General features: G+C 37.6%; 4 protein-coding genes across 4 annotated transcripts in view; 2 read left to right on the plus strand and 2 right to left on the minus strand.

Annotated features, from left to right (window-relative positions):
- Positions 1–4,993: 4,993 nt before the first annotated feature.
- Positions 4,994–19,019, minus strand: mRpS34 (mitochondrial ribosomal protein S34). The gene is made up of 3 exons (XM_083141375.1): positions 18,774–19,019; positions 12,989–13,198; positions 4,994–5,373 (listed from the first exon to the last, which is right to left on the minus strand). The coding sequence occupies exons 1-3, from the start codon at positions 18,963–18,965 to the stop codon at positions 5,179–5,181; spliced, it is 597 nt and encodes a 198-aa protein (XP_082997501.1). The 5' UTR covers positions 18,966–19,019; the 3' UTR covers positions 4,994–5,178.
- A 339-nt stretch (positions 19,020–19,358) lies between these two features.
- Positions 19,359–69,313, plus strand: LOC146002912 (katanin p60 ATPase-containing subunit A-like 2). Its single transcript, XM_083141013.1, has 9 exons — positions 19,359–19,502; positions 28,493–28,563; positions 38,845–39,403; positions 40,300–40,468; positions 41,489–41,601; positions 42,009–42,205; positions 44,577–44,745; positions 65,179–65,281; positions 69,153–69,313. The coding sequence occupies exons 1-9, from the start codon at positions 19,449–19,451 to the stop codon at positions 69,287–69,289; spliced, it is 1,572 nt and encodes a 523-aa protein (XP_082997139.1). The 5' UTR covers positions 19,359–19,448; the 3' UTR covers positions 69,290–69,313.
- A 189-nt stretch (positions 69,314–69,502) lies between these two features.
- Smn (survival motor neuron) lies at positions 69,503–103,782 on the minus strand. The gene is made up of 7 exons (XM_083141014.1): positions 103,684–103,782; positions 94,714–94,917; positions 82,256–82,367; positions 80,335–80,453; positions 77,916–78,134; positions 71,711–71,837; positions 69,503–69,720 (listed from the first exon to the last, which is right to left on the minus strand). Exons 1-7 carry the CDS (start codon positions 103,723–103,725, stop codon positions 69,617–69,619), a joined length of 927 nt encoding a protein of 308 aa, XP_082997140.1. The 5' UTR covers positions 103,726–103,782; the 3' UTR covers positions 69,503–69,616.
- Positions 103,783–142,092: 38,310 nt separating this feature from the next.
- The window catches only part of LOC146003048 (uncharacterized), a 3,505-nt gene continuing 1,418 nt past the window's right edge, over positions 142,093–144,179 (plus strand). Inside the window, exons 1-2 of the mRNA XM_083141212.1 lie at positions 142,093–142,473; positions 143,864–144,179. The exon at positions 143,864–144,179 is cut by the window's right edge and continues 1,418 nt beyond it. Coding sequence (XP_082997338.1) covers positions 142,093–142,473; positions 143,864–144,179 — 697 coding nt within the window. The remainder of the gene's footprint in view (positions 142,474–143,863) is intronic.

Consider the following 144,179-nt stretch of genomic DNA (forward strand, 5'->3'; position numbering starts at 1 on the left):
GCAATTATGTGATTGTGGTGCATTTATAGTAAAACTTATTAACTATTTGTATGAGGTGAGGGAAGCATTTGGTCATGTAGCCAGTAATTCTGGGAATACCCTCTACATTAACTCTTTCATCCAACTTGATATGGAGTGTTGATGATCATTTTGAATCTGAAGCTGCTTGGCATATAGTATAACAACTATGTGGGGAGAGCTGGGTTCAATTCCAAGCATGGGTGTTTTCCGAAGGGTATTTTTCAAACCTTCTCCTTGCATAATGTGGACTGGGTGCCTCTTAATAAACGGGTATGGGTAGGAAGGGGGTTAAAGTCAGGCAGAGCATGGTGCAGATTACATCATCTCCAAAAGTAGCAGAGGTGTGAGGTCCTACTTCCAGATTCCTGTATGTGTTATCGTGGCATTGGAAAATGAGCATGGGGTAAGAAAGAAATAAGATATATCCAAGTCCACTAGGTTTAATTGAAATTCAATATTTTTCTACAGGGTGATTGATATTACACACACATATTTCATTGTCAATGTATGTGAACAAGTATAAAGCTAGAAATAAGTTACTACATCTGAAATGTAATGTAGATATAATATGCAAGTTTAGTAACCTTTACATTACATGCTGAAAATGCCCCTTCCTCCTGAAAGCACAGTCGGAAGCATGTTCCATGTTTCTGGCCATTCATTGGAGTATGCTGTTGTCAATACCGGTGATTTCGTTATTAATGTTCTCCTTAAATTCGTCCAGTATCCCTCAGGATACTGCCACAGAATTAAGTTTATGGGTGTCAAATCAGGTGCAGGGACAGCGCTACAAACCAGGCCTCAACCTCCCCAGTAGCCCCCCTAGATTTTTGTAGTACTTAAAAAGTAAAATATCCATTTTCCATTATGGAACTTCCATTGGGGCAAGTACAATGTTCAAGTACATTTTCTAGTTCGGTTAGATCGCAATTACTTTATTACGGTGTGTTCTCAAATCAATGGGCCACTGGTCGTTTGATAGTAAGTAATTTGCCAATCAGGAGTCGCCAAACTTGCTACGAAATCATCTGCCTGCCTGAAAAACTAACTAACTCTCTAGCCTTCCTAAACCCGAAGGTTCATGGCTGAAGCAACACAGGCCTTCCATCTGTCCCTATCTTGAGCAAGATCTATATACTCTTTTCCATCCCTACCGATTTCCTTTAGGTCCATCTCAACGTTGTCCCTCCATCTTCGTCTTGGCCTTCCTACAGGTCTCTTACCATCAGGTTTCCCCACAAGAATCCTGTAAACTCCTCTTTCCTCTCCCATTCGTGCCACATGGCCTGCCCACCTAAGTCTTCTTGATTTAATTATTCTAATAATATCTGGACATGAATACAAATTATGTAGTTCTAAATTATGTAACCTTCTCCACTCACTCACCTGTCTCCTCATCCCATTTAGGTCCAAATATTCTTCTAAGGATCTTATTTTCAAATACTCTCAATTTATGTTCCTCTTTCAATGTAAGGACCAAGTTTCACACCCATATAATACTACAGGCAAAATTACGGTGTTGTTTATTTTAAGTTTTAGTTTCTTAGATATTAAACGAGAAGACAAAAATTTATGAAGAGAGAAGTAACATGCATTTCCTGAATTAAGCTTACTTTTTATTTCCTCTTTAATATAATTTTCATTTGTTAGTATTACTCCTAAGTATTTAAATTTGGAAACTGGTTCAAACGAGTTGTTATCAATAATTAGATTTTGATTATTACCTAACACTTGGTTTCGGCCTGTTGTTGACTTCCAAACCTATCTCTTTAGCAGTTTTCAAAAATATTTTAGCATTATTCTTAATTGTATTTATATCATCCCCTAATAAGTCTACATCATCTGCATATGCTAACAACAATTTTAGTCCTCCTTTAGTTTATTTTACCTTCCTAACAGAACATTCTAAGGCAAAATTAAAGAGCAATGGAGATAATGCATCTCCTTGTTTTATCCCATCATGAATTGTAAATTTGTCAGACATATTAATACCCACACGAATTTAATTTCTATTTCACTGGTGCATATTTTTATCATACTAACAAGCTTCTTAGGTATTCCAAACTCTACTAATATATTATATAATTTATCTCTTTTGACCGAATCATATGCTTTTTTGAAATCAATGAATAGCTGATGGACATTTTGATTATATTCCCACTTTTTTTCAAGTGTCAGTCTGATGTGAAAAATTTGATCTGTAGTTGATCTGTTACGTTTAAATCTACATTGATAATCACCTATAATTTCATTAGCATATGGGGTTAGTCTTGTTAAAATAATGTTAGATACTATTTTATATGTTGTTGAGAGTAGAGAAATTCCACGGTAATTATTGCAGTTCATTTTATCACCTTTTTAAACACAGGAACAATTATGGATTCTTTCCACTGTTGAGGGATTTCTTCTTTATTCCATATTAAACAAATTAATTTATGAATTTGACATATTAACGAATTTCCACCATATTTAATTAACTCAGCTGGTATTAAATCAATGCCAGGTGCTTTTTATTATTCTTTAGCCTTTTAATAGCATCTTTACTTCAGTCAAGTTAGGTTCTGCTGTGTGGACTTCATTTACTTCTGATTTATCTCCTACATGAACATTTAAAAGGTCATTAAAGTAGTTCTTCCATCTATTTAGAATATCACTTGCGTCAGCTAGAAAATCACTGTCTTTTATCTTTTATCAGGCTTACTTTAGGTTGCCACCCCTTTCTAAATTAATTTACACCTTAATATAAATCTCTTGATATTTTTGTTTTTGCTGTTTGTTTCAATTTCGTTAATTTTGCTTATCAAGTAATCTCTTTTTTTACTTCTAAACGTGCAGTTAACTTCTCGCTTTATTCTATTATAATTGCTTAGATTTGTATCATCAGTTATTTAACCACTTAAGTCTAGCCTGATTTCTTATTTCTATTAGATTATGACATTCATTATCAAACCATGGCTTACTTTTTCTTGGTTTATGGTATCCTATACTTTCTTTAGCTGCTGATTCTATTGCATTACGTATGTGCTCCCAATAATTTCTTATTTACGTCTGTTTCATTTATATTTTCATTATCATTTAAATCCTGCAAAACATCAAATCTATTTGACAGTTTAATTTGATAATCTTTCTTAATTCTTTCATCAGCAAATTTTTCTGTATCAAATTTTATAACTTTTAGATTTTGTTGCTTATGATTTATCACTGTGAGTCTTTCTCTTAATTTAGCAATTACTAAATAATGGTCACTGGCACAGTTAGCACCTCTATGTGTACGAACGTATCAAAACCCTCCCTCTGTGTTCCTGCTCATTTATGGAGTCACTGATACCAACAGGTTTCAGTTAGTAAACCATTTACATAATTTATTTGAAAGAAAATGCAAAAATTATGAACTCAGAATTAGTACATAAATACGAGGCATGTCCAGAAAGTAGTTCCCATTTGGTAATCCCTGAAACATACTTTGAGCTATTTTCCTGCATATGCACCCGTTGCATTGAAACACTTATTGTATCAGGAGATAAATGTTCTATACCCTCCTCATACACTTCTGTCGCAAGTTCATTGGGAGATGCAGTTACCCTTTACTGGAACTCTTCGTTGTCACCCAAGAGCTTTCCTCCCTGTCACCCACCTTTTGATAGTTACGATCACTGGTAATGATGTCGTACATTATAAATTGTATGACTGAAAAATCTGCATTGAGCTCATAATTAGTGAAATGCTGATAGTGCTGCATGCCTTTATCCACATTACGCAGCAATTTATCTGTAATGGCAGTCGCACAGCCACGATGTTGTTCATCATGGAGGATTGCTTGTCTTCCCTTCAACTTCCAATATCATTGTTTCACTGGACTGGTGGTAGAAAGGTTTGTACTTTCAGAGTAAAAAGGTTTTGTTCAACTAACTTCTTTCATTCTTTGAAGAAAGGGTAATACTTTCTGGACATGACCCATATTATAAATTTGAAGTCATTTATTTACACTCTATTATCATCTTTTATCAGTGACATGTTTCAATGATTTTGAACCTGTGTGTGCCCGACAAGTTGACACATTTGTTAGAAATTTTCATAAGATAAGTAGGGGAACACGGTCAATATGTACAGTTGTCAAGCAGTGACACAAGTCTAGAACAAGTGGCTGAATTTAAGAAAACAACCACATTTGCAGTCCTGAAAGTTTATGAACAGTCAACATTACTGTGTGGGAAGATATTTGGACCAACTTAATTGTGGTTGTAGCATTTGCTGTCATTACAGGAAGAAATTTATACATGGACAGTTAAGAGTACTTTTTAACAATACCCAAAGACTTAAATACAGGGAAACTAGTACTCACTTTTATCCGCAAAGCTGTTTTTTCTTTTTTGATTAATTTCAGTGGCCACTGCCACCATCCTCGGAACTTGCTGTACTGTCGCCAAGCCAAAATTGCAATAATGGCTCCTTTATTTTTTTAATTCCAAATTCTTAAAGTGCCTACATTCTTATGTTGTCAGAAGGGCAGATCAGAGTAATATGTAATCCTTTGCTGAAATTGAAAATGAGTTACGAGCCATTTGAACCACAACGTAACAAAAAACACACATAACTATTATGGTACATCTGCCAGACCACTCACCTAAACTATAATTCAATAAAATTTGAAAAAACAAAGGCCAGACCTCATGACCTTGATAACACCTCATCTGAAATGTATGAATAAGGGTTCACTTGTAGTTGGAGGGGTGCAAGAAATAAAAGATGAATTCAGCAAGGTCTGTGAGACTGTACATAGTACTTAAGGGTTAAAAAACATTAAAATTCTCCTGTTAGATAAAAATTCTACCAGGAAATTGATAGAAAAAATAAAACTGAGCAGCAGTGCATCACAAATACAACTGCTGATTCTTATGGTGTGGATAACTGGTTCTAATTAAAAAGTAAGTGACTTTAGTTAGGAAAAAATGTTGTTGAAAATATAATCTGCAAAACTGTTATGTCATCACTGACAACAATGAAGTAAATGTTAAGTGAAACATACACAAATTTATTTTTCACTGTGTTTACCCTAAGTACAGTGTTTCACAAATTACCAGGTTTAATATAAACCTTTTAGAAATAAATGTCACTATTATGTTCTTCCTAATGTATACACTATGTACTGTTCACGCATCACTGAAGCACATTTTCATAAAGTCTTGGGCTAACAGGAGTGCCAAGTCTGGAAGGTATTTCAACATTAGGCGTTTCTTCATCCTTTGCCTTTCTCGATTTTTTATGTTTTTTATCCCTATAGAAGACAGGAAGACGAACTTCTTTCTCATCCACTGGAGTTCCTCTGGCAGCTTGTTCTCTCATTATCATTTCCTGAAGAAATTAAATATATTTATATTTGCATGACTCTTGTACATCCAAAGGCAAAAGTAATAGTAGACAAATTGTGTAGAAACTTTCGCTGCAAGTTTCTACATAGTAAATCTCGTGTGTGTGCCTAATCTACAATAGGCAAATTGTGCATCACCCTTTTCATTCAGTCAGTTTTCCACAATGTAATTATGGAAAATTTGCCTCCTATTATCTTTTCTGTGAACTGTACCTCTCTAGGATTATCATGATAATGAAGATGAATGATGAGTTGAAAAATATTTAAGGACAACATCAATGAATACGAACCTGGGTTCACAGCTACAATACTATGTTAACATATTCTGCTAACACGGACTCCAAATTAAAAGAAAAAAGGGGCAAAAATCGCATGTTTCTGCTATCATTTCTTTACAAAAATGTAAAGTGAAACCTCAATATATCATCCCTGAATCTGCTTAAATTTGAATTGGCAATGGGTATATTGAATGTCAATCCTAGACTGATGATCTTTCCCATCACAAATTTAAACACTCCCAAGCATAGTAATACAAGCTGTCAACCACAACATATGCCATGATTGACAGCAAAAAGTTAAAAACAAAGTTGACAAGTGGTTCTTTATTTTATTAAATATTTTTCTCATATTTCTAAAACCACTTTAAATAAATGTATATTATTTGCATTCATAAAAAGTGGTTATGCGAACCTTTAAGAACAACTTGGTTGACAAGATATTGTAAACATGTTAAAACCTACATACTGCAACAAAGTTAGAAATAAATGTACGACCTAGTAAATTCACATACAATTCAAATATACTGTATAAGCCACATATAGGCAAACAACAAAATATGATGTATGTAAATGGCCTAGAAGAATCTTTGCTTATTTTTTTTTACATTAATAGCGATTGCATCAATCAAAATAAACCATATACAGTAAAACCTGTCTATCCCGGTACATGATGGTTCCGAGCAAAATTTTCCATCTTAACACTTTTCCTTCTTATACAGGGTTGACTTTAAATACAGCATAGAGCGCTGCAGGAAATAATGGAAAGACAGATTTACATTTCGCATTACTTATAATGTAGAGTACTAATGCATGTACGTACATGAATAATAATGCGAAACATTAATCAATTTCATCATATCATCACTCATCCCCAAATTAGCCAAAAGTGGCACAAAAAGCGAAGTAAAATGGACACTCACGAACATCCATGCCCATGCCAGGATTCGAACCCGAGATCCCTTGCATCATAGTGCGATGTGCATAGAGGAAAAAATAAAGATTGAAAGGTGGAATAAGAGAGGTGAAAAAAGATTGAGATAAAAGTGAAGAAAAAAAGAAACAGAGATAACAAGAAAAATAGAAAGATGACGAAAGAACACAGGAGAAATAGACAAAGAAAGGTGAAGAAAGAGGGTAAGAGATGAAAGAAAGAAATGGAATCATAACAGCTATGATTCTTTCATATCGACAATGTTACCGATAAGTGAGTGGCAACAGAGGCGTGTTCCACTCAGAGCATTGCATTGTTTTCTTGCAAACGAAAAAAATAATGGAAGAAATTTCGGTCTTACAGAGATTAAAAACATCTATTTGGTCTTTAAATGGTGTTCCGTTTCTGCGTTAAGGACGTTTCCACTTTAAGCAGGTCATTTTTAGGTATAAGATTGGTCCGTTCAGGGGACTTTTTTCCGTATTTACAGGGTTTCTTCTTATAGAGGTTCCGGGATATGCAGTTTTTACTGTATTTAATTCTGAGCCATAGTTAAATTGCTTAAACTACATCAGTGAATACCCAATACATAGTAAAATCTGAGAAGTTAAATCTAAACATTTTCTTTGTAGTAAAGTCCATAGTAATTCCTATTTGTTGCATTGAAATACCTGCACACAGGGTGGAGAAAAATTATGATTTTTATTAAAAACACACATTAAAAATTTGCTTGTATGTTCTTTTGCACCATATACAGTATTGGCCAAATTATTGGACTCATCGTAAAAATTATAACTTCTTATGGGATTAAACTGTTTGTCCGCATCGATGTAATCTTGTTTCCCACAATACTTTCTTTTACTGTGTCCCAAGAACAGGTGGCAAAACTATTCTTTGCACATTCGCAAAAATACCTGGAACAATACGTACATTGTTTACTATGTTATTTATGCTATTTGTTTGGTTATAACAGAGTAAATAATTTTAATTCTGATTCTTGTAAGGGTGTTTGTTCTTTATTTGTATCTCTGGAGAAACATGCAATTTCATAAACGACGTGGTTAGAAATAAGAGTGATAAAGGAATTGTACAGAAGCAGTGATAAAAATGGGCTCAAAAAGAGCCAAAGGTGGTCATACGAAGTACTGACAGTACTTGGGAGTGTGTATGATAATACATAAAAAAATTAAATCTGTCAAATTTCTCTACATAAAGTGAGTTTTATCTGTGTTTCATTTTTTCAACTAATGAGTCCAATAATTTGGCCTAAACTGTATGCAAATCCGGTATATATGTTTCTATAGAAAGGCTTTTTCTGGTAAACCACCTGGTAAAATATTTGAACAGTTTGATTAAAGCAAATAAAAAAATGTGTAAATATACATTTTGCTGTTTCACATACTGTATATATGAACATACTATGGAAATGTTTGTTGTGTGTGTTAATGAAACTATAATAATTTCTGTAAATTTTCTTGTACTGAAAATAAAACATGTACTATATAATTGCAACTTAAAAATATTTATTATAGTCTTTGTAGCTGAATTTTGGCAATTATTTTAATGATAATTTGCAAAATATCAGCTGTCATGTTCATTTACAGTTTAATAATAATAATGACATTATTTACGGTTTAATTATTTAAGTATTTTCTATATTATTCTACACGAATGTTTGCTATTTTTGCCTATAAAAATGATTGAATCTTATATATAAAAAATTAAGGGCATTTACAGTTTATACAGGGTGAGAAATAACCTTTTGCTAGGGGTCTGCAGGAAAAAGTAACAACAATTAAGAAATTATGGTAATACCAAATGTTTACTACGACAAATGTGGTTACAAAAACAAAATTAAAAGTTAGTTCACGACAAAGCACCTTGCTGCAAGACAAATGCTAAAACCAAGTCCTTCTTCGGCAAAGTGGCATTGACTTCTTCAGCAGTTCTGAATGGCCGGGTGCATCACCGGACCTGAATGCTTCAGAGCACTTTGGGGCTATTCTGAAGGATGCAGTTGAGTCCTTGATGATAGTGGAACGCGGACCGGACCGCTATTCCCGACCAACACTCCTTGCACATCTGGAACAAGTCCTCCGTGACATGGAATGAAATACGGACTGTTTGCGAATCTTCTGAGCTCCTACCCTGATCGTCTTCGTGCTGTGAGAGAAGCAAACGGCGGACATACTAACTTTTAATTTTGTTTTTGTAACCACAATTATTGCAGTAAACATTTGGTATTACCATAATTTCTTAATTGTTGTTACTTTTTACTGTGGACCCCTAGCAAAAGGTTATTTCCCACCCTGCATATTACATTTGCATGAGCTTCACCACATCCAATCCAATATATATATAGCCCCAATCCCACCGACTCACTGACATAAATGTTCTCCATGAAGGAGGCGAAAAATGCCCGATTACAACCCCCCATGAAATCATCCCAAAAGGCCGAGAAAATTCAAAAATCGCTCAATCGGCCCTTCGTTAAGGGTGAAAATGCCCTTTTTTCACGTCCTTAGCAACCGTTGCCACGGGCATTTCTTTTGCACACATTGTTTCCTTCAATTCTTAATTGTCGAGATACATTATATTTCTCAACATTATATTTCTCAGATCAATATCACACAGATGAATGAACTCATGACTTTGAAAAGGTGCCTGAAACAAGGGTGACATCTACATAATAAGGAGTTTCAGCCCAGATACAATTCCGTATATATTGTTATACTCAATGCGTAAATATCTACATCGTGCTTGTTTTAACTAAATGTTTAGGGGGTATAATGACATGCAATTCCTTAGAGCTTGCCGTGCCTGTTGTTGTCCATGGAAACGGACGTTGCTAGGGAACTTAAAGAATGTTTATTTTCACCCCGAAAACTACTGTAAGGGAATTATGCTAGACTCTTCGAATTTCAAAATGCGAGCATCAGAATTTATTACAGAGGCAAGGTAGGTAAAAGAGGGGAATGACGGAAAACAGTTATTATCCAATTACGTTCAAAAATGTGAAAATGACAAAAGAAGTAAATATAACATTTTTCAATTTAGTGTCGGAATTTAATTCGTAAATGCAAAACATCCAACTAATTATCTTGAAACGGTTATTACTTACTTAGTTCATTATTAAGAAAATAGACAATAATAGTTTGAATATTTGTACCTTATTAGAGCCAATACACACATAAAGTTACTTTCTAAACTTTTCAAACTTATACATATGTTCCCCATCATCCAATACAACATGCAGACATTTTCAAAGTCATTAAGATCTACGAAGAACCCCATCTATAACATGATTGCGACCACAACGTGGCCGAAGGTCACACATGCGAGCGTACAAGACGTGGCCTTACGCGAGTCAGTACATACATTTTGTTTCCTTTCTTTTCTTCTCTTAGAGCATAATAAACACCATTAAACGATTACAAGATTAATGTACTTTCACCAAAAGTGATTCTCATATATACAAAATTCTTCTGTACATTATTCTATAAATTATTTGTTTAAAGTGATTTAAATCAGTATTTTTTTTAAAAGATCACCTGATTTAAATCTTGATTTAGATTAACCTGATTTAAATCAACCCATCTTGCCTGACCAACAATGTCAAAATTTGGTTAATTTTACTTCACTTTTGGCTATCACGAAGATGAGGATGAGTGATTATTAGAGGCATGCATATTTAGTTTTTGACGAAAACACGAAATGTGACATAACACATTGTAGTGTTAATTTTTAATGTTTCTGAAAGGTGTGGGGTGCATTTTCCCACCCTGTTTTGTCACGAAATAATGCGAAATGAACTGCAAAATCCGAAATAGACTCTTAAACACGGAATTTAGAGTTTATTCACCGACTAGACACTTTCCGAAGTCAGAATTATCCTGTGAATTATGCAATTCACGGAAATTGATTAATTCTGCTGTAAATATTTGAGAAGAAAAAATGGACCACTTTATACAGGAATACACTTAACACTCTGGTTACCACATAAATATGCTATTACTAGGGATATGTTTATTTTGTGTGGTAAGTGCAGTTTTTAAATCAAATTTGGGATTATATTCATATTTTTAAAACCATTTTCTATACTGCTTTTTCACCGCTTTAACAGCAAAATTGAATTTTATTTATAGCTTTTGAAACCGAAATTTTGCTTTTTCATCTACCATAAACATGTTCCTCTAGTGATTATATAAAACTGATGAAGTTACACTCGCAAAGAACACCCATGCCCAGGCTGGTATTTGAACCCAGGATGCTTGGCATCGTAGCATGCTGTGCACTGCACCACAGATCACCATTTGGGAGTGGGCAGTTCTAAGAAAAGACTGACCAGTGATCAGACCGATACATTTTAAAAGTACCTTCGCTACAGCTACTCTTCCAAGAATGTAGCTTCGCTACAGCTACGTTTACTAAAAAGTAGCTCGCTACGCTACTCCCGTCTGCTACTCGCTACTTTTGCTTGAAACAATAAACAGCCATATGGATATTCAAAAGAAGTCCTTAGTAATTGTACTTACTAGATAATAGAGTACATTATTTGTTATCATGATACCAGTCATTCAATATACGTATATTCATAGCAGTGTTACCTCTGTGACTTATTTTTACTGTAGTGTTTGTAACATGCCTATATAAGTGACATATCAATTCGATTTTCATATCTGAGTATTACAATTAGGATGCTACCAAGTTAATGATTCCGACAATAAACAAATGTAATTTGTTCGAATAATTTATGTGTATTAAACATATCTTCATTGATAATAATTATTTTATTTTTAAAAGACTAATATGAAGGCAGTATTTTAAATGAAAAACATGTGAATGGTGATTTCTTTTACTCTTTCAAGGATGATAATTGTCATGAACATGATGGATATCCAGACTTTCTGAATATCCAGATATCCGCAATTAAGATAAAATAATTATTTGATAGGCTAATGGATATTTCCACTAAAAATACAAAATTTACCTCAAAACGCTGAGAAGAAATGTAGCTAGCTACTTCTCATTACTGAGAGTGACTATAGGTCTTTTCCACTCTTACGATGGCCGGTCCTTGTTCTGGCAAGAGAAGGCCTCCCCGATGGCGCAGTGGTATCGTCGATACCCGGTGGAGGCACAAGTGGTTCGGATCCCACTTTAAACTGTAGGTCCAGTCCCGATTAGCCATCCTGTGCATAAAGTGGACTTAAAACAACAAATCAATCAATTCTGGCAAGAGAAGTGGGGATTACACCGCAGACCAGCCAGAACACAGCGGTGGCGGTAAGAAGTACTACATCTAGCTCGTTCTACTGGCTGCTGCGTTTCTCATCGCACTGGATTGGTCGCTTCCCCGCTCCCCACTTTCCTTGCCAGCATTAGGATCGGCTGCCATAACAGTAGAAAATACCTTTAGTTATGTAAAGTTGTGTGTGTTAGCTTGACTTCAAAAAGCTCTGGGAAGCCAGGGTTAAACATTGCAGAAACATTTTTAGAAACACTTAAAATAACCATACTATATTATTTTGCAGTGGTCAGGGCAAAACATAGTAATTAAATGTAGTGTAATCATGGGAAAAAAGATAAACAATATGGCAATAGCTATCAGACCTGGCCAAAATAGCACTAATATTACCTTTACTTATGAACTGAAAATTCCTAATCACCAACTTATGTCTCTAGCCATGACCTGGAGTGAAGTACCATATTTATTGTTTTATTCTCTTCTCTCTTAGTGAAGTATCGGTAACATTGAATACATATACAGGCACGAGCAGCTATAAGAAGTCAATAAGCAGGTCACAAACGTTTATTAAAAAAAATACTAAGTGAGATACTGACTTGAAAACCATTTTCATTTCAACATAATCTCCACCAACATTGATACACTTAACCCAATGCTTTACCAGTCCCAAAACCGGCTGCATAAAAGTTTTAGGTCTCCTGTCCCAGCCACAGTCGCACCTCACATTCAACATCTTCATCATCCGTGAAATGTTTGCCACCACCGTGCACACTTTTCGGAAATTCAAACGATCGTGCACTATGCTGTAGGCTAAACCATGAGAACACCCTATTGCAGTTGCTATGCTGTCTATCGTCAGTCAGCTGTCAGCTCGAATCATCTTCTCCACCCATACCATCTCCACGCCAGTCCTCGAGCACAGGCGCCATTTTTAAACTGAGCTGCCTATGCGTGTGTCTGCTATCTAGCGACTGCAGAATGAATATCATCAAGCTGAAGTGCTGCCACCTAATGACACCTTCAGAAACTACTCGCTATTATTTTCCCACATCAGTTTGTGACCTATTTACTGACTTCCCTCATAGAGTAGATCACAACAGAATGTATCATACATGTAAAAGAAACAATTTTTTTTCACAAACCTTAAGTAATGGAGGAAATTCAATTGTTGGAGGAAGAATCCTTTCCTTTTCCATTGGTTTAACCTCATGAAGCCTACAAATAGCTGCTTCCTCCTCTTTAGGTATAAGCTTATAATCTGGTTTATATGATACTCTGAAAATTTGAGTTAAACTTGGTTGCTTTCTTCCTCGAAACACTCTTTCAACCCATACATGAACTTTCCGAAACCTCTGAAATAAAGAATTGACAAGTTAAGATTAGGGTAAGGTTGGTTAAGTCAGATGCCAAAATAACACAAGGCCCCCCTTGAGATGAAAGCATTTTCCTTAACATTTATGCCCCCCATGTAAAGTGAAAAATCTTATGGCATTTCTGAAGGATAGAATCGTTGCTATTTTCATAGCATAATCAATCAGAAGTGAGCTCTAGGATACGAGTGCAGATGCAATGGCAGCCGAGTGAGATGTAAACATGTATGACTTCACAAAGCCGATAACTTACATTGCACCCAGTATAGCTAATAAAGGGCAAGTTGACGTTTTATATACAGACTTTTCAAAGGCATTCGACACAGTTCACCACAATATATTAATACAAAAATTAGCCAACAATAGCCTTTCTCCTCCACTTATAACTTTTCTTTCTTCCTACCTGCAGAACCACCGACAATATGTCGTGTATCAAGGCTGCAGATCAACCGAATACGTGGCCAGTTCAGGAGTCCCACAGGGGTTGAACCTAGGTCCCTTGCTATATTTAATTTTTATAAACGATTTGCCTGAACTACTCAAAAAATCTTGAGACATTAATCTTTGCTGATGATGTTAAAATATATAAAAATATCGAAAATGCTGATGACTGTACAATATTACATGAAGAGCTGAATAACTTGCTTCAGTGGTGTGAAATTAATAAAGTCAGCCTAAACCTAAAGAAATGTAAACTTGTATCATTCACCCACAACAGACACCCTATTCAACATTCATACACTATTTCTAATGTGTTAGTACAAAGTGAGAATATCGTTACCGACCTAGGGGTTACTTTTGACCAAAAGTTAACATTCCAATCACATATTGCCCGCATTTTAAGCGAAGCTCACAGAAATTTGGGATTTGTAATGAGAATGGGTAATCAATTTAGAAAAAAGGAAACATTTCTCTTGCTGTATTATACGCTCGTCAGATCTAAACTCGAATATGCTTCTCTTGTTTGGAATCCGCAACTCAAGAAAGATATCGAAAAATTAGAAAAGCTTCAAAATAAATTTCTCAGATATCTATTTAAACTTGATGGTACATATCCAAAACTCACTCCTGGCAACATATTACGCGAAATCTTTAATATTCCGTCACTCGACGAAAGGAGGCAAACAAGTCAAATAACTTTTCTCTCCAAGCTTATCAATGGTAAAATAGATTATTTTAATCTGTTGTCGAATTTAAATGTGCCAAACTGTATGTTAAGGCCCAGAACTGATCTCTTTCAAATCCCCCTTGGAAGACCCAAAATGACCGAAGCTGAACCCATGAGGAGAATGTGCAAGTTATTTAATTTAGTTTCTAAGAATAATCCAAGCGTAGACCTATTTAAATGTAATTGTAACATTAGATCTTTTTGCTGAATTTCTGTATGTTTTGTTTTGTTCATTGAATTTTGGTTTTCATTCAGCTTGTAAGGTTATATCCAATAGTTTAGCGTCATTTATTGTTGTTTTGTCTCTGTGTTCCCTTTGCTTCTATAATCTAATAGTTAATTTCTCACAATTATTCTTAAAAGTAAAATGTATATTGCATCATTCATATTTCTTGTTAATTTTCTTAGTTATGTTCTTGTTTATGTAATGGTGTTATCCCATATTGAAGACTGTAATAGGGCATGCGCCTGTTGTGTTTTAATAAATTAAAATAAAATAAATAAAATAACATTTCCTACTGAAAGTTATAAGGTGCAAAACACCGGACCCTGACTCACCTGGTATGCCTCTCGAGCTGTATGAATTATCTAACATTCTCTGCAAGTTTCACATCGCAATTGTAAATGCTAACCGGAATGTTACAGGATTCCGTTAGAATGTTCCTAGTACAGTATTGTCTGCTACAATATTTTTGAAAGCATTTATACTAGAAAAAAGGCTACGGTAAATGTTTCAGTCTAAAGCAGGCGTAATTCAATTTAGAGTGTGAAATACATCTGACAGAACAAACCAGCCGACTTTCTTATTCACTACATTATCCCAACTTTAATTTTACTGGCCATGGTACAATTCTTAAACAATTATAAAATTAGTATATGACAAATATAGCTTTTCAAAGATGAGGTGGCCCTCTATATTTTCTCAAGAGGGAAAGAGAGATGGGAAGAACAAGTTCTGGTTATTTAATTCTGAACTAATCATTGTACACGTACTCTTTTAACATGGTTCTATTGCGTTTACACATACTTCTTCAGCTTAGTGATTTTCATTTTGTACGTCATCATCTGCTACATGGGAAGCGAGAAGGAAGGACCGGTCGGAGGGGGGGGGAGTCACAACTCTTATACATAATTGTCCAAAGTACAAGGAGAGCTCAAAAAATAATGCCCCACATTTATTTTCTCAGCTAATATTTAATTGACGTTAATGATATTGCTACAGAATATTGTATGTATCCTCTATACATGTTATTTTTCAACATAATCTCCCTTCACTGCTACGGCCTTACGCCACGCAAGGTGATCTTTGCAAAGATGGGGATGATTGATGATACGATGAAATTGATGAATGGACACTCACAAACATCCATGCCTGGGCCAGAATTCGAAGCCGGGACTCCTGGCATCATAGCACATAGTTTACTATACTTCGGACAGATTTCTACAGAAGAAACTACTTACCGTAATAAGTTCCTGTAGTATTGTCTAACATCGGGAAGGTGTTTTGTGTGAAATTCAGGTAAGTTTTCCGTATCCTGGAAACGGATTTCTCCAAATTTAAAAGTTTGGGGCTCATTTGGGGGCAGGTGACTCCGGCCAATTTCTAAGATGCCTTTAACAGGGAGTCTATAGAGAAAGCCGGGGAGCCGGAGGGAGCAGGGGTGGGGCCACGTTAGCGGTTGGGGGGCAGTAGGTCAATTACCCCAGGGGTGGAGCCCAGAATCGGTGGGAAATTTGGACTCAAAAATTTCTAACGAAAATAATCTTTTAGTTTAAATTTCCCACAGATTCCAGGACGGATAGCTCCAAAAACCATTCATGGAATGTTCCGCGAAGCAGATAGGTAAGTATGAATGTCAAAAATTGACGAAACTAAGAAGTTATAGGTGTCCGAAGGATAGTAAACTGTTACCTAATGTGCTAACCACTTCGATATAGGGGTCCGCGTGGGTCAGGTTTATTGTTCTAATAGTTGGCCTCAAGCGTGAAATCCCCTTTGGGCCTCGCACAAAAATCTGATAGAAAAGAATTTCTGAGATCACTGTAAATCAAGAACGGGTGTTCTCTGCAAAACTAGGATGCTCATGCAAATCATTTTACTATAAATAATACTTTGGTCGAAACTTTTTAACTGTGTATAGAATTCGATTTGTGTAAAAAACGACTACTATATCAAAATTGGGGCCAAAAATAAAAGTCTTTGTGCAAGTTTACATTTACAGTAGACTACATTAACACAGGGTTGGCAAAATTTGTGTTTTTTTTAAAGGGGAAACAAAACAAATAGTTCTTTTGTTTTAAACATGCATTAACTGTTTTCAACAAGAACAAAAAAAATGTTTTAAACAAATAAAAAGTTTAAAACATAATACCAAGAAGACTTACTTTCTAAGAATAATGATTAGGAAGGAATCTGTTAATCATCCAAGGATGGACTGTGTTCCTGTTATAAAGTAAATGCTTGACTAACTTCTTAAAATACTTATTTATATTAGTCTTATATCTTGCATGTAGGCTGTTCGAGATGCTTCAACCAATCCACAGTTGCCAGGTCCAACTAAGTAGCTACTCTGTTTTTTTCCTTAAATATGACATTTTAAGATTTTATCAAGAATGCAACTAAATATTGACATTAACAACAATGTGCACATTTTGCTGTGTGTTTTAAGTGAGGAACAAAATGGCTTCATCCATAAAGTATTCAATTTTAGAAATATTTTAAACACCTGTAAAAAAAAAAAAAAACATCCAGGCATTTTAAACGTGACCTACAGGAATTGATCACTACATGTTTCTTTGTTAATAAGTTGGAAACACTGTATATCAGCTGACAATAGGCAACGTGAGTCAAGATTTGCCTGCCATATTGTGTGTAATGAAAGCGAATTAGGAACAGTAAAATTTTCGTATACGCAAAACATATTTCTTCAATTATTTTCCTGTAGTTTACGGTTATTACAAGCATAAGAAAACAGTTCTTTCTTATGAAAATAAATGTCTGATGAAAGGAGCGGGTGTTCTCCTGAAACGTCACAAAGAAAGAACTGTTTTCTTATGCTTGTAATAACCGTAAACTACAGGAAAATAATTCTATCATGCAAGCAATGCGTACATACAAGAAAAAATATTTCTTCAATTTTACAGGAGAAATTACTTACTGAATGCAGTTTATTTATAATTGTGGAAGTTCGGGGAAGTGTTTTCTCGAATGGTTCATTGAATTTTGCCGGTAAATCATCTATTTTTCGATATAAATGTGTGACCGATGCACGAAAGTTCTTGCATCCATATACTTCCAGGTGGATGTAGCCTGTGTGTGATGACGTAATCCCGGTCAGTGTTTCCAAACACGTGTTCTTGTAACTGAAGAAGGTACGTTTCCACAAATGGTTTGTGGGGCTACGTGTCAATGGTTCATGGGGCTATGCGAGAATGGTGTGTGCGGCTACGCATATTTTTTTCGAAACCAATTTTTAACTATTGTAACCTATACGTGATCCTTCCTAACCTAACCTTACCGGAAATGGTTCGTGGGGCTATTTATGAATGGTTTGTGGGGCTATCCGTGAATGGTTTGTGGAGCTATCCGTGCATGGTTCGTGGGGCTATTTATGAATGGTTCATGGGGTTCATGGTAATGGTTCGTGGGGCTTTCTGTGCATGGTTCGTGGGGTTTTCGAACCTGGAAAAAAAATACAAAATCAGTAACACGAAACTAGGTATTTTTCGATGAAGGAGGTTGCAGCACTGCATAATCACTGAACATTGACAACGTTAGTCAAGATTTCTCTGCCATATTGCGTGTAACGCAAGCGAAAGCGAACATAAAAAAATACTCGATATGTCTAAAATTGAGATTATTTGAGCGGAAAAAACGAAATGCCAACTTCAAGAATCCTTAGGAATGCAGAATACGTTAAGTATCAATGTGAAAAATAAGAAAATAAGGGAATTAGAGACGTCTGGTGGTTACTGAAATTTTACCATTTTTCGATATAAATGTGTGACCGATGCACGAAAGCTCTTGCATCCATTTACTTCCAGGTGGATGTAGCCTGTGATGACGTAATCCTGGTCAGTGTTTCCAAACACGTGTTTTTGTAACTGAAGAAGGTACGTTTCTGCAAATGGTTTGTGGGGCTACGTAGGTATTTTTGGGTGCAGTGGGGGTGGAAACACTGCATGCCGAGTACGGTAGTGAACTGTGACTGCTATTTTGCATGTTACTGAAGGCAAAAAGAAACGAAGAAAACTTACTTGATATGTCGCAAATAAAGCTTATTTCCGTGAAATAAACGAAATGCCACCTTCAGCAATGTTTCTCAATGCATTCAAATTACATGAAGTAGCAAATTTCAGGCGTTTGTCCGATACGAGAAATTTACTTACGTCCATCGAGACCACTTCTGGTTCCATGTCCGGTTCAACTTTTACTATCTTCATGAAAGTTGGTTCAGGATATCGTTGTTGAGTATGTCTAACAATTATTCGTCCAACGCCAAAATGTTTTAAATTGCCAACAATCTCCCATAAAGTTTTTCCTTCAAAATTAGTTGTTCTTCCTATGTATTTTATCGGCATTTTTAAATAGTCGCACCAATATTCCTCGTTCAGGTGTACGGAGTTCTGTCTCACCACAGACTCAGAACTGGAAGGAAACAATCATGACGTCGTCCATCGGAAATTTGAGCTAGTAATGACGTTACAAGGAGCAATTACACATGTTCACCTTGAAATGCAACACGATGGAAAGTATCTCACCCAGATTAGTTAGTGCACTTTGTGCATAAACATACAATATTTAGCTTGTTCGAGCTACCGTGTCGTTGAGCTTTAAGTCATTTATTCATAGGTTCAGAAAAACCTATGGAAAAACCCGTTGATTATCTGATCAAGACACAGACAAGAAGCTGGCCTGGAATACGCTGGTAAAGTAAACGTCACTTCCGCCGTTGTTGCCATGGCAACGGTAGACCTGGATTAATACAATGCGTTATTCGTACTTTCTCCACGCAGTTACGCGAGGAATACATTTTGTTGACCACATTGAATATTACTCCCAAAATGAATGAAATGAGCTACAGCAGTATTCATGGATCATGTCAAGCTCGTGAACTGGTGAGTTTGCGGAGGTAAAAAGGCATTCGCCGCTATAAAAACAAAACATATTGAAATATTTCAGTGGGCTGAAAATAAGATTACTTTTCTTCTTTGTAGCTAGTCAGTGGTGATTTATTCATTCTAGTTTTTGGACTTTTAACCACTATTATTTTTAAAAGTATTTACCTACGTTTCGGAGGATGAATCTTCCTCCGTCTTCAGGCATAAATGGTTGCCTAGGAGGATTATTCTTGGTGGCCTAGGCTCCACCGCGTCTGTCGGTCACAAGGACATCTATATACAAAAAATTGCCAGGTAAGATTATAAGTGGCCCAGGCTCCACTTTGTCAGATGACCACGTCGAGGTCACGGTCAAGACTTTGTGTGGCACCGTTAGGTTTCCACCTTGATCTCCGGGGACTGGACCGCCCCGGACTGCATGCACACAAAGCCTTGACGTGGTCATCTGACAAAGTGGAGCCTGGGCCACTTATAATCTTATGTGGAAATTTTTTGTATATAGAGGTCCTTGTGACCGACAGACGCGGTGGAGCCTAGGCCACCAAGAATAATCCTCCTAGGCAACCATTTATGTGATCCATCAGACTACACGCTACCCTGAAGACGGAGGCAGATTCAGCCTCCGAAACATAGGTAAATACTTTTAAAAAATAACAGTGGTTAAAAGTAAAAGACCTAGAAAGATTACTTTTGCACCTTAGTAGTTAATATGTAAATGCGGAGCTTAGTACACACTCAGTGCTATCAATGGCATATTTGTATACAACTGCCTGTGTTTTTGTGATCTGGCATTGCTGCAGCCCTCAGATTTCCTTCATTATTGCTCTATTGTTTGTTCTTTCAAATTTCCTGCTGAAAATTCTGTCTACTGTTTCAGTTCATGAACTGTACTGCTAATGTTTTCTCCTGTTTTTGGTAGCCCAATTGCGTCAGTGTTTCCAGTAGCTGAATTGCAGTGCTCATGCTGCCTCCCTGATGGTGCAGTGGTAGCCTCGTCGCCTTGTAATCAAGGGATCCCGGGTTCGATACCCGGTGGAAGCACATAGTGGTTTTGGATCCCACTTTTTTAAGCTGTAGGTCCTGTCCCGATTAGCCTTACTGTGCATAAAGTGGACTTAAAACACCAAATCAATCAATCATGCTTTCTACTGATTTTAGTAGTCTGACCGTGTCTACCATTTTCTATGGTTAAATCAAGTTCTGATTTCATCATGGTATGCAGGCATTTTTTTTTCTTCATGGTTTGATTTCTATTTATCTCTGTTAACACATACCTTGGAGCAGGGACGGCGCCAGAAATTTTTGACTGGGTGGGCAGAAGTGCCATATTGTTAGATTAGGGTGGGCAGTATAAGACGTAATGTATCCCCCTCTCTCTTACACTCCCGATTCTCCTCTTACTTCTTTTCCCTTTCCTTATCCTGTTTTCCTCTTTATTCTTTTCTAATCTTGTTCCATTTTCTTTCACTTTGTCTCTGATGGACACAATTATTTCAAGGAAGGGTGTAGCATGTGCAGCCATACATTCTAACCACATTATTTCATGGATGTTAATACAGTGAAATAAATGCGAATTAGGTTTAAGCTTGTGTTGCAAATACAAGGCACATACTTGATTTTATGTATTCGGCTACAGTGATAGATTGATTTGATTGGTTGATTGATTTGCTTTATTTTACTTCGCTTTTTGTTCCACTTTTGGCTAATTTGCGAAGATGGGGATGAGTGATGGTAAAGGTAAAGTGTTCCCCTGTGCTTAGCACCACGCCATGAAGGCGTATAGGGGGTGTGGGGGATGAGTGATGACATGATGAAATTGATGAATGGACACTCACTCACAAACATCCAGCCCAGGCCGCGATTCGAACCCAGGACCCCTGGCATCGTAGTGCGATGTGCTAACAACTCCGCCACGGGAGCCGGAGCGACAGTGATATAAAGTGCGATGGTAGAGAATCGTGAAGTTTCTCATAATTGAAGACATGTTCCTGAGCATATTATTTTCATTGTATGAGTTTTTGACTGGAAGAGTTTTCTTACTCCTTTGGGGATCACTTTTCTTAGCGTACAAGGTTTGCACAACTGACAAATCTATCTGAATGTTTGTAGTAGCGGCGATTGGGTGCCAACATTTGAGGGGCAGGGACAATATACTTTTTCTTGGTAGAAAAGGCTTACCATAAAGAGTCCATACTGCGGGTGCAAAAAGTGGCAAAATGTGACGGGGGAACTGCATCCCCCACTTCCCGCTCCTCCTAATCGCCGCCACTGCATGTTTGGATTAAAATGAACGTCTTATTAGGAATGTTTTAAAACACACACGGAAAACCAATTCTTTGTTCATTTTCCATGAAGTATTCCTAGGCTAATGAAAGGCTATTTTGACAAAATATCACTCACAAGTAATAAACAAGTAAGATTGAAAAATCTGTTCAGAATTGAAGAGATTATTAGCTAAGTTGCTATTCGTTTTCTGAACTCTCATGTTACTAATGCGGGAGAAGCAACACACGTATGGTTACATGAACATATTTTTTGAGGTAACAAAATGATTTAGGACACAAGGAATTCATCCAAGTTGATCACCGTAACAGCAATAATTCATCTATTTTTGTAGATGACTTGGGTTGTATGGCGTGACCATTTCGAATACACTAGAATGTCAACTTGTGCAGCATTCCCTGGAAACTTTATTCTTTCAGGGCAACTAGTCTCTGGAGCCTGGAACTACTGTCAAAGTGATAATTTATGAGGGTTTATATTTTGAGGGTCAGAATGTATTTGTTTTCGCCCCTTCGTTACTTTCATCTGATCACAATTGAAATGACTTAAAATAAAACAAATCAACCACGACTTACTCTTCCAAAAATGGAGTTTCATTAGCTCGTGCCTCTTAGAAAGTTGAGGTGGTAGTTTCAATTTCACAGCGTTTCATTAGTGGATCAAGGCAGCTAATTCCGTGAACAATGACGTTATTTTCCGAAAGTCTCAATTTGTCTCAGGCAATCACCCTCTTAAAATGGACTCATCTTCTGTGATGATAAAATGACACGTTTGGTGCGAGTTCTTTCTGTATATTTTTTCCCCAATGGATAGACGCCATGTGTTGGACTCCCCCCTCTTCTGCTGGAAGCACAATGCACACTGGTTCGGACTACACGTTAAACTGTAGGTTTAGTCCCGATTAGCCCATCTGAGCATAAAAGTGGGCTTAAAATCAAACTAAAAAAATCGTCTTCTGGATACTTCGTGACATAACTTTTTTTCTTTACTTCAGCTGCATCTACAGATTCTGTCGACATTTTCGGCTGATTCGTGTTGCAAAATTTGTGTGTCGAAAGAGGATTTCTAAATATGATAAGCCAGTCATTAGCAATTGAATAATTCTGTAGCTTTTTCCATACATAACTGGTTCATTAAAATGTATTCACTTCGGTATTGTAGTGATTATTGTGATTCGTTCTTATTAGTAGAATGAATATAAACTTGATATTTCGCATACCATATTGATATTTGAATATGACAGGTATATACAAATTGTAATGAAATATAAAAAAGGACACTTCTGGAATTTCAATGCAGAGCTAATTTAAACTATACTATATTCTCTAGCATACTTAAACCCGAAGGTTTATGGCTGCAGAAACACTAGCCTTCCATCTGTTTCTATCCGGGGCAAGATCAATCCAATCTTTCCTATCCTTACCGATTTCTTTTAGAGCCATCTCAAGGTTATCCCTCCATCTTCGTCTTGGCCTTCCTACTGGTCTCTTACCATCAGGTTTCCCAGCAGAATCCTGTAAACTATTCTTTCCTCTGCCATTCGTGTCACATGGCCTGTCCATCTAAGTCTTCTTGATTACATTATTTTAATAATAATAATAATAATTAAAAAGTCTAAATAATTTATTGTGTTGCTGGAGGAAGTAACGATAAGATGATGTTTTTATTTGTTTATTTGGAGATTATTTTAACCATACCCAGGCTGGGATTTATATACGTATGTGGAGGCCCGGAGTTTACAGCACCAAGACCTCCCTCCAATCCCCTCTACACAGTTTCAGTTACAACTTCTTGCCAAGTTACATGGTGTGGTTTGTTATTATATTTTTACCGCATCCGAAGTATCTATTTTTTTCATTATGTGGTACTTTTCAAAGCAGTCTTTCCCAGTGAAGGCCCGGAGCTGCAGTCCTCAAGTTCACCCTCAATTCTGATTTAATCTTGATCATACCCTGCAAAATTTTGAGCCTCCTAAGCCTACTAGCTGCTTTTAATCATGGAAGTATTCATTTGATCACAGTTTTTGTTTCAATAGCTCTAGTAATTACTTTCACTTTCTAATGAGAAAATTGGCTTTATATGGGATGATAATATGTGAACATTTCTAGCATAGATAATATTCACAAGTAAAATGTACATTATTTTCCTGTAGTTTACGGTTATTACAAGCATAAGAAAACAGTTTTTTCTTTGTGACGTTTCAGGAGAACACACGCTCCTTTCATCAGACATTTATTTTCATTTTGACTAAAGATACAGTTATAACAATGGTTAGTAATTTTTAAACGAAAAGAATCCGTTATATAATGGATGTTGTCAATGTTACATTGTTGTAATATAGCAACTTAACTGTGAAAAAAGCAGTCTATTTTATTTTTATTTTAGAATTTTTTAAATTATGAATCCCAAATATCATCAGGTAATTCAAATTCATCATTGTTTTCACAAAGTCTCTTGATGTTTTCTGTTACATTAAATTTTAAAGATGGTGGCTTACTCCATTTGTGAAAAAGAAAACTCCACACTGGATCTATGTTACCATTTTCATTATTTAATTTATTCCAGTGTTCTTCTGCAATGAACGAGGCTTCCCAGACATTCAACTCTGTGTTTCCCGTTAATCTTTTTAAAACCCTTCTCTTTTTAATCAAATGCTTCTCTTCGATGATATGAGTTGACAAACCTGTTCTTGGGTTTAGATTTATAATGTCCAAATCATGTTCGTGCCATCTTATTGCCATTTTCCTTGCTGTTTGTCCCACATAATCTTTTGAACATGAACAACTTATATTATATATTCCTGTGGTTTCCACATCTGGTAGCGAGTTTCTCATTTTGAATTCATTAAATGTACATTCCAAACTTCTTGGTGCTTTAAAAACAATTTTGAAATTAAAACTTTTAAAAATTTTTGCAATTTTATGTGAGAATCCCTTGTGGAATGGAATGCACACAAATTTCTTTTCAACAGATTTTTCATCTTTGTCTGTATTTCTCTTTTCCTTTAGTTTTCTTGCAACTTGTTTTTTGATTTGGTTTATTCTGTTAGTGTGAAAGCCATTTTCTTTTGCTATATTAAAGAGCCTTTCTTCTTCATTTTTGATATCCTCATTATTAGAACATAGTCTTTGTGCTCTCAGGAAAAAATTTAAAAATATGTTATCCATTGTTATACGCGAATGTTCTGATTTGGCATGGATGTATTTTTCCCCCGCTAATTTTTTTCTATGGACTGATGTTTGAATTGTTGAGTCAGTTGTCTTAATTTGCAGATCAAGGAAAGAAATTACATTGTTATTCATGGGTTCGCATGTGAATTTTATGCGACGATGTGATTCATTTAACGATTTAAATACGTCCATGATGGTGTTCTCATTTTTAGCAATAATTAGCACATCATCTACATATCTGATGTAGAGTTTGATATCCGCACCTATCGCATTAACAATTGGAGATTCTATGTAATGAAGGAAAATGCTGGAGATGATTCCGGATACTGTTAATTGTTAATGCGATAGGTGCGGATATCAAACTCTACATCAGATATGTAGATGATGTGCTAATTATTGCTAAAAATGAGAACACCATCATGGACGTATTTAAATCGTTAAATGAATCACATCGTCGCATAAAATTCACTTGCGAACCCATGAATAACAATGTAATTTCTTTCCTTGATCTGCAAATTAAGACAACTGACTCAACAATTCAAACATCAGTCCATAGAAAAAAATTAGCGGGGGAAAAATACATCCATGCCAAATCAGAACATTCGCCTATAACAATGGATAACATATTTTTAAATTTTTTCCTGAGAGCACAAAGACTATGTTCTAATAATGAGGATATCAAAAATGAAGAAGAAAGGCCTCTTTAATATAGCAAAAGAAAATGGCTTTCACACTAACAGAATAAACCAAATCAAAAAACAAGTTGCAAGAAAACTAAAGGAAAAGAGAAATACAGACAAAGATGAAAAATCTGTTGAAAAGAAATTTGTGTGCATTCCATTCCACAAGGGATTCTCACATAAAATTGCAAAAATTTTTAAAAGTTTTAATTTCAAAATTGTTTTTAAAGCACCAAGAAGTTTGGAATGTACATTTAATGAATTCAAAATGAGAAACTCGCTACCAGATGTGGAAACCACAGGAATATATAATATAAGTTGTTCATGTTCAAAAGATTATGTGGGACAAACAGCAAGGAAAATGGCAATAAGATGGCACGAACATGATTTGGACATTATAAATCTAAACCCAAGAACAGGTTTGTCAACTCATATCATCGAAGAGAAGCATTTGATTAAAAAGAGAAGGGTTTTAAAAAGATTAACGGGAAACACAGAGTTGAATGTCTGGGAAGCCTCGTTCATTGCAGAAGAACACTGGAATAAATTAAATAATGAAAATGGTAACATAGATCCAGTGTGGAGTTTTCTTTTTCACAAATGGAGTAAGCCACCATCTTTAAAATTTAATGTAACAGAAAACATCAAGAGACTTTGTGAAAACAATGATGAATTTGAATTACCTGATGATATTTGGGATTCATAATTTAAAAAATTCTAAAATAAAAATAAAATAGACTGCTTTTTTCACAGTTAAGTTGCTATATTACAACAATGTAACATTGACAACATCCATTATATAACGGATTCTTTTTGTTTAAAAATTACTAACCATTGTTATAACTGTATCTTTAGTCAAAATGAAAATAAATGTCTGATGAAAGGAGCGTGTGTTCTCCTGAAACGTCACAAAGAAAAAACTGTTTTCTTATGCTTGTAATAACCGTAAACTACAGGAAAATAATTCTATCATGCAAGCAATGCGTACATACAAGAAAAACTAAAATGTACATGTTACGAACACCAGAATACACTTATTTATTGAATCATTCCTATATCCCCAAGTATATGTACTTATTGAATTCGATTGGGTGGGCGACCCACCCCTGTCGCCATCCCTGCCTTGGAGTTTTAGTGATTACCTACTGCATATTTGCTTGAGAATGGTTTTCCAGTTCCGTAGTATATACTCCTATATGATTCTTCTCTTGCACCAGCCATTTGATTACTGTCTTAAGTTATGGACTGCTGCTGCCATCTAAGTCATATGTGTAGTGCGAAGGGGTTTCATAGTTAGCTTAGGCGAGTCAGATTTAGTGCAGTTAGTGTACAAATATCATCTCTAAATTCTTTCATGATTAAGTTAGGTGGGCCAGGTTTAGGGCTCTTAGCATCACAAACATTTCTCTAAGTGCTTTCAATATCTCACCATGTTAATGCTGGTATCAAGCAAAACACTCCTGCAAGCCTCATGTTGGCAGTACTCTGTGGAATGCCTTGTCGATGAGAAGTGGGGATATTTATGTAAGACACTTCACGGATAGGAGTTTATGGGACTGCAAACAATGCCAATTACTTGCAGAAAGCTTCAAATGTGACAATCAGACAGCTGGGGTAACACTGCGAACATTTTCTAGCTGGAGGATACCATTCCCCTCATCTCCCCTTCACTTTGAGAACTGCTCCAAACAAGACAGTGGATTCATTTAGAAATTACTTTGGGAATTGTGAAGTTAATGGCAATTTTGCATTCTTTAATTTCCTTTCCTCTACAGAAAATAAAACATTTTTAATGGCAAAATTGGAGCACTATGTTATGCTGAAAAATTGTAGAAAACCATATCATACATTTTTTTAGTTGGTATTCTAATAAAAAAAAAAAAGGTAAAGCTCTCTCCTGTGCATAGCACCATGCCATGAAGGCGTATAGGGGGTGTGGGGGTAATGCCCCACACTTTCTTGATCCGGTCGTGAGTAGGGGTGATGTGATCAGCATCATGCCCCTGACCGACTTTACCCCCCAGGGTTTCCCCCAGGTACCCACGTTATTCGACACTGGGTGGGTGCCGGGTCCGCTTCCAACGTTAGAAAAGTTCCCGGATTTGAACCGGCCGGGGATCGAACCCGGGACCTTTAGCATGGTAGTCAGACGCGTTACCGACTGAGCCACCGTGGCCAACCTAATTGTTTGCGGAAATAAAGAATTATTCATGTTAAGGGGAATAAACAACGCGGTTGATAATATAAGACTACGCGAGTTACTAAAGATATATCTGTGAAACTTACTTGTAAGTGATGAAAAAGATCTCTTGTACTAAAGATTCTGCAACTCACCTGGTCGATAGCCCGAGGGAACCTTTTCATCATTCGTCGCCAGGAAAGCTTCAAGACATACTTTACTTGTAAATGTTCTATTAATTTCGGTAGCCTCTGCCACTATCCACTTGGGAACTCGATGCTGAACAGTAAAACATCGAGTTCCCAAGTGGATGCTGTCAGAGGCCAGCGAAATTACATTTATAAGTAAGTTTCACGGATCGTATCTTTAGTAACTCGCTTATGTCTTATATAAAGAATTATGTTATAAATCATTTGCTATTCATGTACAGTGGTGGAAAAAATACTTCCTTTATTGAGTTAGTTGTATTTAAGCTCTATGGGAGAAGTATTTTTTACACAACACATCCATGAAATTTGATAATATGGATTTCACTGCATAAATTATGTAGATCTGGTTTTGTTGGTCCATAAACTTGAATTCACATCGTACAAAATATTATTTTTCAAGTAATAATAATGCTCAGCTACTGTTTACATTTATTTTATATTTTTTACCTGTTTACTTCAATTTTAGACTGAGAAAAAGAGTCAAGAAAGAAAGAGACAAATTTTGCATCTCATAAGGCAGTACTTGTCAGGAGAAGGGTAAGTAAACTTTCTATTTACATTTACATCGGAAAATAACAATGTTATATGTGACTCACAGTCCAACTGATGATTCATTGAGGTGACTTTTTTGTTGAACATTTTAGTTGAATATGCAAAGCTCTGAAAGGGTAAATATCTAGCTGTGTTAAGGTTCAGTTACTTCTTATTAAGAAAGAGTTCTATTCACTTATTAAGATATACCTGGCTTCAGTAGTATTCATAGGGATTCTAAAGCAATTAAGTTCATGTGCTGTGTTTGAGATGCACTTCTAAACCACTGGAAATGTAGTGTCAAGAATTAAACTATCTATGATTGGAATCATCTAAAAAATTATATTGGCTAATGGAACCAATAGGGAAAAATTTCCATCTAGGGCATACTGTTCCAAACATTGTTTTTCCAGTACAGTAGCCCTACAATTGAAGTACAATAGCTGTACAGTAGACCTACAAATGGGTTTCAGTACATTTCAGTTAACAGTAGAAGATAGTCGGAAACAGTAACATTTGTACACTGTAAACAGTAATGAAATTTCTATTTTATTTTACAATTGAAAACAAAGGGTTGCAATAACAAACTTACAATGCATACAATTCACCAATTGGAAATTGTTCTGCATTTCCATCATCATCATCCTTCGCAGTTTCCTGCCTCTGGCTGGGTCGGCATAGAAGTCAAGCCTCTCCATTTTTTCCTGGTCTTCCACCACTCCTCTCTTTCCACGGTGTTTGAATCTTCTCCTCTTCTCCTAACTCTCTCCGCTATATGTTCTTTCCACCAACATCTTGGTCTCCCCCTTGACCTTATTCCCACTCCTTGAGCATTGTAAGCTCTTACTGGTAGTCTTTCTGCTTCATGTGTCCAAATCATCTCATCTGTGCCTGATCTATTCTATCCTGAAGCTAGACTACACCCACTGTCTGTCAGATCTTCTCATTCCTTATTCTATCCCTTCTAGTCTTCCCCAATATACTCTTTAAAAATTTCATCTCCACTGCCTTCTTTTGACTCTCTCTGTCACTGTCAAAGTCTCTGCTCCATATGTAATTATTGGCATATAGTAATAGTATGTGTTATATATTACCTTGTTGCATTTCATAGGTACATCTCTGTTCCATATTAATCTTCAAATGCTTTGATATAGTCCACAACCCATTTGTCCTCTTCTGTTTACCTCCTCATCTATTTTTCCACTTCTTTCAATTATGCTTCCCAGTTATTTGAAGCTCTCCACTACCCTCAGCTCTTCCATGTCCATCTTTATTCTTGGTTCATTTCTGGCTCTGCATTTCCAGTTGGTCTCATTTGAGATTTGGATTGAGCGCAATTCATTCCAATACCTTTAGTGGCCATCCAGTTGAAACCAATTCAAACCAATTGAAATTTCAATTGGAACCAATAATTTCCAGCAGTGTGATACATATCACTGTCATTCTTGTGTATGCAAACGAGTAAATGGTAAACTATTGGTGATAGATTAGTGTAAGCCTATCTGCTACGCGAAACTAATATTTGGGCTTAAGAAGTGTACATATTTGTTCAGTTTTTATGCATTGCAATGCTTGGAAAAAACTAATCAAAACAGATTGAATTGATATCAGGAAACTTTTAATTACAAACTGTAAGTTTGCAGGGGATGCATGATATATTTTGAGATTATTTAAATCTTGCCCCCCTCTTTTGAAATATCCTTTGATTGCAATGGATTTGTCATTACTGCATAGAGTAATTATCCTATTTTCGTCATATTTGTCTATATGCCTAAGCATGTTAACTTACCGCTATTATGGCAAATTCCAAAAACACACCAGATAGTACATCACAACTGAAAGTTACAAAACAACTTGAAGCCTACTTTTACTGATAGTGTGTAATTTCTTTCTTTTGGTTCATTTCATCACTTTTCTATCAATTGCAACAATGGTACTGAATTTTGAGCCAATGGAATAGATGACGGAACAAACATGATGTCATCTATGCCTTATCCTGGGTTTCAAACCTTGGACCTCTAGTTTCATAGCTCGTTAAAGTGGCAACTGCATCATGGAGGTCAATTTCGAGGAGAAAGGTTATGTTGCAATGAATTTGAATCAAAACAAATTGGCACAGATTTTAGAGCTGACTTTGGCTGTTGTGTTCAGTCTTCTGCGTAGAAAGTACCGTCACAGTAGCCAATATTCTACACACTACCATCTGGAGTTTTGTAAGAAGATGATACATCACTGTGTGAATTGAGCTTTTTTTAGGGGGAAGGGGGGGTGCACTCTGGACTGCATATTTGTTATTTCATTTTGGGAGGTAGGTTCTTTTGAGTATGCAAATTTGTACATGTTGCCAGTCAATAAAATAAACTATAACCTTGAGGTACTAAGTACCGTAGAATATTGATTCTACAGAATGTAGGGTGACCAGACACATACATTCAAACAAGAGGACAGAGCATGGTAAAAAAGGAGAACAAAGTCATAAAAAAGAGGACACCGCAAAAAATGGGAACACATTTTGCCATTACTCATAATTTAATCAATATAAAAATAAACACTTTACTCACAGATAATTCTGATGATTTTTTCAATAAATTCCTCCTACTTTTAAGCAACAAAAGCAATATCCTAATCTATTGTTTAACATGACATAAGAATATCTATAGTTTGAAGCACAGAATTGTACTCTTTTTTCCAATTCTTGGATATTAGAATGCAATATCCCCATATGTGAATGCAAATGTTACAAGTAAGCTTCACTTATTTCCAAAAACCAAATTTAAATTTTAGATAGTTTAGATTGTGTCAGGAAATATGATTGTAATGCCACGAACATTTTTGCACTCTTTTAACAGTCACCTTACACTTTACCTCATATTTGTTTCTTCCATCCTTTAAAAGTGGAATATTTTCTTGCAAGATCATTGATGAATTTACACTTTCGCTTCGTTATTTCAAAAGTAAATATGACTTAATAATCAAAATTCTCACTAAGTGTTTCTGTATCACGTATATTTGACTCTAAAATTAACTGGCCGACCTCTGTGGCGGAGTAGTTAGCACACCGTGCCACAAAGCCAGAGGTTCCGGGTTCGAATCCCAGCCTGAGTGTTTTTTGAGAGTGTCCCTTCATCAAAATCATCATATCATCGCTCATCCCCATCTTTGCGATTAGCCAAAAGAGGCAGAAAAGCGAATTAAAATAAACCATATCAATCAATTGAAAATGAACTGCTCAGATTACATGTGTTTCAGAAGTCTCAGATTGCGAAGCAACGAGTTACAATAATACGTACTAATGTAATGACTAGGAGTGTGCAGGACGGGAGAGAATCGCGATTTCCGGACCAAGCCGGGAAATTTTCGGGACTGGAAATGTTTAAAAATTTCCTGACGCTGTGAAATCACAAATTTTGCGTCACTGTCGTTTATTTTATTATTATTTTTTTTACAATTTTCGCAGGGACGTAGCTAGGTTGATCAGTTCGGGGGGCCAAATCTGAAATTTGTTCCTATGTAAATATTTCCAGACAGTAAAGGTAAATAACTCTGTGTGTGTAATGTACACACACACACACACACACACACACACACAAACTACTAAGAAGTGTATATAATATACGTATATGTGAATACTGGAGGTCAAATAAAAATTAGAGTTCAACAATTTTCAGGAAGCAAATCAATTTATGTAATTACTATTAAACTATTACTTTACAGTTTTCCTTAATGTATTTTACTTTCTGCTTGTCTCAATGACAACCTCTTCTTTTTTATCGAAACTATATCCCCTGTGGAAGTGCTAAACTGATATATTATTATGTGTAGGATCTTTCCTATTCATTCTGGAGGATACCGGGATTTTTTTTTCACCTGTTCGAGCGGCTCCGGTGCCCACCCAGCGTCGTACGTATAAAGTGGGTACATGGAGGAAACTCTGGCAGGTAAACGAGGCCAGGGACGTGGTGCTGATTGATCACATCACCTCCACCTTCGGCCGTGATCAAGAAAGTGTGGAGCCCTAACTACACACCCCTATACGCTTTCATGGCATAGCGAAAAGCACAGGGGAGCACATTACTTTACTTTTTTCATTATTTAGTATCCAGTACGTCATCATTAACAAATCATATTACATACACGCACACATATACACAGTTTTTTGGGGTAACAATTATAACTTGTTACTTATGAGAAACGCTTATATTGAAAGCGAAGCGAACAAGAAAAATATTACTAATTTCATACCTTTCATTCTTTCAAACAGGCAATAACAAATACTTTCACGAGTCATCGTGTAAGTAAACTGCTACATTTTCTTCGTCCTCTTGCATCTGCCCTCCTCCCTCCCCAAGCCCTCCTACCTCCTCACTAAAGTTATTGCTTGCTCGAAGGCAGCGAGATCATTGGACTGTTCTGGTACTTGGCACCCTGGATAGAAGCAAAATCTAGCAGAATGAATCGAAAACAAAGGTTTACTGGGGAAGGGAAAATTTAACCGTATTTGCGTATTGCCTTACAGAAACGGTGCACTGAAACAGCAGGGGTACAATAAGTCAACCCAGGGATAAGTATTCCCTGCCATTTGAATGCCATTTCCTTCCCTTAATCCTTTAAAGCAAGAGAGACCGCTCCCTGCAATTTGTCAGGTTCGACACAAAGGGGTCTAGTCATACAGTGACGACCACAGATTAGAAATAGGTCTCGCAGGAACATTTTATGACGGGCAGTTCAGAGAGTATTTGGGACGCAGTGCCGCCTTTGGTTGTCCGCAACCATCTCCCTAACATTTGTTGAACAAGCTTGTTGTATTGTCTCCATTCAAGCTTTGTGCTGGTCTTAGGGCCGCCTGTCAAGATGTTGCTTTCCTGAAGAAAAAAGATCGCGTTTTATTCTAATTTCTGGACCTTCCCGATGGCGCAGTGGTACCGTCGTTCCCTTGTAATTAAGGGGTCCCGGGTTCGATACCCGGTGGAGGCACATAGTGGTTCGGATCCCACTTGTAACTGTAGGTCCAGTCCCGATTAACCTTACTGTGCACAAAGTGGTCTTAAAACAACTCAATCAATCAATCTTATTTCTGGCTGTGAATTTAGGCAGGGACGTAATTATAACAATAATAGGACGTTATAAAAACATTAATAATAATAATAATAATAATAATAATGACGCTTTTAACATTGAAATTATTGTCAAATTTAAATTCTAGCACATTTAGTAGTATTCCAGCGCAAACAGCACTTTAAATTATGCGAGTGATTTGTAACTCTCCTCTAGACACTAACGTGTGCAGGTTTTTTTTCAGAGGGGAGGGGGAGAGACAGTATAACATATTTCATAATTAACAACTTTTAAGCTTCCTTTTGAAAGTGGTTCAAAGACAGAAATTTCGGGAGAGTTATAGCCGCATCAGTTCCCCCATGTGTACACCAGTGCCTCGAGATGTAGTAGGAAAAATAGATGCGTGCCACTTTTTTTGTGGCAATTTCGAAAATTGTGCACCTCTTAACTTGCACCCTGCATTCTCGCAAAACGACGTTGATGGTTTGTGCAAGTATCATGCACAAAGACACTGAAGTAGGTGTTTTCACACTTTGTTTATTTCTGTCTTGAGTTCGTGTTATCAGTAGGGAGCGGGTTTATAATAGCCACAAAGCATGCTAAATAGACAGGTAAATTGGCGCCAAAAATGACAAAATTTGACAACTTCAAAAAGCACAAAAAATAGGTAGTAAATATCAACTTGTTATTACCTTTCTTTTTCAGTTTCACACCTATTTTTTTTATTCTACGTATATTATATTTTTTTAAATATTGTGCCGATTTTTTGTTAATTTTAGTTAATCGCAATGTTGACGATCATGAATGGCAATTACCCGGTGGAGGCACAAGTGGTTCGGATCCCACTTTAAACAGTAGGTCCAGTCCCAATTAGCCTTACTGTGCATAAAGTGGACTTAAAACAACAAATCAAATCAAATCAAATGAATGGCAATTAATGAAGGAAAACTCACAAATCGCCATCACAATTATGATATGTAATATGCAGAATATTATTGGCGACTCAAATGTTCTGTTTCTTGTTGTTGTTGTTGTTTTTTAACATTCTCAAGAATAAATTCATGTTTTTGCTTTATATTGCATATTTATTATAACGTCACGTTTACCACGGCGGACCTCCTCGGTGTGGTTTACCACGTTGCCTTGTAACCAAAGAGTGCCAGGTTCAAGTCCCGATGGAGACACATTGCACAATGGGTCGGAGTCAAATTTAAATTATAAATCCAGTTCCAATTAATCTATTTGAGCATAAAATGGACTTTAAACTATTTTTGATTACGACGACAATGGGATCAGTTATTGTAATAGTGAAAGAAAATAATATCTCCTTCAGGATTCAAACCTCGGACTCAGTTTTACTGAAATTGTAATCTCTAGACCAGTGGTTCCCAAAGTGTGCGTCGCGGCACCCTGGGACGCCCTGGTAGGCGTACAGGGCCGCCGCGAGATGTTCCAATATTTTCACTAAAATTCAGTCATTGATATGATTATTCCAAATACATGTTCTTATTTAGAACATTTTACATAAAAAATGTTTCTGAATTTGAAATATATGTTTATTTTTTAACTTAAGGAAAGCAACCTATACACACTAACAGAACGTTACAAGTGTTAGATAGGGCCTCCCCGGTGGCGTAGTGTTAGAGTTGCCACCTTGTAATAAAGGGGTCACGGGTTCGTTACCCGGTGCAGGCACATAGTGGTTCGGATCCCACTTTAAACTGTAGGTCCAGTTCTGATTAGCCTTATTGTGCATGAAATGGACTTAAAACATCAATTCAATCAATCAATCAATCAAAGCAAGTGTTAGATATGCCTACATTCTGATTTGGATGCCGTGGAAAAATCTTGAAACACTAATGGCGCAGCGAAACGAAAAAGTTTGGAAATTCCTGCTCTGGACCATAGAGATTAGCTTTGTTCCTTCGTTCGTCAGTGCTATATATATTTTTTAAAACAATGCAAATATAGGTAAAGATTATTTCTTCGTTGTGTGAGGTATCGGTAGACTGTTAACATCTGCTGGCAATGCCAACAATGCATTAGTGTACATTGTTATTAGATAGGCTTCCACTCTCCCCGACATCCATTCTAAACAATGGCATTACTTATTTCATTTATTCCAGTGTTCGTGGCGGAGTGGTAAGCGTAAAGGGCTACGGAATCAGAGATCCCATGTTCAAACCTCCACCAGCCATTGGTGACTCATTCTGTTTGTCTATGCTCCCATCACCTTTCCATCCGTCCATCATTCATCCATCCACATCGACTTCTAAAAATTAACCTACCTACGAGGTAGGAAAAAAGGTAAAATAGCCAAAATGAAAACCTATTGAATTCTAGCCGCCTCAGTGGCTGAGCACGTTAGCTACCGAATTACGATTTTGTCCCAAATTGATCTAAGTTCGAGTCCGTGAGTTTTTGTATTAAGTCCTCTTCATGCACAGATAGGCCAATCGGGACTGGACGTACAGTTTAAAGTTGGATTCAAACCACTATGTGCGTCCACTAGATATCGAACCCAGGCCAGGACCTCTTAATTATATGGTGACGACATTACCGCTACGCGATGTCCTCGCCTGGAGAGGCAGGCGCTCTTTTTGTTACTGTCCATGCATTAATTTCTTGTATCACCGTTGCATATCTTTGACATTAGCCAGAAGTGTCAGTAAAGTAATGTAAAATCAGGAAACGAAAATCAAAGTACATCCAGTGTTCAAATTGAAATTTTTAATTTAACTCCTGACCAGATAAAGAATTTTCCTCTTAAATATTCTCGATCATATTTTGCTATTGCTAAGAATTTGACGTAATCATTTCTTTCAACTTCAAGTAAATATTACATTAATATCATCATATAAATTGTCAGTTTCTGTACTGAATTTTACATTAAAATTAATACTGTTGTTGGTTTGCAAATTACAATATGTATTTGATGAGAAAATATTTCCTGATTAATTTGCCTTCCTCTAAGAAAAATAATTCTGATATGAATTAAAAGTCCACTGAGACGAGATCAGTGATTACTGAACTCTTGTACATTAATTGGAAAATTTGTGTTATTTACTTTGAACCATCAGTCCGTATGTTTTAGGTACAAATCTCAAAATTTGAGAAGGGAAGCTGATATGACTTTTCTCCTCAGCATTTTTTCAATTTGAACACTCGATATACAGACATATACATATTTCATTATTTAAGTTAAACTACAAACACACACACACATATAATTGTTTTACAAAACTGATTGGTACTCACCTTGTAATTCGCCCACAGTTTCAGGCATTTTAGATGATAGGACGTTCCTCCGTTTTCCTTAATTTTTTCACATGGTTTCTTCCAGTTGCGAATCCCTATTTTCCTGAAACTTGATTCTGCATATTCTGAATCTGTGCCAAATTTACGGCATGGAAAACAAAAGCATGTGTCAAGTTCCACACTATATTCTAGCCACGGCGCAGATGCAAACCAGTGTTTTTGAAATGACCGCTTTCGCTTTCCGAACGTAGTATTTGGATAGTTTTGCAAAAGTGGTTGCCTAGGATTATCTACCTCAAGATCAGTAATTGTTTTCACATTAGTACATTCACTTGCTTTGTCTAACTTTGGAACGTCAGAACTTGGATCAACACCCTCTTCATTGTCGTCATGTTCCACATGTTTTGAGATAGTTTTAAAATATCCAGTTTTGATAAATTTATCCATTCAAAATGGAAATGCACAACAACGCTAGAACTCTTCCCACACACAAATAAAAACACAGTGACGGTAGCAACCCGATAGCAGACCTTGCTCGCAAGCAAGAACACAAAGCTAATCTGTGGCTCTGAAGCTGAAGCAAGGAGCAATTTTAAATCTCAGAACAATGTCAGTACTGGAGAACTCTCTCCATATGTTGCTCGACCCCCTACTGTTGACCGCTCGGCCTCGGCGGAGTCTTTGATTCCATCTGTAACGGAAGGGTCATTTGCAACAAAAGGCAAAAGGTTTTCACAAACTTAGGGTAGGGCAAGGGTAATAACCTCAAAGCATTTTATGCCTTTGGTTATAAACTGGTAAGCAACGAAAGGGTGGAATTTTGCTGTCCTACATTTGCTTCCGAAGATTTTCTTCGGAACAGTGTTTCCAACTCTGCTACAAATTTACCAGAAAATAATATGTAGTATTAATTTAGGATAATTTTTAATCGATCAAAATTTTGTTTGCGGGGGCCAGAGTTACAACTGCCGGGGCCAAAGCCCCCCCAGGCCCCCCCCTAATGACGTCCCTGAATTTTCGAGAAGTGTCAAGACACTTACAATGCAGAAAACATCAAGAATTAACCACTTATAAAAATGACCATTTGAAGGTTCCTGACTGCTCAGGATCCTGAAAAGTCTGGAAATTATTCCCGAAGTCGGGATCGGAACGAGAAATTATTTTTATCTATCTCGGTACCGGCTTTCTGGATGCCGCACACCCCCACTAATGACTCAGTCGGGAAAGTAATAGTGTTCAGCTCCCAGAGGTGAGCATTGCTCGAATACTTAACATGCCCCAAGTGATATGACGATCGTTATGTGTGGAAGCATTCTTGATGCAGCACATGTGCTATGGTCGATGCTATACTCTTTCCAAAACATTTACAGATTTCTAAAAAATCCAGCCGGACGCCGGACAGACACCTAAAAAGGAGGACATGTCCGGATAAAAGAGGACGTCTGGTCACCCTAACAGAATGTCTTATAACATCTACACTTAATTTAGAATCACTCAGTGCATTTACATTCCAAGAAAACCCATTCACAAAAACAGCTATCGAACTAGTAACACTGAAAACGTGACCAGATTTCTATTGGCAATCGATCTAATCTACCTACAAGTTTCTTGTGAACACTTTAGTGCATATAAAATATCAGCACTAGGTCATGAAAACTTAAGTGGGAAACAGCCTGCTGCTGTCTCGGTAAGGTTGGTTAGTTTCACAATGATGTACTTTAATACACAAGGCTACAAACTTTTTGGTACGGAAATCTTTGATGACTGGACCATTAATAAACACAAATTATTTTTCAATTGTGTTCGTTACATAGTTATGAAATTGTATACTACGTGATTCCAATCCCATTTTGTTTGAGGGGGGGGGGATAAAAACATCCCTGTCAGGGATAAAAATAATTTTCTTTTGCTGGGGATATTTTTTTTTGTGGCGGGAAATCCCCGTTACATTACATTATATTACTATCATTTCAGGTATATTGATACTGCACACTGCCTGTGTAATGAGGCCCAGCTGTCCAACCAATTCAGTGTTTGTGATAATGTTGACCTTGATACCATCCTACAGGATTACGAAACATACTATTTTTTGAGGTTCCAGAAACAACCAAAAATATGTAAGAAACAAGCTGTTCCTGATGGCGTCAACTGGACTTCACATGTGGAAAACAAAAAGGAAAGAAATAGAAAGCATGTTGGTAAAAGCACGGTGCAAAATTTCACTCTGGAGACAGGAAATCGAAGTGCAACGGTTACGAATTCAGTACCAAGCAAAGAATCAACATCAAATTTTCTAAAATCTTCAAGTACTTCCAGATTAAATGGTAAAGTTGCTGAGGAGAATCGAAAAGACAGGCAAACGCCTTTCTTGGATTTGACGATTCTTCCGTTGTCCAATGCTCAAAAAGATGCAGAGGGGAACTCTCAGGATTCCGAAATGCGGTGTTCTAGTGAGGAAAGAATTATAAAGCCTTTAGGTGGGTTTATTAATGTATCGAACGAATGGAGAGATTTGGCAGAAGTAATTTCAAAGGTAAGTTAATGAAGACAGCTACTGTGCCTTTTTGCCATGGGTGGTGCTTGATTTTCACAGTCACAGGGAGAAAAGGGTAAAGAAGAAATGTATATTTTTCTATTAATTATTTTTCATAATAAGATAATTACTGTGGCAGCATGGACAATTACAAATAATTTTAAAATGTATGTACTTGTACTGATGCTTAAGGCTTGGTTTGTGCCACATGTCTACATATTAATATAATAAAAAGTGCTCACTGTGGCAATTGTAAGGTTTGAACAGGCCACAACTTCCCAGGAACAACATGTTTTAACCTTCACCTTTTACAAGCAGTTACAGTGGAATGACTAAGTATTGCCAAGCAAATTGTCCGTCACCATGCTTACTACCTTTGTTTCATGCAATGAGAGCTTCAAGGATTGAAACAAAACGCCAGCGAGAAAATTTAATGAAAATAGTCATTGACAATTTGCTGAGCAATATTCGTGCATTACACTGTACCAATGGCGTATTTTCCCATGTTATCTGGGGGCTTTGGAGTGTAAATACAGGCTAAGAAAGCCATGAAATGAATCCTACCAAGATAAACTATGGAATTTGATCTTAAAACATTTAATTTATTAATTAATACAAGATTGGATTAAAAGTAAGTAATTTTTGTGCTGGAGTGACCTTCCTAAAGAAGGCTCAACTGGTAACAGCATGAATATCTATGCAATACATTCTAATATATGGCCGGCAGACTCTACCATATATAATATCTTTTTTAAAATTTGACTAGCAACAGTGCAAAAACTTATAATGGTATGTGTATTATTCTGATTTAATGATACACTTAAATAACTGTAGTTGGATGCTTTCTTTATGAATGCACTTATTTGGCACTTACTAATGAAGTTATTTTATTTCAGGATATTTACTATGCTAATCCAAATGTGCATTGGAGCGATGTGATCGGGTTAAGTGAGGCCAAACGTCTTCTTAAGGAAGCCGTGGTATATCCACTCAAATATCCTCAATTGTTTTCTGGTATATTAGCTCCATGGAAAGGTTTGCTTCTGTACGGGCCACCAGGAACAGGTATATTTTCGGAATAAGGAATTATACTGCTCGCATTTCCAGCTGACGGCTGTCCTTCATGGCTCTTTCTGTCCCCCAATCGTCTTCAGGGGTGTGGCTCAACAAACTCAGTTGCGAAGTAAAAGCTGTAGGAGTAACATCACTCTCCCGAAGCAATATTGCTAAGCATACTTCCGTTCTTGCCAGTTCCATACTGATCTGTGGGTGGTCATTCCGGAAACTTCACTTTGGAGGACCACGTGTGCAGTTGTACAGTGGGATAAATGAGTATTACCATGCAAATTGTCCCTCACCATGTTCATGCACTTTATTTGACCCAATAAGAGCTTCAAGAATTAAAAGAAAAAACTCAAAACAAGCTGTTGGTAACTTCTGTTCCAGTATACATAAAAATCCATAGTTTAAAAACGCATAGGATGTAAGAGAAAAATTAATGAAAATAGTCATGGACAATTTGCATGGTAATACTCATGGATCCCACTGTACCATTAACCCCCATTGATTGCTGGTGCTGACAATATCGTTGTGGGGGAACTCTCTCACTTCAGTATGTTTGGGAACATGTGGGGTATCAGACGCTCATTTGTTTAGTTTCACTAACAGCGTTCGGTGCCTTGCGACTTGAGAATGCCTAATATCAGCCGAAGAAAATTCAACTGATCGCGGATTCTCTGTTTCCCAGCTGCCAGCTGGAAATGCAACCAGTGTAGATAGCCAGTTTGATGTTTGAAAATATTCTAGTGACCTCTGTGAGGCTATATCACCATTAAATGAATCCAATTGCATCTCATATTAGAAATTCATCCAACTTTGAATTTGTTTACATAAAATATAGAAAACAAATTGGATATAAATGTGTTCAATGAATCATAAAGAATACAAAAATAAATACATTTATTGTACAATTTCAAGTGACTATAAGCCAGACAAATATTTTAAACCAGAATGAGGAATTCAAACATTTATTTGATTGCTCTGTTGATCTTATTATATTATTGACTCTGTTTTTATTTTTTAAAGGGAAGACCCTTTTGGCCAAAGCCGTAGCAACGGAATGCAAAACAACTTTCTTCAATATATCAGCCAGTACCGTAGTAAGCAAGTGGAGGGGTGATTCAGAAAAACTTATCCGGGTAAGATCACACCTACACTCACTCACTCACTCACTCACTCTCTCACTCTCTCTCTCTCTCTCTCTCTCTCTCTCTCTCTCTATATATATATATATATATATATATATATATATATATATATATATTGTAATATGGTTAATGTTTGTTCTTGATTGGACATTATCTGTTATACACTGTTACTAGGGCCTCCCCAATAATATAGTGGTAATGTCACCTTGTAATCAAGGAGTCCTGGGTTCAATACCTGAGAGGCACATAGTGGTTCGGATCCAACTTTAAACTGTAGGTCCAGTCGTAATTAGCCTATTGGTGCATAACTTGACTTAAAACAAAAACTTCCAATTGAACTTGGCCTGAGTGATTATACAGAAATTCTGTATGAATATCAATATTATTTTTATCAACAGGTGATGTTTGACTTAGCTCGCTATCATGCACCGTCTACCATCTTTTTAGATGAACTAGATGCGCTGGCATCTCACAGAGATATATCTACTGAGCATGAGGGATCTCGAAGAATGAAGGCAGAATTGCTTATGCAGTTGGATGGACTGTCACGGAGCAACGACACAGTTTTCTTCCTTGCTACATCCAATCTTCCATGGTATGTGTAATTGAACATGTGTGTATTTGAGACATGCAAATAAGTACAAATTTTGGAGAATGAAAGAATTAGGATACCCTTGACCTTCTGTACCTCCTAGAGAAAGTGAAATGTCTTGCATGGTTTATGAAGATTTTTTTGTTTATGAACGTTTTCAGTTTATTTTAGCTCTCAGAAATATGTTATTGTGAAGTGAAGTACGTCCATTAACTTAGCATGTTACTTTACTGTGAAAGCAGAACAGCCCGAAGGCTTCGCACAAGTGAATATAGCACCCAAAACGAGCTTCCACAACAGCAACTATAATTTTACATAGTTAGGTTAGGATTGTTAGGTTTGGTACTTACAGTTATTTTCGACGTTTTCTTTCACTATTTTAGTGTGCATACAAACAGTTTTTAGTAACAAAAAGTGGAGAGAATAGTTCGAAATTGCAGGTTTTAACTTACGTGGGCTATTTTTTGGGATTAAATATCTCTGTTATTTGTGCTTTTCTAATGCTGGAACCACTTTTACATTACATAAAACATTGAAATCTGTCAGTTGAAAAAAAAAATCGGCATCATTCTCAAGGGGGTACAGTGGGTAAACGGCCCAATTAGGGTGAAAGGGTTAAAGTCTACAAATTGTAGGATTGCTAGAAACATATCAACAGTGCACTTTATGTGATATATGCCTCCTTAACCAAAGTATCGTAAAAAAGGCTTATCCCTGTTTCTTTGTATCCATGTTACAGAAACCTTGTAGCTACAACATTTTGTCAAATACCTCTTAAAAACGTTGTAATGACACTATTCCTAACTACCTTCACAGTCTGTGATAGTATGGATTATTTTAAGTAATACACATATAACATTTACTGGTATTAAATAGTACTTATTATAATTGTTTGTCATGCTATTTTTTGATTATCCTCATCCTCACCCAAAGTAAGTAAGCTTTAACTAAACAAGTCAACCTCCGTGGCAGAGTGGTTAGCACAGCTGAGCATGGCTGGTCTTTATGAGTGTGTCTTCATCAGTTTCATCATATAATCACCCATCTTCATCTTTGTGATTAGCCAAAAGTGGTAGAAAAAAATAGTAAAATAAACAAATTTAACTAAACCAGCATGAACATGGCACGTTAAAAAAAAAAGTAATTTTTAAATAGTTTCCAGTTCCTTTTTTAAATAACCCAAACATGTTATTGGCATTTTCAATGAATGTTTCTAAGTGATGAATGATGAGATATCTTGGAACATAAACAAGATGGGATATGGAAAACTTCTCAAGCTTTCAATAGCTAATGTTAGCTCTCAAAATGTAAAATTTTCCAAAACACACCTCATCAATATTCCAAGAAAAATCTTTTCATTTTACATATTTAGCATGAAGTTAAGAAAATTTGTATAATTATTCAGACACTGGAAAAGTGATAGTTGCATTGTAGCATTAAAAGCAACAACAACAGAGATTTAAAAAATTGACTTATATGGTCATAAAGCTTTTTTACTCTTACTAGTCTGGAAAAGTCATGGAAATTAACTGTAGTTCTGGAAAAATCTACATTTTTGTAGTAGTACACTAGAAGTAGGTTTTTGAACAAAGAAGAAAATGACAAGCAACAAATTTTAAATGTGTTGTGGACAAGCTATACTTCAGTTTGGTATGGTGAATATTACCAGTAGTTACAATAGAAATTGCATAGTAAATACTGCAAGAAAAAGGCATGTTTTGAACAATTTTCATGCATAAATCTACTACAGTAAGTGGCTATTGGAATTCCCACTTTCTTGGTACAATTTTTGATTTGTGCTTGGTAGATATTAGAATTAACACAGATTTTATTACTAAATATTACTATAATTATGTATTATTTATACTATAATTGTTATATTTTTTTTATAAAAAAAGAATTATTTGTTAAAAGTCAATCCTGCCATAATCACTTTTACGTGTGAAGTTTGATTCTAATTTTATAATAATTAAAAGATATACAAAATATTGATTATAATTTGTATGTTCCACTCTAATTATATGCATTAAAATATTTGAGAATTACATCAGATTATTAAATTATGTTATTACAAAAATTCAGTTTTTTTTAAACAAAACTGGTGCAAAATAAATAGAAACTTCAAAATTTGCATAATTTCCAGCATAATTAGACTCAGCGAAAGTGTCGCACAGCATTTTTTTCAGTCTGTAAAAGACCAAAATGCCGGAAAAGTATGTGATAAATAAATTACAACTGATACTTTCTGATACCGATACATCGGCTCAGCCAGAGTAAATACACGAATTGCCCTAATGGCTTTAGTGTGGAAAATTTTTATTATTGGTCTGGTGAACCTGGGAAAGTCAGAGAATTTTGTTTTTACTTCTTTCAGGGAACTAGACCCTGCCATGCTTCGAAGATTAGAGAAGAGAATCCTGGTGGATCTTCCGAATAGAGAGTCCAGACAGGCTCTTTTCGAACATTTCCTACCAGCAAAGATGGACAAAGACTGGCATGGACCCACACTGAACTGTGACTTGGATTACGCTAAATTGGCTGACGTACGTATCATGCTTGCAACATTATTGCAAGTGTAGGGTTACCAGACGTCCGGATTTTCCCGGACACGTCCTACATTTTAGCCTTATGTCCAGCATCCGGGAGGAATTTGAAAAATATCATAAATGTCCTACATTTTGAGCGTCACATAAGTAGATGTATTTGGACAGTTCTGCAACCTCTTTTGGGGCTCAGGGGGCTCGCAGTGTTGCCAGCTGCTTATTCGAAAAAATCACCAAGGTTTTTTGGTGTAACCTAACCTAAAACAGCAAGGAGCTGGCAATTTTGCTTGAGAGTTCACAAACCGGAAGTGGGGCTCAGGGGGCTCGCAGTGTTGCCAACTTTTTACTCGAAAAAATCACCAAGGTTTTTTTTTGGTCTAACCTAACCTAAAGCAAGGAGCTGGCAATCTTGCTTGAGAGTTCTGCAACCGAAAATGGGACTCGCAGTGTTGTTAACTCCTCACTTGAAAAAAAAATCACCAAGGTTTTTGTCTTGGTCTAACCTAACCTAAAGCAAGAAGCTGGCAATCTTGCTTGAGGCTTGTTTTACAGTGCATAAAGCAAAATTGCCAACCTACTGGTATTTTTGCCATGGCTTTTTACAAAAAAGAGAGAGGAGAGAAAGAGGTGAGAGAGAGAGGAGAGAGAGAGAGGGAAGAGTTAAACAACCGACAGCTGCCAACACCCAACCTAACCTAACCTACTCTAACCTAACCTAACCCACTCTAACCTAACCTAACCTAACCTAACCTAACCTAACCTAACCTAACCAGGTCTAACCTAGCCTAAAGCAAGGAGCTGGCAAGTTTACTTAAGACTTGCCTTACAGTGCATAAAGCAAGGTTGCCAACCTACTGGTACTTTTGCCATAGCTTTTTACAAAAAAGAGAGAGAGGAGAGAGAGAGGGAAGAGTTAAACAACCGACAGCCTACCTACAGCTTTTTTTGTCTAACCTAGCCTAAAGCAAGAAGCTGGCAATTTTGCTTGAGGTTTGCTTTACAGTGCATAAAGCAATTTTTGCCAACCTGCATATACTAAACAAGGAAAGCGGGCACTGCCGTAAAAGAGAGAGATGGATGGATGGGAACACTGCACGCGTTCAACGTCATCAAATAAAAATCATGCCTTACAAGAAAACCATTAAGGCATGATCTCTATTTTCTCGCAGTGCTGCCAACTCCTACCTACATTTTTTTTTAGTTGGCAAGGGCTAGAGAGAGAGAAAAACTTATAGCTGGGAACGGTAATGAACGAATGCGCCATATCGTAATTTTCCAACTCACGGGGGCCAATGTTTGTATATCGCGACCTTTGTAAACCTCTCTCTCTCGGGGGAACGACGTGCCGCACACACACACGCACGCACGCGCGCGCGCGCACGCACGCACGCACGCGCGCATGTGTATTGTAACACAAACAAACAAACAAAATAATAATTGTTGTTTTTAGGATGCCTGGCCCCTATAACCTCGCCAGGGTGCGTGGTGCCCAACCAAAAATGTAAAGGTTTTCTAATGGCTGCGGTTATAGATTACCGCACCTCTGTAGAGTTTCACGTGTTTTTCCCCCCCCCCCCCCAAACTTCCATGAAACCCTACAGAGGACCTCCGTAATGCATGCAACGTGTACTAACGACTCTAGTGTTATTTGATGTTGTGATACTTTTGGATATAGAGTTTTATTGTGAGATATAGATAAAAATAATTATGTTTATTATTAATATTTTCTTGATGAAGATGGAGAATGTATGTGTATGTGTTACAAATAAAGTTGCATGCTTATTTCTAGTGTGTGTGTGTATGTGTTTCAGATGTTTCGACAGCATCTGAAACGACAAAAAAAGATATTTTATTGTTAATTTTCACGTGTAAAAACAACAACAAATTTTTTTTGTGCAAATTTTCTGATTGTCTCTTGTGCTATAGTGCAAAAAAGATATTGTAACTGATAACTAATGAAATTGACATTTGTAACTGATCTGAACTAGTGAAATTTGTATTGTGCCATTGTAACTGATTGTGCTAGTGCAGAAAATTTCTTATTGTGCGAGAAAAGATGTTAAAAAACTTGTTAAAACTGCTCTGTGACCCTCTCGTTCTTCACGTCGTAGACGAAGGACTTCTCTGCAATCAGGATGACACTGCATAGGGTATCCTCGGGCAAGGCATCGTGGAACTCGCAGACGACCTTGATGTTGGTTCGATCGTTGACCACAACCTTTTTTCTTTTAGATGTGTTGATGACGAACATCGGCCTGTGGATTTTGAATTCGCTGGGGGTGTAGTACATGTCCACACTTCCCTCGGTCACGCGTTTGTAAGCTGTGTAAGCTTCGTAAAGTTTGAGGTAATCGTTTTTGGCCACGTCGAGGTTGTAATTCTCGCGCGGGAACACTTCGTTGCGTCCATTCTTCAGATAAACGTTCTTGATCTTGCAGTCGTCGAACTTGCTGGAATTTTTTTCCTGATCGTTATCGCGTCCGGTCTGAAAGAGCACTACGACGAAATCTGGCATGTCGAACTGTATGTTGTTGAACTGCGTCGTCACGTCGAATTCCATGTGACTTCCCGACGCCATCTTCTGCACGCACTGGTAACCGTGAAAGTGAATCGGCACCTGCGGACTTTTCAAGATCTCCGCTTTGTACTTGAGGGCGTAGTTCGTTTCGTATTCCACCACAGGCATTCTCAATTCCATGCTCCGGATGACGCATTTTGCTGCTTCGGGTAAAGTGTTGGCTATCGGCGTGGTGCCGTCCGGACCCAAAGTAGCGTATCGCATCAGTGCGTCGTTGTCGTTGGCCGCTCTTCGAAACGTAACGCGCAGTCCTCCCTTCCACATGATCTCCTTGTAGTCCGAGAAGAAACCAGGCAGCAGACGCATGGGGAAGAGCACCGTGTGACTTCTCGTCGATATTTTGGTCCCGGCTTCGAATCCCCCGGCCTGGTAGTACGCTGCGTCCGTTTTGGATAATTTCAACGTTCCCACCGCCGTCGACGTGATGCCTGGATAATCTATTCTGTCGATGACGGTGTTGTGTTTCCTCACCTCCACCTGCGAGAACAGGTGAGGCACGAAGTTGTCCACGAGTATCAAGTTTGCTGCTGCGGGAAACGCGTCTCCGCCTTCTTTCTTCACCACGTCGAATTGAAGGTAGAGGTCCGCTCTGTGAGGATGAACGAACCCGTCGCCTACGTCCACGTCGTATTCGATCTCCCTGTTCGCTTCGTTCAGATTGGCGAACGTGCGACGGTTGGGAGGGAAAGATTGCAATTCGTAACTTTCGATTTGCTCCATTTTACATGTATGGTTATTTATTATACGTTGATCTCCACGATGGCCGTAGTAGTGGCACCTGCGAAATCCACCACGTCTACTTTCTCGTTCGTCACCACCAACTCTATGTCGTCTATGCGGTTGCGACATACTGGAAAATAGATCGGCGAAGAGGGCGTGTAGATGATCGGTTCCATGAACTCGGAACTTGGTTTGAAAGTGGCTATGATTCCCGTCTGCTTGTGACTTCCTAACAATCCGTCCGAAGATTTCGTGATCATGCCTTCCGCCACGTTACAGTGTACGTTCAGAGTCTCTATGGCCAAGAATTTAGGAATGTTGGTTGCCACGTGCTTGATGCCAGCTTCGAGTTTGGTGTCGTTCTCGAAACCTAAAAGTTCTCCCATGGTGCCCAGGTCCACGGTCTCTGTCGCGGATAGGATTTCCACTCTGTGCGTGACCGAATTTTGAGAAAGGTATGTGCCTTTGGGTAATTGAGCTTGCAAAGTGGAAAGATTGTATTGTCCTGGCGTGACGACGATGTGTTCGCTTCCGACGCTAATTTTGTTGTTGTGCTGCGTAACATTGGGTATGAGGTACATGCTGTAGAATGCACGCAGAGCCACGGATTTAGGATAGACGATGTCGTCGTGCAGCGTGAGTTTCAAGATTGAAGATTCACTCGTGAGATGGAACACGCCCATCCTAGTGATGCTGTTTGAGGTTCCACAATGCTTTCTGGAAATCTTCGACCGTAGGGTTATTTATTTTAGAGAGAAACGCGAGCACGGAGAGGCAGAGATGACCGCAGTTTACGTCTCCGAAATCTTGAATGCGTTCGTCGTTGTAGTATATGGAGGTTTTGTTCGTTTTCAGATAATGAACTAAATTTGTAGGTGGAACACCTCCGAAAGAATCGAAAACGAATGCTTTATCATTGTCGTTTTTGTGGTAACATATCCAATGCGTGCCTGGATTTTCTTGACCGTCCAAGTTGACTACTCCGCATTCTTTTCTTTTAACGCTTGAAGGTAGCGAGTCGGACATGAAAACTCCTCTGAAGTGTTTGATTTGTAACGGTCCGATCAGAGATTCAATGTCTCGGTTGGTGAGTGCTTCTGTTTCTTTTTTTTAAACTTTTTCATTACGCCCTTCCCCTTCTTCTCCATGGCCAGGTTGTGACGTTTCTGTTCTTCCAATTCCGCCTTGTTCTTCTTCGAGTCGATGACGGTTTTCGCGATGGCGGCACTTCCGCCGGCCAAACTTCCAACGGCCCCCAATGCTGCCAGGATGGCCGGGATGCTGAATATGAAACCTCCGATCTTTTGCTGTTTCCGCGAACGCTGCAATCTTTTCAATTGAGGTGTGCTGAGCAGCAATTTCATTCCATGTCCTTTCGACAAGCAAGAACGTTTCTTCTCGCGTTGTTTCTTGGTAACCCATCGAGGGTACCTAGATTTTTTAGATTCGAATATGGTATCTGGTACACGACACCCTTGGGCTTCATGTTGATGCTCTATGTGTTATTTTCACGGTATGTTATTTATATATATATTCTGAGATTTTTTCTTGTGTAGTTTTTTTACGGTATGTTATTTATATATTTTCAAGGCCTCGCAGTCGTTACACAAATTCTATTACGTGCTTTGTTTTCTTGCCAAGAAGTTCCTTTGTCCCCTTGTACACAATTCGAGTTTTGTTCTCGATTAAAATAGATAGCTTCTCGTCAGATAACATGTTAGCGTATCGATCTGGTAAAAATAGACTGTATTGTGCGTTGAGCAACAGGCGTACCTTGGGACCATACTGGGTAGAAACGATTGAACCAGAAGTTATCGTGTAAGGTTTGTCGACTTCCAATTCCTGAATTTTTACATACTCGACTGACAAATTTAGCATTTGTTTTAATGCTTGGAGATCACTTATTTTTTCAGTCGTCATATCAAAAAAAATTTCAAAGTGTTAGAGAGAAATTTAATTGTTTTTTCACGATGTGTGTTATTTATATATACCGAAGATTATTTATTTATATATCAAGTTTTTTTTTGACACGTATATATATTATTTTTTTAACAGAGGAAGAAAGTCCGTGCTTCGGAAAACGCGATGATGTGCGTAATGATATCTTCCCTCTCCTGCATAGACTTGTACCAATCTACTGTGTACCGTCTTCTTCCCTGCATTGCCTCGTGCAATTCATCGAACCTATCGCTTAATTTCTACCCTGCGGCCGAAAGCAGAATGTTGAGATCACCGCACCTCAGGCCGCTGATCTCCCGAAGACGGTCCTTGAGAACTATTTCACACGGAATTCGAAATTCCGGCGTCGTTCTTGCTATGATTACAAGTTTATTAACATCTCCGTTAACTACTTTTTTGAATATTTTAGATAGTAGTTCGTGCGGCAAATCAGTTATGCGAGACATGTTGTTATTATTATTATTTTTTTACGGTATGTTATTTATATACCCCACCCCAATTTTTGTTTCGTGTTCATGGCGATGGTGGTGCCTAGTGCGGCGACCCGTTCACCCAACGATGCGTCTCTGCTCACGAACCTTTCGAAAGCTGCGTGCTCTAACTTTCTGTCTGCTTCGTGACGTGCATCCAGATCCGTCTGCGTGGTGTTGTAAGCGATGTCGTGATCTTTGCATGCCGCGTCCAACGGATTCACACCCTTGTCTCCTCTCTCCAATCTTTTCTCGAGTTTGGTACCCGGTCCGCAGTACTGATAGCCAGGTAGATGCATCTCGAAATCTTTCGGCTGCTTTTTGGCGACGAGTTCCCACAGTCCCACCGTGCCCGGATACCTGTTCCAACTATCCTTGTCGCCTAAATTGACTTTAATGTCGTTGCCTTCGAAGGTCACCTTCGATTTCCCAATCTTCCACACCACACCGCCGCCTTCGCTGGTTTCCATGCTGGGATACAATCCGAACACTTCATCCTTGTCGAATTTCCCCGTGCTCAGGTAGTCTCGTGCCAAAGGTCCCAACTCGATCTTATCCGAAGACGACGACGTGCTGCCTATGGCTCGACGTCGTGCCGGTGCGTCCTTCAGTTCGAACGGCGTCGAAGGAATGCTCGAAATGGGCGTGGGTACGGCGTAACTTTTAGCTGCGAGCGGTACGAGCTCATTAATCAAATTTTTATTTTGTTCCGTGACACTTTTAATTTCTTTACCTAGACTGCTGATGGCATCGATCACAGGTTGATCCTGACGTTTCTTCTCTTCGTAGAATCCGCGATTCTCGGATTTCCAACCTTTGAAGCGTTTCGCGAGGTAATCGCGAAGCTTGAGATTTTCGTCTTCGATTTTTCGTTTCGTCATGACGTTATTTATATACGTCGTTTCTCACAACGTTGCAACGTTTAGAAAGTCGTTGATTTTGTTTCTGTATTTTCCATCGTTGGGTTTTCTCGTCATGTCGATCGTAGCGAATCCGAAATCGTCACCGTTCCAGCAAGTAGAGCAGCAGCGTTCCGAAAATTGATTGTAGTTCATGTCTCCGCCTACGTAGTCATCGTACGCGTGCTTGAGGTTGGTGTGATCTTGACGAAACAAACATATGAAATTAGCGTTGTCGCGCACTAACTGTTTTGGAATTTTGGAAAACGTTTGAGCTAGGTAAAAACAATCCATTCCTTTGTGACGACCTTGCGTGAAAAAGTTGCGAATTTCATTTTGATTTTCCAGGATGGCGTCGTCGAACACGACGACTGAATTTTCACGACAATCGTCGAGAGGTTTTATTTCCGAGGCGAACGTTGCAATGTCCAGACCATCGTACAGTTTCATCAGTTGCTGGTATTTGGATTGCTCCAAACTTTTCGAGAACACGTACAGGTGCCTGTTCTTCCAATCTAACCAATTCGGTGCGAGGAGAAAATTGTCCACGAGCAGTGTCGTTTTCCCACACCCCGAAGGACCTACGATCAGACAGCGGATGCTGTCGGGAAGCAACTCACCGTTCTTTTTCTTCGTTTGACTTTCCGGATCCGGTAGACGCTTCACCACGTTCCACGTACTCACAAGATCACTTCGTCCGCGTCGATCCAACTCTTTTCCGGAAGTCCCAGCCATTTGACAAACAGTTTGTCACCTTTCCTACGCAATACTTTCTCGATGAGGTACGTGTCGGGGTGTTTCGTTTTAGAGAGTTCCTCTTCGTAAAATCTTCCTTTCAAAATCTCACCGCTACTATCTTTTATTATATACGTGTGTCGGTTTCCGGGTAGAACTCGAACCATCGTAAAGAGTTCCGTGCTCCAATTTTTTGTGAACCCCTTCTCGAAGGTGCGTTTGAATTTGCTGATCCTCACCCGGTCTCCAATTTTGAATTTAGCTTTCTTTGTCATGGGTGTGTACTTTGGACAGTAAACGGTAGAAATTAAACGCTGCTCGTCGGACTTGGTAACGTCGGCTGGCTTCATGCCTATCGTTCTGTGCACCGTGTGATTATAGGTGTCGACGAGTTCCGGCAGGATGTCGACCCATTTGTAATTTCCCCGAAGCGTGAATCGTTTCCACATGTGTGTTTTCAAGGTTCGATTGAATCTTTCCACGATGCTGGCTTTGATGTGACTGAAGGTCGAATAATGTCGAATCTTGTGTTTTTGAATAAACTTTTGGAATACGGCGTTGTAAAATTCTTTACCGTTGTCCGTTTGCAGAAACCGTGGTCGTCTGCCACCGCTTTCGCGAAAAATTAATTTGAATGCTTCCGTGACGCACGTCCCCGTTTTCGCCTTCAAAGGTAGAGCCCATGCGAATTTCGAAAACGTGTCTATGACGGTGAGAAGGTACTTGTTGCCCTTGTTCAATTTATGCACGTTTTTCAAATTGCCGCTACTCATCTCCACGAGGTCGCTTTGCCAGAGGTCGTCGATGCCCTTGGTTACCACAGCCAAACGTTCGTAGTTGCGGCGTGCAGGTTTATGCAATTCTTCGACGATGGCTTGCCTAGACATTTTTTTAGAGATTACGTTTCAAGAGAAGCACAAGCGTGATGGGATTCAAAGAGGGTGGCACTTCGCTCGTGTTTTGAACGATCAGCTTATCGCCGGCACTCACGTCGAAAACGGTGAGATCTTCGTCTTCGTGTATTTCATATATGTTGCGCGTTTCGTTCCAACGTGCCAGAGGAATGTTTCCTGCTTTTTGGACACCACGATTCGATATCAAAGTCATGGTGGGAACGCTAGCTTTTCTACCGTGAGACCAGTACGAAAATTCGTTTATCTGAATCGTGCCATCGAGGAGAAACTTGTAGTACGGATGATAAGGATGCAACATGTACAGTTTGTTACCTTCGACGAACGTGGAGATTCTCTGTTGATTAGGAACGCTGTTGATTTCGATGGCTTGCAGAGAATGCAGTTTAGCGAATTTAGTGTCGACGCCGAGCAGATTACTGTGAACTTGTCCGAGTTTATTTTCGATGGGCAGCAAATGCTCGATTATGGTATCCGTTACGGCAGAAAACGACGGTTTGATTTTCACTTCCACGTTCAACTGCTTGTAGTTTTCGTTGAGTTCTTGCAACTTGGCACCGAAAGAGGCCAGCGTCGATTCCTGCGTTGATTCCAGCACTCCGACTTGATCTCTGATGTTGACGACTATATTCTGAAGGTTCTCGACTTGATTCAATTTCGAGCTCTTCTCGGTAAGATCGTTCACAATGCTTCGCATCTCTGTAAACTGCGTGTGAAGGTCGGCGACGCTCTGCGAAGTGGGCAGCGTCGACACCAGCGAACTGATTTCGTCTCGAATCTGTTCCACGTTTGCCGTTTCCGTTTCTAGTCGTTTCAGCATTCGAGATATGTTTCTTTTCAAAGCGTGCAATTCTTTGGAGGTGGGGAGATTGGCCACTTTACTCTCGAGATCGCTCAACGAACTTTTGATGTCGCTCGATTCGGATAGTGCCGTCACCGCCGTTTTCAATTTTTCCAAATCTTCGCTCGAAGGCACGCTCGTCCGTAACGATTCCAAGTCACCCTGTATGTTGTCCAGTACGTGATGAAAATGAGCGAGATTCGTTTCGACGTTCAAATTTTCTAAATATTCAATCTTCTGCTGAACCGTGCTCAACGTGTCTTGAATGCTCGTCAGCGCGCTCGCTTCAGCGTGAATATTTTTAATTTCTTCGTTGATCAATTCCAAGGACGCCTGAAGCGTAGCGATGGTGGTTTGAATGTGTTCGAAATCTTGATAGGCCTCCAATTGAATTTTTATGTTCGCGACGCTTTTACCGATGACCTGCAGTTCGTCCGACGATGGTAGGTTCGTCATAGTATCTTCCAAAGTCTGCAACTTGGATTTAATTTCTTCCAACGTGCTGGTGAATTCTTCTTGTAATTTGGAAACGACGACATGCAAGCGTTCTGCGTCTATATCGTTCACGACGGTTTGAAGTTCAGAGAAATTCTTTTCTATTGCGGAAGTTCGTTCTTCGATTTCGAGTTTCAGTTTTTCCAAATCTTCATTTTTCGATTGAAATTGCTGTAATTTGGCCAAATCATTTTGAAGCGAATCCACGCTCAACTGTATATTTTGAACGCTGTCGTAAGAAGGTACGTCGACATAATTTTTTATGAGCGTTTTCAGTTCGGAATCGATTTTCAGAATGGGGTCGAGACATTGCGTTTGGAGCGTAGCGATTTCCGACTCTAAACTTTTGTTTAAGGTCTCCTGCAAAGCGATCAAATCGGTCCTCAACTTCTTAACTCGAATGTCCAACATGAGAATCTCTTCTGCGTGGTCTACACGCTTGGTGTTGCCGAAAATGTCGTTAGGCATTTTTGGTTAACGGTTATTTATAATAGGATAGACGATTCGTAATTCTACGAAGAGAGGAATAAGTTTGTCGTAATCTCCGAGGAGTTCCACGTAAAAATAATCTCCTGCAGAAACATCGTACGTAATGTTAGAAAGCATCTTGTCGTGCTTGATTCGAAAAATATTCTTGCCGGTAGAAATTTTGATTTCGCCTGCGTTTTCCGGATTCACGGTGATTTGAAGTTTCCCGTCGATCGGAATTTCGTAGAAATGTAAATTGTTATTAAAAACATAAAACATCTTGCCCACATCGTCATTCAGTTTCGTCCAAATGCTGTTGAGGTGAATGATCAACAGACCGTTGAGTTTAGGTAACACGGAAGGTAAGACTTCATGATCTGGTATGGTTTCCATAATGATCTGTTTTTTGAAACCGAACAAATTCATAGGCATGCTGGTTATTTAAGAATACAGTCAAAGTTTCTTGTAATGACAGTCAAAGTGTTTTTTTTTTTTGTTTTTTTTTGTTTTGTTTTTATGAATCTTCTGTTGAAGATGGACATATGTTGCAGGTTTTGCTTTCTGCTAAGCGATAGTGCCCCCACGGCAATGTGTGAATACCACACTCGAGAACGCACCTCTTATCGTCGTTGGGATCCAGGGCAATTTTTCTAACTTTGTTTGTGGTCAACACATGGTCAACGCTCTGGATGCGCTGTTCTTCTCTTAGAACCGACGACCTGGTCTTGAGGCAATCAACAAAGTCCTCGAATGCGAGATGCTCCCGAAACACCTGTCTGCCGACACCCTTGGCCTTCTTGGTAACGCTGCCCTCGGCTTTGATGGCATAGGCCTTGGCGCGAAGACCTGCAAACTCGAGAATTACATCACCGTCCTTCTCGTCTTTGAGTTTGCCAGGCACTTTTTTGTTTCGGGGCAGGATGCCGTACTGGTTCGGCTGGGGATAGCCCGAGGTGTCGAAGAGGTTGACCAAAGCTGGTACCGTGACTATATCCCCGTATGCATCGGCTGAGTGGACGTGGTACACCAAGCTGTCCGTATCCGTGTAGAGAAGCGAGATGTTGTGGCTATAATGTGGACGTAATATGTCGTAGTACGTCTCGAACATGTGCAGCTTGCTCAGGTCTAATACTGAGGCACCAACATAAATTGGCTTGTCGAGCTTCACCTCGCTCTTCCTCATATGCACCAGAGCAAGCTGTTCGTTATAAATGGTCCTCGATTTGAATAACGGGTTTGCTACGAGCCTGCGACATTGTGCTTTCCTCGTTACCAATTTTATGTCCATGTAATTCCGTACATTCTCCATGGTTTTCCCGAACACCGCATTGTTCATAAGCTTGAAGAAATCCTTATCAAGCTCGGACGTGGCTGCGGTGCGGTGTTTCGTGTTGACTTCAATATATGGACGCAACCACGGAGAATGCTCGAACTTGAGGATGCGGTGAACTGCGTGGACGGTAACCCCCTGCTTCATCAACCACCGGAGATTCTGGTAGTGCAGGACATAACGCTCTTTGGACTCGAAATCCATGACGAGCTTCTTCTGGTTGGAATCGGGTGGACACTTGAACTCGGGTGCAGGGGGAAGATCGCTGAACAAATCCTGCAGCTTCTCGGAGAACTCAAGGTCCACCTCGGCGAAGAACCCATGTTCCGAATCGTCAAAGCTTTCGACGTCGAAGTTGGAAGGGTCAGCCCACTCGAAGCCTCTAAAGGGGAGTGGCTGCATCATGGAGTGTCCGTAGAGGTTATTGACGTCCGTGTACATGATGTAGCTGGACGGTCGTGAGGGGTCGTAACCGGTGGCCATGTGGTGATTGTTGGCGCGCGAGTGTCGCTGCGACACCTGGACCATTCCACCCCGCACGGCACGTTCTACAAACAGCATCATGTCCACGTCCGAAAGAAGCTCCAGCTCGATCTTCGTCACCAGAAACATGGCCGACCATGCCAGTCCAGGAAGACTGTAGAAGTATGCAGGGTCCAGCTTGTAGATGGTCTTCGCAGTTGCACGGAACGTCTGGAACACGTCGGCGAGGAGCGTCACATCAACTCTGAGGTAGGCATCGTGGTAGTCCCCGAGAGTTCGACAGCCCAGCTCGCGCCACATGGACTGGGCATGGTGATATTCTTCGTCGGTTATGTTCGAGCCTCGCAGCTTGCTGTAGAAGTTTGCTCGAGGAGGTAGCGACATCTCTGCGAACTTGGAAGGGTCTGTGATGTATTCGTAGGGGTAGACCCCCTTACGCCTGAAGAGACCTGCGTCCAAGTTCGGAAAGTTCGCGGAGGTGATGAGCATTTGCTCGTCGCTAAGCTTCCCTGCGAGAGCATCGAGGCTGGCCGGGAGGAACCTCAGGGAGTCGAGGAAGCGAAGCTCGACGGTAGAGCGTAATTCTGAGATTCGCACCCACTTGCTCACACTGATGTAACGCTCCTCGTTCTGGGCGAGAACGTTGATTCCCTCGTTGTCGTACCCAAGATGCTTGACGAGGTGGTGGAAGTCGTGTCCCGAGCCATTGTGAAAAAACACAGGGATGAAGCGCGGGTCCCGGGCCTTGAGGTTGCATCCGTTGCACCAAGGACCAACATACCTACCGTTAAAGTGATCGTGGTGTTGGACTTTACGGTTGTTGGCGGTGTACTCCTTGACGCAGACAGGGCAAGCGATGGCCTCGTCGTGTCTACGCTGATCGTCGGGAGACAGTGGGAGCATAGACTTGGGGGCCAACAGTACCTTCCCTATCTCAATGGCCTCGACAACCATCCTCTCGAGGAAGTGTTTGGCGGCGTCGGGACCGCGATACACGTAGGGCTCGGGGGCGATGTGCTGGTCTCGTCGCACCACAACGTATGCATAACTCGAAGCCTCGTGGAGTTGGTAAGGGGTGGTGGAGGAAACGTCGGGATCGGGATCGCAAGTGGACAGGGGTTTGAGGAAGGCCTCGAAATCCGCGATGATGATAGCGGGATGTTCTACCATGGCACCGTGCATGCGGAAACGCTCCACAGTGCCAGGTTTGGGCAAGACTGCCACACCCGGCTCGTTGGCATTGCAGTAGATCTTGTGGCGAGCGAGCTTCTCTGCAGCGATGTTGGGACCTCTGATGTGCTGATAATCCTGCTGTTTTCGATTGTCAAAAGTTGACAGGCACCTTCGACAAACTTCTATGCTACCATCATGCTTGCTTTTTTGGCTCGACACCAACCGGGAGAGGGAACGGATGAGGGTGTAGTGGTGATGGGTCTCGTCCTTGATGAGCAGAAGGTGAATTTCCTGCGCACCATCGTCCTTTACGTCGCTCACGCGAATAGGGTACACTGCATTTTTGTCAGTGAGACCGTAAACGTTGATGGCCAACTGCGCACGAGCCTCGAACTTTTGAATGTCCGGGACCTCTACGGGATAGTCGATCCCAACCATCGCATCTTCCAGCTCTGACTCGTAGGGTAGGTAGTGGTTAACCCGGTGTGGTTGGTTTTTTCGCTCAACTGGGTGCAACGCTGCAAGCACCGACCAGAGAAAGCACTTGGCGTCACTGTTCTGAATGTTCAGGACAGCCTTCTTTTTCACGATGGAAGATGGTAAGGGGACGTAGCTGGAGGCGGAGAGAGGTATGAACTTACAAAGTTTGACGCACAGTTCGTGAGGCTCGCCACACAGCGAACCCCCCGAGCCTTTAGCTTGATGTTCCTCCTGTTTTGCCACCAGCTCCTCGGCAAACTGGTTGTAGATGGCCTCGAGGTTGTCGACATCCGCCGGATGCAGCGTCTTCGCCTTGGTGTTGTGGCAGAAGCTGTAAATTTCGTCAGACGGCTTCTTGTACTGGCAACGTAGCGATGCGTAGAATTTGGTGGAGTGCGTAGCCAGTGCATCGTCGAGGATGGAAATAATTTCGGCTCGCACGTTCTCCAAAAAGCTACGCACGTCGCATGAGCCCTCCGAAGTGAGGACAAAATCTTCTAACAACCGCTCGAAAGCAGACTGGTTAGCTTTCGCCACAGGCTTGACGCGTTTGGCGGATGGTGGCGAGTCGGCTTCCGCTTTCCTCTTGGTCGAGCTGGTCGACGGTTGTGGAACAGGTGCTCCGACGACAACTTTGCATGATGTTATATGCCTCTTCAAATTATTAATAGTAATATGTATACCGCACCTGGGACATGGTTCGGTGGCAGCCAAATGCTTGCCTGGCACGCAGGTGCGGCAATGTCTTGCAAAACGTTTGCTTGATATGGTTCTCTTGCACACAGGACAACTTTTCATGGAGCGCATCTTGTTGAAAATATTTGTGGGGTATGTTATTATATATATATAGTGGAGTGCCACAAAATAAATGGGTTTGGTGGGAGTGTGCTATTTATACTACTTCTTGCTTCTTAATGAATCCTGTAAATAATTGAAAAAAAATAATTAAGCTTGAGTATAGAAAACACAAAAATATTATGTGTGCATAATTCTACCAAACAATCTTTTTTTCTAACCCTCAGCCCTCTTGGCATATGAAGTATAAATCATAATTTCAGAAAACATAGTTATTTTCCGCTCGCCATTTTAAAAATCAAACCATAAGCATTATTTATGTTTATAGTATTCGTCGAGCGATAGCAGATAGAGCAAGAATCGTTTTCCTACAACCCATAGTTGATGAATTACAAAACATCTTAGAAATTACATCTTGAAATTTTAATCCAAAATAACTCGAAAACAGCAGGCAGTAGTCATCATCCCTCCAATAAGTTGTAGAGTACTTCTAATTTTGTATCGAATGCTATTAAAATTTTCGAATTAGGGCAAAAACTAAGCCTGCAAATCAAGTTTCTCAAAAAAATAAAAAATTGTCTGTATTTCCGAAACTTGAGGGGGTAGAATCGATTTTATTTGCTAGTCGAATAGTTCACGTCGAATCCTATCCAACAAACCTAAAATCATCATCCTAGCTCAATTAGGAGCCGAGAAAATCAATATCTTGGAAAACGTCTTAAGATTTTTGTCTTAAGAAAATTTTCTTGACAGACCGGAAGTAACATCTTGAGATACCGGAAGTCGACTTTCTTAAAGATTGAGATATTTGTCTTAAGACGTTTTCCAAGACATTGATTTTCTCGGCTCCTATGGGGCCTAGAACCGTGTAACTTTGATCTATGTATATACCAACACTTGCCCGACCCTGTGGCCGAGTGGTTAGCACATCGCGCTGCGACGCCAAGGGTCCTGGGTTCGAATCCTGGTCGAGCTTGGTTGTTTGTGAATGTCTATTTCATCACTCATCCCCAATCTTCGCAAATTAGCCAAGAGGTACAAAACATAAAATAAAAATAAACTAAATCAATCATTAAGTTCCGTGTTGCAATCATGAAATTAAATTTTAATTAACTTTTTTTTTTATCCATCTCTCTCTCAAATCTATATAGCCTGTTCATATTTGGCATGTCAGCCATTTTGTTTACGTAGCAAAAAAAAATCTCAATGCTCGTTGTAGCCATAAGTATAATTGGATATAATTGCCAGATTTTATTTAATTTTAGGTTTAAAATCAATAAGCGTGCATAAAAAAAAAAAAAAACTAAATATTTTAAATAAATAAGATTCGAATAACTATGTACAACATCAAATCAATCAGTACTTCCACTAGCCTCTGCGATGACGTAGCGATAACATCGTTGTCTTGTAATCAGGGGTTCGATACCCGGTGGGGGCATAAGTGGTTCTTGAAACTGTAGGTCTAGTCCAGATTAGTTTTACTGTGCATAAAATAGACTTAAAAAAAAACGCCAACTCAATCAATCAATCAGTACTTCCATTACATATCAAAAACACGCAACTCTCCTCTATTTTTCCTGTCTTCCTCTAACAATTTAACACATTTATTTTTTGAAATATGCCCCGCACACATATTTCCTACCTACCAACAACGGCACACGGAAGAAAAAAGTTATTCCAGCTACCAAGATGCATGCTTCAAATATATAAAAACAGAGAGAGACATGAAACACCTTCTATATTCTCTCTCTTTTTGCATGTTTTGTGAGTATATTTTCTTTCACAAAAAAAAAAAAAAACCAACTCATGCGAGCTAAGAAACAAAGTTACTTACTTTTAGAAATTCTCCAGAAATGCTCTTCACTAACGTTGAAACTAAAACAGAACTTTATACACCAGCGCTTTGTTGAAAATAAAACAGAACTTTATACACCAGCGCTTTAAGTTTTATACGGTTTTCTAATAACGTCAAAAATGATATGTTAGCCAACGCAACGTGGACCAATAGAAATCCAAGATTTCAGCCACATGCACTTCGCAACTATGCCTGGTGGCGGGGAGAGGGAACAAAAAATGCAAGCAACAAACAAAAAATACATCCGCCACTGTGAATAGCCAGAAATGCCGCCCCGCCCAGTCATCCATCTCTCTTACAATAATGTCCGTGTGTTGGCAACTCTTTCTAGTTGACGGGAAATGCTTTCCGTGTAAAATACAGAGAGGGAACGAAATTGTCGTTTTTCTAGATATCCACAGGCAAAAGCATAATATTTTTTCAAATACAATATAACAGTCGCTTTTCGATACCGAAAAACTAAATACAATATATATATTTACAATATTAATATTTATTTAACAATATCTACCTACGAATTTGCCTCGAACGAAAACATGTCATAGAAAAACATTTTTCCAGCCGTAAATTCAAAAATTTTGGCTGCGCGTGCGTGCGTGTGCGCGCGTGCGTGCGTGTGTGTGTGCGTGTGCGCGGCACGTCGTTCCCCCGAGAGAGAGAGGTTTACAAAGGTCGCGATATACAAACATTGGCCCCCGGGAGTTGGAAAATTACGATATGGCGCATTCGTTCATTACCGTTCCCAGCTATAAGTTTTTCTCTCTCTCTAGCCCTTGCCAACTAAAAAAAAAATGTAGGTAGGAGTTGGCAGCACTGCGAGAAAATAGAGATCATGCCTTAATGGTTTTCTTGTAAGGCATGATTTTTATTTGATGACGTTGAACGCGTGCAGTGTTCCCATCCATCCATCTCTCTCTTTTACGGCAGTGCCCGCTTTCCTTGTTTAGTATATGCAGGTTGGCAAAAATTGCTTTATGCACTGTAAAGCAAACCTCAAGCAAAATTGCCAGCTTCTTGCTTTAGGCTAGGTTAGACAAAAAAAGCTGTAGGTAGGTTGTCGGTTGTTTAACTGTTCCCTCTCTCTCTCCTCTCTCTCTTTTTTGTAAAAAGCTATGGCAAAAGTACCAGTAGGTTGGCAACCTTGCTTTATGCACTGTAAGGCAAGTCTTAAGTAAACTTGCCAGCTCCTTGCTTTAGGCTAGGTTAGACCTGGTTAGGTTAGGTTAGGTTAGGTTAGAGTGGGTTAGGTTAGGTTAGTTAGGTTAGGTTAGGTTAGAGTAGGTTAGGTTAGGTTAGGTTAGGTTAGGTTAGGTTGGGTGTTGGCAGCTGTCGGTTGTTTAACTCTTCCCTCTCTCTCTCTCCTCTCTCTCTCACCTCTTTCTCTCCTCTCTCTTTTTTGTAAAAGGCCATGGCAAAAATACCAGTAGGTTGGCAATTTTGCTTTATGCACTGTAAAACAAGCCTCAAGCAAGATTGCCAGCTTCTTGCTTTAGGTTAGGTTAGACCAAGACAAAAACCTTGGTGATTTTTTTTCAAGTGAGGAGTTAACAACACTGCGAGTCCCATTTTCGGTTGCAGAACTCTCAAGCAAGATTGCCAGCTCCTTGCTTTAGGTTAGGTTAGACCAAAAAAAAAACCTTGGTGATTTTTTCGAGTAAAAAGTTGGCAACACTGCGAGCCCCCTGAGCCCCACTTCCGGTTTGTGAACTCTCAAGCAAAATTGCCAGCTCCTTGCTGTTTTAGGTTAGGTTACACCAAAAAACCTTGGTGATTTTTTCGAATAAGCAGCTGGCAACACTGCGAGCCCCCTGAGCCCCAAAAGAGGTTGCAGAACTGTCCAAATACATCTACTCACATAATATTAATTATGAAAATACGTGACAGCAAAAATCATGCAAGTTACAAGTCTATGAACTGTGCTTCCAAACTAAATAGTGAAATTTATTTTGATTCAGTCATTGCCTAGAAAGAAAAAAGTTTGTCCTGCTATTAAACAAACTGGAAAACGGAGCAATTAATGAACAAAGTTTTGGGACCACTTTCTGATAACGTCACTGTTCAATGCCTGAGCAGAATTTCTTGCCTTAGGGTTTATACTGATGGAACAAGGTGTTGCCCATTGTTATTCAATATTTTGATTGTAAAGCAGGGGTATTCAGGGTGTTTGCCAGTCAAGAAAGTCATGGATGTCAAGAAAAAGTAAAGAAATCAACAAGTAGGTCAAGAAGTCAATAAGAAGTCAATAAATTATTCTTGTGGTCAAGAAGTTTTGCTATCATAATGACTGATTGGTTGATTTAGTTTATTTTACTTCACTTTTTCTGGCCCTTTGGCTAATCTCGAAGGTGAGGATGAATGGTGGTAAGCAGAGGTGGATGAAGGGACAGTCCCAAACAGAAACCCCTCATAAGATTATATTGGCTGCGAGTCCAGGTCCAGACATGAAAGCCTCGCTTGTCTGTCAAACACAGTTCAGGATGCACTATACGAGAAAGCAGGTGTAATTATCTTCGTAAATTCAGCTTCAGTTTTTATCTTAACTGACCCTTTGGTAGGGGTTTTCATTAAATAAATATTTATTTTCTAAATTACTATTTTTCCAACTTTACCTAAGTAGGGGTCGAATAAATAACCGTTAAGAAAAACGGAACAAAGGTCTAGAATAGTCCAGAAAAGGTCAAGAATTCTGGATATGTTATGTTGGTAGACATCCTGTTATTGAACTAAAAACTACCAAAGATGAAACTTCTGGAACAATTATAAATTACGGTAATTGCTTGTTTGCCATTACAGGTCATGATTCAAATGTTGAGAGAGTACTTCCATTACCATCAGCACAATAGACTCACGAGAGAAATTCTTTTTTCATAAAGTCTGTGAAATGTTTGGTACTGGTCCCTATAATTTCAAAGAGTTTGACTTTCCACTCTAGCATAAATATACAGTTTTAAACCTGAAATTTTGATAAAAATTGTCTCCTCTGAGAAGTACCACTTAAATCATGCAGTAAGAGGTGCATTGATTAGTATGATTGCAAGTTTTGAAATGTTGCATTTAAAAATTCATTAAGAATTTTTTTAAAAAAAATCTTAACAAGGTCATTTTTCAACTACTTTCTAACGTGTTCTATAGAAATACCTATATATTATTTATTGAGAAAATTTTGTGTCCTACATTTTGGGACAGCATGTCCTACATTTCCCTTACAGCAATCTGGTAACCCTATGCAAGTGCCACTTAGTCTGAACAGGAGTGTACCTTATTTTATGCTTGACAAACTTCATAGAGATAAAAGGGAAGTAGATAGAAACTGTCCTACAGATTCCAGATCAGTATTTTGAGTGTTGATTGTTTATCATTATTTGCTTCCTTGTGTTTACGATTTTATTATAGCTGTTACAACTGACGACAAACCTTTTCCAAGTAGAATGAAGACAAGTTTCACAGAACCGGACTTCCGTTGCCAGTCCTCAGCCCTATTTAGCCACAGGACTGGTCCAGTTACATGCACACTTGTGTCAATGGTCGTGGCTGGCAAACAGACTTATGTGCACAAAAAAGTGTTACTAAATCAACATATGGATTTGAAATTGTGAAACATTGCAATTTCCATTAAGCAACCAGCTGAACTAGCTAAATAAATGCATGCGTCTTAATGCAACATTAATTGTATGATTGTAATACAAAATGGGCTCTATTTCTGTTACCAAAACAATATGTGCCAAACTTTCAAGTGCTGAAATGTGAATCTTTCTCCTGTTGCCCCTAAAAACAAATTTGTATTGACTGAAACTGCATTCAATGTTGCATGAATTAATGGGAGTATATTTAAAATATGCAGTGGATTTCACTGTGAAACCTTGAGCTTGCATTCTCTATTGTTGACAAGTGTGTTGGAATACCAGATGCATTGTCTAGTGTCAAGATTAAAATAAACAGAGAGTACAAAACGAACAGAAAACTTTGATATTTAACACAAGGAAATAGAAGTAATAGCATGAATATGGAATATATGTCGAAAGATGTTTGAAAATATGAAAATTTATGAACAAAACTATAAAACATGTAACTAATATGTGTACCATATGTAAAAGTATGAAAAATTAAAACAGCAGTTTTCAAGCTTATGTACCACAATTTCCAAACACAACGCAAAATGACATATGCATTTACATATAACCCAGTTTGCTGGTTGTGACTAGTGCAGCTAGACTGTAAGAATAAATTTACATTTTTTCCAGGCCACTGAAGGTTATTCTGGATCTGATATTAAGCTGGTGTGTAAAGAAGCTGCAATGAATGCCATGAGGGAAGTCTTTTCGATTTTGGAATCATATGGAAACGGTTAGTAACTTTACTAATGGATGAAAACATGTATTATGAATGTACACATGATTTTTTTTACAGTAACTATAGCTACACATTCCCTATGACATGAAGGAGCATAGCTGATGCAGAAGAAAGGCTTTACATTCTCAATCTCAACCAGTGCAGGTGATGTGATCAGCACCATGCACTGATCACCTCTACCCACCAGGTAGATCAATGTTCTTGAAGTTTCGCATAACCACTTTTTGTACATGTTTTTATCTGCGACCTTTCGTTCTGGTTCCCCAGAACTTTTTCAAGCTACACATACAACAGAACGAAATGTCGCAGATAAAATCAAATAAAAACCACTAAAAATAACTGCTAGATTATTTTGCATCCACCAGGTAGAGGCTGGATGAACTCCAAAGCTACTTTACACAGGGATATTTGTCAGAAAAATTACCACTGGTGATCCATTATATTATAGATACTTGAGTTTGAACTCCAATTAAAAATTAACCAGTAGACCTACATAAAAACTAATTACATCAAAAGTTAGCTTATTCAATTCCTCGTTAATCTGCACACAGGGATGTCCGTTGAACAGTAGAAACTGCAGGCTGACCAAGCAAGTCAATACATACGGCATCTTTACTCCATTGAATAAAATTGGTTTCGCAATGTGAATTGACAATGATAATGGATTTTAAAAACGGATGCAAAGAGCTTCAAAACAAGTCCAATATTACTACCTACCCAATACCAAGAAAAAGTTGTTTCACAAAATTGAAAAGAACGGTATCTTGACAAATTTTAAAAATCTGAAAATGAAGAATTGTGTTTAGAACCTTTCTGTCTGCACCGTACTAAAATTTTATCATGATCGGTGCACCCGTTTTTATTTACAGAATTTCAAAGAGAGTGATCGTTTGCAAAACTCTTTTTTGTTCTCAACGATAAAAAAGTAGAAGGCATACTCGGAAAAAAAATGGTTAATTATTATTATTATTAACTATTAATAATATATTAATGCAGAATTTAATAAGATAAATTTGATGTAACTAGTTTTTATGTAAGTCTACTGATTAATTTTTAATTGGAGTCCAAACTCTAGTATCTATAATTTTTAATCCGATGCATGCTAAAACACTCGGATTTACAAATTTATTTTACATTTTGTATGTACATTCTGGCTGCCAGAAAGGCTGAAATTTGGCCAATAAATAAAAAAGAAATCTTCCTTGCATTATTTGTATTTTTGCACATCATAAAGGGGAGAAGGGATTGCCGTTAACAAAATGGCAAACTTGAACACTTGAGCTACATAATACGTATAGAAATATTGGATTGGTAGAAGTATGCATATTTTGTTTTTGACGAAAACAAGAAATGTGAAGGAATACACTGTATTGTTAATTCTTCTTTTAGAAAAGCACGAGATGCATTTTTCTCCAATATTTTGTCACGAAATGAACTGCAAAATGCAAGACATGGATTATTTACAGACACGACACCTTCTAAGCTCTGAATTATCCTGCGAGTTATGCAAATCATGGAAGCAAAAATGTACTCCTTTATACAGGAATAAATTTAATACCTAAAAACTACATAAATGTGCTACTAGAAGGGAAATGTTTACTTTGTGTAATAAGTATAGTTTTTAAATCAAAATGTATTTCTTTTTCACAGTTTTAACACCGAATCACCATTGTATATATTGCTATTGATCCTGAAACATGCCTAGTTTTTGTAACAAAATCTTGATTTTTTATTCAACATAAATATGTGGCTCTGTGGATTGGTAAAAAAGTTTGATATTCAAACCAATACAATTGCTTTCAATAATCCCTACTAACAATAAGAGTAAATGTTACAGATAGTGTGATTATGGGGATGCAACATATTAAATCAGTTCTTTATCAACTGAAATAGGCATACTGAATTATCAGTAAAATTACTAATACTATTATCAACCTGTCTGTGGCCGCGGTGGCTCAGTCGGTAACGCGTCTGACTACCATGCTCAAGGTCCCGGGTTCGATCCCCGGCCGGTTCAAATCCGGGAACTTTTCTAACGGTGAAAGCGGCCCCGGCGCCCACCCAGCGTCGAATAACATGGGTACCTGGGGGAAACCCTGGGGGGTAAAGGCGGTTAGGGGCGTGATGCTGATCACATCACCCCCACTCACGACCGGATCAAGAAAGTGTGGGGCGTTACCCCCACACCCCCTATACGCCTTCATGGCGTGGTGCTATGCACAGGGGAACACTTTACTTTTTTTTACTTTATTATCAACCTGTCTATAAATAGCTTGCAATTTTGTGTTAAATTCTGCCATTTTGTTATTGTTTTCATGAATATAAACATATAATTTATATTCTCTGCTTTTGTAGTCTGAATGTGCAGTGCCTTTTTTGAATGGTGGGATATAAGTTATCCTGACTGTTAAATTTTATAATGTTAATTTAATGTAAAAATTCATATCTCCCCAATTTTACATTTGCCTGCATTAAACATTCAATCATGGCCACCATAGAGAGTAATGCTATTAAATGTTACTGAATTTTACATTTTCCCACATGCCAACCTCCATAGCAGAGTGGTTAACACAGCATGCAATGACACCAGGGGTCCCAGTCTGGGCACAGGATTAGTCAAAAGTAAAGTAAAATAAACCAAATGAATCAAGCATTTCCACATGCTAAGTTTTTTTCACCTTGGCCCCCTGAAAAACAAAATCAAGATTCTAATGTGTGTGTATATACCGTATTTACTCATGTATAATGCACACTTTTTTCCAAAATATTTGCCCCCAAAATCTGTGGTGAACATTATGCACGGAATAATTTGGTCAGCTAACATAAAACCATACAGGGTTAAGTTATTCCATGATTTTGTGACACATTGATTTTTCATGTTTACGAAACCCTATCATGTTATGTATCATTGTAAAGCTTAAATTCTGCAGTTTTTGAATATGGCAACAGTATTCCATTCAAGATGGTGATACTAATGTGCAATGCGGTTGAAATAAGGTCATCACAAAATGAAGGAACGTTATTTTTATGGTACTTAGGATAAAGAAAAGATATGAAAAAATATATAATAATTGAATTGTGCCTTAATGGAAGAAATCTTGTGCTGCTAACTGCTAGTTTGAGGGTCCTGAATGTGCCTCATATAAATGTTAATCACAGAAAAAGTATATATTTTTAAGTTTTTTTATCTAGAAAAAGTACAGAAGGAATAATGAGCAAATACACATATAAAAGTTTAAAGGCAATTTCCTACAACACCAAGAAAAAGCAGTGCCATTCTAGCAGAATTCGAACGTGCACCTCCCATCACATGGGATGCGTATCAGCGGTATATGTTGGGTGAGAAATAATACAAAATAAGTTCCTGAGCAAATCCATAAGGTAATTTTGATCTTGCTTTATACTATTAAGAGAATAAATAAGGCGATTAAAGAGTGTGAAAGCTTTGGGATGCTAAACACAGTGGAGGAAGAGGGTGGAGATGGCATGGGTTGCTGGCTTATTGTTTACACAAGAGGTGTTTACCTCTTGGTCCACATAGCCAGTCAGTTACTCCTGATCGGCATAGCGACAGCTTTATAACCTAACCTACAAATAAGAAAGCCATTTCTTGAACCTGGATTGTACTGCGCATTATATATTATTATTTATATAATTGTTTCTGTCACTTTTCCCCATCAAAACCCAGGGTGTGCATTATACACGCGTAAATATGGTATATAATACAAGAATTTGTGCAAACATAAGATTTGTTATGATTTAATGTGTTAAAGCAATGTATGGCAAGGTTCAGTGGACATTCTCCTCTATATCTTTGCATTTATTACTAAAAAGAGATGCAAAAATATTCTTTGTACTCTTTCAGATAAAGAGCTGCCTTCATTGAAACTGAAGAAAATCACAACAGCCGATCTACTATCTGCATTAGAAAAAACTAAACCTTCTGCCGCACATCTTGTGAAGAAGTATCAACAATGGCAGAAAGAGTTTGGATCTGTTTAAGTTTTCTAAATAAATTATCTCCAGTCTTTAATTTGACATTTTTTTATTTAAAGAAACATTTTTATTTGGTGCCTTAGTCAATGTAAGCTTTCCTCATGGGAAAAAGTGTGTTGGGACAAATATGAGCTTTTTGTCCAACTGAATGTCACTTACCTTTTACACAATATCTATAAATACGATGACCATCAACATCTTGTTCATAATAAACAATGTTCATAATACGAATTTGCTTATAAAACCTTTACAAAAACACTCAATAGACTTCAGTCGTTTACACATTCTTCGCAGCAAAAGAGTAAAAATAAATCAGTCCTTGTTTATTTTACTTCACCTTGATTTCTTCCTTCTACTGGTTTTGTCCTCTTGGTTTTCTGCAGGTTTAAGACGACTGTGTGGGTACATCTTTGCCTGTTTGAGACCATGGTAATATCCTGCAATTTGCAAGATTTGTAAATATTAATTATATACTAAATTGATTGTGATGATAGTGATATTAAAATGCTCACAACACATAGTTTCAACTCTACTTGGCTTGGCAAATAAATATAATAATAATAATAATAACCATGCCCTTGTTTGAACATTTTTTTTGGGGGTGGAGGGCGGTGACACAGAAATTTTAGTTCTTTCTCGAATGTTCCCATAATCACTGGAGATATTCATACTTCAGGTTTGTGCGACTTACTCACTTTTATATATATTCTTTCGTATTTCTAAGAATTAAAAATACAAAAATATTTATTACTTATGAGTATCTATTTTGTACACCGACAACATTTAGGGAACCACTGTTCCCTTCTTCAGGTCCTATATATCAGCTATCAGAAAATTGCCATAGCCTCGTCAATTCATACACTCGTCAGGAAAAGGAATTCGTACATTATGGTAAAGGTAAAATATTTGGAAAACACTAAAACTTTTGCTTTACCCATGCTCACTACTTTTTGTTAAAAATAATCACGCATACGATAGGGAAAGCACAGGCAGTCCGCATGGGAATAGTGTGATAGGGGTCATCTTTTCTTTTTTAAAAGTTTTAACTTGCACTGGTTCTTAAGTGGAAGGTTTTATAGTGATTATAGCACACTTTTTTTTCAACGAACCACATATTTGTTAGCTATGAAAAAACGCTGAAATAAGTGCCATACAATAAGCTGTTTTTTCTCAATTCGTATTTTTATGTGGAAAATTGTAATTTTAAAAAACAACAATAAAAATTCAATTATCTCGAAAACTACTACTTTTCGGATGGGGTACCATATGGTCAAATTTATTGCCAATTGCCTCTACTTTAACCCCTTTCAGGGATACATCTAATTACAGGTCACCCTGTGTATGTGCCAATAATTATGTATGGAGCAGAGACTTGCACAATGACAGAGAGAGACAAAAGAAAGATGCAGGCAGTGAAGACGAAATTTTTAAGGAGTATATTGGGGAAGAGTAGAAGGGACAGAATAAGGAATGAGGAGATCTGACAGACAGTGGGGGTGGTGAAGTTTCAGGACAGGATAGATCAAGCACAGATGAGATGGTTCGGACACATGAAGAGGATGGATCCAGAAAGACTACAAGTAAGAACTAGCCATGCACAAGGAGTGGGAATAAGGCCAAGAAGGAGACCAAGATGTCGGTGGAAAGAGCAGATAGCGGAAAGTGTTAGGAGAAGAGGTCAAGATTAGAACACCGTGGAAAGAGAGGAGTGGTGGAAGACTACGAAAAAATAATGTACAGGCTTCACTTCTATGCTGACCCAACCAGAGGTAGGAAACGGCGAAGGATGATGATGATGGAAATGCAGGACAATTTCCAATTGGTGAATTGTACTCATTGTAAGATTGTTATTGGAAGCATTTGTTTTCAATTGTAAAATCAAGTGGAAATTTCATAACTGTTTACAGTGTACACATTTTACTGTTTTCGACACTCTTCTACTGTCAACTGAAATGTGCCGAAACCCATTTGTAGGTCTACTGTACAGCTAATGTTTTGGTCTGTAGATGCTGCATTCTCTCATGTAAATCATATTTAGATCCTACATGGTAATGTATGGTCTTATTATTTAGAATTGTAATCACAACTGCATGGAGTGGTTTCCTTCCATGTATGGGTTTTTAGGTTCACAGGGTTGCTTATTAGTACACAACGACCTTGTGCATGGTGAAAAAACCTGCAAATCATTTCACTGCAAGTGTGGTATATTTGAAGATGAGCGGACTCGAACGATTATGAGCAAACGAGTGGTCCCATGCAGGACTACGAAATGCCAGATACTGGAAAACTTTTATTTTTGTGACCGCACCTTCTTCAAACATAAGTAAAAAGACAGTGGAAATGGAATCAATCAAGTTAAATAAATTTTTTATCACAAATTACGCAACGTAACTCATAACTGTATTGTCCTAATATTAATTTACATACCTGTGTGAAAGCCGCTCATGAACCAAGCCATAAGCATAGCAGAAAGAGCCTGGCTGTCTGCTTCGCTGCATTCTTCTGTCAGAGGAAACGGTGGGGGTGGGACTGGGATAGGCATCGGAGGCATCCCCTGGAACAAGCAAAATAAATATACTGATATTCTGAGACCTTTAGGTGGTGCTGCTATTTCAGCACTTAATTAAGCAGTACTCTTAACAAAATTTAATATTTGGAATTTTGGTAATGGCACGAGGCATATTTTTTAAGTAAGTACAGTTTTGATATGTACAAAAAACAAGTAAACTTTTTGTAACAATTTTATTGTTACATGAAAGACCACACTTTTATCTACTTTTTCACATAATTGCCACCAATATTAAGACACTTATCATATCGAACAACAAGCTTCTGTATTCCGTCTTCATAGAAGTTTGCCGCCTGAGTTGACAGCCACTGCAACATGGCCGTTTTGAGGTTATCGTCGTCATCGTGGCACTGACCTCCGAGATGCTTCTTCAGTTGCAGAAACACGTGGTAGTCACTGCTAGATCGGCGCTGTATGGAGGATGATCAAATTGTTCCCAGCCAAATGATGCGATGAGGTCTTGACAAGAAAAGTCAAGGCGCTACCTAAACGTTTGCTTTTGTGCGCCTCAGTTAACATTTTTGGTACCCATCGTGAGAACAATTTTCGATAGTTTAAGTGTTCGGTAACAATTTCGTAGATAACACTTCTTGAAACTTCAGGGAACTCCTCTGATAACGAAGAACTCGTGAAGCGTCTGTTCTCTTTCTGCACCAAATCGACAGTGATCACTGAGGGTCGCCCACTCCGTTCCTCATCATGAACATTCTTTCGGCCATCTTTGAAAGCTCTTACCCATTTGCGTACCATTCCATCACTCATAATGTTTTGTCCGTAGACTTCACAAATCTGATGGTGAATTTCAACTGCTTTCACGCCTTTAGCACTAAGAAAACAAATAACAGCGCATATTTCACAGTCGGCGGGATTCTCAATCGGCGGAGGCATTTTAAATATGCAAAAGCAAATGTATAAACGATCGATTGTTGCCGCAATGGCGTCTGTGGCTTGCCAACAGATGCAGGTACACAGTGCTAATGCACGGGACACCGACCGCAGCGCTGCAGCGGCGGAATTTCAAAACTGTACTTACTTTAAAAATACGCCTTGTATAATTATACCTTATAACACTCTCAATGCTAGTGACAATGGTTATACATTAACATGCAATGTTGATTGGACATTATCTTTTGTCTAGTGCTTTAAACTACACATATTCTAAAACTATGTTTCGAGAGAGCACCTCTTCTTTCATTTCCAGGTGATATAATTTCTTCTTGCCGGTGGAACCTAAGACAATCCTGTAATTTTACTAACCAACTAAGTACTGCATGGCAGAATTGAATATCAATTCTTGCTATACTTATGGTACTATTTCTAATTTCCTCTGTAGAGGACCATATTTGCTTTAATTCTGCACTGGGATAACTTTTTTTGGGCCATTGCTATGAAGGCTGCTTCTTTGTTTTTCATTAGCTTCCAATTTGGTTCTTTGTGTAGTACAGGGTGTTTCAAAAAGAATCACCCGATTTCAAAACGCTATATCTTTTTTTATTTATCAAACCAGGAACTTGGAATTGCTTTTAAAATACACAGTTATACATAATTTTTTACATAAAAAGTGTTCATAAATGCTCAATGTGACCCCCTTTGGACACACTGCATATGTCCATACGGTAGGAGAATTCGTCCCATACAGTTGGGGGCATGTCTGGAGTCACTGTTGCCACTGCTGCTGTGATCCGATTTTGCAGTTCATCCACAGTAGTCATTGGAATCAAGCTGTAACTGTGGGAAAAGCTAGTTCTCACCATACTGTCGTATGTTGTAACAGACTCACACACTTCAAAGCGTACACAGAAAGCTTTTTGTTGCGACGTCGCCATCTTGCTTGAATCTGATGCAAGCGTGGGGTGGGGTGGGGGGTGGGGGGTGCTACTGCTACCTGCAAGCAATCATATGAAACTCACAAATATCCTCTTCCTAACAGTGCATTGTTCGATGTTTCTTAGTGAACGGTTACCGAGTTAAATGACTTCGAAATCTGATGATTATTTTTTAAACATGGTGTACTGTTATGTTGTGGCAACCCATATGTCCTCCTTCTTGAAGACGATGACTCTGAGAACGGGATGAAAGCTTGGAATTAAGTTCTTAAATTTGTTTCATGATGTATCTTTTAACCTTCTGGTTGTTCCGCACATGGAATAAAAAGGTATTTTTTTTTCAAATACAATACCAAATTGATCGTATCATAGGTTTTAAGATACTGATACCACTGATGCTATCTTACTTTAAAAAAAAAACTTGGATAATTCAACTCTTACTGGTTCTTCTATGGAAAGTTATTCTTTGTATTATTTTGATTGTTATTACAGTTACATGTGAAACAAACTGTCAATCAACTTGTTTATTCACTTCATTTTATGCAATGGGAAGTTAAAAAAGGAGTTTATTTGTTTGAATTTGTTTTTAGGTTCATTTGTACAGAAAGTCTAATCAGGACTGGACCTACAGTTTAAACTGGGATCCAAACTTGAGGTTCAGGCCGCAGCGCACAGTCAAGATGTCATCGTCTGGAGGTGATCGTCTTAACGCTGTAAACACCTTGTTGTATTTTTATTGTAGAGAATTAAGGTATATTTATTTCTTTTATGAAGTTAAATTTTGACGTTTACCCTCCCGACGAATATAGTTAGAAGAAAAGTAGAATATTGAATATTTACACCAAAATTTTCATTCAGGAAGTCACTATGGCCACCACAAAAATTCCTACCATAGCACAAAGAAAGGGCACCATTAGAACCTTCCAGGTGGAAAAATTTAAACATTGTATTTCTTTGAAAAATAGTATCCAGAATATTTGTCAGCTACAGTAAAACTTGTTACAGCGTTTGTATGTAGAAATCAATGGATTAAATCAAAATCCTGCATGTTATGTTGACCGTAAACTTGCTAAGTTATCTAATCAATTAAATTTTCTTTACCCAAAATTAATCAACCAGATAATGCAGATATTCTGTGTACCTATACAATCTCAATACAAAAACTTAATTTCTATAACATTTCAAATAAATTGGTACAAGAGCAATGTTACATTTCTGTGAATAAAGACTAAACCTAAATCACTTGTCACATTGTAATTTCGACCCTTTTGACTTTATTGAATGAAAGATAATCTTTTCATTGTCGATAGTAAGATCTGTGACAAAAACGTAAGAGTTTTCACATTTTCATTGAAAAAAAAAGCAGATTAACATTTCAATCTTCGCATTCATTTGGAAAATAAACATTTGGAATATTTCCTAACACTTTGTTTAAACTCTGCTAATATAATCATGAAGAATGTTAGTGAATTATGAAACAACATTATCACTGATTTAATAATCAAAATTACGAACATCAAAGCTTCACAAACACAAAAAATAAAAAACAGTTCACATGAAACAATTTTATAAAATTTACTACATCTGCAGTTCAAATAACATACCTAGGTAATAAAATGCTTTCTGTGTGAAAACATTTGTGTTTGAAACATAAATAATATATTCTTGGATAATTTTACACATGAATATTTCATCGAAGTTCTTATTACACATCGTACCCTTGTACAGAAGGTCGGTCCACGTTTATGGAAACGATTCGGAACGTCCGCCACTCACAGACAATCACATCTGCGAACGCAGGGTCCATTGCAAACGGCTCTATGAACAGTATTTAGCGGGTGACAAATGGAAATACAGTATGTGGTCACCTTAGATGAGGCCTGGTTCTATTTGTCAAATTCCAAGCGGGTCCGAGCCATTTACTATCATCCAAAGGATGCCAAGGACCGGGCAAATTGGGTGCGCACATGCCGGTTTTTGCCACACAGGGAAACTTCCCCTGCATCGAGTTGCACACAATATGAAAATTAACATAGCAACTATCAACAGCATGTTCTGGATCCATTATACCGGTAGGATATTCCATCTTTATATGGTGCTGAGGTGTCGAAGGTCTTCATTCATCAAGACAAACCATCCAGCCATACATCTCGAACAACATACATGCCCATTAAGTGCTTGACACTGGGATCCGTGCTATCCCATATTCCAACATCCCTGTGAAGTTTCCCAACGCTGCACCAATGGATTTTTGTGCCTTTGGGTGTTTGAAGCGAGCAATTTCTTTACGTCGCCCACGCACATTGAATGGCTTTTGGAAAGTGTGCCAGGAGGAGTGGTCCAAACTTGATCAGACTTCTCTGAACAAAAGCCTCCTCAAATGGACACTTCGGTGTCGGGCTATTGCCTATAGCCAGGGTCGTCATATTGAGCACAACTGCTGGTGGAAGCATGGCTTTACGCCCTACGGCAGGTGTCACAAAATCGTTTCCATAAACGTAGACTGACCTTCTGTATTTGAGTGCATAACATATCTCCATTAGCCTAAAGAAACATAAAAGTGGGATAAAATAAGAATGTAAATGTAGACATGTATCAATTTGGCTCAGTTGTATAGCTTTCTTTCATTAAGCATATTTTGAAACTGAAAATGCAATACATGCTTGCATAATTTTACACTAAGAAATTGCTTTAGTAGACATGAGCATAATATTTTAAACGTTGACTGAATCTTGAAACAAATTATAGCTATTGCAATCATAAGCAACAACGCATCTTAACGTCAATCTTAACATTGTAATTCAGGGTAAATTATTTGAAGTTTCTAAAAAAATTGTTTCAAAGGTAAAACTTGACCAAATTTAAGAGTATATTAGATGCCTATTCCGGACACATGAAATCTTTACATCATGAACTATTTCTGTTATTTGTTTATGAGTATAAAACCTTTGTTAATTAATTGTATTTTATCATAGGGACCGAATCACGTGGAATTGCCCTACACATTTACCATTTTCAGCAAGATCTTGAAGACATGTGAACGTTACTCTTAACTCTTTCATCAGAATTGCTTCTGCAATTGAGCACACAACACTTACACACCATATCTTTTGTACATTTAAGCATATTTATACGTCATGTAAAGTCGATTACAGTTCTTAAATTTGCATTACAATTCCATATTCACTAAAAAGGTCCAACATTGATTCCCAAGAAGCAAATCAAACATGGCGGCTATCTCGCCTACTGTTGCTGACGCTTAGTCACGTGACCGGAGCAAGCCATTAGGCATTCAGATAGAGAATGTAATGATCCAAACCACTATGCATCTTCACTGGGTATCAAAACCCTTCATTACAAGTTGATGACTAGGGAGCAGGATTTAAGGTGTTAAAAAATTGCAGAAATGTATGGCTAAAAGCAAAAAAATATTCTCATTCAAAATGACAAACTGACCCACATTTTTTGTTTACACACAAATCTAATTTTTTGCACAGTTTCTTCATAACACTGTGGGGGGCTAGCGTTTATGTAACATGGATTCATCAGGTGGCGCAAATTAATGTATTGTGACAGGAAGTTTTTCAGAGCTGAATTGCCTCTTCTTCAATGAGATGTCTGCTGCCAACAAATGTTCTACTTAGATAATGTTTGTTTCTGACAAATGCTGGGTGACATAAGAACGCTGCTTGCTCTGCATGAATTGACTTGCCACATGGTTGGCAAAACAATACCGGCAGTAGTGACCTGCATGTTGTTGAGTCCCGAATAGGATAGTAATTTACTAATTTACTGCATATTTTGTTTATTTTATGCATTGACTCAAAACTTTGCATTTACACACAGAATTTGGAGACCTTATTTTGTCTGAAATGTCTAAAATATGTACATTTTATGTTATTTTCTGAAAAATGTGTGTTTTATGTGCTAAAAGTAAAATTATGCATTTTTACGTGAAAGAAGACTTCACAGATTATATTGCAGCTTATAGTTAGCACTTATCAAGTATGGACAATTTCTAAAGCAACAAAAAAAATATATATATGTTTTTACCTAAAAATCAGGGAATGAATTAAGACAAAATCATGAACAGAATCCCAGAACCAGTCATAATTTCATTCTGTACATACACACACAATGGAAAAGAAAAGTGGGCCATAATAGTGATGATCAATTTACTTAAATGCATCCTTGTTCCAGCAAATAAAAAGACAAACAAAATATCAGTGTTACTAACCATGGGTGGGAAGTGTCCATTGGAGGGAAATTTTCCACTTGGAAAGAGAGGAGGGCTAAACCATTCGCCTCCAGGTTTGTCTTGAGTGAACGGAGGGAATGCAGGAAAATCCCCTTCCATCTTGCTGTGGGATGACTTGGCTGGTTTGCTGTGCTTAGACTTCTTGGCTTCTCCTGAGCATTCCATTCCCGATCCCTTTGATGAGCTTTCGTAGCCATTCTGCAGAATAAAAAATCTACATCACACCACTATTCACTGCTTACACGAGGAAGAGTCAAATCAAAAACCTTAAAGGTCCGACACAAATTTTATCACACTATATACGTAAATCTCAAATGTCATGATGTATCAATAGAGGCATTCATATTTCGCTTATGAAGAAAACACTAAATATGAAATAACTAGAGGCACATATTTTTGGTAAATAAAAAAGCAAAATTTCGGTACAAAAACAGAGTTGATTTCGGGTTCAAAAGCGGTAAATAAAATAAAATTTCAGTGTTATAGCGGTGAATAATCAACTCAAAAGTGCTATATAAAATGGCATTTTGGTTTTAAAACTGTGAATATAATCCTAAATTTGATTTAAAAACTGCATTTATTACACAAAATAAACTTATCCCTTCTAATAGCACATTTACATAGTTACCAGAGTATTAAGTTTATTCCTGTGTAAAGGGGTCTATTTTTGCTTCTCAAATATTTACAGCAGAATTAATCAATTTTCCATGAATTGCATAACTCACAGGATACTTCAGACTTCAGAAAGTGTCGCGTCGGTATATAAACGGTAAATTTCTTGAAAATTTTGTAGAAAAATGTGCCTCACACCTTTCAGAAACATGAAAAATGAACATTACAGCATGTTATTTCATATTTCGTGTTTTCGTCAAAAACGAAATTTGCATGCCTCTAGAAATAACACACTGTAATGTTCAATTTTCATGTTTTTGAAAGGTGTGGAGTGCATTTCCCTACCATGTTTTGTCAAGACATAAATTCCAAAATGCGAAATAAACTCCTAAACACAGAATTTACACTTTATTTACTGATGCAACAATTTATGAAGTTTGAATTACCTTGCGAGTTATGCAAATCGCGGAAAAGTTAATTAATTCTACTGTAAATATTTGAGAAGCAAAAATGGACTCATTTGTACAGAAATAAAACTTATTTTGTGTAAAAAGAAAGTGGTTTTTAATTCAAATTTAGTGTTATATTCACCATTTCAACATAGAAAAGCCATTTTATATACCGCTTTTGATCCCGAAATGTGCTCAGTTTTTGTACTGAAATCTTGAACCTTTATTCACCATAAATATTTGGCTCTAGGTATTAACTGTTATTTACAAAACAAATTCAAGGCTGCAATTCTGATCAAGTGAACTTCAAAATGCCATTTACGTCATTTTAAACATGGTGCCTCCTCCACACACTTGCACCAGTCAGAGAAGTGGTGTCTTGCCCCTGGAGGCCTAAAACACACAAAAATTCTCCAGAAAATGAAAATTGAAAAACATGTGGTAGGGATGCATCTCTATAGAGGGATAGACAAATACAGAGCACCTGAAAATTTCACCACAAATCAGAGCACCTGAAAATTTTACCTGGCACCTGAATTTTCAAATTCAGTTTTTTTTTAATTTTGAGTTTGCTTATGGAAATTTCCATTATCTCCTTTAAAAAAAAATCAGGTGTACAATGCATGTTGTTTAATATTTGCGTGTTTTCGGTATTACACGTATCATTAATCAGAATAATGAACATGCCATTATAAATTTTTGCACTGTTGGTAGATGAATATTAAAACCTGCAGTAATATGGTAAGGCTGGCTGGTCATATATTAGAATGTACTCGGTATTCATGTTGCTACCAGTAGAGTCCTCTTTAGGAAGGGCACTCCGGTGCAAGGAGTAATTACTTTTAATCTAAACTCATATTAATTAATAAATTTGATTTTTTTAAGATCACATTTCAAAATGCATAGCTTTATCTTAGTTGAATTCATGGCTTTCTTAGACCGCACACTTAGTTTCTGTATCCTCTTGGAAGGTGGGATGTGTTGTATCCTTGTCATTATCTACATGCAAGACCATTTTCTATGTACAAGATAAACTCAAAATAAGTTAGTGAAACCTTTAACTTTAGAATAAGAATGAAACACACAAACTCAACTCTATATTTAAACTTGACAGTTACAAATGTACGTTAGTTTTCATTTCCATGTTACAACTAACTCGGAAATTCTGAAAATTTTAAGATAAAAGTTTAGAAAATTGGGAAATTTTGTAAAAAAATAATTGAATTTAGTAAATATGGATTTTTTTAACACCTGAAGTTGCAACTTATTCACACAAGGCTAACTTAAATAGCAAAGCTCTTATCTACAAATTTCACATAATGGCTCCAAGGATGTACCTCAATAGTTTCGTCCTGCATCTCGTCCAGAAGCGCCTGCTGTATTTGCAGCTTCCGTGCTCGTTTCCCTTCGGAAGGAAGAAGTGACTTTATGGGAACCTCTTCTACATTCTCATAACCTACGAAAAGAGACACAAATACTATGTACATCATCTGAAATAACATTTGAATCACACTACTAATTCAATAGATTACAATTTGTAGCCATTCTCATCTTTCACAGGGTCCACAAAAATTCCTTGTAATATTTTCACGAAGACTAAATATCCTGTGATCATCATCCTTTTACCGTTTCCTGCCCCTGGCAGGGTCGGCATAGAAGTCAAGTCTCTCCATTTTTTCCTGGTCTTCCACCACTCCTCTCTCTTTCCATGGTGTTTCAATCTTGTCCTCTTCTCCTAACACTTTCTGCTATCTGCTCTTTCCACCGAGGCCTTATTCCCACTCCTTGTGCATTATAAATATCCTGTAAATTATGCAAAATTTGATGGTTCCATTTATTTTGCACTGTTTCAAAAATTACATTATGTAATTACATAACAGGTATTTTAACATTCTGATATAATTTGTGAATATTCTGGTAAATTGATGCTTATAGCCTAACTGGAGTGAAATACTTGCCCATGAATATTAAGCATTCATTTTAACAAGTTTTAATTATTACAATTTTTAAGTATAGGTGTTGGTATTGGTGGGAATCGGTACAATCTCTGTGCCAGGCTTGTGATCTTGCTTCTGATAGTCACAGGTTCAGAGTCCTGGCAAGGTCTTGAGACAATCCATTTGTCAATTTCATCAAGTCATTATCTTTGTGTAGATTAACCTACAGGCAGAATGGTGACGTAAAATAAAAAATATATATATACAGTACAAGAATAATTTGTTCTTACACCTAATGCTTTCACAGAAGTGATACAAAATATCAAAGCAGTTCTTAAGTAGCTAATATCTACTGTTTCCTACATCTGATTTTTTAGCAAATGAAGTTAAATACAACACACATGTATATTATACCTATTTAATCATCTACATCAGGGTTTCTAAAACTATGGTACACATACCACTACTGATACACACATCTTCAGACGTTGTTACATGACCTTGGTATAAAAATACAGAAAATTAATATAAAATCTTCAGTATCATACTATTAATACGTAATTATAAAAATAATAACCCATGGTGCAACAGCCTGTGAGGGCCAGGTCTTACCCACCGACTGCCTGCCTCCTTCCCACCTGCCGAGGTGGGAGATCATCCATTCAGTTACGGGGTGAATGTGGTCAGCATATACGATACACATATAGCTCCCAAATTTCCTCACGATGGCGGTGGCCATCCATACACAGGCCGGAATCAAAGGAGAAAAGTTGTTACGCTTCCCCCAGAAGACTTGAACCTGCATGCATCCTGTAGCTGGAGCACAAAGCTTGATGCCTTAGACCACATGGCCACAGTGCAGGACATACTTAATTATAGTTATTGATTGAGTTGGTGTTTTAAGTCCAAACTAAGGCTAATCGAGACTGGACCTAGAGTTTAAAGTTGGATTTGAATCACTATGTGCCTCCACTGGGTATCGTACCGATTACAAGGCGACGACGCTACCACTGCACCAACAGGCAGGCCATAATTATAGTTATTTTAATGATGATGATGAAAAGAAGCTAACCTAAGTATTTTCATTAGTGGCTAGCATTTGGCAACGTAATCATGCAATTCTAAAATTATCTATGAAAAATCATGTAACATTACTTGGTGGTACACAGTCTAAAGTTTGAGAACTTTTTGATCTCCAATGAAGAATCTTGCAGGACAAGGGATGCATTCTTTTTTTATTGGAAAAGCTTATTTTCATAAAATCATTGGTCAACTTTGACATACACCAGCATGCATTTTAACAATAATGTTCCATACTCACCTATGTATCTCACTGTGCACATTCCTATCTCTGGCTCGATTTTTTCTATGGTAGCTTCATAGATTAAACTGTCCTTCAGGTAAATTGCTCGGCAAGGATCATCTACTTCCCACTGGAAGAACAGAGCAATGTAAACAGTTACATATCAGGAAATGAACAATAATTTAATCTCTATTACATTAAATTACGTACAAAAACACTCGTGCACTTTCGATGTGGCCTTTGGCCAGCCAAGTTTCATGTGCTCGCATGCTTAGATCGGCTAATATTTTAGTAACGTCACAGGGTAATTTTCCACTTTATACAACATACACAAAAACCCAATCCCACTACCTCACTCACTTACTCAGGCATTAATTATGACCCTCCATGAATCTCGGAAGACTGACAAAATTCCGATATCCCTCATTTTCCACAGTTGCCTCCGAGGCCTTCCTTCATGGTGAGAATTTACATTAGTGGGATTGGGGCTTTATATATATTGGACAAAAAAACGACAATAAAATACACTAGTTTAATATGCTGAGCAATAATGGCAATATTTGAACAAATGAGGCAAGTTTACTTTTTCATTAAATACATCAGGAGTAAAGTGCAAAATATATATTATCCCTGCATTTACATGTTTTTCTGGACTAGCCTCTTATCAAATATGGTTGCATTTTACATTTTATTAAATTACACTTTTCTTGGGATGTGATGAAGTAGTACTTTTCATATTTTTTCCCTTTCATTTTGCATCTATTTCTGTGTACGATAATTTAACACAAATACAGCTGCCACTTTCAGCATGGCAAAAATTCAAATGCTGCAAAAATTCTGTTTGTATGTGTAAGGTAAATATATCCTTACATACTTCAAACAGGTAGAAACAGGTTTCACATATTTATGGGAAAGAATGAAGTTCTGAGGTGTGAAATTACATTCCTATGGTTTACCTTCAATAATTCTTTTATCCATTCCATTTCATTGGGTGCGCAGGATGAAATGTGTGTGAATTAATGTTCGAAATTAGTAGAAAACAAGCCTTGACTGACTGAAATTCCTTGAGAATTTTGTTACGATTATTTCAATCAATAGATTTTGATATTTTATGTAAAATAAAATGTGTCAAAAACAGTAACGAAAGCGGTAACAGTGGTACATTACTTCAGCTCTGCAAGCTCAAAACAATATAAAATATTTATTGATTGGTTTGATTTGTTTTTACTTCGCTTTTCTGCCACTTATCGCTAATCGCGAAGATAAGGATGAAGCCTGCCTAACCAAGTCATATAATCATTTTGGGGGAGGAATGATATTATGACATGAAAATATGTAAAACATGATGTAACCAGTGGTCTGTATGGAAGGGAACAGTCAACAAAAAGCTGATTAGTTTGAATCATGCAGAAGTATTTTGTCACAGAAAAACTGTTCTGCAAGAATGTCACTTTAGCATAGGCATTTAGCCATGTTGTCAAGTCATATCATGTAGGACAGGAATGTTCTGAAAAGATTACCAGTGAACATTTTCTTCATATGTAAAGAAACATAGATCAAAGAAAGGAAGAAATAATCACCAACAACAATTATTTGGAAATATGTCAGGCCAAAGAATATAGGAGCATTCCACGAAAAGTGGTCCCACTTCACGTAACAAAATTAATTAAGAAGAAAATTATTAGTTTTTTTTTATTGCATTAAGGTCTAAATGTGGTGATGGTGACCCTCCGTTCCTCTGCGAGAAACTTGAAAATTTTTAGTGGCTTAGAAAGATTGTTATTCATATGAATGTTTCTTGTTGATTTTAGCATGTGGAGATGCATTGTAAGTAAAGTTGCAAACAAACAGCTGGATCACCTCAAAATGTGAACGATTTTTCTGGAAGGGCATCCACAATTTGACGGACAGATGGGCACAATGTATAGCTAGCGATGGCGCATACTTTGAATATAGCATTTGTTACCTTTCTCCCCAGATTCACTTTTTTTGTTTCGAATCAATTAAGAATTATTAACCGGCACACCTGGTATTTCAATATTAGATACTATTTACAAAATATATATGCAAAACTACTCAAGTTATGTGAGTGTGTGTGTACATACTATTTATTCAAATACATAGTATGTCAATGTTGGGTAGAACACATGTGACGGAAGTCACTAGGGGACTGTAATGGGTCTTCGATTTTTATTTGTTTTAGTTGTGGTTTATATTTTTAACATAGGGAATTTTTAACCAGCAAAGTTTTCCATCGGAGTTTTAAAGCTGTCACCATAAGTTTTTTACCTTTTCTGTCCTCAACCTGAATCCTCAACTTACGATTTAACAACGCGGTACCATGTTTGGCACCTAAAGTTTTTATATTTTATTACCTGATGAAGGAAGTAGTACAGACTTCCGAAACGTCGTTCTGAAACATTCCTACTCACTCACGTAAGTTATTTATATATTTTTATTTGAATTGATAGTGAGTAAAATGCACCATTGTAATATACTATGTATACATACATATACTTAAAAACCTACTGAAATTTTAAGATAACATTTGGGAGAGACTATCCATTCAAAAGAGCCGTAATGTTTGCAAACTGCTTATGTCTAGCTATGAGTTCCACATCGAAAGTTGTACTTCAAATTTAGATATGGGCGTGCTTTTACCGTAGAAAGATAAATAAAAGCTGTGAAACAAGAAAAATGCAGTCAAATAATGTATTTTCATTGATTTGAAACAGTTTGGGGGTAAAAGCAGAAAAAAGCCCTCCCAAAAAAGCCATGGGGCAGGTTTTTTTTTACCACTTCCAACACTAGTTCTAAGCAAATAATTAGTAATCTTATGAGGTATGATTTATGACATCACCCATGAGGAATGCCTACATTATTATGTTAGGCCTGTTAAGCTTGGTTCTCTTAGCATAAATATTGTTGAAGTGAACGTCCCGAGTGGAAAATGTGCTACCAAACATGTTGTCACGTTGTTCTACGATGTTGCAAATTTACGATTTCTTCAACAGAGAGCCTGTGTGTACATTCGTGAGTTGTCAAGAACAAGAAATGTGTGAAGTGTAGCAGACATTATTTTTAAAAATGTACTTTTTTTCATGGTGATAGTAATTACGCATTATCCTTCAATATCTGCCTTTGATTTCTTGCGTGTATGACGAAAATGTCTTCAAATAAGTGCGAAAGTGGTCCAGGATGCGAAGAATTGGACATGTCGTGGTCACATTTTGAGAATAAATATCTTGCTTTTTTGTGGCTTCAGCATATTAAAATCACTTTCAGGCACCTTAAAACATCGAAATGTGCCTGTTGAAGATTGTAAATAGTATTGCTTTCCGCTCCTCATTTGTTTTTATTTTACTCCCGCTGGGAGCTTCTTGCAAGAGCTCGGAATTCTGGGAGCGTGGTATTCGAATACAGCGGCATGGTGCATGTCGGCTCGCGGCAGCGGGAGAACATTTCAGCTAGCCTATCGGATGTGGGCCTTTTTGTATTTCTTCAGTGTGCAAACGTATTTAATTATTATATAATACCAAGTGAATTAAAGGACTTGTATCATATGCGAATTTGTTGCTATATCCGTTGTTCCAGCCCTATGGTAAGATAGACAATATGACGTCATACCCAGAGATGCTAGTTTTCTTTCATGTTGATACGTGGAAGGTATCTACAGACATTATTGGTCCTCCGCATTCCGGATATAGTGACAGTTTGTTTCGTGCAGGTCAGTGATCATCAGTTGTGACAGTGCTAATTGTGACAGTGTTACAGAACAAACAGTGTTTTTGGTTTGCACGCATACATGTTTTCCGCGCTTTCGTAACGAACATTGTTACAATGAATTTTGCAGTGACCTTGAACTCGGTTGCGATTACAGTAGCATTAATCGTCTCGGTACGGTGGAATCAGCTGTTTCAGGAACTCTTGTTTCGTCGTAGGATGATGGATTCTCTGTTTTCTTCACCACCGTCGTGGGAGGAGGGATTGACTTTCTACGCGAGCATCAAAGAAGCAAATCGGTGAGTAAGTCTGGTTCATTTTACATTTCCTTCCTTGTATTTTCCTTACCTTGCAACCATGGCCGACATTCAGCGTCTTATCAAAGAGAGAAATGCATGCAAGCGCAAACTCAAACGTATAGCTTCGTATGTTGATACTTACGATGAAGCATCAAGCAACATTCTAACAATCAAGACTCGCTTGGAGCATTGAAACGAGGTTTGGCTAAAATTAGAAGAAGTTCAAGACAGCATTGAACTACAATCAGTCGAAGGTGAACATGACGCGGCAAGAGAAGAAATTGAACGCATGTACTTTGATTTTAAAACAAGAATGCAAATTTTGATTGACAAGCATGTCACAAAGCCAGTTTCCCCTGAAACTAAACAATCTGCATCACGAGGAAGTACGCAGGTGAAACTTCCGGCAATTGCATTACCACATTTTAGCGGTAATTACACACAGTGGGTGTCTTTCAAGGACACGTTCGTGTCGCTGATACACAACAATGTAGATATTTCAAATGTTCAGAAGTTTCAGTATTTGCGCGTATCGTTGAAAGGCGAGGCCTTACATCTAATTCAAAATTTGCCAATGACAGAAGCAAATTACGCTATTGCTTGGGAGCAACTCAATGAGCGATACGACAATAAAAGGTTGATTGCAGTCTCACATGTAAATGATATTTTACATATCAATCCAGTTGTAAAGGAGAATTGTCAGGAACTTCGTGCATTTACAAACACTGCAGTTAGCTCTATTTCAGCGCTCAAAATGATAGCTGAAGACACGTCGTTAACTGATATAATTTTAATTCAGCATCTTGTTTCAAATCTCGATCCTGCAACGAGAAGAGCATTTGAACTAAAAAGTAATGATACTGAATTTAGCACATTAGATCAGCTCTTTAGTTTTCTAGAGCACAGATGCCAGGCTCTTGAAAAGATTAATCCAGTTACGAGTGAAGGTAACAAGGTAGCAACAAAATCATCTACAAATATGCACAAACAGTACAGTGCTAAATGTCAACAATCTTCGAAGTCATATGTTACAACAGATTCTTCATTGTGCATGTTTTGTAAAGCAAACAAACATCGCTTATTTTCGTGTGAAGCCTTTAAGAAAGCTTCTATTTCACAAAAGTATAAATTTTTACGTGAGAATCGCGTATGCTTTAACTGTCTTAGCAGCAACAATCACGTTTCGGCACAGTGTAAATATGGAGTGTGCAAGCGATGTAAACAGAAGCATAGTACTTTACTTCATGTAGATGAAGGTACATCCAATGTAAACAAGCGGCGTGAAATGTCATCTGGTGGTCACGTGAACACATCGATGGTAAACAATACAAGCGATTCTTCGCAGCATTCAGATCAAGCACCTCAGGTTTCTTATTGTTCAATTAAGCAGAAAAACGCGTCACAGGTGTTACTTGCTACGGCAATTGTTCAAGTACAAGATATAGCGGGCAATTGGGTCAATTGTCGTGCTCTCTTGGATGCGGCGAGTCAGAATAATTTCATTGTTGAAGATTTTGTTCAAAGTCATCATCTTAGAAAGGTAAAGCATCGAGTTCCCATTCAGGGAATCAACAATTCGTCAGCTGAATCGAGTCATTCAGTAGAGATCCGTCTGAGATCTAATAATAGCAATTTTACGACAAGTATTTCGTGCTCAGTGTTGCCAACCATTACAGGATTAATGCCTTCAGAAAAGTTTGATGCATCTGAATGGAACATTCCAACAGATATTCGTTTAGCAGACCCAAGCTTTTGTTCGCCTGGCAAAATACAGATTCTGCTTGGTGCAGAGGTTTTCTTTACCGTTATGAAGCCTGAAAAGAGAACAAAACCAGGAAATTTCCCCATTCTTCAAGACACAGAGTTTGGATGGATTATTGCAGGGAAGATTCCAGCAACATCTTCTAGCAACAGTATTACTAGGTCATTTTTCACGAGAAAGGAAGATTCTCTCAGCTCGCAGCTCCAACAGTTCTGGATCATAGAGGAGATCCACACGAAACTGCAATCACCAGAAGAAATTGCTTGCGAGCAACATTTTCAGCGAAATGTGACACGAGATGAAAGTGGCCGTTATACGGTCAGGCTGCCATTATGTAAGGATCGTTCAGTGTTAGGTGACTCCTCACACTCTGCATTAACTCGATTTCACCAATTAGAAACGAGGCTTCAACGTCAACCACAATTAAAGGCTGATTATACAGAATTTATGCAAGAATATTACCAGTTGGGACACATGGAACCCATAGGGAATTTAAATGATGTACAAACAAATGACTCCACAAAATTTTTCATTCCGCATCATTGTGTTTTCAAGGATTCCAGTACAACGAAAATACGTGTTGTTTTTGATGGGAGTTCGCCATCAACAAGCGGTGAATCAATAAATAGCATACAAATGGTTGGACCTACCATACAGGAAGATTTGTTTTCCATTGTTCTAAGATTTCGAACTCACAAGGTGGCATTGGTTTCTGATGTAACAAAGATGTATAGAATGATACACATACATCCAGATGACAGGCCACTGCAATGCATTCTGTGGAGAAACTCTCCTCAGGAACTCATAACAGTATTTCAATTGAATACGGTCTCGTATGGGCTTACATCAAGTGCCTTTTTAGCAACCAGATATCTGAAGCAGTTAGCTGAAGATGAAGCAGTTAACTTCCCACACGCATGTCAAGTGTTGCAGCGTGATTTCTATGTTGATGATTACGTTGGAGGAAGCAGTAGCGTTCAAGGTGCTTTACAACTTTATCAAGATCTTTCAGAACTTCTGAAAAGAGGAGGATTCATCTTACGAAAGTGGTGCTCCAACAGCACTGAAGTACTCAACGCTATTCCAGAATCACTGAGAGAGACTCAAAATCTAATTCATTTTCATACCGAAGGTGTTAAAACTCTAGGAATTTCATGGAATCCCTCGGCAGACACTTTCATGATTAACATTAGAGCCAAGTCTGTCAACATGATGTCACACAAATCAACCAAACGTCAAGTAGCCAGTGTTATTGCCCAGATTTTTGATCCAATTGGACTACTTTCACCAGTAACTGTAATGTATAAGTATTTTTTACAACAGTTGTGGCTTCACAACATAAACTGGGATGATCCACTTCCAGAAAGTTGAATGGGTTCATCCTCATTCTCAGCTACCAGTCATCAGTGAAATGCAAATACCACGTTTCATCCTAACACCTGGTTGTGTCAAGAATATACAAATCCATGGCTTTTCCGATGCATCGGAGAAAAATTATGGCAGTTGCTTGTACGTTCGTTCAGCAAACGAAGAAGGTTACACCGAAGTTCACTTACTGTGCTCAAAATCACGGGTCGCCCCGATCAAGAAAACCACTCTTCCTAGATTGGAACTGTGCGCTTCAGTCTTATTGGCCAAATTACTCAACAAGACTCTCCCAATTTTGAGACTTAATATTGACAATGTTTATTTGTGGACAGATTCACAAATAGTTCTGGCATGGCTCAGATCGCCAGCAAGCAGATGGAAGCCTTTTGTATCCAACAGAGTAGCGCAAATTCAAGAATTTACTCAAACTTATCAATGGAGACATGTTTCGTCCAAGGATAATCCAGCGGATTTAATCTCCCGTGGAGTTAAACCTCAAGATCTTCATCATTCGGTATGGTTTCATGGTCCAGCTTGGTTGCAAGAAAATGAAACGTGCTGGCCATCATCATCATCTGACACAAGTCTTAACAACAAAGATGTTCCTGAACAACGAAAGCTTCCTGTAACCACACTGGTGTCTCATCTGCAATCAGAGGCAATAATAAACAATTTTTCTACATTTTTCAAATTGTTAAGGATTGTAGCGCTCTGTAAGAGATTCATTCGCAATTGTAAAAATGCAAGTAACAAACAATGCGATCCACTTACTTCAATTGACATTGAAGACGCTACTCAAACGTGTGTCGTTATGACACAAATTTCGTTCTTTCATCGAGAGATAAATGATCTCACTGCCAAAGGGCAAGTATCCAACAAAAGTATCCTCAAGGACTTACACCCCTTTCTGGATAATCAGGGAATTCTTCGTGTTGGAGGTAGGCTAGAAAATAGCAACTTGGAATTCAGCAGCAAGCATCAAATCATTTTGCATCCAAAAGGTCACTTCGCCCGTCTACTAATTGCATCAGAGCATGAACGATTGATGCACGCAGCACCTCAATTGTTAATCTCATCCATTCGAGAAAGGTACTGGATACCTAGAATACGACAAGTTATTAAGCAAATCATTCATCAGTGTTTAACTTGTTATTGTTTGAAGGCATCTGCAGCACAACAGCTAATGGGACAGCTCCCATCCATCAGAGTTACACCTAGCAAGGCATTTAATCATGTGGGCATAGACTATGCCGGACCATACGTCATCAAAGTAGGGTCAATCAGGAGTAAAATCACAAAGAAATGCTACATAGCTTTTTTTACGTGCCTAGCCACGAGAGCAATACATCTTGAGCCAGTAACAGACCTTACTTCTGAAGCTTTCATAGCAGCATTGCGACGCTTTGCAGCAAGGCGAGGCAAGTGCTCCACCATTATCAGCGATAATGCCACAACATTTCAAGGAGCGAAGAACGAACTTCAGAAACTTCAATTGCTATTTCAATCGCAAGGATTCAGTGAAGACATTCAAAGATATGCAGCACAAGAAAACTTTCAGTGGAAAAACTCACCTCCACGTAGCCCATCATTCGGTGGTGTCTGGGAAAGCGCCATAAAATCCATGAAGTACCATCTTCGTAGAGTCGCCAAGAATGCTGTACTGACATACGAAGAGCTGTCAACTCTTTTGTGCCAAATCGAAGCTTGCTTAAACTCTCGACCTCTTACATCCTTACCTGACTCTCATAAAGAATTTAATTACCTCACTCCAGGCCACTTTCTTATTGGTGGTCCACTAACTTCCTTTCCTCAACCAGACTTAAGTGATCTCAAGGAAAATAGACTTTCCAGGTGGCAACGAGTTCAACAGTTTCAACAAAGGATTTGGAGAAACTGGTCCCGAGATTATCTTCATGGTATGCAACAGCGTCAGAAGTGGACAACCACGCAGCCCAACCTGCAACCAGGACTACTTGTCCTTCTGAAAGAAGACAACCTACCCCCATTATCTTGGAAAATGGGCATTATAGAAGAAGTGTTTCCAGGGAAAGACAATTTAGTTCGTGTAGCCGTGGTTCGCACCAAGGATGGAGTGTACCGAAGGGCTCTCAGTAAGATTGTACCTCTTCCAGATGGGAAGATCAATTGAACTTTCATGATTTAGTTTGGATGCTGTGCATTCCAACGGGGGGGGGGGGGGGGGAGAATGTTGAAGATTGTAAATAGTATTGCTTTCCGCTCCTCATTTGTTTTTATTTTACTCCCGCTGGGAGCTTCTTGCAAGAGCTCGGAATTCTGGGAGCGTGGTATTCGAATACAGCGGCATGGTGCATGTCGGCTCGCGGCAGCGGGAGAACATTTCAGCTAGCCTATCGGATGTGGGCCTTTTTGTATTTCTTCAGTGTGCAAACGTATTTAATTATTATATAATACCAAGTGAATTAAAGGACTTGTATCATATGCGAATTTGTTGCTATATCCGTTGTTCCAGCCCTATGGTAAGATAGACAATATGGCGTCATACCCAGAGATGCTAGTTTTCTTTCATGTTGATACGTGGAAGGTATCTACAGACAGTGCCGATTGGAAGGAAAAAAAAGTTGGAATTTTTGAGGGGGTACAATCAGTCACCAGCCCCCTAAATGTTTGTGAATGCATATAATTTTGCATATTTCACCAACAAAAATTATTAGCATCTGCAGCCTATATGCTTCACAGACAAATGAAGTCAAATTTTGTTACATTTTGAAACACATTTAACACATTTTTGTAATGCTTTTCATGCATTCAGGCTACATCATCATACTAAAGTTTTTTTTATCTATTAACAGACATCACAAAGTACTTAATAATTCTATGAAATCAATTCATTATGAATATTTAAATCCAATCTCATGTCTAGAGTCTTACATTTTGTATGTAAAATGTCACACATGTAAAGCTGGAATGCCCCTATATGGGAAATATAGCCAGTGATCAGAACGCTACATTTTAAAAGTAGCTTCGCTACAGCTACAGCTACTCTTCCAAAATGAGGCTTCGCTACAGCTACATTTTCCTAAAAGTAGCTCGTTACGCTACTCCTGTTCGCTACTTCACTACTTCACTACTTTTTGCGCTACTTCTGCATTAAAAAACTTAAAAACAACCATGTGGTTAAAAAAATCCCCTATTACTGGTAAATAGATTCTGTTATTTATTATCATGATTCCCGTCATTCAATAATTTTGATAGCTGTGTTACTTCAGTTACTTTTTTTTACTATAGTTTTTGAGAATAACATACCTATGCAAGTGGCATTTCAATTCAAATTTGATATTATATGAATATTGCAATTAGGGTGTTACCCAAATTAATGATTACAACTATACACAAATGAAATTTTGTAGGATTACGTATTTACCTTCACATCAACATATTTTTCTTGAGAATGAATATTTCAATTTTTAATAGACTGATATGAAGGCAGCAATTTGAATGAAAAGTACCTGGGGACCTTCGTTTAAAAGGGCTCCAGGTTCGATACCCAGCGGAGGCAATAGTGACTCGGATCCAGTCTCGATCAGCTTATCTATGCATAAAATGGACTCAAAATAAAAACTAGGAAAGATGCCAAGTTGGGAGGATGGGATCCTCCTGCTCCTCCATTTTCCACACTGTTCATCATTCATCATTCTTCCTCGTTCTCACAATTAGCCGAAAGTGGCAGAAAGCGACTATAGATAAGATAATAATTAAATAAACCATCTGCCTCACTGTCATGATTGAGAAATAATTATGTGACCTAGAGAGAGACAAAAAAAAAGATGCAGGCAGTGGAGATGAAATTTTTAAGGAGTCTATGGGAGAAGACTAGAAGGGATAGAGTAAGGAATGAGGAGATTCGACAGACAATGGGTGTGGTGAAGCTTCAAGACAAGATAGATCAGGTTCGAGCACATGAAGAGGATGGATGCAGAAAGACTACCAGTAAGAGATTATAATGCACGAGGAGTGGGAATAAGGCCAAGGGGGAGACCAAGATGTCGGTGGAAAGAGCAGATGGTGGAGAGTGTTAGGAGAAGAGGACAAGATTGGAACACCGTGGAAAGAGATGAATGGTGGAAGACCAGGAAATAATGGAGAGGCTTGACTTCTATGCCGACCCAGTCAGAGGCAGGAAACTGTGAAGGATAGGGTCATGATTAGCAAAAGCTACAGAAAAGTGATGCAAAAGTAGGAAAAATACATAAATTTGAAGTATATTAACTAAAGAAAATTGTCGTTTCTGCAGGAAAGTCAATAACTCGTACATACTTTTTAGAATATGATACAATATATTGAGGAAACTGTCATGTAAACTCGAGTGTTCTAAACGTATTGTAATTTTAAAATTTTAATATATTTAAAATATTATCGCGAAAATAATTGTAATTCCAGAAACTCTATCATTCTTGTAACAATAATTTCTTGCTGGTGAGATTCTATATACTGACAATGATCAATGCTGTTAACGTACTGAGCCATTTATTGCTGGCACTATTCCTTTGTCAGTGCAGTGGAAAATCCATCGCTTGTTTTTGCACTGCAAGTTGTGTTTTACACAGCAATTAATGACATTTTGGTGTCTCTTACACCATGGATATCCACAGGATTTGTTCCGGGGGTGATGCAAACGAGGCACTTTTTTCCAGCAGTGCAGGAAACGAGGCATGTTTCTCCCCAAAATAGCGATGCAGCTCAAAAAAACGTAGCTGTTAGCTGGAATATATTCATATATGTCAGTTAGTTATCTGCATATCTGAATTATTCAGATATTAATTAAATAACATGCAGACATCTATAATCTACAATCTAGATAATCTGTATTTCCATGTATTAGACTTTGTCTTTATAAACCTCCTGCAAAATGAAAGGTTATTGTCGATTTTTCTGATGCTGTTGCCACATTCAAAAGTCACCTCAAAATGATGAGAAAAATGTAGCTGTAGCGAAAATCGCTTCAACTACAGGAATTTTGTAGCTTCGCTACCGCTACAAATTTTGTAGCTAGCTACTGTAGCGACGCTACAAGTAGCATGCTACTTCTGACCACTGAATATAGCACACCATCTAGAGTAAGGTAATTTCTGCCTGTTTCCTTTACATGGGTATGAGACTACCAGTGTTCACAGCAAAAATATCACATACAAACTGAAACCTAGGAGATTTATGCTATTATCATGAATTTAATGCAATACATCACTATGTCACACACTACGTACTTCCAATTTTCATCACCCCAATACACTCTTAGTTGCTTGTAATGATGCCAACTGCACTATCAGTCCAGCTCTGGTATTTACCTGCTTTTTCCTATCCGGTCTCTTCTTTTTCATTTTTCTTTTCTCATCACAATTGGTTTTAGAAGAAGCACTCTCTGTACCAGATGTGTTTTCAATACCTAAACGCTTTGCAATTTTATCTTTAGCTGACTTCACAGCAGAGTCATAAGCTTCTACCAGAGCCCTATCATCCCAGATGTCATCCTCATCTTCTTGGCCAGAACCCTAGAAATCAGAAAATTGGTGATAATACTTTCCTCGATGTATTCTAAATGATAAACAAATCAGTAAAATCAGACATTTTTCTCATTCCACTGAAATAAAAAAGAATTGTGAAAATTATGCATTTCATCAAATATTTTTAACATTACTTAGTGCTAATGATTTATCCACACGCTCCCGTCACCCCTCTAACACTACCTAAAATTGTTTACACAGTCCCAATTTATGGTCATTCTGTTTCTAAATTTACATATACACCTGCAGCAGGAAAATTCTGAATAAACCACTGCTCAAATGCCATTATCAACAAGTGGAATAAAATGATAAATGTTAAATACAGTGTGCTCTCTTTAATTCGAATTATTGGACAATTCGAACAAAAGCACATTCCCCTTGAAACCCCTATCTAAAACAATGTTAAAAATTACTACTTAATTCGAATTTTGAAGGTTAAATTTGGATAATTCGAAGTCAGGTTTCCAATAATTTAACATAAATATTTCTAAGACCAAAGTGGTTGCTAAGGTAAACGTCCCTAAGTTCGACAGGTTAAGGAAAATGTTTGCAGTTAATTGCTTGTAGTGGCTTTCGTATTTCATAAATGCGAGTAATTATTTTTTTGCCTTAACGTTTAAAGATTCTACTTTCACCCAAAAAGTATTTTGCATTCCAACAGTTATGTTACATAATTATTAAAAAATCAAAAAGTGAATCCTACAATATGTCCCTAAGTTCGACACCCTGTCCTTAATTTCGACAGTTTGTGTACCAAAATTCGACACCCCCTTATATCTCAACATCAGACACTAAATATGCAGATGTTAATAATACCAATAACTGGTCATGTCCTTCTATTGGCATTTCATTGTATTCAACTAAATTTACAGATTTATCAGGGCATGAACTGAACAAAAAAAGATTTGTTGTTAACCCCCCTCTTTTATGCTCCACAAAATTTTCAAATATTAACATGAATTACTTACCATGCCAAAGGCTAGGTACATCAAAGCAAATAAAACACTGAAAATGTTGATTGCGTTTATATTAGAACTTTGAAACATAGTTTTACAGGGTGATTCCCAATGGTGTATCAAAAACAAAAAAAACATTTTGAGGACTAACTGTAACATTTACTTAGCCAAGCCTAGATGCTAAGGAACAATTGCTGTTGGTATCTGGGATATTGGTAACATTATATATAACACTAATAATTAATTAACAAACTTTAAACAAATGCAAAACAACTTTCTGTCTGAAGTTAGGTGTGAGTCCTCAAAATCAAAGACCTAACTCTTAGACATGTACTTTTTTCTTAAAAACATATCTGACCCTTTCCCCGTTCATTACCAAATCTGGCAACTCAACACGACCAATAATTTGAGGGTCTGACATGAATGAAACATTACTTTCATTGGTGACAAATTCCTTCTTGGGCACATCAACACTCTTAAGTCCAATCACTTTCATTACATCTTCCAGCATCTCCTGAACAACACAGACGTAATTAAATTTTGATGCATTTCTTTTCCCCCCTAAAAATTCCACAAAAATGAAATGCCCTTCTTTTACATCACTTTCATCGACAATCTCTAATGTCATTTCATCTGACTCCTCCTCTTGCCAGTGAGATTCACTTTTTTCAAAGACAGTGCACTTTCATCTGAAGATTCTGAGTCACTCACATCAACCCATTTCTTTCCCTTTTTGCCTAAACTCTTTGTCTTCTAGTTCTGTGTAGCAAGTTTCTTCAGCTCTCTAGCTCTTTTGCTTCATCTACTTGATGCTTTTTCTCCTCCTTTGTTAGCAGTGGTAGCGTCATCGCCTTGTAATCAAGGGGTCCCGGGTTTGATCCCCAATGCAGGCACATAATGGTTTGGATCCCACTTTAAGATGAAGGTCCAGTCCTGATTAGCCTTACTGTGCATAAAGTGAACTTAAAACTCAAAATCAATCCTCCTCCTTTGTAAAGTATTTGATCATTTAAGGAGATGTAATCACAGCAGGCAGTCTTTCTCTTTGCTTTCTTGGAAGTTTTTGAACTTGGCCAAATGAAACTAAAGTAAGGAACAAATTAAGCTGAGTTTAATGTAAATTAATTATCAAGCGGCTCAAGTGTACAACCTTTGTTCCTCGATGTTTCTGCATTGTAAGTGGTTAGAACTTAACGAAAATTGTTCGTTTTTGTACCAGAAATGCAAAAACAATCACTTAAAGTGAAAATGACGTGTAGAATTTGAGATTTCCAGAGCTTTGGGAAATTTGGAACATTTCCCACCCCAACCCAAAATATTCTGTCCCACACACTCCTACATTTTTCACAAAATCGTAGAACAAGGAAAATCGTGTACTGTATGAGGCCAAATTTTAGTTCTGTGTAATATTTATCATTAATGAGGCAAATTTTGCAACATTTTCGCAGAATTGTTAAGAACATTAAAAAATCGTACACAAGATAAAATTTTCATCATTCAGCTATTTAATTTGCATGGAGTTTTAGTTCAGTTTATCACATTAAGCCAATATAAACACTTAATTATAACATGACATTTTTTGGTATTATTATTGCAATTTTGTATAGTTCAGGTCCCTCACAGTTAGTGACGAAAGGAAGAACGAGTGATTTCATGAAAATAGCAATGACACTAGAGAGAAAAAGTATGCAAAAAGCCCAGAAATGACGTTTCAGGGAATGTCCCAAAATTCGACATGCACGGCACCAAACTTCAACACCCCCCTGTCGGATTAATGTTCCAATTGCCGTAGGGCAATGAAACTGGTATTTTCATGAATGGTAAACAAAATGTCTTTCAATGCACATCAAAACCCAACATTGTGTATTTTCGAATAAATTTCGACACTTGTTGAAATTTGGTGCACCATCCATTTTTGTGCTCATATGTTCGACACCCCCCTTATTTTGTTACATGAACAACCTTTGTCTGCCGCAACAGACTAGGAAGCTCAGAAAACAGCTCTAAAACAATAATAAAGTATTGAAATTTGTTTTGAAACAACACAAAACTGGTAAAAACCTTACGTAGAAAATTTACCTTCTTACAAAATACACTAAAAATCAATTGATTTTTCACAGTTAGCAAATAGTGCCGTCATAATTTCTCCCGCACTGCTGCTATGTCTCATCTGGTTCAACCGCCCTTTTCACGACGTGGGGTAAACCTGTACACTGTCCCATGATACATGCACGATTTTCTGCATTGCATAGTTTCCTTATTTTTTACGATTTTTCAAACACCCTGTCGAACTTAGGCACATTGTCGAAATTAGGGACGTTTACCTTATAGCTCGACCACAAGGAAAAAACCTTCCGTCAAAAGTGTTTGTGCATCTTCTCTGTCGTTATCGGTGCTCGGGGCAGTGTTGCCAGGTCAGACCTGAAAAAATCGGAAATTGTTCCTTGGGAAACCAGATCTGCTACAAAATCCGATGATCTTATAGTAGCAGATTAACGAAGTTCTCGGGGGGCGGGGGGCAGCATAGGTGTGCGCACTGAGGGCAAGGGTGGGTAAACGAGGCATATAACCCCGTAATAATGTTGCCCTCTCAGAAAACACCACTAGTTTGAAATTATCACGTTCCTACATCCCTATTATAATAATGGATGTAAATTACTGTGACTGAAATAAACTCATAGGCTACATCTGAAATAATGGGCACTTTTATGTCAACATTCATTTTCCAGAAGAGGGGGGGGGACCATCCTTGCACTTCCTTCTGGACGTCCATGCCGCTATATAATTTTGTAGAAAATTAAGTATTTAAGTATAGAATAGTATGTTAAGGATAGAAGAAAATTAAGTATTTTCAAGCAGATGAAAATTCCAAGCAACTACGGGGGAGGGGGTGCATTATTTCCTTTGTAATTGAATTATGCCGCTCCTTTTCTAGCAAATTTCTTGTTATTAACACTCACATGCTTTATTCGTCAGTTATGCTGCCTCTATGTTGCTGCATTTAATTTATATATATATATATATAAGTGTACACACACACACACACACATATATATATATATGTAATGTAAAAAATAATTCGCCCACGCTATGAAGTCAGTGTTTCTACCTAGAAAGGCAAGGATGTTTCACTGTGCCTGTGTCACTACATTCATTTCATCAGTTTTTCATTCAGCCATATTGTCGTACTTACCCGTAGAGGTACAAAAGAGACACAAAAAAAAAAAAAAAACTAAAATAGAAATAAATTTTTCGGGTGGGATAAAATACAACCATCTAAAAATAGTAATGTAGTAATAATAATAAAATAATAATGTCCTAGCACAATTGACTATTGTTTGGCATAATTTAACAGGGCAAACAGCACTTTTCATGTACATGCAGTTCCACTCTACCTCTCCCCTCCATGTTCAAGTAAGATGAGCGGGGAACATGTTTTTGAGCAGGCCGTTGGAGGTTCCACAGCAATAGTTTAATAAGGAATTCTCCCGAGAAATCAATAGGTCTGGCAACACTTAGTGAGCCGCACTGAAGGCTCCTTCCCCATCCTTTCCCCCACCCGCCAGCGTGATGAGGCTCTGCGCAGGTTTCTTTCCTTGTGGTTCACTATACATAGGAAATTCCAACAGATGACTTGTCCCCCTTTTCTTCTTGAAAAGGTTGTCTTTTTGGTTAACAGATGTGCTGACGGCAGATAAGAGAGGACAGCGGGAATCCCCAGAACTTTTGTTTGTAGGAATGTGACCTTCACCCTCTCAGAAACAAGTTAAAAGGGGAGCGGATAGCTGGACAGAAGGGGTCATTTGTCTGTGTGTTTTAGTCGAGTCACAATATCGAAATGTGGTGTGTACAGTAGCTTAACATTAGATAAGAAAGTTTAAGTGCATGCGAAAGAGAAAGCGTGTTAGAGGCGGCGACTTCCCCGATATTGACACTTGTGTTTTAAAGTGGTTCAAACAATCACATGATGCGAATATTCCAATAAGTGTACCATTCCTGGATGGAGATATGGATAAAACATAGCAGTTGTAAGGTGTACTGTTTGCGTATTAATGCAGTTTTATGTTTAATACAGTGTGTTATTTCATTGGTGTTTTTTTTATTATATTCTGGTTAATTCGAATTTTTTTTCGTAGCACCTTGGGAGTTCAAATTAAAAAAGAGTCCACTGTATACTATGGTTTTCAGCGTTAAAATCTAATATTTGAAAATAACTATGGAGAGAAAGTATTATCAAGTATAATGCATGTTATATATTCAGAACAAATCCTAGGGAATTTGCCATTGTAGCCTAGGGGCCACCCAAAAATTAGACTGTGAAGAGGCAGAAGTGACACCATTGACTGTTAAAATTCTTTAAAATTGTGATAATAGCATAATAAAACATGTTGTACTGCTTATTTCATAAAACAAGGTAAAAAGAAGGAGTTCGTACATCATCATAACCCTTTCTTCAGCACTGTATTATAACCGGAGTGCAAGTCTACATGGCAGACTGCAAAGGAAGCCACGTGGGAAATGGTTCTGAATGTTAATGATTTTTCGCAAGTTTTATAGTACTAGAAAGTGCTTTAGAATACTGGAAATGATTATGGGAGTAAATGTGACGTTTGGAGAAACTAAAACACAGTGAAATTATGATTTACTCAAGCAGGCATTCTTATTTCTGGTAGACTGAGACATGGGTTTTCATGCAAGGCTCAAAGGTTTCAAGATGAAGGCCAGATATTTAGTGATCAAGTATTTGAAGCATTTACGGACCTTACTTTAATGCTACAAGCCCTAAACCTAACATAACAAAAGGATTTAGAGATATTTTTTTCTCAATGCTAAGAGCTCTAAACCTGACCCACCTAAGCTATCATTTAGCCACGAACTACCCCTTTACACCTCACACACTTAAGAGTAGATACTAGCAACAGTCTGCATCCGCGAGGACAGTAAACAAATGGATGCTCACAAAGAATGGTATGACTTGAGATGACCGGACCCCTCTCCGATTTTCTTCATATTTGACATACCCACTAATTGAGGCCTCCTAATCACGAATCTGAAGTTAAAATTTGTCGGTCACGTCTAGAAATTGCGAATCATTGGCACGTGGTTAGGTTAGGCAAACATAGTTCAAATTTGGTGTCATGGTAGTTATCAGGATCTAGAAATTGGAAATAATTGCGAACCATTGACGTTAGCCCCACGAACCATTGGTGTGTGGTTAGGTTAGGCAAACATAGTTAAAATTTGGTGTCGTCGTAGTATCAGGAATATATATATTTGGTTGTGAAACAAAAAAATTCGCGAAAATCGACAGTTTCCATTCCAAAAACTAATGCCTTATTTTCCAATTTCTAGACGTTTCAGACAAATTTTAACTTCAGATTCGTGATTAGGAGGCCTCAATTAGTGAGTATGCCAAATATGAAGAAAATCGGAGAGGGGTCCGGTCATCTCAAGTCGTTCCCAAAGGATCATGTAGGATTATACGGAAGGAATTGTTCTCCAGAAAACACGCAGTAAGTAATCACTAAAACTCTGCAGTTATTTGTTAACAGACATAATTAGAAATCGAACAATGCAAAAAAGTCCTTTGCACCATCATAAATTTGGAACTAAACAATCGGCACTTGTCCCACCGCGTGAGGTTAGGTAACAGTGTTCTAACTTAAACAATTTTCGGTAAATAGTTACAATAACACAAACAGATTTCTTCATTTTTACAGAAGAAATACTTACAGTAATAAGTTCCTGTAGCATTGTCTAACATCTGGAAGGTGTTTTCTGTCATGTGGGAATGTATCATAGCGCAAATTCATGTTTTTTTTGTTGAAAAGTAATTCTCCGACGCACAATAGCTTTTGGCGCATACACCTTCGTAGATCATCGCACGTCGTGCTTGTGTTTTGTCGATGTTCATTGGGTATGTAGTGTTTCCAACATTCTGTGTTTCCAATATGAAACAATTACAAAATACCAGGAATATCTCAGATTGCTTTCAAATTCGGCATACTCACTAATTTTCGTGTCCTAATCACGAATCTGCAGTTAAAAATTGGTGGTCACGTCTAGAAAATGCGAAATAAGTAAACACCGGTGTTTTATGAAGGAAACAACAATTTTCTTCAATGATTAGCATTCAAAAACTATGTTAATGAATACCATGAATTTTAACTATGCTTGCCTAACCTAACCTTACGTGAATGGTTCATGCGGCAAGTATGTTTTCCAAATTTACTGAAGATGCCATATTGTCACATGTAAAGCAACGCTCCATGGAACAGATAGCGAACTTTGCTTGTTAACATCATCAAACATGGCGACCATTAGTATCGACAACCCTAGCGGTAATGTATGCACGGTATTTCGCATTTTCTAAACGTGACCGCCAATTTTTAACTGCAGATTCGTGATTTTGAGGTCAAAATTAGTGAGTATATCAAATTTGAAAGCAATCGGAGATACTCCCGGTATTCTGTAATTATACCAAAAATACAAACATAGTTAAAATCCATTGAACCATTCATGATAGCCCCAAGAAACATTACATAAGGTTAGGTTAAATAAAAATAACACGAACTAGTTACACGAATTGTAACTATGTTTGCCTAACCTAACCTTACGTAATGTAATGTGTCTTTGGGCTATCGTCAATGGTTCAAAGCATTTTAACTATGTATTTTTTGGGTTAAGAATGTTGGAAACACTGCATACCCAATGAAAATCGACAAAACAGAAGCACAACGCGCGATGATCTACGAAGGTGTACGTGCCATATTGTCTTACGGAAGCAAAAAAAAGGGTAACACTTTACTATACCGGAGACGGATTTCTTCAAATTTACAGGAGAAAGTACTTACACAAATCATTTTCTGTAGCGTTGTTGATGTTCGGGAATGTAGTTTTGATCCATTTTAATGCGAATGCATGTGGTTTTCTATGAAAATCTATTTCCGATGCGCTATTGCTGCTGCCGCCACGATGTTGTCCATATATGCTAAATTGAACGAAAGGAGTGCTAATGGAACCTAACCTAACAGGCCCAACCTAACCTAGTAGGCATACCTCGTCCCAGTGATGGTTCCTGGGGCTTCGTGAATTTTTGGGCTAACTTCAATGATTTTTGGGGCTATCCGTGGATGGTTTCTGGGAAATAAGGAACAACAGTAAGTACTCGTTAATGTCAGAAATAGACATTATTTTCGTTATAAATTCATTATTTCACCTAAAGAAATGTTCCGCAATGCAGAAGAGCCCGTTAGCAATGTAAAAAATTGCAAAATAAATCATTGATAGGTGTCTCTGGTATAGTAAAGTAGTACCAAAAAACGAAAATAAAGAAGTACTCGTAATGTGAAAAATTGAAATTACTTCGATCAAAAAAACGTGAATACACCTTAAAGAATGTTCCGCGAAGCAGGTAGGTAAGTACGAATGATAAAAATGACGAATCAAAGAAGGTACATGTGTTTGTGGACTAGTAAATTTTTACCCAATTTTCTTCGAAGCAAATGTAAATATTCTGAATGCCAACAATTGAACTCAAATGGGGATATTTACGGCTGAAAATCAACACCCTTCTTTCTCAGTTCGCGGTCAGTGTGCCTAACGTAATGTAGAGGTTTGCTTCACACCTTTGGTGCGCGTGTGGTATTAGTGTTGTGTCGCGTCGCGAAATGCATAGTGCAAGTGACGCTTATAAACGAAAAGTCTATAAAGTAAATCTGAATGCTGATGTCCTGGTCTCTCATTTAACAGTTCGCTGCAATGAAAGCCAGAAGGAAACAGTTTTGTATGAGTGTACCTTTTCTCCTCTAAAATATAATATTTCTCCAACTGATTCCATCCTTCGTTATTTTCTCTTGCAGTCGTCTGCCTGTATCTTGTCCGATCTTGCCCCAACTCTTCAACAGAACAAGTCTTGTTTCTCGCACAACACGCTACCCACTTCATGTTCTGACGTCAGACATGGATCGCGTACATTCTTACGTTAGGTCTGTTTGGTTTAGTTCTCTTAGCGTAAATGCCCTGCAAATGTATTATTTATGCAAAGAAACCTAATAAGCCCAACCTAACAAATTAAACATTTATAGCGTAACGAAGACAGGTTTCTCACGTGACGTCAGAACACAAGATTGGTGGCGCTTTGTGCGATAAGAGAGACCCAACAGAAGTTGCAAATACCAGGTCACACGATTTATCCCTTGCCGTAGTACAGTTATTGCTGCTACAACCTTTGCAAGCATTCTCATTGGCTGGTAGCGTTTTGGGATAGTATAGGGAATATCCTTCTTTGCCTGTAGTTTACATTTGACTTCATTTTTCACATACAAACAATAGAACCAAGAGAAGGAGACATATCACAACACACGGGACTAAAGCGGGCCATCCATTTGCAAAGAAGCTTGTATGTTTATTGCTATCCCCAATGTCAAAGTGGAAACTAAAAGTTAAAATATACAAAACAGTAATTTTGCCTGTAGTATTATATGGGTGTGAAACTTGGTCCCTTACATTGAAAGAGGAACATAAATTGAGAGTTTTTGAAAATAAGATCCTTACGAAAATATTTAGACCTAATAGGGATGAGGAGACAGGTGAGTGGAGAAGGTTACATAATTTAGAACTACATAATTTGTATTCATGTTCAGATATTATTAGAATAATTAAATCAAGAAGACTTAGGTGGGCAGGCCATGTGGCACGAATGGGAGAGGAAAGAGGAGTTTACAGGATTCTTGTTGGGAAACCTGATGGTAAGAGACCTGTAGGAAGGCCAAGACGGAGATGGACCTAAATGAAATCGGTAGGGATGGAAAAGAGTATATAGATCTTGCTCAGGATAGGGACAGATGGAAGGCCTTAGTGTTGCTCACGGGACGGGACATACTCTTTCGAAACACAACGTTACTACCCATTTGTTTTTCAATTTATTCCAGGTTAATAATTTTATGTTACAATGGCACTCCAGATACTAAAACAATTCTAAATAACATCAAGTAAAAGGGCAGGTAGAGAAGGTGGAAGGAGGGGCCAAAACATCGTGGAGTACCTGAGTCCGAGATTTATCTTGTAAACATAGTCTCAGCTCTATAGGTTGGAAAGATAAACGGACCGACGGATAGGGTTTATTATTATTATTATTTAATTTTTACATCAAAGGGTGTACAGAAGTGAATGTTATTAGTAAGTAGGAAAAACATTGTATAAGTATGTATTACTCATCTCGTGTGCGAGCCATCGGCTGTGCGCACTGCATATATTCTTATTACATAACTATGATTCCCTACAGACTACACTATCCGTTACATTCCGTATAGATGTTAACATAACAGTTCTGGTAAATTAACACTTATACCTCTTCCTTATCCCGTCTCTTTACAGCACTTCTTTTCCCCACTTTTTCCGATAGTTCCATGCTCCTTTGCACTACAATTGATTCGAACACTCTTTCCAAGCTTATGTTGTGTAGCTTCTCCTCCTGCAGAAATCGCGTGTCCTGACATAAGAATAAATGTTCTGTCCCATCATCACCATTTCATAATGCGCATTTATATCTCCCTTCCTCGTTTTTTACTGTATTGTGTCTCCATCCACCCGCCTCATCCATGTCAACCACTTTCTTGCCACCATGCTCACCTTCTTGATGTACGCTACTTGTCCCCATTCCCGGAACTCCCCTTCTTTGGAGTTCGAGCGATCTCTTAGTTTCACATTCCGCTATTATTTCCTGTCTATCTATATCCTCTAATCTTTGTTTCACTAATTGCAATGTCCCCTGATCGACGTGTTCCCCCTCCCATATCCATTCCAGTCCAATTTCGTATGTTTCTCTCTTTCGCCCACGTTGCCATTTCCTCCCCTTGTACCCGTTGCATCAGCGCTTGCCATTTTACCGAGTTCTCCCTTCTCGATATTAATGTCGCCCAGTATTTAACCCTTCTCAACATATCCCACGTGTGCTTGACCAGTCCAAGTTCCCGTAGTACGTCGCAGTTTGCAGTGCCCATGCTGATATGCAAAGCTCTCTTGTAAAATGTGCATTGGATTCTGTTTAGTACATCGCCCCCCTTTGCTCCCCATATCTCCCTCCCGTACCCTATTGACCCTATTAATAATGTACGATACAGTTTTCTTTACAAAATGTATATCATATTTCTCCAATTTCCATACTGTCCGCATTATTTCATTTGTTATTGCCCCAGTCTTTCCTTGTACCGTTTGCATATGTCTTGTGAAAACTAGTCCCAAGTATTTTATTATTTTTACCCTTTCCAATTCTTGCCCTCTGAAAGTCCACCTTTCGTCTTTTCCATATACATATCAGTTTTTGAACACCATAATTTTTGTTTTTGTGAGATTTACTTGCAGTTTGGATTCTCTACTGTATTTTTCCAACCCGTTTAGAGCCCTTTGTAGGCCGGCATTTGTCTCTGAGATCAGAACCACATCATCTGCGAACAGGAGCGCCTGTGCCCTTGTCGTCCCCACCTTGGGGGTGTCGGCTTGTTCACCCTCTATATACGCATAGAGAGTGAAGAGCAGGGGTGACAGAACACATCCTTGCTTTACCCCCGCTTCCGATTTTCGTTTCTCTGTCACTGTATCCACTTGACACCGTACACAGAATTCTACCTTCGAGTATTGTAGGAAACATGTCAGTACAAATTGATGAGGAGTTGTTGGGAAAGTTATTAGGGAGTCCAAGATATTAGCAAGACTAAGAGAAGGGGATAATTAGGGACAAATAATCTTGCATTATCCCACTCCGAGCAGCTGAGAGCTAAAGAGAAGGAGAAAATACGGGAAATATGGAAAGAACTAATTTGGTGATTTTAGTGTTTACAGGGAACCATGACAAGATTTTAACAGATGATTATTTGCGCGGGTTGCAAAATTATTAGGATGTTATGGAAATTTCGGAAATGTGTTTGTTGAGAAAATTCTTGTTCTTTCCCTCAGGCATTCCACAGGTGGTTCGATTCGATTTTTTTACGTCCGTTTGAAGATTATTTCCAATGCTTTTATTTTTATTTAAGGAGAATACTATTCGTTGGATTGTAATAAGGAAATACTGAGACTGAAATAGAATAGATTTCAAGTGAAGGAAGGTAATTAAGTTCTGTTTAATTGTCGAAGGAGGAAACTTTGTTATATGAGGGGACTCCCCGATGGTAAAGTGATAGCGTAGTCGCCTTGTAATCAAGGGGTCCCGGGTATGATACACGGTGAAGGCATATAATGATTTGGATCCCACTTTAAACTGTGGGTCCAGTCCCGATTAGCCTTTCTGTAAATCAGATGAACGAATGTTGTATCTGTTCTTTTTATTCTGTGAATTTAGCCAAGTTTTTGAGCAAAATACATGTAGTATCTACTGTCTACATTTTCACTCGTTATGAAACAAATTTCACAAAGTAGTTTTTATAAAACTTCAGAGGGAAGCTGAAAGCAATGCCAAGGGGTGGGGGGTGGGGGCGAGGCGGGAGCTCAGCGCACACCCTGCCTGGTTACGGCCAGGATGTATTCCGAGACTATTTTTCGCCGCTCACCACTGACAGAAGTTTCGCTTTGAACAATGGACACCGTTGCTTCAGGGGCGAGGTTGACCTGCAGTAGCGGGTAAGTGCCATAAATCCCGACCTAGGAATGAAGGTTGATGCAAGGGAGGGGCAATAAAAATTCTGTAATTTGCTTTACTTGCCGACAGGAAGTTTTGCAGGAACAATAATACGAGGGACACTTAGGATTCTTTTCAGCTGCTAGGAAAAGCTGAGAGAAATGGAAAACGGCAGACTTTGAATGAAAGAAGGACAGTGAACCCCTTGTAAGATAAACAAGTCCTTTGTATTATTCGCGGACACGCAAGCTTCCATTTCGAAGCTGAGGTTATCAACAGCGAAGTTATTACAGGGTTGGAAGCAGTGACGACGCCGGGGGCCGCAGGGGGGCGCCACAAGTGAGACATTCGTCCCCCCCTGTGCCCCCCAACTGAACTTAATTAAATATCGAATAATAAGAGAGTTCATTTATAAGAGTATGACGATTTTCACCTTTTCAAAGTGGTGTATTCTGCATGATATCACTTTCCTGCATATAATACCAACTTGACTAAATTTGTTTTAGTATATATACGAAAGTGTGTGTGTGACTTTCGTTCAAGATTCCAGCACTGACTTGGGCATAGGTGATTTCTCATTCATGTATGTCCTGTAATCGTCGAGATTAATTTTAGTTTTAACCAGTTTTAAGAACTGGGAAAAAGCGTTGAATGTGGATGGTTTTAAAACATATTTTGAGGACCACAAAACATCATCTGTAGTACGGGTAAATTATTCTAATCGTGGGTCGTTAGTGACAACGCTAATTAGTAAAAGACATTCAAAGTTGATTCAAGATTTGTCTGATTGGTTGATTTGGTGTTTTAAGTCCACTTTATGCATAGTATGGCTAATCGGGACTGGACCTACAGTTTAAAGTGCCTCCACTGAGTATCGAACCCGGGACCAAAGGTGATCGAAGAAAAACCGACACTACATGTCAGTTGTTGTGGATTCATCGCGGTTTCTTACTATTCAGGGACTTGAATTTCGAGATGATGAGCCTGAGGCAAACCTTAACAAAGGGAATTTCTTCGATACTCTTGAAGTTAATTTCAAAAGGAGGGGATATTATTCGGAAATGTATTGGACTTGAACCTTAAAATGCAAATTACACTTAAAATTCGATTCAAAACACATCGCGGGCAGGTTCGCTCTTTCTCGTACATATCAAAGTCGAAGAACTTCTTCCCACGAACTCCATAGGTGCCTGTAATTGGGTAGCACAGACATACGTTGGAGTGGTAGAGTAAGAGTAAGTAATGCCAGGGTCAGAATATTTCTTGAATTATGAGATAACTGTAACCTCTTTCAGATTTTTTTATCCTGTGATACCATTTCCCTGAATTGCGAAACACAAATTTTGCCCAAAACTCTTCTGCGTTACGAAGATGGCACTGAAGTACTCCACTTAATGGATTTCTTTGAAATCCTAGGAAAATATAAATTGGCATTTCACAAGGTTCACACTCTAGTTGTATTCTCTGTAACAATTCCAGTTTCCAATGCAGCGTGTGAATGTGAAAGAACTGTTTCGTCCTTAAAATCTTTGAAAAGGCTTGCTCGAAACAGGATGCTGGATGCAAACTGCCTCATATGGCCGTCCTTGATATTGAGAAGAAATGTCAAGTCCTGGACGTACCAAAGGTGGGCAATGTGTTCTCCAAAACCCATAGAGCAGAATTGTCCTACAGGAGAATTGCACTTCACTAAGTGACTTTCATTGTTTCTAATACTTAAGAAGATTAATTTCTTCCAACGTCACGTTCATTTTGCAAGAAAATTAAACTCTTCGAAACATTTTTTCGTCATTTATATTATTATCTTATAACTTGAATATTTATATCAGTAGTTTCATCTCAAGAAAGACGATGAATTATAAAATTATGAATGTCTTCCAATACTGAAATAGGCCACTAGAGAAAACGCAACTTACGAATAAAAAATAATTAATGCCTTTATTAAATAGAATCATATGGAGATAAACTCGTAATCAAGAAGTAAATTTAGGCAGTAAACGTCCACTCTAAACAAGGGACAAACACAAAACAGCATACATGAATATAATAATAATAATTATTATTATAACTATTATTATATATGTATGTATATTTTATATATGTAGTGTTGCCACCTTCCGCCCCCCCCCGTCACATTTCCCTGGCGCCGTCACTGGTTGGGAATAAATTTATTAGGACGAGTAAAGTAACATAAGCTGTTGACAGTGTTGCACTAAAGGACGTGATATGTGCTACTGTTTGTATAAATGATAGGAAATTTAAGCATAAATTTATAATTGTTGAGACTTGAGAGTTGTTTCCGCCATTTGATCGTAGGAAGAGGTTTTCTGAGACAGAGTGGGATTGGTTTACACGTACATGAGAAAGGGTGGTTGTTTAAAGATAGAGAAGTATTTTGCACGTTTTTTAAAAGTTCGGATAAAACGAGAATTTAGCCTTACTGTTAGAAAAAGAGATAACGCAGTATAGGGAAAGAATAACTCTTCACGTTTCTCGCACCTGGTGGGATGCAACACACATGCACAAGAGTATTGCAGGAAGTCTATGAACGAGGATGAAAAGGGATATGTGAAATTTGACTTACCTGCGGTGAATTAGTGGATTCTAATATTCTTAACGTTGATATTGTATTTCTTTTAGTCCACTTGATTTACAAATAGGCTAAATTGCGAACCGACCTCTTCAGTTTAAAGTGCGATCCTGTTCAATTTGTGCCTCCATTGGGTATCGAACGCGAGGACCCTTCATTACAATACCTCGGCTTTATTACTACTATTGCACTTTTGGTGCATCTAAACATATTTTTTTCAACTATAGCATGTCTAAAAAAGTAATTGAAGTTTGGATTTTTATAACTTCAGGAGACACGGGTCTGAAAATGTGCGATATAAAATAAATGCAGGTATGCCTTCCATACGTGGTGGTTTTGTCAAGTTTCTTCACTTCGTGAAACAGACACTTTTGCAGGAACGGCTTCTTGCATCCGCCTGGGGTCTTGCTCTAACTAAAAAAAATATATATATTTGTTTAGCATAATCGAGGGTTACTTATTCCTGCCGAACAAGGCTTCTATTGCGACCATACGGCTTTGCATGACAGTATCAATGAAGACTTATGTACAGAAATATTAATTAGGAACTTTTTTTTCGTCAACTGGATTTAACATCCTTTTTTGTTATTCAGCAACTATTCAATTCATCACCTTTTTGGTCATTAATTTCCTTGCCAGGACAGCTGTTTTTATGCAAATTTTGGCGTACTTAACTACACATAAGCTAGATATTAGCTAATATTCGTGCTGTTATATTACTATTCTTGTACCGTCTTTGTAACATTTCATGTAATAATAATAATAATAATAGAATTAATTAATTTGCTTATTCAAGTGAATAGACTTATGAATTATATTAATGTATTAATTTATACATTTTCTTGATTGTTGATGTTAATGTTATTATCATTTTTTCTGAAACACTTGGCTCGAACACCCTCCCCCGACATATATTTCTAGATGTGTGCCTGCCGAAGGATAAATTTTATCAACCGGTGGTGGTATCGGGCTTAGAGGCTAAAGGAAAAACAAACAAGTATGTGCGTCAGTAGTGGGAAAGGCCATATTATAAACTCGAGAAATGAGGAGGTGTTTTGACTGAATAGAAATATTTAAAACTAAGGCAAAATGTCTATAAAATTTTAATGTTACTGTGTAAAACCTATGATTTTTTAAAAAAAAAGCTTCCGAGAAAAGAGGACCCTCTCAAATTGATGTGGCTAAACTTGAATTTGCCAAAATTATTGTTTATAAATTTGTTAAAAATATGGCTTTTCTCGATATTGTTTTAACCACACTTAAAACTAAGCTAAGATGCTCACACACTGCCACACCTACATACACCCACGCATACCCACCTACACACACCTACACATACCCACACATACACATACCTATCTACACATATACCCATATTTATATATATTTATTTCTGGTTTATTTCTAATTATTTCTAGTTTAAGTTTAAAGTATTAATATGATAACTTGAATATTTTAATTGGATACCAGGTCCAACTTGTTTATCTAATACTAAGACAATATAATATGCAAAAGTCTTCTAGAATTGCTCTGTGACTCTTTCATTTCTTACATCATAAACATATGATTTTTCACCTATAAGAATAACACTACATATGGTATCATCAGGAAGTGTTTCATGGAATTCACAGATAATTTTAATATTTGTCCTGTCATTAACCACAACTTGTTTTCTTTTTGAGGTGTTGATAACAAACATGGGTCTCTGTGTTTTAAATTCATCTGGTGAGTAATACATGTCAGTATTCCCAATTGTAACCCTTTTGTAAGCTGAAAATGCCTCATATAATTTAAGGAAATCATCCTTGGACATGTCTAAATTATAACTTTCTCTGGGGAACACCTCATTTCTGCCATTTTTAAGATATATGTTTTTGATGTTGCAGTTATCAAATCTACTTGAATTTTTTTCCTGATTATTGTGTCTTCCAGTCTGAAACAGTACCACCACAAAATCTGGCATGTCATATTGTATACTGGAGAATGAATTTGTAGCTACAAACTCATAATAGGTACCAGTGGCGGGCTTCTGTACACATTGATATGTATAAAATTGTAAAGGAACCTGTGGATTTTTTAGAATATCTGCTTTGTATTTAAGAGCATAACTGGCCTCATATTCAACTACTGGAATTCTTAGCTCCATAGTCTGAATAAGGCATTTGCCTTCATCAGGTAAGGTATTGGGCAACGCTGCCCCAGTAGAATTTAATGTACTATACCTCATCAAAGCATTATTATCATTGGCAGATCTTCTAAATGTAATTCTTAAACCATCCTTCCACATAATATCTTTGTAATCTGAGAAGAATCCAGGCAACAAGCGCATAGGAAACAGTACTGTGTGACTCTTAGATATTATTTTATCACCAGCTTCAAATCCACCTATTTTGTAGTATGAGGCCTCGGTCTTGGATAATGTTAGTGTGGCCAATGCTGTGGAAGTAATACCAGGATAATCTACTCTGTTTATAACAACACCATGCTTTCTAATCTCAATTTCAGAGAACAAATGTGGCACAAAATTGTCTACCAATCTTATATTTGAGTTAGCTGGATAATCTGTACCATCCAGTTTTACAACATCAAATTTAATATATAGGTCTGCTCTGTGAGGGTGTATAAATCCATCTCCTACATCAAGGTCAACCTCAATCTCTGTGTTGGGTTGATTTAAATTTGCAAAGGTCCTCCGGTTTGGAGGGAATGATTGTAACTCATAACTCTCAATATTTTCTATTTTATTTATTTATTTATTTATTTATTTATTTTTTGTATGTATTTTTATTTAAATATTAATTTCTATGATAGCGGTTGTTGTGGCTCCAGCAAAGTCAACTAATTCTTCTTTTTCATTAGTGACCATCAACTCAATGTAGTCGATTCTATTATGGCACACAGGAAAATATAATGTTGGTGATAGAGTATAGATGATCGGTTCCATGAATTCAGAGTTAGGTTTAAATGTTGCAATGATGCCAGTTTGTTTGTGAGTGCCAATACCATTTGATTTGGTGATCATACCCTCGGCCACATTACAGTGAATATTTAGAGTTTCTATGGCTAAGAATTTAGGTATATTAATAGCAGTGTGTTTAATGGCTGGTTCAAGTTTTGTGTTGTTTTCGAATCCCAATAGTTCTCCTATAGTACCCAGATCTACTTTTTCTGTAGCAGACACAATTTCAACTCTGTGAGTGACAGAATTTTGAGTTAACAATATACCTCTGGGTAACTGAGCATTTAAAGTAGACAAATTATACTGCCCTGGAGTGATGACAATTTTTTGGTCACCAACTGCAATTTTGTTGTTGTGGTGTGTAATATTAGGGATCAAATACATGCCATAGAATGCTCTGAGAGCTATTGTTTTGGGATATACTATATCATCATGTAGTTTGAGTATCAATATTGAATTTTGGCTGGTAAGATGGAATACCCCCATGATGTTTTAGATACCACAAGGCTTTTTGAAAATTTTCAATTGATGGTTTATTTATTTGAGATAGATATTTAAGAACAGATAAACACAAATGTCCACAATTAATATCTTTGAAATTTTGAATACGGGTATTATTATAATAAAGATTAGTTGATTTTAGATATTTTACTAAATTCTCAGGTGGAACACCTCGAAATGAATCAAACACAAATGCCTCATTGTTTAAATATTTAAGATAACAAATCCAGTGAGTGCCCTGATTTTTGAACTTATCCAAATTAACTATGCCACACTCTTTTTTGAGTGGTTGTTCTGGTAAAGAATCGGACATGTATACTCCTCTAAAATTTTTGATGCCCAGTGGTTTGATTAAAGTTTCAATATCTTGGTTGGTAAGCGGCTCTTGTTTTTTTTAACTTATTCATAACTTTCTTAACACCTTTGCCTTGTTTTTCCATAGCCAAATTATGGCGCTTTTGTTCATCTAATTCTGCCTTATTTTTCTTGGCATCTATTACTGTTTTTGCTATGGCAGCCGATCCCCCAGCCAAGCTCCCCACGGCCCCCAATGCTGCTAAAATAGCTGGGATACTAAATATAAATCCACCTATATGTGATTTTTTTCTAGATTGCTGTAATTTTTTTAATTGTGGGGTACTAAGTAATAATATCATACCATGTCCCTTGGCAAGACAAGAACTTTTCTTCTTGCGCTGTTTTTTGGTTAGAAGACTATCAATAGTTTTAAGATTTTTAAGACCTGCATAAGGTATCTGATACATAACACCTTTGGCCTTCATTTTTTGGGTTTATTATATACATATTCTAGGATTAACTACCTCAATTAAATTGTAGCTAATTTACTTAATATATTACAACCCCCACCCCAGTTTTTGTTTAGTGTTCATAGCTATGGTAGTCCCCAATGCTGCTATTCTCTCACCCAAAGAAGCATTTTTGCTTACAAATCTACCAAATGCAGCATCTTCTAATTTTTTGTCTGCCACATGTCGCTTGTCAAGATCGGTATGTGTGTTGTATGCTATGTCATGGTCTCTGCAAGCAGCATCTAGAGGATTAACACCAGGGTCACCTCTGTTTAATCGATGATCTAGTTTGGTACCGGGGCCACAATATTGATAGCCTGGTATGTGTAGTTCAAATGGCAACTTGTTTATAATGTCATTAACTAGCCCCCGACCCTCGGAGATATTCCAAAATTTAGGTGGTAAAGTATTAATAATTTTTATAAGATATCCAATGCCCTTAGTGTCATTAACTATAAAATTAGACAATTTGGTGCTTATCATGTCCATAATTCCAACCTTTTCATTGTAAAAATTGTGATTACCAGCATATTCTTCCCCAGCTATGACTAGCAATCTATCTACAAGTTTCCTGACATCATCAACCCACACAAATTCTTTAGGCAAGGTGTTGTACTGTTTGATCCCACTACCTGTCTTGATCTGTGACCATATGGGTTTGATTAAATTGTTGTATTTTGCTCCACTGCTAGATTTGACTCTTTTTTGTGTGGGATCATTGTTCTGGTATAGTGCATCTGATTTTATTAATATTTCTTTGTAATGCTCATAATCTTGATCTGTATAGTTGCCAGGTCTCTTCCGAGTCATCAATTCCCATAATCCAGGTGTGCCGGGATATTTAACAAAACCACCTTTTTCTCCAAGATGAGATTCTGAATATACTATTAGATCATCTCCCATAAATGTTACCCTAAAATTGCCAATTCTATGTATGATGCTACCATCACGCTCTGTGTCAGCATATAAGCCAAAGACCTCATCTTTGTTGTCTTTAGGTGTGCTTAAATATTTTTGAGCAAGAAGACCCAATTCAATAGGATCCAGAGTAGCTTCAATTCTTCGAGGAGCAATAGGACTAGGAGTATGAATACTAGAAAGTGGGGTGATTGGATAATCTAATATGTTCCTAGCAGCTACAGGTACAAGTTCTGTGATCAAATTTTGATTTTGTTCTGTAACAGTTTTGATATTTTTACCTAATTCACTAATAGCATCAATAATCGGTTGTTCTGTGCGCTTGTGTTGTTCATAGATACCTCGGTTTTCTACTTTCCATCCCTTAAATTTTTTACAAGATAATCTCTTAATTTAAGATCATCAATAATTGGTCGTTTCATGGTTATTTTTATATGTTTCAATGTCTAGAAAATTGTTTATTTTGTTTCTATATTTACCACTATTAGGTTTTCTTGTCATATCAATTGTGACAAACCCATAACTGTCCTGGTTCCAGCACCTACTGCAAAACTTAGAAAAATTATTGTAGCTCAAGTCGCCACCTACATATTCATCATGTATGTGTTTGAGGTTGGTATGGTCTTGATGAAATACACATATAAAATTGCTGTTGTCTCTTATCAATTGTTTTGGTATTTTAGAAAAAGTCTGTGCCAGGTATAAGCAATCTATGTTTTTGTGTCGGCCCTGTGTAAAAAAATTTCTAACCTTGTTTTGGTTTTCTAATATAATATCATCAAATACAACAACAGAGTTATCGAGACATTCATGGAGTGGTTTAACATCTGATTCAAAAGTGGCTATATCCAGTCCATCATATATCTTCATCAACTGCTGGTATTTTAATTGTTCTAAACTCTTAGAAAAGACATACAAGTGCGTGTTTTTCCAGTCTAACCAGTTGGGTGCCAATAAAAAATTATCAATCATTAGTGTAGTTTTACCACAGGCCGATGGCCCAACAATAAGACATCTAATATTATCAGGCAGCAGCTGGCCATTTCTCTTATTCTCCTGTTCAGGATCTGGTAGTCTTTTTATAACATCCCAGGTGTTCATAATATCACTTTGTCTGCCTCGATCCAACTGTGTTCTGGGAGACCTAGCCATTTGACCAGTATTTTGTTGCCTTTTTTGCGAATGACTTTTTCTATGAGATATGTGTCTGGCTGTTTAGTTTTGTTAAGTTCTTCTTCATAAAACCTGCCTTTGAGAATTTCACCTCGGTGATCTTTTATTATATATGTATTACGAGCCCCAGGTTTAACTTGAACCGCTGTAAATAATTCGGTACTCCAGTTTCTTGTAAAACCTCTTTTGAATAAGTGCTTATATTTGCTAATTCTTACTTGATCACCAATTTTGTATTTAGGTTTTTTGTTGTTGGTTGGTATCTAGGATAGTAAACAGTACTGATCAATTTCTGCTCATCAGATGAAGTTACCTCAGAGGGTCTCATGTTAATTGTAGTGTGAACTGAATTATTATATTTATCTAGAAGTTCTGGTAGGATAGTAATCCATTTATAATTACCTTGAAGGGTAAATTGTTTATACATATGATTTTTTAGAGTTCTGTTAAATCTTTCTACAATAGAGGCCTTGAGATCACTGTAACTCGAGTAATGTTTTATTGACCGGCTTTTAATAAATTGTTGGAACATCAAATTATAGAATTCTTTGCCATTATCTGTTTGTAGATAGCGGGGTGATCTTCCACTCTGATTAATAATTGTCCTGAAGGCTTCTGTAACACATTTTCCAGTCTTAGATTTGAGCGGCAATGCCCAGGCAAATTTTGAAAATGTATCTATGACAGTAAGTATATACTTGTATCCTTTGTTGACCTTGTCTAAGTTTTTCAGCTGTCCACTTGCTATTTCCACCAAGTCACACTGTCATAAATCATCTATGCCTTTTGTAACCACTGGCAGTCGCTTATAGTTACGTCTAGCTGGTTTGTGTAATTCATCAACAATAATTTGTCTAGACATGGTATGTAAATAAGAATATTGCAACTATAGGGTGTTCAGCAGCAGATACTACAGGATTTTCTAAATATAATTTGTCTCCTATTTGTATTTTAAATTCCAGAGATCCATCATCTTCGGCATAAGATGTTTCTAATGTATTGGGATCTGTAAAATCTTCTAACTCTATTTTAGTGATTTTTGGTTTGTTCTCAGCATTTGTTATTGACAAGGTAGGGTAGTGATGTGCCTGTGGTTGTAACCAATATTTAATTTTGATTGGTCTAAGTGTGCCTCCAACAAAAAACTGGTAATAAAATTGTGCAGGGGATAGTTTATACAGTTTCCCACCTGGTGTAAATGGTGAATTATATTCATTATTAGGGATACTGTTTAATTCAAGAATTACTGTATGCTTAGGATTCTCGATTAGGCCAGTTATTTCTCTTTTTGCTGTAAGCAATCTACTGTTACAGATTCAAGATGCTCGTTGATAGTCCTAACAATCTCATCGTGGCCTGGTTTTATTCTTATGTCTACAGCAAGTTTTTTGTATTGTTGCACAATTTCTTGAAGCTGGGTGGCAAAAACAGACAGAGTATTTGCTTGGTTGGATTCCATGGTCCCTAGCTGTTGCTTAATATTACCTACAATTTGCTGTAAATTTTCAACAACTGCCTATTTAGAATTTTGGGCAGTAAGATCATGGACTTGTCTTCTGATATCCTCAAATAAAGCATGCAGTTCATTAATATATTGATTAGTTGAGTAAGTTGTTTGATCTCTATCTGGATATTCTTGATATCTTCTGATTTTAATATGCGATTTATTGATCTTTTAATATTTTTAAGTTCCTGAGATGTAGGCAGATTTGCTACAGTATTCTGCAAAGATTCAAGTGCTAATTTAACACTATTTAATTCACCAGCGTCAGCCACACTACGCATAGCATCTTGGAGCAAGGATATGTCTGCCTGAGTAGGTGTCGATTGTTGTAAAATTTCAAGTTTTGTTTGGATATCATCGATCAAATGATGAAAATGAGATAGCTCAGATTCGGTGTTGAGGTTTTCAAATTTAGTGATCTGTTGCTGGACACTAACAAGAGTGTCTACAATACCAGGCAAGCGGGATTCTAGAGTTTCTTGTACATTTGTCAGATCACTTTGTACTGCTGCTATGGTACCTTCAAGGTGGGTTATGGTACTCTGAATTTTTCCAAAATCTTCATATGTCTCAAGTTGCAGTTTGATGTTAGCTACACTACGAGTTATAGCACTTAGAGCATCAGAAGATGGTAAGTTGTTCATAAAAGTGTCTCAATTTTTTCTTTAACCTCGGATATGGCATTGTTCAAGGGGTCCAGATTAGGTATCTGTAGTGATTGAATTTGTTCTTTTAGAGTGGAAATTACTAGATCAAAATCTTCTTGTGATTTTATGCTTTTGACAATTGTTTGGAGTTGTGCCTGGACACTACCAATTTGCTCTTCTAATTACTTTTTTAATTGTTCAGAGTTGGTATTCTGAGTTTTTAATTTGGTTTGAAGAGTCGCTACAGCCTCCTCTAAATTTTGAAAATTATCCAATGTTGCCAAATCAGTATATTTTTGAAGCAATAATTTAAGTTCTGAATCAATTTTAAGAAGAGGGTCCATGCATTGTGATTGTAAATTTGTAATTTCTAGTTGAAGACTGGCATTGAGTGTGCTTTGTAAAACTTGTAAATCACTTCTTAATTTTTTCACTCTGACATCAAGCATCAAAATCTCATCACTGTGATCTTCGCGCCTTGTATGGCCAAATATATCATTAGGCATATTTATTTTTATTTTATTTTAGGGGTTATTTATTATTGAATATCTAATTCTTAATTCTATAAAAAAGGTATAAGTTTGTCATAATATCCCGGGACCTCAATATATAAACAATCACCGGCAGAGACGGTATATACAGTACCATAAACCATGTTTGAGTGCTTAATTCTATAAATATTTCTCTCTACTGAAATTTTAACATCACCCTCGGGAGTTGTAATAAATTGTAATTGACCACCTATAGGTAATTGGTAATGGTTTAAATTATTGTTAAATATGTATAATGTTTTACCTGTTTTATCATCAACATCTGTAAGTATGCTATTGAGATGAATAATTAGCAAACCAGTTAGTTTAGATATTATATCAGGAGAGGGTGCTGGTGTCGGCAGGTCCATAATATCTTGTTTTTTAAAACCAAATAAGTTCATTGGCATGTTTTATTTATTTCAAATCATGCTCTGTAATTGGGCATTGATTACCACTTTTCAAGTTATAATGACCCCATGGTAGAGTATGTATGCCACATGATAAAATACATCTCTTATCGTCATGTGGGTCCAGAGCCACTTTTCTTACAATATTTGTGGTCAACAAATGATCCACACTCTGGATTCTACATTCGGATGTTCTAATTAACCTATCTGATTTAAGACAATCTTCATAATCTTTAAATTCAAGTTCTTTATCTACAATTACTCTACCAACGCCCTTGGCTTTTTTAGTAACACCACCACTACATGTTTTAAAACTATACATGTTGGCCCTTAACCCAGCAAATCCTACAATAACATCACCAAGTGTCTCATCTTTTAACTTGCCAGGCACCTTTTTGTTGTGGGGTTGAATTTTTGAATGTTCACTGGTATCAAAATATTTAATTAATTCAGGATGTGATATATCGTTATAAACATCTTCTGTTTGAATATCAAGAATAAAACTATCTGTATCCATATACATTAATTTTATACTATTACCATAAAAAGGTTTCAACACATCATAATAAAGTTTTAACATATGTAATTTTGCCAATTCTAATATCACCGCCCCTACATAAATAGGTTTATCAAACTTAATTTTTGTTTTCTTCATATCAGAAAGTGCCATATTCTCATCATAAATTCTTCTATAATTAAAATTCGGCTTTGCCACTAATTTTTTGCTCCGGCTGGGGTCGGTAACTAATTTAACATCACTATGCTTTCTAACATTTTCTATTGTTTTGCCATATACTGAATTTACCATTAATTTAAACAAAGTTTTATCAAATTGGCTTACTGCAGATGTTCGAAGCTCGGTGTTCGTATCAATATATGGTTTTAACCATCTTGAGTGCCTGAACCTCAAAACTTTCCCAACCTTAATTACTTTAACACCATGATGCATCAAAAACTGAACGTTTTTGTAATATATTACATAATCCTGTTTTGATTCCAAAGTCATCATCAATTTCTTTTGTTTAGAATTAGGTGAGCACTTAACCTCAGGAATTGGGGGCAGATCAGAAAACTTATTGTGTAAATTTTCAGGAATTATCAGATCAACTTCTAAGAATAGACCATAGTGACTGTCATCAAAATCCTGAAGATCCCCAATATTAAAATTTTCAACCCACTCAAGTCCTGCATATGGCAATTTATCCATCATAGCGTGACCATACAAATTATTGGCATCCACATAAAGTATATAATTTGATGGCAATTCTGGATCATAATTAGAAATATATTTGTTATTAGCCCTGGCATATCTCTGAGAGCATTGCACCATCCCTCCTCTTATACACAGTTCCATAAATAGATACATATCTTGATCTTGGATTAAATTTAATTGCGTTTTAGTTTTAAAAAACATTGCAGACCATGCTAGACCTGGGGCACTATAAAAATAAATTGGATCTAGTTTATAATTTTTCATGGAAGATTTTCTAAATGCCTGAAGTATATCGGCTAAAAGAGTGACATCAAGTTTTAAATATGCTTTATGATAATCACCAAATGTCTGGCATTTTAAGTTGTCCCACATCAACTTGGCATGGTGATAATCTTCATCAGTAATTTCGGATGCCCTGAGTTTGCTATAAAATGCTTTTTGTGGTGGCAGAGAACACTCATCAAATTTCGAAAAATCAGTAACATAATCATATGGGTATACACCTTTTCGCCTAATTAATTTCAAGTCCTGATTTGGAAACATATCACAAGTAATTTTAAATTGATCATCTGATAATTGACTGGCCAGAGTAGCCAAGCTAGCTGACAAAATTCTATATGAATCAAGAAATCTTAAGTGAATGGAAACACTATTAACTTTAATTATCTTGCTAATAGATATATATTTCTCATCATTTTCTGCTAAAATATTTAAATTCTGCTTGTCAAACCCCTCGTACCTGATCAAGTGATGAAAATCATAATTAGATGCACCATGGCAAAATATCGGGACAAATTTTGGTCTCTGGATCTTAATATTACAATTATTACACAGTGCCATTAAAAATTTACCACTTGTATGGGAATGGTGTTTCACCTTGATATTTGTATTTGAAAATTTAAAATCACATACCGGGCATTTTTCTGCATTATTGAAATTTTCAATTTGTTCTTCTGTTAAAGGCATCATAGGTCTTGATTTTAATAAAATATTAGATGCTATGTCATGGCACTCATTTTCTATTCTATGTGCAAATTCTTTGATAGCATTTGGTCCCTTGTATAATTGTGGTTCACTAGCAACACCATCCCGTATAATTATATAACAAAAACTAGAAGGTTCATGTAATTGATATGATGTAATTGAAGATTCATCAGGATCTGCACTGCAGAATGCAAGAGGTTTGAGGTTTGACTCAAAATCACAAACTATATATGCTGGGTGTTCCAACAAGGCTTCAAATTTTTTAAAATTGGCATTTTCACTTGGCATAGGCATTACCATATGAACTGGTTTATGATTCCCACAATATTTTAAATGTTCAACTAACTTGTTTTTAGCAATTTCTGTGTTACGTTCACGAACCCCATTTACTAATTTTTTACCATCAAATACAGTTAAACATCTTCGGCACAACTTAAATATTGTATTAGATTTATTTACTTGTTTTCTTACTAAAGCTTCAAGATTATGTATCAAAGTGTAATGATATGTGCCATCCCCCTCAATTAAGAGTAAATCAATCGGAATAACAAATTCATCATCAAGTGTACTAATTCTGAGAGGTTCTATCAGGCAATTGCCACGACCAGTAGAACAAATAAATACATTAATAGATAATGGTTTACCATTGATATCTCTGGCCTTTTTTTCAAATTTATCAATATTCTGAACATACATTGGATATTCTAAGCCCTCCATTGCGTTATCAAAATCGTGTTCATATTTTTTATAATAATTTATTCTTTGTGGATTCTTTAAAATTGGATATAAAGTAGTTAAAATACACCACAAAAAGCATTTCTGATCATTATTTTCCATGTTAACCACGGCTCTTTTATTTCTAATATTGGCAGGTAATGGCACATATGTCGAACCTTGTAGTGGGTTAAATTTAGAAATATTAATATATAATTTGTGTGGACTTCCACATAAATTCCATCCAGATTCTTTTGCCGCAAATTCAGAGTGTTTAATAATTAATTGCTCTATCAAACTACTTATTATTTTGTTTAAATTGGTATTTGAATATATAACTACAGTTTCTGTTATGTGGGGGTGTGTAAATTTTGTTCCATTTGCTTTCTTATATTGTGTAAATAATTTGAAAGATAATTTATAAGAGTTATTTTGCTTATTTAGAATATCCTGCACATCAGAATTTATATTATTCAAAAAATTCTCAATATCACATTTTGGCTCTGATATAAAACGGTAATCACTTAGTTGACCATTAAAACTACTATGAATAGGTGCATAGCGTGCCTGCTTTGCTGGTTTATAATTAATAGGGGTTTCAAGTTTTCTTTTTAGACCAGATGAAGATGTAGATGGATGTGATAAAGTAGGAAACTGTGCAGAACAATTATTTTTATGTTTATATAAGAAATATTCCAGACTATATTTTGGACAAATTTTTGTGGGAGTTCTATATTTGCCTGGATCACAATTCTTTTGGTGTCTAGTCCAATTATGGCTAGATATATTTTTATTGCATTGATTACAATATTTTTGATTTGGCATTTTTGTTATTAGTTATAAAATTTCTTGGGGTTCAAATTAAATCTCTATATTTAATATATAATATGAATTGGGTTCAGGAGTGTACTTTATATAATTATTGTATATATTTAATATGTTAATATTATTAATTTTTATCCTCGGTTTATTATATCAAATTTCTCGGGTTTCAAATCAAAATTTTATACTTAATAAAACTAAGACAAATTGTAATGCCAATATAGCTTACATGCACGAAGGTGGAATAAGTATGGATCGACAGAAAAGCAGCGACCTACTGAAACACTAACCTTTCTCAATTGCATGCACAAACATGCATGTCGGTGGCAGTGACCTAATGCGTATTGATCTTATATAACACACAGAAACAGATTGCAACAGCAGCAGGTCAAAACTCTAAATATAAACTAATTACAACTAGATGTAACAAATATCAGACTCTTTTATATAAAATATAAGATCCTTGTTCAATATATAAGATATATGTTTAATATAAATAATAAGAAATTCAGTATATCAAACCAAACAGAACTATAATATGAGGAGCACTGGAACAACACGTCTGTACTCTTCAACAATTCTCACAATATTAACTTATATCTTAGCTTAGTTTTAAGTGTGGTTAAAACAATATCGAGAAAAGCCATATTTTTAACAAATTTATAAACAATAATTTTGGCAAATTCAAGTTTAGCCACATCAATTTGAGAGGGTCCTCTTTTCTCGGAAGCTTTTTTTTTTAAAAAATCATAGGTTTTACACAGTAACAATAAAATTTTATAGACATTTTGCCTTAGTTTTAAATATTTCTATTCAGTCAAAACACCTCCTCATTTCTCGAGTTTATAATATGGCCTTTCCCACTACTTGCGTCAAAAGCTGAACATAAGAAACAGCACAATATCACAAAGAAACACTTTATGAAACTTTTGTCATAGAAGGAGATGTTGTCAATATTAAGAACAATAAATACTTTCTATTTGTAATATACTAAGTAACTTATTGCAATTTTGGATAGTCTTTTGTGTTCGTACTACACATTTAAAATCTTTTTTGTTCCTCCCAGCGCCAAGCTTAGAATTTAAAAATTTTCATAGTGCACGGAAGTTCGACATTCCGAAAAAATATTGTGTTTCTGCTACTTTTGACTTTTGTTGGCATGATATCCCGGATCACTTTTACGAGACGAGACGAGACAAAACGAGACGGGACGAGACGAGACGGGACAGAACCCTTCGAGACGGGACACGAGACAGGACAAACCAATATTTTCGAGACGAGACGCGAGACGAGACAGCACTTTCACGAGACGGGACGAGACAGACCAAAGTCTCGTCTCGTCTCGTCTTGTGGGCAACACTAGAAGGCCTGTGTTGCTGCAGCCATGAACCTTCGGGTTTAAGAAGGCTAGAGAGTTAGTTAGTTAATGTGAAAGTGGATGGGGGTTGCGGGTTGGAACAATTTTCCACTATCCCTTCAGTTTTCCACAAAATTCAGGCATTCCAAATATTTGAAAGTTTTGCTCAAGTCTGGCCAATTCGCGCGTGCGCAAAGCTTGCTTCGCCGTTGTTCTGGTGTTTGATGGAGGTGGTTGGTTTGGGGGGATTTTCTGTATTGTTATTTATGCATACTTTGTTATCAGGTGCGGATAAACGGGGAGGGCGATGGGGGCGATCGCCCCTCACAAATAAAAAGCTTAAAGTAGGTTTTTTCCATACATTATATTTAATTTATATTTCATTTGTATATCGGTATTAAACAGTAAGCTCTCCTGTATTTAATTGGTGTAATCATTATAGATGGTGCATATTTTTACATTTTTATATCAACAGGGGCGACATGATTCTATAGGAGAGGTCCTTGCTTCTTCGTTTCCATATTTCTCTTCGCATTTTTATGTAATTACTAATTAGGTTTATCACGGTAATGAAAATATATAATAATGATTGAGAAAATTAATAAGCATCCTTTACATATCCCAGATTCGGACCCATTACTCTTGTTTTTAGCTGTGCGCGTTAATCCATATAGACCACGGGGGAAGGCGCAAGGGAGGACACCCTCTCCCCCACAAATTTTCATGTTTATTAAAATGTACAATGGTAGAAGATTTTTTTTAACCAGTTTGGAACCCCAAGTTACACTGGTGACGAAACCTAGAGGGGACATTATGTTGATTTCATGAAATGGATGAACGATAAATTAATCAGCATGCACTTCATTCGATATTTGAACCCAGAATTTCCGATTGCAAGAATTGAAGTATGGTGTCATAAGGCTCGACATAAGGCTCGTCATATTTTGCTACAGCTTGCAAACATCCATACCTCACATGGGATTCGAACCGAGTACTAGTTATATCGCAAGACACTAGTTTTTTCGTGAAAAACCATATTTGTAATAGGCCCTATGACTATGAGGTCTAGAAAAATACGTGAATGCGAAAGTAATGAACACACTTTCAAATGCTCTGTTCTCAGAACAATAAATTGCATGGCATTTTTCCGAGATTATTCGTCCAATTGTTTGTGGTGCAATGGCGCAGGATTAAAATTATTATTAACATATTACTATCATATTATTATCATATATATATTATATTATTATTACTATTCCGAGACACTTGGTTCGGACCCCTCTCCTAGAAATACATTTCTAGATACGTGATTGCAAGCTTCGTCGTTGTGTCAACAGTTTCTGTAATTTTCTCTGTTGTTCAATTTTAAACTCATTCAGCAAATTCGTATGGCTGTATGTACAATTCACATTGCAAAATACCAGAATCTATACTTTCTTTTCTTTTTTTAAAAGGGCGCTCTCTAAAATAACATTGAAACATGCGACTCTGTGTTTTGGAAGGTCTTGCAGCGAGAAATTGACAGAATGCAATGGATGGCCGAAGCCAAGAAAACGCAACGAGAAATGAGTGACCTTGATTTTCCAACAATTTGTGTGCAACTATTTGACTCCAGCTTTTGGAAATCGCAGCGTCTCGCCAACGGCAAGAAAGCATTTCCCTCTCGTTTTCTTTGTAAATGGATGGCCCGCTTTAACGAAATGCCAAACTTGACTCTCCTCATCTTGATACTATTCCTAGTTGAAATTGAGCAAAGGGGGCAGTTGCCCCCTCACTTTTGCCATTTCTACTCCGCCCTATGTTAAAAACCTTATCTACCAAGGGAATGTAAACTGTCCTTGTGCCGCCCGCAGTTTTGGCATGTTGCTCACTTGTTTTGGAACCCAGATGCCGCAACTGAATACATGTATGACAGCTCCCAATTTCTATGTTACGTGGGTCGTTCAATATATAAGTTTTCGTATGCTGTAAAAAATTTCATTTTTAAGATACATTAGAAAACTATACATACATGTGTAGGAGAATCCTTCCTCACTTCTCCACACAATCCCCATAGAGATTCAGGCATTTGTCCCACCGTTGCACCAATTTGTCCATACCCTTTGCAAGAAAATCAGGGCTCCGGCTATTGAGCACTATTCTCACATTCCGCTTCACTTCTTCATCTGTTTCGAAACGGTAACCTTGCAATTCAGACTTCAACACCAGAAAAAGATGGAAATCACTCGGCGCTAAATCGGGGCTGTATGGAGGGTGGGGCAGCCGTTCCCACCCAAATTCTTCAATTTTGTGTTGTGTTTGCACTGCTGAGTGGGGGCGAGCGTTATCGTCAAGAAGAATGACACCAGCTGACAGGAGACCTGGTCGCTTATGTCGAATTGCGTTTTTCAGTTTTTCCAGTGTTTGACAATAACGGTCAGCATTAACTGTTCTTCCTCGTTCCAAAAAGTCCATAAGCAGAACGCCCTTAGCATCCATGCTTGTGAACTCCTTATGACGCGAGCCCGCGTTTTCCGAACAAGCATTTACTTTTCGCCCTTCAGCGCATGCGCCTTCACGTCTGATAACGAATCGATTGTTGTTCCTTGTAGACGAAGGATGGCGCTTGTCAACCATGTGCTTCTTTCTAATGGCATTGCTTTATACAATATTTTATAGCACAGGGAAACTTATATATTGAACGTCCCTAGTATAAAATTCTCTTTTTCCATCCCATTTAATTACAAATGAGCCCAGAACGAATTTATTTATTTTTAAAACCTGTTTTAGAAAAACTATATCTTAAAGGAAACTGTAAAATTCTTTTAAAAGAATCAGAGCCGTATTTAGGTATGTAGACCCCTAGGCTGAACCTGTGGTGCGGGGCCTACCGGAGGTTTTTTTTTTTAAAAATAATATTTTAATTTTAAAAATAACATATTGTAATTTTAAATAAACATGTTAGGTAATTTTTTTGAAAATAATATTTCAATTGAAAATAATATTTTTATTTTAAATATAACATATTGTAATTTTAAGTAAGCATGTTAGGCAAATGCAAGATAAAAAAAAGAATGTAACAAACAAGCAAATTTTACTTATACATGTATTTAATTCAAATACGGTACTTTCCCAAACAATCAGACTTAAAATGAAAGTGTCAAATAATCTTAGTGGCTGTTTGCGGCTACACTTCATACTAAGGAAGCTACTTACATGGGCGTCGCCAGAAATTTTCCTAGGGGGTCGAATCGAAGATGTCGAGGACACCTCCTCAAAAATATTGTGACAGACCAGTGGCATATGTAGAAGTTTGTCAAGGGGGGTTATTTTTAAAATTATTGCATTATAGGTATTTTGAATTGTTATTATTATATTACTAGTAGTAGTAGTAGCAGTAGCAGCAGTAGTATCAGTAGCAGTTTGAGTTTAGTTTATTTTAGCATCCAATAAATTTATCAGATGAACAGGGGCGTATCCAAAAAAAAAAATTGGGGGGTCCAGCTAGGGGTGCCCATTCCCCAATGCATGTCATAAGCCGCATAAAGTTATAAATTAAGACAGTGTTATAACCGTATCATTCTAGTGAAGATATTTAGAAGATACCAAAGACTCCAAAGAAGGTTTGGAAATCGGCGGCGGTGCAAATTACGGTGGTTCAGGACCAAATCATGAGTTATCAGACTGGGGATGTTCCACCAGAGTCTGGACGGTTGCGGACCCTTTTGACAAAAAGATATAGTAGTGATGATGGTGCTAGTACAAGTGCAGGGGACTCCTTAGACGGAGGTAGTGATTCAAGAATCAAACACGGTATCCTCAAGGGGTTACTTAACCAGGAGGACGAAGACGATGGACGCGAAGATACCGTGGGAGGAAGTGGTGTAAGTGGGCTTTTGGGAGGAAGACTGATTGGATCAAGCTCTATAGCTGACGCACCAAAGGTCCCTGGTGATAACAAGATGCTCCTAAGGTTGTTGAACGAAAAATCCGATGACGACGATGTGGAAGAAAAGCGGAAAAAGTAGAATGAATTGTTCCAGAAATTATTTAAGGGACAACCTGAAGGTAGAAAACAGCATCTATCTAACATGAACTTCGAAAGCTAACAGCATAATGACGACACTTTACCGGAAACCTTAGGCTTCAACACCAACTCTCCGTCTCCTCCATCAACAACGGATTCTATGAATGATTTGGGTCAGTCTTACATTGGAGTCCGGAAGCGCTCTATCGAAGACGGGGATGTAATTCAGGTGGTAGAGCTCTCGCTTGGCGTGTGAGAGGTACTGGGATCGTTACCCAGCATCTCCACCACGTATCATTCTAGTAAATGATGGAATCGGAACCTACCACTCCCACAATAAATCGATGGGTGATGTAGCTTATTCATCATTCATCCTCATAAATGAATTGTCTAAATGCTTGACTGCGAGAGGTAAATCTGAAATAAAATCTCTAAGCAACTAGAAAAGACAATGGAACTCATTCGGTTTTATGAACATTCAAACCTGAATCAAGCATGTTGGTTGGATAAATACCTGTCTATCTGAAGAATGATAATGATGAATTTAAAATGTCGTAGAATACAATTTATCTAAACTCTCTTTGGACTTCGTTGCTTGTTGACCAGCGACACTCTGACCTCTCCTCTCAAATCCAAATCAAAAGTCAGTCCTCTCCCAGCCTGTCTACCCTCTAAAAACCCAGGTCATGGAGCTCTTCCTCCATGCCGAATCGTGAGTTTTCTACCTGTTTATTGCAAACAGCTGACCACCTATTTTCCTGATCAAACTCCTGTTTCCTCAACTCATCAGGCAGTTTTGCTTAACGCTTAACTGTGCAATATGGAAATACCACAGAGGGTAGACGACTGGTGTAAACAAGTGAATGCCCTGGTCAATACGAAGCTTCCAGAGAAGATTTAAATAAAATACAATCTTATGAATTAATACGTAACGGTGATATATTAATAATACTTTCCTATTATATAATACTAATTATTATTATTACTGGACACGCACACACTGAAAAATAGTGTTTTTTTACTGCCTGGTACACAATACAATGTATTGTTTCTAGTATTTCACCACTGCATGTATTATTCTGACAAAAAACTTTTCTTACTGTACCAAAACAGTTTCTCACGGTGGAGTTCAACATGGCTGAAGGTAGGGTTACATTTACCGTATGACTGGTAAAGTGCTCACACATTCCTTTTGGGTATTGTTGATTTATTAATGATTCCACACCATTAAATCTGCCACTCGCATCATAACCTTGACTCATGATTTTTTTCATGTCAAGACCAAGTTTGTGACATTGTTCAAGAAGTCAGATTTTTCAGCTGACATATCACTACCCAGTATGATACACAAGGGTGCCCATTCCCCCAAAAAAAACATGTTATGCGTCCCCCCCAAATCATATAATTCGCGCCCTCAAACTATATTGTAATCCCTACAAAGTATTTAATTACGATAGCGTGTCCACCGAAAGTAACTTTTTCTTAGCTTTTTGTTCCAAATGATGCACCTGTGTTTTAAATTAAGCAGTATATCAACACTAAGCATTACATTTTAAGAAGTTATATTATTAATGAATATTGAGAATATCGCTTAAGTCTTGTAATGCAGGTATAGGATAGAACTTTTCACCCACCCCAGCAAAGCTCCAAACACGCATTCTCGCAATATAATAGTGCGAGCGAAGCAAGCAATAAAATTTTCTCATCCATTTCTTTGCAGGCTTTCAAGAATATTAATTTAATGGTGTGTCAATACTTTTTTAGGATCCCGAGATATTTAATCTTTTCCAGCTTCTCTTTTGGCACGTTCTGGGCCGAAAACGCGTGGATACCATATCACTAAATACAGTCTCCAAAATGTAATGTTTGAACTCTCTCTCCACTACAGAAATCGCTTGACAATCTAAGATTTAACACTTTATCAAGAGGTTTATATCTCTCCTTATTTATATTTAATAGTCAATACTACCCCCAAAATTTCCATGCCATAATCTAAGACTTAGAGTTGGATACTGTCCCTCCCCCTCCAACGTTGAATTCAGGATCCGCTCCAGAACTCACGTGTCAATTAAGGCGTAATATGTAAGAGTTGGATATTTCTCCCCCCTCCCTTAGATAATGCCCGTAAACACTTCCTTTTCTTTATCTAATTGATTAAATATGGTGCATTTAAGGCCGTACTAAAGGCATTATTTTCTGGTAATTTTTCTTACATATATTTTAGAAAAATATATTGATGTTGAATTTAATATCTAAGAAACTAAAAGTTAAAATATACAAAACAGTAATTTTGCCTGTAGTATTATATGGGTGTGAAACTTGGTCCCTTACATTGAAAGAGGAACATAAATTGAGAGTATTTGAAAATAAAATCCTTAGGAAAATATTTGGACCTAAAAGGGATGAGGAGACAGGTGAGTGGAGAAGGTTACATAATTTAGAACTACATAATTTGTATTCATGTCCAGATATTATTAGAATAATTAAATCAAGAAGACTTAGGTGGGCAGGCCATGTGGCACGAATGGGAGAGGAAAGAGGAGTTTACAGGATTCTTGTTGGGAAACCTGATGGTAAGAGACCTGTAGGAAGGCCAAGATGAAGATGGAGGGACAACTTTGAGATAGACCTAAAGGAAATCGGTAAGGATGGAAAAGAGTATATAGATCTTGCTCAAGATAGGGACGGAAGGAAGGCCTGTGTTGCTGCAGCCATGAACCTTCGGATTTAAGAAGGCTAGAGAGAGAGTGTAGAATTGTTACATTAATTGAAGGGAAAAAAATCCCCCAAAAATCTCGATGGCACAGCCTGCGCCATAACCCCCCCCCCTGTGGACACCCCTGTTGATACATAAGAACTTTTAGTGGCCATTGTATTTTCAAAATTGGGGGGGGGTCTGGACCCCCTGGACCCACTCCCTGGATAGGCCCTAACATATGAATAATAAGTACTTGTTACAACCAAGATTAAGTGAAATAAAGTTCTTCTTTTTTAAATTGTCATAAATTGAAAAAAAAAATAGATGAAAATACCCAGGGGGGTCGACCGACTGGTTCGACCCCCCCCCCTGCCGACGCCCATGGCTACTTATAATATCTTCATAACTTAGTTGTATTAAAATATCACTTTCAATGCTGAGCAAAGCCAAAACGTTGAGCCTATCTTCTAACAAGGAGGTTCGAAGCCTGTTTTTGATCAACTTCAATTTTGAAAATGACCTTTCTCCACTGCTGTTTGTGACCATAAGTGACAGGTACATTCTTAGAGCAACCTCGATATTAGGAAAACAATTTTTGACGTTTTTTTCTAGGAGGAGTTTAATCATCCACCTCTCCTAACTTATGACTTTTTCATTTTCCTCGTCATCTTTTTGAAACTCGTGGTAAAAAGCTTTGAACTGAATCAGTTCATTTCCCAATTGATCGTCTAAGTCATTGTTATATGTTTCTAGTAAGGTTTGAGCTGCTGCAATTATCTCTTCATTTGCAAGTGTATCCAACTTGTTGAGAAACCCAAAACGGGTATCAACTAGTTTGTATGCCTCAAGCCTCTGCAGCAATGAAGATTCAAATTTATCTATGATAAGAAGGAAACTCTGGGTTCGAAATTTTTCTGATGGGGTCAGCTCAACTTCTAGTGCTTGGACACAGTCAAGAGGTGCCAAACGCACGTTTATTTTGCGCTTGGGCTGTGCTTCACTTTCACTCTCATACTGAATGCAATCAGTTAACTCAGCAGCTTTCACCTCATATTCTCCAAAGCTATCCTGTTTTGTTCCTTGTCAGTGTTGAGGCTGCCGTGTTCACGTCCAATCTAGGGTTCTGCAGAGTTTTACTAGTTTTGTCTACTTGTCCCAAGATATCATCCCAAAATGCTGTGTAGAGCCCCGTTTCCATCTTTGACATTTTGTTATGCAACCTTAGAGCAGTAACACGTGATTGTCCTGAATCTTCTTTGTCCTCTGAAATTTCAAAAAGTGAATTTTCTATTTCGTTATAGCCTCGCAAGATGGCTTTCGTAGTATCTGCTCGGCATGACCAACGTGTTGTTGTCCTTTTTGGCACGACAATGGGTTTGTCAGTTTCTGCTTTTTTCAAGCAATCGGTTAGAACTTTATATCTGTTAGTTGAAGCTGTAAAATATACATAAAGTGCTTCCCAAAAGTAAAAAAAAGCCTACAGCACTCGGCAGCAGCCTGCACTGCAAGATTGAGTGAATGCTCAGCGTAAGGTACCCATACTGCTAAATTCCCCCGCCACGCCAAACGATGGAGATTCCTGAATGTTGACTCAACTCATATCAGCTGTCCACTGAAGGGCTCAGCCGAATTAGCCCACACAACACACAAAATAACTGAGTCGACGTTTTTTATGATTATAAGATGGCCCGTACCACAGTAATAAAACAAATGCATTTTTTATTTTAGTCTATTCAAAATTAAAATTTTAAAAGTTGTTTTTCTTGTAGTGCGGGCCCCTTTGTGGTGCGGGCCCATAGGCTGCAGCCTAGATAGCCTGCTCGTAAATGCAGCCCTGAAAAGAATTATTTATGACATTTTTCCTTAAAAAGAAAAAAAAACTATAAAATTCTTTTTTAAAAAAAATTATAACATTTTCGAATGAAACAGGAAGCCATGCGTGCTGTTCTCAAATGCAATGGGCAGTCATCCGTGGTGGAGTGATTAACACAGTGCGCTACGACGCCCGGTATTCCGAGTTCGAATTCCGACCTGGACATGGGTATCAGTTTCTTATCGTCACTCATCCTCACCTTCGCGATTATCCTAAATCGGCAGAAAGTGAAGTAAAATATACCAAATCCATCAATCAAGCAAAATAAATTGCCCACGACCCCCAACATATGAGTAGGGGACGAATTTTTTTAAACCTCTTGCTCACGTTCTTCACTGTTGGTAGGAGCTTATGCATTTGCAGCTTGGTAGCGAGTCGTACTCGTGAAGCATCCAATCATCAAGCGAGCGGCTGACGTCATCCAAACTAGGCTCACCGTCACCAGCTATGAGCCGGGCAGTCAGTCAACTGTATATGTATCGAAAGTAATTTGACTCTAGCACATATCATAACGTATTACGTATCGTAGTAACGGCTTCAACTTGATTTGATTTTAAATTTTAGAAGAGCTTCCAAGGTTTATGTTCGCCGAGTGTTCGAATTGTGTTTATTTGTAACAAAAATATTATCTTTGATTCTGCGAACATTAAAGTTACTGTCGAGTTGCTTATGCTGAAGGATTAAGGTTTTACTTATCAAAGATTAACGACAAACAAACATTATCTAAGAAGATTAAAGCAAATAAGTCAACCTATTCAAATTGATTAATTTTGGGATAAAAGTCATGAGATAAGTGATCTTTGGTTGCTCTTAAACTGTACTATCTGCACTCGATATAAAGCATTAGTCCTTATCTGTGACGTGTTGTGGAATGCATGCAAGAAAGTTTCCATAATCCGTTGTAATACCAGTATTCTGCTTGTTACTTTTCTTCTGTCTTATCAATTGTATTTTGAAGCAGTCCATGACAATAGCGGTACCAAACTTTCTGGTGTGGGGGCTATCGGATGGCTGGCAAAATTTTGGGTGGGCAACATCTTCAAATAAATTTTGTTTTGTTCACATTATATATAATTACATGTATATACACTTACATTTTATTTTTATCACGAAATTAGCATATTAAGTTTTGACAAGATGAGCCGTAGTCTATCACCAGTATAAGCAGGGCTGGCCCTAAGTGGGTGTGGGACTAAAGAATCAAATAGTCTGAAGTCTTATTCAAAATACAGTGTGGTCCATGGGGTGTAAGGGGTGATCTTCCACGTAGTACTCCCAAATGTCAACCTCACTTCCACGTTAGTACACCCTGGACTGAAGACTAACGAGGCTCTGGCGACTGGCCCCATGACCAGTATAATTTTGTTTGTATTGTCCTGTTCTTTTGTCCTTATGTGTGCTGAGTGCCCGTTTACAGCCTCAGCTTTTAACAGAAGTTAGAACATTTTAAATTTTTTAGTTATGCAACGTTAGAGTTGTTATTTGTAATGGTAAGGGGCTGGCCCCCGTATAATGTGACGGGAGCAAAATAGCCTAAGTGCTGACGCTCCCAAAATTTTAAATTCAAATTCTAGTCAAAGTGTGGTCCATATTGATGGGACACATTTTGATTTGTATTTTCAGACGGTAGGAATATTCTAATATTTTTCAAATTCATTGTATTTGGTAGCCTGAGCTTGGGAGTTTATATTAATTCAATTTTCATTTTATTGTTCAAATGAATTATGGTTCTGTGGACTCTTGTTGAAATTGCTTATAATGTGGAAGCGTTCCTCACTACTGGAAACTTCATCATTACATCACAAAGGCGGTCCAAAAAACATTTCAAGAATCGTGAAGCACCAATTCAGAATGTAATTTGCGTGCTGTGAAAAACATCCGTGAGACAGCTAATGCCGACAAGAAACCTTCACCGAACGTCTCATAGTGCAGAGAACATTTAACTCCTGGCGAATATAGTCGAGCAATATCCCAACCGTAACAGTCACTGTTAGTGCCAATGAGAACCCTTCGAGACCATTTCCGTGGTCGCCTCATTTCCAGATTCGCCCATATCAATTGGCCATCCAGATCACCTGATGTAGCACCACAGGACTACTTCATATTGGGTTACCTAAAGGAGAGCGTGTGCACAACAAGACCCCAAACAACTGCTGAACTCAAGGGAAACATCTGGAGGGAGATAGAGGACGTTCCGGCTGATTTGCTGCGCCACAGTATGGACAGTATGACTTCGAGGGCCCAAGAATGTTCTTCTGAAGGTGGTGTCGATCTACGGGATGTTATATCCTAAAAATGAACGGTGCTGTAAACTCCCGTATCTTGGTTATGTATTACACACAGTGTTTAATATATGTGCATGTTCCGTTCCTAGAAACGTGCATTTGAAATGTGTCTCATCAATATGGATCACCCTGTATAATGTATAAACATTATTTCAATTAATTTATGTATTTCGTATTATTAGCTAAGAACAATAAGCAGAACATGTTGGAAGGTTAAAACCAAGAATTATAGAAGGCTACCAAAAGTTACTAAATTATGGTTTCTTTTCATTTCCGATGCGCTACTGTGCGACGTTCATTATATTTAATTATAAAACTGGATATGTTCAATATCAAACTATTACTTAACCTCCGAAAGTTCAAATTTAAATCGTATCCAATAACATTCTCATGAATTTTGACACTGTAGTGAATTTGCATTATTTCATGTAAAATTATGTATTTGCATCATGATTTCATTCTGTAATTAAAGAAATAGTGTGTATGAATTATTTTGACTGAAATATTTGAACACGATATTTATGTAGGCAGTACATGATTTCAGTAATTTTTTATACTTTAAAGTTTGTCAAAACAATTCATGAAGTCAGGAGAAATCAAATTAGTTGCTTAATTGGAAGCAGCAGCATTCTAAGTATAAACCAGGGGTGCCCACCGGGGGGTTTTATGGTGCAGGTTGCGCCATCGAGATTTTTTAGGGGGAATTTTTTCTCTTCAAATAATATAAAATTCAACATTTATATCTTTTCCAAAATATATGTATAAATTTTACACCTTAAATGCACCATATTTAATTCATTAGATGAAGAAATGAAAGTGTTTAGGGCATTATCGAAGGTGGGGGCGGATATCGAACTCGTACATATTAGGCCTTAATTGATACGTGGGTCCTGAGGGGGATTCTGAATTAAACTTTTGCGGGGGGGGGCAGTATCCAACTCTAGGTCTTAGATTATGGCGAGTACTTTAGTAAGAGGGGGATTGAGCATTAAATTGAAGGGGGTATCCAATTCTTGTGTATTACTATTGTCTTAGACTGTTGCGGAAATTCTGGTGTGGAGACTGAGAATTAATTTTTTTGAAGGAGGCAATATCCACTCTTCAATATTAACAGTAAGTATAAAATTGGCATGACAATTTTGGTAGTATAGGATTGAGTATGAAATTTAAAGGGAGAGATTTCTCTTGATAAAGTGTTAAATCTTAAATTGTCAAGGGATTTCTGTAGTGGAGAGAGAGTTCGAATATTACATTTTGGAGACTGTATTTAGCGATAAGGCATCCACACGTTTTCGACCCCGAATGTGCCAAAGGAAAAGCTGGAAAGGGAAAGAACTAAATATCTCGGGATCTTAAAAAAGTATTAACACCCCATTAAATTAATATTCTTCAAAGGCTGCAACGAAATGGATGTAAAAATTTTCTTGCTCACTTCGCCCGCAATAATTTGTTCCTACGATGTGTGTTTGGCACTTCAATGAGATGAATATGAAGTTTTTATACTAAAGCTGCATTACAAGACAAGCTATATTCTCGATTGATTTGGTGTTTTAAGTTCAATTGATTGATTGATTGATTTGGTGTTTTAAGTTCACTTTATGCTCTCTAAGGCTAATCGGGACTGAACCTACAGTTTAAAGTGGGATCCACGCGATATTTATTTATTTATTTATTTATTTATTCCTTGTTTTGGATGGCGAAGTTAAGGCACAAGCCTTTTCTTCCATTTAACCATCTCTACATTACATTTTATAAATTGATTTTTATAGCTAACTGTATGTTAAATATATAAAAAACTAAATATTTAAGATACCAAGAAATGAAATCTATAAAAAACTAAGAACATTGAGATACCAAAAAAGAAAAACACAAGAAAAAATAAAAGAGAAAGACGCAAAAAACATACAAAATAAAGACAAAAATACATACACACTAAGTAAAAAAAAAAATACACGTAAAACATAAACACACACGCAACATACATACTCAAATTACAGAAAAAGTCGGTGGGTGTTGGTCCTACCAGTTTACACGAAGGTTTAATTTTATTTCCCTGTTTTCAGTTCTGGTAAGTTGACTCCAGAAGATGATTTGTTAATTTTGATTTGAATTGGAGAAGAGAAGAAGAGTTTCTTATGTCGTTGGGGAGGTCGTTCCACGCTCTGGTAGCAGTGACCGTTAAGGAATTTGCATAAAACGTTGTCTTGTGGGAGGGGATGGCCAGCAGAGAGTTGTCTCTCGAACGGGTGGCAAAGGTGTGTGCTGAACTTAGGGGTTGAAATCGAGAAAGTAGGTAGGACGGCTCTCGTGACTTTACTATTTTGTAGAGCGCTGTAAGAGCGTGGAAGCGGCGGCGAGTGGAAAGGTCGAACCAGCCTAGGTCTTTGAAAGCCGGGGTCAGGTGGTCAAAAAATTTGATATTATAAATGTAGCGCACACATGCATTTTGTATTCGCTGTAGACGTCTTGCTAGTTCACCGTTGAGGTCAATATATGTCAAGTCACAGTAGTCTATTTGAGACAGAACTAAGGACTCCACGAGTGTTTTTTTTACTTCTTGTGGTAAAATATTTTTAAGGCGGTACAGCGAGTGTAATGCTGCGTAGGATTTTTTACATATGGCCTTCACATGGTCACTCCAAGTGAGGTTTTCGTCCACAACGACTCCCAGGTCTTTGACCGAAAGCGACAACGAAATGGGGTTTCCTTCGACAAGAATGTCAGGGATGGAGGACTTCTCTGTTGTGGAAATGAGCTGACGTGAGCCAATTAAAATACATTTCGTTTTCTCAGCATTTACTCGCAGACCGTTTGCCGGAGACCACTTGCAGACGTTCATAATATCATTGTTTAGGGCTTTGATGGCCATATTGATGCTCGTTTTAGGGAACGACAAATAACATTGAACGTCATCAGCGTACAGATGGTAATTTGTCGATTGAAAGTTTCCAGATATGTCATTTACGTACATGGAGAACAGCAGCGGAGACAGGACGCTACCTTGGGGTACACCGCAATTCGTCGGCAGCCACGACGACTTATTGTCAGAAACGAATGTGTGTTGCTGTCTGGCTGCTAAATATGAGCGAGCCCAGTCAACAGCGGGTTGGGAAAAGTTGAAATAAGATGACAATTTCGCCAGAAGGATATCGTGGTCTACGGTTTGGAAGGCTTTGCTGTAATCGAGGAGAACTAGCATTGTCAAATATCTCTTATCCATCGCCGACCTTACATCATCCACCACTTTAATGAGCGCTGTGCTTGTGCTGTGATGTGGGCGGAAACCGGACTGGAAGGGGTTTAACAATTTTTTCGATTGCACATAGTTAAAAATTTGCTCGTGAACGATGTTTTCAAATACTTTTGACAAAGTTGGGAGAATACTGATCGGTCGAAAATCTTCAGCTCTTACTGGGTTGGTGATTTTAGCCAGGGGGCGTATGTGAGCGAGTTTCCAAATGCTTGGGAATGTACCAGTGTACAGGGATGTGTTGAAAATATCTGCAATTGCGGGTGAGATGTGGGTAGCGATATACTTTAACATGTTAATAGAAATTTCGTCTGCTCCGGTTGCATTGGATTTGATTTTATTAATTGTAGTTTGGACCTTTTCATGCGTTATAAAAGAGAAATCGAAACTATTGTTGTTGTTGCTTTTATGAACACTTATGGAGTCGATTGTACGTTTCTTAATTTCAGGATTTATACCTGATACGTTTTGGAAGTGGCCATTTAGTTCTTCTGTGGAGATGCCAACAATTTCATTACTATCATAATTTTTCCCAACGCCGAACATTTTAAGTTTATTCCACAGCGATTTCGGCTGCGATCTGTAGTTTAATAGTTGTCCCGCAAAGCAAAACTTTCTCTTTCGTATTTCCTGGGTGCACCGATTCCGAAGAATGCGGTATTCTTCGAAATAATCGTGTACTGATTCCAGGTTTGCTTTGAGTGCGGACTTATACCGCCTGTAAGCTGCATCCCTACGGGACATCAGCTGCAGAATCTCGGGGGTGATCCACGGGCTGGGAGGTCTCGAAACTCTTTTTCTTTTCACGGGCGCGTGCTTGTTGTAAATATGAAGGATATTCTCGATTATTATGAACGATTTTAGGGGTGGTCTTGAGTGATGACACCCTTGTTTAGGGAGGAGGGGCAGATCAATTATAATGTTCAGTAAAGCTAAGAAAAGAGTTACTTTCGGTAGACACGCTCTTGTAATTAAATATTGTGTGGGGATTACGATGTGGGTTTAAGGGCGCGAATGATATGATTTGGGGGGGACGCATGACATGATTTTGGGGGGATGCGCCATTGGCCTTGGGGATGCGCCATTGGCCTTGGGGGGATGCGCCATTGGCCTTTGGGGGATGGGCACCCCTTCTATAAACTGGTAATAAACAGTACACAAACAATTATCTTTATCTAACGCGGGGCCTCGGGCGATTGCACGAGTTGTCCCTTCCTAGGGCTGGCTCTGAGTAAAAGATACAGCATTTCACAAGTATGGACTTAATGTAGTTTATTTCCTGATATCACAATGAAATGAACAGCAATTCTAAATCCTACATTTCTCGATAACAGGGTTGTAAATCAGTACAACACAAGTATGGCTGAAATCAATGGAAATTGAATGTTGAGTAAGGAAATAACATTTTCAAAAAGATTACGATAGACCAAATTTTCCACTTGTAGCAATGCGATACAATATAATGATGATGACTAAAGGTCTGAAATCCTTCAAGGAAAGATCGTATGTGGAGTTTTGAATCTGAACGTGCACGCGGACAATTTCAAGTGCAATGCTTTCTTTGAAAATGACTTGTATAACTTCTTTTTATTTCGGTTATTTGACGTCGTTTCTTCTAAACTCATGGGTTAATCGCGACGATGAGGATGAATGATTCGACTGACGAAATAAATTATAAGACAAACGTAATGATATAGCCTGGCAACTATGCTATAATCAGGGTTCGACCATTTCGCCTATTTAATTTAGATCTTGAATTTTGGGGACGGGGGGAATTTTGACCGCACGTCTTCCTTCTTGCTTGAGTTTATATTAAAGTCCACTTTATGAACAGAAAGGCTAATCGGGAATGGACCTTCAGTTTAACGTGAGAACCGAACCACTATGTGCCTTCACCAGGTACAAACCTCACTTCTAAATACGTTTGTAAGAAGTTAGTTTCTTCTACAATTTCAAACTACAGTACTGAGAAGTACACAGGGAGTCTATTAGTTAATTGAACTAGCTTCTAAGCGTTTTCAGTTCCCCAGACTTTTCATTGATTGATTAAGCTGTGTTTTAAATCCACTTTATGCACAGTAAGGCTAATCGGGACTGACCTACGGTTTAAAGTGTGCCTCCACCGGTTATCGAACCCGGGACTCCCTTCATTACAAGGCGCCATCGGGGAGGTCCAGTTTCCCAGACTAATTTATTTATTTATTATTACTTTCAACAGAGGTATATTCTCCAGTGACAGAAAGGGTACATAATATAAATACTAATAATAATGAATAGTAATTACAAAATTACAGAATTACAATATATCTACAATTACAATAGATTGTTACATATGCAATCCAGTCACAAATTGTATTCATTACATGTATAGCCATGACATAATCAGAAGATAGAGAGTTCTTTAATGTAAAGTTTTATCAGTATAAATTCGACATTTGTAGATCGCTAATTGTTCCTTCCGAATTTCTGGCTCCCTTACAAGACTTTTCAGAACTATCGAAGGGCTCTGATCGTCGCCTTGTAATCAAGGGGTCCTGGGTTCAATACCCCGTGGAGGCACATTGTACAGTGGTTCGGATCCCACTTTGAACTATAGGTGCAGTCCCGATTAGCCTATATGTGCATGAAGTGAACTTAAAACAAAAAGCTGTAAAAAAAAACCTTTGCTCTGAAGGTATTTGTGAATTTCGTAACGACATATTTTATGAAACATCGTTTTCTAGTCTTCTATATCTTAAAAAATAAAATTAAAACCGTTTGGTAGGGGGTATATACAAATTTATTGCAAAATTTTCAATATCTGTGCATTTACACGTTAGCTTGAAGCTACAGTTTTTATGCTTTCCTTTGCGTTTATTCGTTTTGAAAGGAAATGTGGGTATTGAAAGCAAATGTTAAAATCTGCCGCTCTATACAACCTGACAATATACAGTACACAATCATTACTTGCATACCAAGTAAGTCCAGAAGGAAATAATGAATAATCGCGACACGAAAAAAGTTTAAATGCATGCCAATTGCCCACACAAACAAAAAAGTAGTGTCACGTGCAACAAAACCCAGACATATCCATCTTGGCACAAGAAAGAGACAAGCAATGATTAATGAGGATGAAATTTCGAACGTTATTCTATCGAATACGTGGTGTACCCGAATGAAGTCTAATCTGGAATTCTTCAATTTGACGAATAATGTTATTTTTAAGAGTCGGTTAGATGTCACTTGACTTGAGATAGCGGTTGACGGATGTTTCAGGGGGTAGTGCTAAGTCTTCGTCCTTCTGAAGCGGAACTAGTCGCACAAACATGCTCGTTCTGTTCCTACTGTTTCTGTGTTTGTCTCTTGCTCATATGCAAGACTTCGAAAACGGAATTTTGACACCCTTCGAAGCAATAGATTGTGGACAAGACCCTGACAAGGCGTGGCAGGTCATCAACGCTGATAGTTTGGGACGTTTAATACCCTCTCCGACAGGTCAAAAGTTTTATGCTAGAATGAACAGGAACGTGGAAAACTGCATCCTAACGACACATCTTTTGAAATTCAGTCCTGAGACTCAAATTACCATCATGCACTACTTAGATGGAGGAAGTACTGCCACGTTCCTCGAAGCTAGCGTGTTGGTGAACGGGTCGATTATAAATATGAATGTTTCGTCTGAGGCTGATGTTGCTTGGAAATTAACCATCTTCAATGATTTTATTCCAAAGGGGATATCCAATTACTTGCAGGTATGAATAGATCCTATTTAAATATAGATATGTTGTGACCTACAAGGTTTATTGTCTACCATTATGGCGAAACCAGGATCACCTGGGTTCGATTAAAGGCTAAGTCATAGACGTTCTTTTCGTTCATTTTCACAACTGCCGTCACAACTAAACTAAAACAACAGGAAAGCTACTTAAAGAAATCGAAACGAATGTAGATTACTTTATATTTTTCTTATTTAACGTAAGTCTCTTTAAGCTAATCGCATAGCAGAGGGACAGAAATAGATTACATCTCCAAAGAGAAGGAACCTGTTCTTTCATTCAGGTTTCTATGCTCTGTCCCGGGCATCTCTGGAGTAAGCGAACGAAAACAAGTACCTGCGCAAGTAGTGGCGCGAGACGGCTCCACCAATGAACACGCAAGGGGGAACGAGATTACGTGGAGGGTGGAAAGCGACTGCAGTTACCAGTGTTCGTAACAGCAGCGTGCACTCTTTTGCTCTGCACACTCGATTTGTCCCCTTCTCTGCCGCTATGCGCGGCCTTGCTCCACAGATTCCGGGATAGAGTATATCTTAGTTAATTTCCGAACTATAAAAAAAATATTTCATTCTCTTGATTTAATAAACTTGGCTAGATTTTATATTTCCAAATTATTTTCATTAATTTGCTGTTTTCAAAATATGTTGTAAAGATGAACGAACATTTTAAAGATCAGTATGTTAAGAACTTTTAAGATTTTTCTTGTAATGACACCTAATACAAAGAGAACATTCATTCTTTGTCAAGGTAGTAAAGTCAGGGAAACCTACCAAATTTTCTTCTACAAGCTATTAGTGTTCAGTACTTATAGTGATGGGAATACAAAACTTGTTGGAGCTCCGTTTACCGTGTAATTCCATGGGTATAAATAAGAATCTAGCATTCATCTCATAGCACTCCACAGGACAATAAGACTATTCGCCATTCCCAAATCTGTGACAGGAAAAGAATGCTTAATATTGCTTATAAAGGGCTGTTTTCGTTAATTAATCAGAATCAATAATCTGGCTTAAGTCAAGCTTAAGTAAACATGTGTGATTAAAACTCTAATTTAGATATTGATACTTTAAAGAACTTGTTAAACTAAGAATAATACACGATGAAGGACGAATATTTATTTAATCCACGTTTGTTTTAATCTCTGTAAATGTATTTAAATAATAAGTTCAATTAGTCGCAAATTAAAATACTTCATTAATACATACGTTTTACAATATTTTTAAATATACATTACTGGAGCAGATAGTTTTCTTAAAGGTGGTTTTTCAAAGAGCACAGAAGTGCTCGAGTGGGACAAATACTTATGCATAAATATATTGAAATTTAAACAAAGATACAAACGGAACATTTGTTTGTTTCTTCACAGTTTCAACTACGAGGAGAACTTGCAGAAGGAGGTGCACTTTTAATTGATGAAATCATAGTAGATGATGTTCTACTAACCAGTACCTCAACGACGACTACCATTACCACAACAAGTTCTTCTTCCACAACACCGGAGATTACATCATCAACCGTGAGTACAACTGAAGAATCAACATTGCCAACAAGTGCCTCAACTAGTTCTACTTCTTCAGACGAAACAACTACAAGTACAAGTCCAGAAACGGAAAGCACCGATAGTTCATCTTCCACAACAACAGATACATCTACCGTCAGTACAAGCGAAGAATCAACATTGT

The sequence above is a fragment of the Lepisma saccharinum genome, chromosome 19 (genome assembly GCF_977018435.1).
Source record: "Lepisma saccharinum chromosome 19, izLepSacc3.1, whole genome shotgun sequence".
NCBI lineage: Eukaryota > Metazoa > Arthropoda > Insecta > Zygentoma > Lepismatidae > Lepisma > Lepisma saccharinum.

What these genes read in the sequence shown, in the direction of transcription:
- mRpS34 (XM_083141375.1), bottom strand. Translation starts at nt 18,965, where the DNA reads ATGCCGATAAAATACATAGGAAGAACAACTAATTTTGAAGGAAAAACT. An exon ending in CAGAAGTGGTCTCGATGGAC is followed by an intron (nt 13,199 to 18,773) that starts GTAAGTAAATTT and finishes TCTTTATTTCAG; the next exon opens with AGGTTTCGGAAAGTTCATGT. An exon ending in AATTTCCTCCATTACTTAAG is followed by an intron (nt 5,374 to 12,988) that starts GTTTGTGAAAAA and finishes TAATTTCTTCAG; the next exon opens with GAAATGATAATGAGAGAACA.
- Smn (XM_083141014.1), bottom strand. Translation starts at nt 103,725, where the DNA reads ATGGAATCAGTTGGAGAAATATTATATTTTAGAGGAGAAAAG. An exon ending in GTGCACAGTGAGATACATAG is followed by an intron (nt 80,454 to 82,255) that starts GTGAGTATGGAA and finishes CTCTTTTCGTAG; the next exon opens with GTTATGAGAATGTAGAAGAG. An exon ending in TGCAGGACGAAACTATTGAG is followed by an intron (nt 78,135 to 80,334) that starts GTACATCCTTGG and finishes TTTATTCTGCAG; the next exon opens with AATGGCTACGAAAGCTCATC.
- LOC146002912 (XM_083141013.1), top strand. Translation starts at nt 19,449, where the DNA reads ATGAATGAAATGAGCTACAGCAGTATTCATGGATCATGTCAAGCTCGT. An exon ending in ATTCAGAAAAACTTATCCGG is followed by an intron (nt 41,602 to 42,008) that starts GTAAGATCACAC and finishes TTTTATCAACAG; the next exon opens with GTGATGTTTGACTTAGCTCG. An exon ending in GCTACATCCAATCTTCCATG is followed by an intron (nt 42,206 to 44,576) that starts GTATGTGTAATT and finishes TACTTCTTTCAG; the next exon opens with GGAACTAGACCCTGCCATGC.